At 39.1% G+C, this 144,179-nt stretch overlaps 5 protein-coding genes and 2 non-coding genes across 24 annotated transcripts; 1 reads left to right on the forward strand and 6 right to left on the reverse strand.

Annotated features, from left to right (window-relative positions):
* Positions 1-10,763: 10,763 nt before the first annotated feature.
* Positions 10,764-34,959, forward strand: LOC131243320 (uncharacterized). The gene is made up of 5 exons (XM_058242573.1): positions 10,764-10,947; positions 15,831-16,017; positions 16,468-16,674; positions 33,951-34,145; positions 34,556-34,959. The coding sequence occupies exons 1-5, from the start codon at positions 10,865-10,867 to the stop codon at positions 34,688-34,690; spliced, it is 807 nt and encodes a 268-aa protein (XP_058098556.1). The 5' UTR covers positions 10,764-10,864; the 3' UTR covers positions 34,691-34,959.
* On the reverse strand, positions 28,043-28,715 carry LOC131243321 (uncharacterized). The gene is given in 2 exon segments (XM_058242574.1): positions 28,043-28,128; positions 28,418-28,715. Coding segments are annotated over 2 exon segments (213 nt in total). The 5' UTR covers positions 28,545-28,715.
* Positions 34,960-54,658: 19,699 nt separating the features above from the next.
* Positions 54,659-71,546, reverse strand: LOC131243322 (pentatricopeptide repeat-containing protein At2g01860). Of its 16 annotated transcripts, XR_009170021.1 has the most exons (5): positions 69,828-71,546; positions 69,620-69,749; positions 66,576-69,473; positions 66,044-66,214; positions 62,492-64,831 (listed from the first exon to the last, which is right to left on the reverse strand). XR_009170021.1 is itself a non-coding variant. In XM_058242581.1 (3 exons), the coding sequence occupies exons 1-3, from the start codon at positions 71,165-71,167 to the stop codon at positions 54,747-54,749; spliced, it is 1,452 nt and encodes a 483-aa protein (XP_058098564.1). In that variant the 5' UTR covers positions 71,168-71,545; the 3' UTR covers positions 54,659-54,746. The 16 variants fall into 16 exon arrangements, 6 of the variants coding, with proteins under 6 accessions (XP_058098564.1, XP_058098561.1, XP_058098562.1 ...); XR_009170020.1 differs by lacking the exon at positions 66,576-69,473 and having other exon boundaries at positions 69,645-69,749; positions 69,828-71,545; XR_009170017.1 differs by having other exon boundaries at positions 69,645-71,538.
* Positions 57,476-58,889, reverse strand: LOC131243324 (uncharacterized). Of its 2 annotated transcripts, none has more exons than XM_058242583.1 (3): positions 58,005-58,803; positions 57,770-57,897; positions 57,476-57,518 (listed from the first exon to the last, which is right to left on the reverse strand). In XM_058242583.1, the coding sequence occupies exons 1-3, from the start codon at positions 58,164-58,166 to the stop codon at positions 57,515-57,517; spliced, it is 294 nt and encodes a 97-aa protein (XP_058098566.1). In that variant the 5' UTR covers positions 58,167-58,803; the 3' UTR covers positions 57,476-57,514. The 2 variants fall into 2 exon arrangements, with proteins under 2 accessions (XP_058098566.1, XP_058098565.1); XM_058242582.1 differs by lacking the exon at positions 57,476-57,518 and adding an exon at positions 57,528-57,636 and having other exon boundaries at positions 58,005-58,889.
* A 13,268-nt stretch (positions 71,547-84,814) lies between the features above and the next one.
* LOC131243325 (uncharacterized) lies at positions 84,815-95,952 on the reverse strand. 2 transcript variants are annotated; one of them, XM_058242584.1, is made up of 2 exons: positions 95,798-95,952; positions 84,815-85,808 (listed from the first exon to the last, which is right to left on the reverse strand). In XM_058242584.1, exons 1-2 carry the CDS (start codon positions 95,812-95,814, stop codon positions 85,040-85,042), a joined length of 786 nt encoding a protein of 261 aa, XP_058098567.1. In that variant the 5' UTR covers positions 95,815-95,952; the 3' UTR covers positions 84,815-85,039. The 2 variants fall into 2 exon arrangements, with proteins under 2 accessions (XP_058098567.1, XP_058098568.1); XM_058242585.1 differs by having other exon boundaries at positions 84,815-85,719; positions 95,798-95,948.
* On the reverse strand, positions 91,702-91,763 carry LOC131244955 (small nucleolar RNA snoR101). Its single transcript, XR_009170721.1, has one exon. It is a non-coding gene; the product is annotated as a small nucleolar RNA snoR101 (small nucleolar RNA).
* LOC131244956 (small nucleolar RNA snoR101) lies at positions 91,912-91,973 on the reverse strand. The gene has a single exon (XR_009170723.1). It is a non-coding gene; the product is annotated as a small nucleolar RNA snoR101 (small nucleolar RNA).
* Positions 95,953-144,179: the final 48,227 nt, after the last annotated feature.

The raw sequence follows: 144,179 nt of genomic DNA on the forward strand, positions 1-144,179 counted from the left end.
AGACCCAGAGGATCATCTCCCCATGAAAGATTATACTGAATGAATAAGAAGATAGTTTTATGATTTAGTTTTATATTTTCACTACAAACTCGATAATGTAATTGATAGGGCATTTGATAATTTGTTGAATTCTTTTACTCTAATGAAATAATAAATAAAGTTGATTTTATTCTTATGAATAGTTACCTTTATGAATGTAACTGGATGTGATTATGATAAAAATAATAATAATAAGGTGCGATTTTGAAGCATCCAATTTATACATTATTAAATACCAAAAATTTTCGAGCACGAGTATATACTCAGGTCATGAAAATTTTCAGGATATTACACAATGCGTCGGACTCCAGGGTGCCCGCATCTATGATATGGTCTAGTTGGTGTTATAAAATGTCGTCCCAAAGTGAGAGTGAGTGATCAACTCAGTGGTTCCATTAACATCAAGTCTCACAAGTTATCAAATTCACATGTACAACTAATGAAAAACAACCTAAACATATAGTCCCTAGATACTTTTGTTAATACATGTGCATGCTATAGTGATATGATACATGCCATCACCATCCAACACTCTCTCATAGCGACTCCAACTTCACATTTGCAAATGACCAATATTCCCTCATCTGCGACCTCAAATGTCGAGTAGCCACTCCTAATATAATGATATGATACATGCCATCGTCATCTAACACTCTTTCATAGTGACTCCAACTTCATATTCGCAAATGACCAACATTCCCCCATCTGCGACCTCAAATGCCGAGTCGCCACTCCTAATTGAGGTAATGTAATGAATGCTCGTGTTAGCCAAGTGAATTAATTAAGTCTGTTCATCCAACAAGATTGGGGAAGTTGAGACATCTCCATATAATCAATGGCCTTATCCAGATTGCTAGGCCTAGGGCGGCCGTAGCGGCCCTATGCCCGCGATCCTTGATCCATATTAGGGTTTACCACCCAGACGACCATTCCCTAATCAATGTGAGGCTAATGCTGGTCTGACCAAATGGCTTGACCGATCGCTCAAGACCCAGATGACACAACCCAGAGGCACAGGGTTAGGTCGCCCATCGACAGGTGGAGGACGCCCACAAATGATGTAAGGGTTGTCACCCAAACGCGATTGTGGAACGGTTGCGACATCATTATGGTTTGATGTACTAGGCTTATAGCCTTATTGGTTGCTTATTGGTCACTAGAGGAAGGATCGTCACCCCAGCATAGGTTGACAACACGAACCCAGTGTCCCGTACCATCATGCCTGACTCTTGAGACTTGGGGATCATCTCACTAAAGGTTATCAATAGGCCTCTCCAGGGTATGAGGGTGCTCCAGATTCAAGCAGACGCGTACATATATGGTGGACATACATGGTTGGTTAGTTAGTAAAGTAATTCGGTGGACTCAGCGAACCTCAACGCAATCGGCACTAGGTGTAAGCATCGCGTGTAGTCTAACTACTGTTGGTTGTTCGTATTTAGCCCGGGTCAATCAGACTAGTCGAGGGCGGTCGACTCAATTATGGCTACCCTCATAAATTTATGGTTTGCCAACCAACCCAATCAACTAAATAGCTAATTTAATTATCGTGGCTATATGAAAGTGCACAAACAACAAATCAGAAAAATTCTACTTTGTTCAGGCATTTTATCGAACATGCAAGCCAGATTACAACTAATATAGCAATTCATGGGCAGCAAGGCAAATTGAGTGGATAAGCAAGTGAGTAGTAAGAAGCATGAGTAACAAATTAGCAAATTCAACCTATTCTAGCAACCAATCGATCATAAAGGCTTCATTACACATGAATAACAATTTATGGAAAGTAAATGGGCCATATGAGTACGCACAAGTTAGCATGCATTCATCTATTCATGACACAAATCATTAATCGTGATACAGAGTTTGATAAACGGCAACATAGGGGTAATGGTCTGCACCTTAGGTCAATATATTGGGTTCGAGCTTGCTCCTAGTACTAGGGTCCCGCGGGTTGTCTCACTGGTGCCTTGTACCAAGACGATTAGCTTGTAAGAGCTCATTCATTTGATTCTTAAAGGAAAATATTCATGAAAGGGGTTGTTATTTACTCAAATTGTTGCCGAGGAGATTCCTATACTGCGGCATGATGCACATGCGTTGCCGGCTAGTAGCGGCATGGTGGATATTCCACATTAGCTCCTCTCCCTCACTTTCCCCTCTCTTCTCCACTCTCTCTCCCTCTCTTTTTGTAAGTGAAAATTTCGTATGAGAGAGAGAGTGTGTGAGAAATAAGAGTTATTTATAATGACAGAATGTGCATAAATAGCCTCAATGGCCCCTTTTCCATTAGGCTTGTCATGGGGAAGGGTGTTTCTGACTTGCAGGGCCTTAACGGAGGCCCACAAGCTCATCTGCACTAGCGGGTAGGTGTCCCACCATGGGATCTATGTTACATCACAATTTGACAGCAATCGGACGTTTCGATAAACCGTGGGAACCCCACCTGCCATAAACGGTCGTCGGTGATCGATTGGGGCTGCGACTATATGGATATGAGTGGAAAAATATCCTTAACTCATGCCTCGAGTTGGTTGCAATCTATCGGTCAGAAAACCACAACTTTGCGAAGGAGCGAAATGTCTATTTCACTTAAGTTTTAGATTTTAGCGTATGGGATTCGCGCGTTGTAAGCACTTAGCTTCTGGCCCAAGTTGAGCTGCTGTAGGCACTTTCTTGGTTTACCACCCACGATGGGCGTTAAGCCCAGTGAGACGGACATTATTTTATAGTTTTGGAACTAGTGGCTTACTAATGAGCGGTGTAGAGCTCGTTTGAATAATTGAGGCATTTCTGGAATGAATTAGTTATTAAGATTTTTTATGTGTAATGATTAGGGAGGTATCAAGATTTCTTGTGCGTAATGATTATGGTTTGGATTAACTATGTTCATAATGTGGCCTATTCGCAATTAATAAAAATGGCGATTCAGTCATAATCACTCTAAACCATTGGTTCGTAGGCTAAATGGATAATTAGGTCAATTTGGTTTGTTAATTAAGATCTGACCCCTAGTTGTCTTGGCTTTAAGTAGATATTTAATTTAGTTGTGGTCGTTTTGATTAGTTAGTGATAGGTCAGATAGATTTGGGCCCTATGTGAATAAATCATAAGGCTAAATTCAATGCTTAAGTGATCGTGCGAATTCGTTGGCTTTCCACGATTGATGAATCAAATTTGTGCGGTTCTTTACTAGCACCACTCACATATATGCTAACATTGAGTGTTAATGGTTAATAAGTGACCACATATGTTAATTATATTGAAAATTTTTAAGATTTTTTTTAAAAAAATTGTAAAATAGCAAAAATCCAAGACGTTATAAATGCTTTTTAAGATGGAGGATTTGATAATTTTATTGAATTTCACATATTTGTACGGTTTGTAAATAAGTGATTAATTTGGTCGTCATCCACATATACATAGCTGTAGTCTAATAGTTTCTTTTGAATCTTATCTTACTTAGTATCTTAGATGGCTTTGATTAGTTACGATTTTAATGTAATATGGTAGATCTAGCACCGGTGATAAAGATCTAATGGTATACAATGAATTATTCTCAAATAAAAAAATATGGGCTTTAAGATGAATGGAATGAATTTTTCATGTGGGACCCATGCATGGTAATCCGTGCATGAATATTAGTTTTCCACCACTTTTTACTATTGGAAACTCTCTTATTTCTTCCTTGTTTGGCATGCAAATTAGTGAGAGGAATTTAGAAATTTAAAATTTTAAAAATTTATGGAAAATCAGCTCCACTCTTTAATTGATCACATTTGTCTCTACGAATTGATGATTTAGACTAAATCTAAAATACAAAAGTGTTCTTGACCATAGACATCCACAATGTGTTTGGGTCACCCAACCCATTGAGATTATGGGCACACCATATGAACAACCCACATTGATGGATTTAGGGCCATAGTTACATGTGTAGCCCACATGATCATGTACTTTATGTTATGGGTAAATCCGAACCGAGCCGTATCGAGGCTAACTACAACATTAATGAGTTAGGCCTCAGACTGATTAGAGTTCAGGGCAAGACAAGCTTCCGGCCCGAGGGTTCTTGTAGATTCATGACGCCAATCCAGAGAGCACGATCTAGCAAGTGCCTTGGAGCAACGGTCATACGTTCGAGCCGATCTATCCTTCTCCCTCGGCCGAACCGATCCTTTCTACTCAGTGTATCAATTGTCGGGGGAAAGATATGATAAGTTGATAAGGATTGGAGAATATGGAATGGACCAAATCTACCAACACGGCCCTGACTAACTATTCGCCGAGCCCTAAGCTCGGGTCAGTGGGTAAGATCCAAGCCTTGAGATCAACTCGATTGGGAATCTAGTCAGCAATGACATTAATGTATAACCCCAGTATCGCATAACTGGAGTTATGCCCAACACACGATCCCCAGGTAATTACCAATGACAGCGCTCTCGTGATCCTCTCGTGATGGCGATGACCATGGCGAGATTATCGAACACGTTCACTGCGACCCTCAAGTATAAATAGGGGTCATTTATACGATAGAAGGTACGCAATATTTGGCACCCTTACTTGACTCTACACTGCATAGACCCTGTTTCATTAGCCTGACTTAGGCATCAGGGTCCCCTGCTTAAGCCAGGGTCTTCTTTGTCTCCTCTTTGTGCAGGTCCAGGGTTCGCTTCGAGCACTCAGGGCTCGGTGGAGGGTGATCCAAATTTTGACATCAACACTTTACATACATAATCATGTTTTTTCCTTAACCGTATGGTTATATGCCTGTCAATACCTTATGGATATAATGAAATGATGATCTATAGCTAGGTAATTGATATATCCGAAAGCCATTCTAGGATAGAATACGGATCATGAAAAATATGGATGATTGTGATTGGATGAAACTTAATTGGGCCGTATCTCCTAAATCATATGTTGGTTTAACTTAAAAATTGGTAAGTGTACACGTCTTAGTGTGATAAATGGTTAAATTATACATGACAAAACATGTCCAAATCCGGATTTTCAATTAGAGTTGTTGATTTTGTCTTCAATAGATCTCATTTGTTTATGTAATAACTCAAAAAAATTTCGTGCATGTGCAACTATTTAACCATATACTCACTCTTCCCCCCACTTGATCATCTGCCATATAAGTGATCAATGTATGTGATAAATCACACCCTTGAATCAGAGTAAAAATCTAAATCAAATTATTCGTATACATTATCAAAATAAAATTTATTAAATCTCAACAAAAATAATGGCTTTAAGAATTTTAAATATTTCAAAACTTATTAAGTGAAAATTAAAATTTTGTATTATTCAAGACTTTTGAGAAATTAAGTTATGCTAATTATTTATACTTGAATGAAATTGAGAACATAGCCTTAAGAATGGTAAATATGTAGTTTAAAATTAAAGTCAAAAAAGACTTCACATTTTATAAGATACTAAAGTTCGTGGGATTACCATTCATGACATATGTATATTTATTTTCATTACGAATTAAGACTTGAATGCAGGTGCGCTGCCATAGGGATGTCTCTAAAAGGCTTAAGCAAGTAGTACGACCGTGTCCTTTGGGTAAAAGTTTCTAAAGCCAGCAAGTAGGGTAGTTGTTTCCCTTGGGCGAAAGTCTCTAAAACTCATTGGATCTTTTGAAGTCTCTTTTGTATATGTCGTATGAGTACAAGTGCATGTGTTGACATATGTCAGCGGTACAACTGGAGCATTAACCTTACTAACTAATGTATGAATGGGTCCCCATCATGAGGTATTTGTGCAAGGGCGTTAATGTAACGGGACCATCCACATGGGTACAATATTGTGAGAGAGGATGGATATTGTTTATGAGAATCATGAAAAGTATTGCATTCATGGTATAGTTATAATTTCAATACTTAAATTCATGTTCCCTTGTTTTTCCTATTTAAATTCAATTCTATCTCTTGTTTATTAAATTTTAATATATATGAAGATTTCAACTTTTAGGTAAGAAATGATCCCATTAAGTTTGTGTATGCTTACCCTACTTTGAACTTCTTCCCAGATATAGAACTGAAGTACTTTGAATAAGCGGGTCTCTATTATTAAGGCTTTCTTTGATTTAGTAGATGTAGTTAGAAATTTTAAAGTTAAAATTGTAAACGAATAATTATTTAAAGAGTTTTAGTTTGAGTAGTAGATGATGTGGAATGGTTGTCTATTGAGTTAATTTAAATCATTAGTAAATTTAATTTCATTTAGCCTATGCATAAATGTCAATATACATTGAATGGACATGATGCCGTGGTGAAAAAATAAATATAATGGTTCACGTTCATGATTCAAATTTTGAGTAACCTTACTCGGATATTCAGCCTTACTCGGATATTCAGATTTCAAGGCTTAACATGTTAAGGTTATATTGGACTGAAACTTCAATTTTAGCCCCAATGGTGGTGTCCTAAAGACATTCAACAGCTCCAATTGGCTGATGGAAAGCCCGACCTAAGAGATATGACCAATCAGTCAATTTTTATTGCATGATGAGATTTTGAGCCATACATTGTTTCCTCACTATTTTGGACATGTTTTGCCAGCCTTTATATCTTGATGTGGACATGGTCATGATTAGCTTTGATCGTGATGGATGGTCCCACTTGACTCTTCATATGATGTGGGCACCGTAGTCACCTATGTGCTTTGAATTTGGTAATCTACCTATACTGTTGGATTTTTTAGTCAAATGCGGGACATTACAACTACTGTTATGCTTTTGATGTGTTGCCATGCAGGATATAGTGCGAAACGGGACGCCACACGGCTCTCGTCATGTGTGGGGCATGTAATTATCATGATGTAAGGCCATGGTGATGAGAATGCCATATCATCACAAGGCATGTGTGTTGAGCTTAATGTTGCTTTTATATTTTATCTGGCTTGGATGATGCTAAGGATAGACAAAAAAGGAATGTGGCTAGATTAGAACATCTCCATGTGCATGCCGGAATACTTCCAAAAGATCATGAAATGTCGAGCATGAATAATCCTACATGCATTGTATGACATGGATCTTGAATTTCCTGGTTCTTAAGATCAGATATGAATGTCTTAACTATTTTACAAGGAGCAAGCTCTATGGGGCACCAGTGTCATATCCACTCATAATATCATTTGTGTCGGCTAATGTTAGAACATCAAAGCTCAAACGGGCTGCATCACAAGAAATGGTGGGGATTGAAGGTGCATCATTGAAATCTTCATGGGGGCCATAGTTTTGGATCAAGCTTGTGTTTGGATTTTCCATTTTCTTTGTGAGAATCACCTTATGAGCGGGTTGGATGGTGTTAGGGTGGTAATTTGGGTTTGGGCTTCGAACCATACTGTCCTAACTAGCGAGTTCAGGTTGGGTTGGGCTAGTTTGGGTTGAAAGGCTTTTAGGCCGGGTTTGAGTTGAAAAATGCTAACTGGAATTGAAATTGTGTTGTGCTATGTTGGGTTGGGAAGAGTTACATGTATTTGGGTCAGGTTGGGTTGAGTACACAGATAAACTCGGGTTGAAATTCGTGTTGGGTTGGGAAGAGTTACATGTATTTGGGTCAAGTTGGGTTGAGTACAGATAAACTCGGGTTGAAATTCGTGTTAGCCCACAGGGCTGGATCCTCTTGAGGTCAGGTTGAGCTCAACCCAACTTGACCAAAATAAACTCTTGATAATGACATATAAACATCAGGGGCCTGAGAAAGGTTTCAATGGTGGTTATTTTCAGGCCTACTGCTTTTCATGTGGTGTGTCCCATTCGAGTTTTTGGATGTGCCTTGGATCCTAATGTGAGCAGGAGGCTCACTGTTGTATACGTGTTTTATATACTGCGTTCATTCATTTAACCAAGTTATTTTAGGGCATGATTTCAAAATTAAAACATATCTAAAGCTCAAGCAAACCATAACACAGAAAAGGGTGAATTAAACTTTGAACACCTACTTATGAAAACTTACCGGGGCTAATGAAGCTTTCAATCAAGCTTATATTTGTGCTTTTCATTCACTCATACACCGTGTATGAGTGATATTATAAAAAAGTTGGTGGCAAGTAAAAATTATTGTCTTAGGAAAGTTTCAACAGCGGATGTGATTATCACTACTGTTTCATGTGGTGTGGTTTACTTGAGTTTTGAATTACATTTAAATTTTTTGAAAAACAATTATTTGATAAAAAGATGGAATGCATGGATAAGACACGAACCGCATGGTGGGCTCCCAAGAGTTTACTCATTATGCTATTGAGTTACTCTGTACATTTCGTATGGCAAGAATGTTTCCTATCAAGCAAAGTTTCCGGTGTTTTCACTTCATGACATATAAATATCGAGTTAGATCCCAGTAAGGTTTCAATGGTAGAAAACTCTTTCTCCGGTATTCCCTCTCATCGGGCCAATTTGAGTTTTGTATGTACCACAGTTTTTGTCATTGTCACATGTCTTAAAATGAGCTCCCACAATGGATGGAAAGTGTGTATTTCTAACAAACATCACTGTCGGCCCCACTACCATCCCAGTTAGAGGTGGGCATTGAGTTGAGTTGGACTAGATTGGGTCCAACTCAACTCGATCCAAATTTTCAAGCAATTGATCCGCACTCGATCCGATCCCGGATTGAGTCCGGGTCACCTAACTCAATCCGACCCGATGCATTGCTAACCTGACCCAAACCGAGTTCGACTCTGTCAAGAAAACCGAGTCAGATCGGGACCTACTTTTTAGGGAGGGGCGGGATTACGGCAGAAGAGAAAGAAGTGGGTGGAGATGTGGAGTACAAGTCACGGTTCAGAAGCGGATTGGCTTGTGATGTATTGACGTCAGCAAGCTCTGCGGGTCAAACTATGAGGTATGTGTTATATCCAAACCGTCCATCAATTTGGAGAGCTCGTATTAATGCTTGAGCCAAAAAATAAGATAAATATAAAGATCAATTGGACCACACTGCAAAAAATAGTAGGAGATTGAACATTTATCATTGAAACCCTTTTGAGGATTATAAAAGTTTTGAATTAATATGAAATTTGTTTTTCCTATTCATCCATGCATTTTTAACATTATTAATGGATTGGATGGAAAATAAACGTTATGGCGGGGCCCATGTAACTTTGATCTCATTTGAGCCGTTCATACAACTCGCAGCTCCAGGCGCGTCTGCGCTCGTCTTTGCACGGCGCATATCTACACCAGCTATATATAGCTCGCGTGTACCACACGGAATCAGATTGCCTCAGTACGCTCTTTATCATCTGACTAAACTCTGTTTGGGCCCACTGTGAATGCATGTGATTTATTCACACTGTCCATTCGTTTTTCCATATCATTTTAGGGTTTGAACTCAAAATTGATGCATATCCAAAGCTCAAGTGGACTATACCACCAGAAAAAGTTAAAGTATTGATTTCTATCCTGGAAACTTTGTAAGACCTCTGTGACGTTTGTTTGTTATCCAACGAGTTCATAAGATCAGAAAGACATAAATGAAGGGAAAAAACAAATATTAACTTGATCTAAAACTTCTTAGGTCCCCAATAAATTTTCAACGCTAAATGTTCAATTCACACCATTGTTGGTGGTGTGCTCCACTTGAGGATTGGATACACTCTATTTTTGGGATAAAGCCCTAAAATTATATGTTAAAAGACATGAACGGATGGGATCGGATCGACTTTGATTGGTTGCTAATCCAAACTTAATTAGATGTACGGTTACATCTGAGTGGGATTACTTGATTCGACCCGATCTTTAGCCTTCAGTTCATTCAAACGTGATCAGGCTGGATACGTAGAATCAGGTTAGATTATGCCCCGCTCTAATCCCACGGCAGTAACTTCACGCGAAAGTACTTTGCAGGAAATCCGTGTCCGTACTAAATCCACTTCCGTCCTTTTCCGCGACCTTTTGTTACAAAGCGCATATCCTTGCCGCGAATCTCCGTAACATCAGTCACGCGCCACGTCAGCAGTCTTAATCCCGTCCTTATCCACTCTCAACCCGGAGCGGCCGTGACCATGGGGCCCACTTCGATGTATTCTTTGTATATTCCCTCCGTCCATTCGTTTTATCACTTAATTAGGTTATTCTCCAAAAAATAAGGTACATCCAAATTTAAAGTGGACCACACCACAAAAACAGTGGTTATTGAATACTTGTGGGCTACAGAAATTTTGTATCAGTTTGTTATTTATGCTTTTTCTTCATACATATCTGTCCTAACATTTCAAAAGGTTGGATTGAAAATAAACATTACACATGACCATGATAAGTTTTTAATGGTGTATGCTTAATCACTACTGTTTCGTGTGGCCTGGTCCACCTGAGTTTCAGATCTACTTCATTTTTGGGCGAATGCCCTGAAATACGCTGTTAAAACAGATGGACGGAGTGGATTTGGGCCCACCTTGATGAATACATTGTATATACCCGCCGTCCATCCATTTTTTCCATCATTTGAGAACGTTTTCCCAAAAATTAAGTTGATCAAAATCTACGGTGGACCACACCACTGGAAAGTGGGGAATGGCCATTAAAAACATTTTGTAGACCACAAAATTTTTGGATCAATCTGATATTTGTATTTTCCCTTCATCCAAGTATGATTGAACATATCAATGGGTTGGATCGGAAACAAACGCTACGATGACACGTGACTTTTCAAAATCCCTCCGATCGATGATGACTTTTCTCTATTTCTACTCCCTCGCTCCGCTGCAACAGCAACCCCTCACCTACCTAAAAAAAAAAGGGGGAAAAAGAAAAAGAGAAAGAAGAAATTGATTTTTGTAAAGTAAAAAGGAAAGAAAAGAAGGAAAAAGCATGTGTATAGCAGTATGGATCTGGCAATCCCATCCCCTCTATCCTCTTATACTTCTCCTCAACAGAGATGAATATCACACCAGGTGAGTTCTCACTCCTTCCATAATTCCCCCGCGTCCACTTGCCTCAATTCCCTCCTGTTTCGGGTCGACTCTGTTTCACCCCACATGGAAAGGGAAACACTATATATATATAACTTGAACTTGGATGGTCGCATGCTGGGCGCCTTCTAATACATGTGTATAGATAAGAGTGTTCCTCATGTGCATCGAAACCATAGTGTCATTGTGAAGGAGTTTTACCTCCTAGGGGTTGTTTGGATTTGGGAAAAGTTGTGTCATTGATGAGAAGTCGGGGAAAAAAGTACATAGAAGTATTTGTGTGGTTTGTCAACCCCTTTATGCATGGGAACCTAGGTACTTTTTGACGAGTAGTCAAAGATATGGTCGTTGTGTTTCATATGTGTTTCAAATATATAGTGTATGCCATTCATGTAAATGTGCATACATGTATCATCCATTAAGTACATGAACATCCATGTATACATCCATAATGAAATATACATATATCCACCAAAGGATGCATCATTTCATAATGACACATACATGTATTCACCAAAGGATGCATGGATGTATTTATTACATTCGTGTACATGTGACCCTTCATCAAAGGTCACCTAAAACCTATATATAACCTACATTAGGCCCATTTGGAGAGCATTAAAAATTTTTCTCTACTCATTCTCTCCTTTTTGAATTCCTCTTGTTTCTTGAGTAAGGTTAAAAATGTGATAGTCTATCTTTTTAGTAGTGCAAACCAATCAATCCCTTTATCTCATAGCCCAGGCCAGACACTCGGTCGAACCCCCCCTCGTGGGCCCCACTTCACATGGGTCTCGTCCAATGTTGTTGAATCGTATATGCGATCATGTGCGATTACACATGCCTATGTGCATATGCGATCGCATAATTGCATATGTGACTGCATATTTGTTTTATTTTTTTTATTTTTTGAAAAATAAAAAATAAAAATATATATAAGAAATTAAGGGTAACTTTCCTAAGTTAATAGATAACTAATTTTGCATATTTAAAATATATTTGAGAGAAATAAAATCAAATAAACAATGAATTAAACATCAAGTGCTTGAATCTTGATCTTCCAACTTCCGAGAGAGAGAGAGAGAGAGAGAGAGAGAGAGAGAGAGAGAGAGAGAGTTTTGGAGTGAGAATATTGCAAATGGGGGAGGTTTAGAAGCCTTTTTATAGACAAAAAATTGTTTTTTTTTTTTTTAAATACAAAAAAAGTGTCAATTGTTGGCCAATATGCGATTGCATATGTTGTATGTGATTGCATATGCGACCGCATACGCGATCACATATGTGCCATATCGTATATGCTATGATCGCATATGTGATCTGCATATGGATATGCGCATATGCGGTCGCACATGACAACAATAGTCTTGCCTCACACGAGCCACCCGCCCCACATGGGCCACCCACCCCAGTGTGAAAATGCCCTTGCATTACACCCATTTGGCCAGGAAACTTTTGTCATACAAAGAAGTAACATTGGCTCCACTAGAGACAATAATGAAGGTTCTGGCGGAGCAACAGTCTAAGGAGAACGATCCAGATGAGCAGAAACATCTAGTACCTGAAGCAACAACAGCTAGTGAAAAGCTCAATGAAGAAAACAGGGTTAAGAGTACTATTGAAGAAGCTCATGTAGTGCTGTTCTCTATTAAGGAGCTAAAGAGCCCTGTTGGCATTGAGGAAAAAGAAGAAGAAGCAAACGATGTTGTGGCAACAGAATCCTCTCAGGAAGTAAAGACTCTTGCTGTTGAAAAAACAAAAGTTTCTGCATCAGAAACTGCAAGTCCCACTTCCCCAATAGAAACAAATGCTGAAACTTTAGAAATAGGCGGGATCATGAAGAAACAATGTGGACCCACTTCCTTCGATTTGGGAACCCATTCAGTTTTAATAGAAGATTTGCACATCAGCTCGATGTTCAATGTCGAAGACTTGTCTATTTACCATGGCCAACATGAAGACGAAGGATTCGAGGAGCGAGCTATAAGGTTGCCTCATGTGCCTACTGTAGGCGAAGAGATTGAAGATGTGTACAATAATTAGTTGATGTCTACTTAGGATGGAGTGTATCACAAGTTCCTTGTCAAATGGAAGCGTAGTCAGTCTCCAATTGCTCATGGATTATGGCTTTCAACTTTCAACGTCTTAATCCAGACTTGTATGAGAGGTACCAAGCTGCCAACTTGCCGGGTTCGAGTTTTTCCAACCCGGGAAGAGATGATGGGGGGCTTGAAGGTCTACAAAATGAGAGCCAAGGCTAGGGTGGGGCCCACGAATCTTCTCTAGGCCCCATAGGTCAACGGACCACTTTTGTAAGCCAATAGAGGTGGTGCGGTTGGGCCTCCTGTAGCCCAACAAGCGCACTTGCGCTTTTTGGTTAGGAGGAGTCTTTGCAGGGGGTATCTTTGTAATAAGTTTTGTGCAAGGGTGTTTTTGTTATATGTTTCTTTAAGTCAATTGGGTAGCCTTATATAGTTTTTTTTTTTGGGAAAAAGAAAGACATCGTAACCTGATTTTCTTTTGAAGTAAGAACTTTTTGCTAGAGTTGGACACCGAGCCAAGCTGTGCCAAGCTCGACTCGATCAATAGCTTGCCTCAGCTCGAATTCGGATACTGGCCAACTTGGCTTGGTTTGGTCAGCAACTTGAGAGAGAGAGAGAGAGAGAGAGAGGTTGATCGTCGATGCCGGATTGGTGTGGTCACCCGACCGGACGGGGGCGCTCGATTAGTGGATTTAGGGCGCTCAGGTCGGCTGGGGCGAAAAAAGGGGGCTTGAGCTTGACTAGCTAGGGCAAAAACTAAAAGGGGGCTTTAAAAAAAAATATAATTATTATTAATAAAAAGAAGGTATATATCATGTATATATAATAGAGTCATGCTCATCTGTGCACCTTCTTATGCGAGCATCTGTGTGCACCTTTGCACACATGTCATGGGCACAAAATTTGACAAGTCCATGTGATGCGGCACCCCATGGAACTCCCGGGGCCTAACTTTCAGCCTGATCCAAAACTCTAGTGGGCTGTAACAAAGAGAGGCAAATCAAGGGAGGTAACCGTTACCTTTTTCCATGGCCCACCAGAGTTTTGGATCGGGCTGAAAGTTAGGCCCTGGGGGTTTCATGGGGTGTTGCATCACATGGATGGTTTAGATTATGTGCTCACATCATGTATCAAAAAGTGCTCAGGAGTTCTTATGAGAAACGGTGCCTAGCTGAGCATTTCACTATATATTATATTATACTATATTATATTAATATATAAATATAAAAATAATTAACTAAGATATATAAATCGAGCTGAGTCGAGCCAAACCAAATTGAGCTCGAGCAGGTCCTTACTCTTGCCCGGGTGGTAGACTCTCGGGAGTTTCAACTCTCGGTTAAGGTTTTGAGTACCCATAGGTGGTGAAATTCCACCAGCATGAGTGTGTGGGGGTGTGTGAGCGTGTGTTAAAAAAAATAAAAAATAAAAATTGAGCTCAAGCCAGCTCGATCTCGTCTCGAAATTTTTTCAAGCTCAATTAAACAACTCGGCTTGGCCCGAACCCAACTTTCAAGCCAAGCCGAGTGAGTTAACCGAGCTAGCTCGGTTTGTGTCCAGCTCTACTTTTCACTGGTAGAGGTGCGGACTCCTCTTCCTTGTCTTGGTGCCGATTCCAAGACACTCATTGGTGCCTATTCCAGTGAAATCTATCCCTTCCCCACTCTAATCTCCATTCTTTCTCTTTATTTTCTTTATTCTCGTTGCCGTCTGCTATTACATGCTTTCTTTAATAGTCATGTGTTGGATCACTTGTCTAAAAAAGTCTAGGTTCCCGTGCACAAGGGGGTTGACAAACCATAGACGTGTACCTTTGTCCCGATTGTTTGTCAATGACACAATTCTTCCGATACAATTCTTCCCAAATTCAAACAAGCAAAGTTAGTGAGCTGTGTAATAGGTGACCATTTCGCGAGGTTCTGGGGGCACTTGAGTCAACCGCTAGAGCCTGGCTGCATCTTGACCCCAATCCAATTTTTGGGCCAATTCCTCCTCTGCACTACCCAAAATGAGATTCTTGCCGAACCGAGTTTGCTGCTCCAACCACTACAAAACAAATACCTATTCCATTTAGTACTTCAAGCACTTCTATAGCGTCTAATGTAAATCCCACAGCAGATCAATTCCAACTAGCCTTTCAAACTATTACTTTTCGTAATCGACTCTATTGCTTCTTCAATAAATGCTTATGCATTTTGAAAGGGTGGCACGATTTACACTCACCATTCTTTTTTTTGCATACACCCACATTCCTGTTTTGGGATTCAAGTACTATTTCAATTCCTTAACTAGAAATGGGTGGATGCAATTAGGTGACGATGTAAAAAATATCAATGAGAACTAATCAACTACAAGTCCCTTCATGGTCATGCGGTACTGGCTTTCCCGCCAATGTGCCACTTGTGTAGGATAGCCATAGCCATACCATTCAAACGGTTGGACCCACGGTGATGATCACCCGGCCTGATGATCAGGATGATCCACTCATTAGGTGGGTCACACCTATATGTTGATTCACACCATCAATTATCCATTAATTCCAACGATGAGCAGTCCAGCCTGATTTTTGTGCCAGATGATCCTCATGTTGGGGCCTTCTTGCATGGTTAGTTTGCAAGAAATATGGAATTGCCCGACAAGTTATCATGCAGAATTTCAGCACCTGTAGGCGATCAGTTCTCAATATCATTTAAATATTAGTTAGAAGCATCACCTTAGTCAACTCGATTCCAATGGACATCGAGTCAGGTCATGTTGTCAAATAATATTTTCTTCTTCTTTTTTACTTTTCCGTAATTGGGCTGATTTGAAATTGCATTCATGCAGGCCTACTAAGCCACTCTCATGGTGGGAAGATTCTTCTAACATATTGGGTGGCAGGGACTGCCTTGCAGGGGGCACTTGGTTGGCTTGTACTAGAAATGGGCGCTTGGCTTTTCTAACTAATGTGAGGGAACCTGACCGAATTTCTAATGCAAAGAGTAGAGGAGCACTGCCACTACATTTCTTGGAGGTTATATGATTCAAAAACTGATATGGATTTTATCTATTAAAATGTTTATATGATTTGAAAAATGACATGGATTTTATCTATTAAATGTTCTCGCTCAATTCATTTTTTTTTTTTTAATTTATAACTTTAGTTGATTAGATCACTTGCAATGAATTATTTTTTAGTTTGATACAGTCATTATCTATGATTTTGACCTTTTCCCTTGTAAAGAAACATAACCCAATGTCAATTTGTCATTACACATTACTTTTGTTTTCTATGCAATGCAATTATCCTCCCTTTTTTCGTCCTTACTCCTTAGACGATTGATTGGAAAGTATAAAGAGAGGAATAATCTACCTATGGTTTTTATAGATATGGAGAAAACATGTGATGGAGTTGCTATGAAGATTTTATCTTCACCTGATTTTGGTTTTGGTTTTGGTGTTTGGTGTTTGACTATGACTGTAGAGCAGAAAGAGCCCACTAGAGTTTGCAAATGAGGTGGCGAAGGAAGGAGATCAGTATAATGGGTTTAATCTCATATTAGCTGATCTTTGTTCAAAGACCATGATTTATGTCTCCAATAGGCCTAAAGGAGAGCTCTCTCCCATTCAAGAGGTGTCTCCAGGCATTCACATTCTCTCAAATGCAAAACTAGACACTCCCTGGCCTAAGGTTAGCTTGTGACTTAGGATGGTGTACATTCGCATTCTCCTTAATGCCATCAAACATTATGGTAATGTTGGCTTTTTTTACTGCAGCCTTTATCTATATATGATTGCACATAATTTTTATCAATTCGGTTCATGTTCTGTTACTTTCTGTGAATCTAGCATGCGAATTCAATAGAACTATGATCATTAATTTTTTATCCATCTGCTTTGTCAGAGCATCTCTCTTTCTTTTAACATTCTTGACAATGATGTGGATATCATTGCATTTTGAGTCGAATATTCATTACTTTTAATTAGCGGTCACAATATCGGTATCGATACATGTATCGTTGGGACCCGGAAACATATCGGTATTGTAAGGGAAATATCACATGCATCATATCACTGTTTGAGGGAAACATTGAGAAGATTATGGAATTTTGAAATGGAACTTTAGGAGATGTTAAAAGAGAGATGATTACACACTTAGAAATCAAAACATCACAAAAACAAGTATGCGTAAGATGTTTCCTCTGTACAGGGTCCTAAACTATGCTATCTGCTAGAAGTGATGTGGTTATTTCCAAAAGGAGTTCATACTATTCATAAACCATACAATACAAATACCAAAACAAAACCAATACATTTAAAAGTCAAATAAGGAAGGAAAAATAAATAATAATAAAATACATATGTGCCTACTGCCCACTACATCTCTACCTCGGACACACAGAGTTACAAGGCTGCTCAAAGTCATTGTCTATGTCTCCATTAGGACGGCCATAGCACCACTGCTCCAAGAATCGCCAATACTATATCCAGGACATGACTCATGATAGAATGGTACCAACTCAAGTACTCTTTCAAATGTCATTGGTAGTCATCCTCTTCGAACTGGATGAGTACACCCATCCGTGGCTACTGCATATTTGTCAATGTCTGTGCCTGATATGGAACTAGTGCTGGATACAGACTAGGTATCTATGTCACCCATGGATAAATCTGGCCATAGTCATATACTGGATATCCCTAGCCTTGTTTCCTGAGGAAAAGTATACTTAGTTGGTTTGGTCATGTGCAACGGAGACCAAGAACTGCACCTGTTAGGAGTGAGTTGGTACAAGTTGAAGACTCTAAAACGGAAAGGGGAAGGTCCAAAAGGACGTGGATGGAGGTAGTAAGAAAAGACTTGATGACCTATGGTTTAACAGATCATATTTGACAAGAATCAGACCATTTTAGTATTGTCTGCCACTGGTTTGGAGCTACTCTTTACCCAAGTACCTTAGTTGAAGACTTCTCAATGGAAAGTAAATGCTGGTTTATGGAAATTTCAATGCTCGAAGTCAGTGCCCCTTTGGGAAGAAGGAAAATAAATACGTGGAAAACATTTCTCTTTCTTTGATTCCATATTTCCATGAAAATTTGTCGTAATGAAAACACATTTTCTGCTATTAGGGACCAGTCACCTTTTCATGGAAATGGATCTATTTACATATTTGATTTTTGGGAGACTATTTCCCGTGGAAATTAGTTTACAGGGGAAAAACTGAGTTTTACAGTCCATAAAGGAAGTGACATACTGGAATGCTTGGATCTTCATAACTGAACTATTTGACAGGCAATCACCATCCATGGTAGCACCAATCAGTCCAACGTTTGGATGAACTAGACATGAGCCCTATGAGTACCAAGACAACAATAGTTAATGTCCAAATCATTCCCTTTTGTGGGTGCAGAAATGTACCATCTCTTTCTATCGAATCAAAATTTCAATTGGATTCGATAGAAACTAGTCTATGAATAAATCCAGATTATTTTATTATGTGTACCATACTAAATGACTGGAACTATTATTATTCCTAATCATATTTGTGGAAAAGAAAAAGAGGGAGGGAAGAATTAACCATGGGGCAAGTGGAATCCGATAAATAAATCAGTTAATAAAAGAATAGAAAAGGATTTTATTGTGTTGTTTAAGTTATAGAGGAATTCCTGAATCCAAGAATTAAGAACGACAAGTTCTTCATTACCCAGAATAGAGTAACCACTTAGAATAGCAAAACAGATTATATTTGTCGAGAAATGCAAAATGATATGGATATGATCTTCATTGTGCATAACAGTGTCAAAATTTTGAAAGATTGATATTTCATTATGAAAAACCAGGGTGCGGCTATCTTCCAATATGTAAAACCCAAGGGGTACGCCAATCTTCATACCTTGATGGATGATCATGAGGAAATGAATAAAATAAAATAAAACATTTTCAACCAAAACAGAAACAGGAAGAAAGTTCATGGAAAATGGTTTCAATCAAAATGCACACACACATGGGGAAAGGAGGAAGGGCCTCTTAACCTGCAGTCCTAGCCACTTGAGTTGACTTGATGTCTAGATGGGTCGTGTCAACTCGAAGACTCAACTGAATCTTTACTTGACTCAACTCAGTATTTAATAATTAAATAAATATATTTATTGGGCCAAATTGCCAATAAATATTAAAATACTTATCTAAGTTAAAAGGGTAAAAAATAGCCATAGGGATCAAAAACTTTGGTTGCTCCTTTTTGTTTGGGACAATGACTTTTGCAGGGAAGGTCACAAGTTCGAACCATCATCATCTACGTGGTGAGGCAAATCCTATTCTCCTAGACTAGCTTCTTTACCCTTGTGTCCTAAGGGTTTGATCATGCTCTTGTATTTAACTTTTAACTTTTCACCAAACGGTGACTTGGCTCGAGTCAATGCAACTCGTGTTGAGTTGGATAAGTTAGGGGGCCAACTTGAAGAGTCTTATCGAACAATGTTGTCGAATAGCATATGTGATCGCACAATGGCATATGCGGTCGCATACTCTTTTTTTTTTTTTTGCATTTTTTGAAAAATTAAAAAAAATAATCAGAAAAATCAGAATAAATTATTATATGTCATTGGCCCTTGAAATACATTTAATTTAAGTAAAATAAAACCAATTACATTTACAATTTTACATAATGAATTAAATATTAAGTCATCATTCATACATTCTATAATATAGTTAACTCAACATTTAACAAATATGAAATATCAATATTCGACATTCGACACTACATATACATCAACAATCAACATCAACACACTTAGTAAACAAAATGAAGAAGTTATTTATTTATTAATTTTCTAATCAATAATCATATACATTGATCTATTTGCCATTGTGGCATATCACCACCAGGTCCACCACCACCACCATCATCATTCGAGTCATTTCCTTCTTCCACATACACTTCTTCTTCCGTTTCTTCATCATTTGTACGTATTAATACTTCATCAACATCCAATGGTGGATGATCTTCAGCTTGATTATCATTATCACCATCTCCTTTTTCAATCTCCTCAATCTCTTCAACGGGTTGTTTCGACCAGAAACGAAATGCATTTGATTTGAGAGAATTTCTTATTTAACATCGATAAAGATAGAACAAAGGGAATATTCATCAATCTTATTTATTCTGAGTTCGTTAACATTCTCTTGATCCTTTGATTCCAAGATAGAATCTCTTAATAAAGAGAAATATATAAATCAGATGCAATCAAAATGTAAATTTTGACAACATTCCGGCGCATTTTCATCAAATCTCCAGGGGAGACGAGTTGTGCAGGTTTCCCCTGCTGGGATTCCTTTGAAATATCCGAAATAACTTGATCATCTGTCAGAAATTTCAACATAACGGCTGCCCTCAAAGATAACCCACGCAACTCATACAGGAGTTGCACGGACCCACGCAACTCGCTATGAGTTGCGCGGCCTTCCTTCTTCCCTTATCTCTGCCCTTAATGCCTGTCAGAGGGACTGGCCTCCTGAACATCCAATCCCTCAAATGAAGGGGTGAGGGGGTATTTATAGGCATTCGCATGTGTGAGCCCTCGATTCCTATGCCATGGGCCCCACCTCGCATCACTAGCTCCCTTTCTTCTAATGGAACCTACGCGCCCCAGTGCAACTTGAGCGAGTTGCGCGGACCCGTGCAACTAAGGACCCGCGCGACTAAGGATTCGCACAACTTAGGACCCGCGCAAATCTCTCTCTCCTTTTACGCCTTTCCCTCCTTAATCACTTTTGATGCCCCAACAAATGCCCCCTTGATCCGAAATTTGATTTTTCTGAATCAATTTGAAGGATCAAACTTTGTCATGGAAAATCTAATTTGCGCGGCTCCGCGCAACTCTCTCGCCCGCGCAACTTTCTCACCCGCACAACTCTTCGACGGTGCAATACAGGTCCATTCAACTGTTCCTCACTTTAAAATTCAATCTTCCAACCAAACCCACCTTGCTCGCAGACTATATGCGCTATTGTCGCGTGCAACTCAACCGCATAAATCATTCGCCCTTGGTGCGATAAAGCTTTGTCTCGAAACTCTGCCAAAATTTCTTTAACTCTTCTCTTCCTTATCACCATGAATCCTTCAAAGCCTTCAAAATGGAATCCTTCGATTTCTTCCGCACGTGAACAATTCCCTCGTCATATTTGGACATGCGTGAAGATTAATGAAAAACTATTGGAATTCCACCACCCCTACTCTGATAAAATTATCTCTTATCCCATGAATCTTCAACGACATTGGTCGATCCCTCATAGCGAACTTTCTACCTACCAAAGCCGCCTTGTCTTCATAGACAATTGGATCATGAGAGAACCCCGAATCCTAGAAGGTTCTGGCCGTAATAGCCTCCGTAGTACCCCATTCTCGGCTCCTGAGGCAGGTTCCAATCCTGGGATCCTACAAGGAGGATTTCCATAATAGTATAATCATTTTCGATGCGAGCATACCCAAGATCACAGCAAGTACATTTGGAAATAACAAAGGATACACATCACAAAATCCACTAAGAATTTGAACTTTTACAAGCTTACATCAAGTCCGAAAGGACATACATAAGATAATGGGAAAAGAGAGAAAAGGGTCAGCAACACTGGAGTCCTCCAGCTCAACTCTACTCCACGCCCTGCTACTATGTCGCTTGCCTAGAGTCTCCTGCACGCATCAATTGTGCATAAGCTTATAGAAGCTTAGAGGGTGGTGTAAGTTTGTGTCAATGGTGCACAGAAGAATAGCGGGATGTACAAGGAAAGAACATGCTCAATGAGAATATCACTAGCCTTACCAAGGCTTATCATGAATACCATGCAATGAATACTGGACGTCATACCAAGGCGATGCATGAAGGGGCTTACACAGCCAATGCTAATGCGATTAAGTAATGTCAGTCCTCATATCCAAACCACATATCAAGTACATTTCCAATCATAAGGAAATCACCGAGGTCTAATACACTGCTGAATGACTGCCGCTCTACAGACCCCGCACAATCAAACGAGCGTAAGAGACCTCACTACCCACCTGTGGACAGCCAATCACCAACAAGGCCTGAAGGTAGCGGACCCATTTACGAGCTAGTCAGACTCAGCGTAGCAACGCCTCCTCACACCAGGTAGGTAAGGCCACACCCCTATCCAACTGACTACACGACAGTAGGAGTCACGGCCTACAAGTGTAAAGCCCTCGTGCGTTCATATTTCCACCCGGTCATGGCATTGGAGCAGATCCTTGGTACTATGGAAGTTTTGAGAATTTCACCCATGGGCATCCTATGCACTCGGTATGCTCAAGTAATATTTCCGGTGTCCACACATACGGCCATCCACGAATGTCCCTGTGGAGGCAAGGCCCTGATAAAGCAAGGGCGGTATCATCATGAAATGCGATGCCAATGCATGAGTTCGCATGAGTCACACATACAGATCATGCACAAGCTTCAGGCACTCAAAGTGCACAAGGGGAGAAACTCCATCTCTCAATGACCACCATACAATGCAATCAATTCATACAGATGATGCATATGGGTCACAATGATGTAAGTGTGCTACCTGTAAAATGTATTCCTCCTTCCCAAGGAGGGACAAGGACAAGATCTATGGACAAGTACTCTAAGGAGAAATGAAGTTCTCTTAGTGGGGGCCCAACAATTTGGGATGACCCACAAGCTAGGGGAGTCCTAAAACCTCAAGGAGGAAACGAGCCTAACAAGGTCCAAGGTGGGCCTTCAACCACCTATCAGGTCCTTATGGGCCTACCTTAGGGCCGCCAAGGAGGACGTCTAACCTCAACTGGGTCCCAAAAAGGTAGCCTGCTACGTTTGTAAAGAAAAGTCCAAGGCCCAAATCAATCCATGGCCTAGTGGGCCATACACTAAGCCCAATACATAGGCAACCTGGTGGGCCTTTAAGCAAGGTTAGGGCCCAACCATAAGGGTCATGGGTTCACTCATTGTGGTGGGCCTAATGGGCAGCCCATTATCCCAACATATGGAAAATCCTTATATTTAACACAAGTAAGTTGGGCCTCACATCTCGGCCCAAGTATGTATTTATTATAGTGGGCAAGCAAGGGCCCAACTACTTGAGTATTTGGCCCATAAGACCCAAGGGTCCAATGGGCCTATCAAAAGTTCCAGCCCAACCAAGGCTATGAGGCCCATTAATCTAGAAGACTAGCTCAAGAAGAATCCAATTGGAATGGGCCCTTAATCATGCACTAATTAATGCCCAAAAATAAAATTAAAATGGCAAGATAACTGATTCAAATCCTCCTCAAATCTAGTGGGCCATACTTCCCCAAAACAGACATTTATGGGGCGGCAACATTGGGCCCATTGCTGAATTTCCGGCCCACCCGCTTTCTGGGTTTGTTGGAGTCCAGCAAATAAATTAATTTATAGTATTTATTTTCTGATGATCCATATACATCACTATGGGCCCCATTAGATGAGAGGGGAATACACAATACACACTAGGAGTGGGCCATGTTGCTGGAATACAGGCCCAGCAACAGCCCAAGGTAGGGGCGTCCCATGGTGGGTAGTCCTACGGGCCTGGGTATTTGGCCCAAAACTGACCCAAATTTGCAGGCCGCACCACGGTCAGCTCGAATGTCCGTTGGGTTTGAAATTTTGCAAGGTGACACTTCCATGGGTGGGCCACACCCCTATAAAATTTCAGAATTTTTGGATATTCCTAAGTATTTTAATTAATTTAAATAAAACAGTCTGTCCAGAAAGTCGGACTGACCTGGATGTCCCAACGTGGTGGGCCAGTCCGGCCCTTGCCACGGTGTGCACAGGGGTCCATTGGCCCTGAAATTTGGTAGGTGGATCCTAACATGAGTGGACCATACCTCCACAAAATTTCAGTATTTTTGGACATCTAGAAATATTTTAATTTATTTAAGGAAATCAATCTGTCCTGAAAATTGGACTGCTCTGGACACCATATTATGGTGGGCCGGTCCAGCCACCACCATGGTGTGTACAGGCGTCCATTGGCCCCAAAATTTTGTAGGTGGGTCCTACCATGAGTGTTCCACCTCTCTGTAAATTTTCATAATTTTTAGACACCCAAAAGTATTTTAATAAATTTCGGAATTCCAACCTGTCCAGGGTGGATTGTTGCTGGAATTGCATCTGTCCCTATGTTTGGGACCACATGGAGTGGGCCTGGACCCACCCAAACCCTTGGAAAATTGGGGGAAAAGGTGGCCCTACATCTGGACAATAAGTGGGGTCCACTGGAGTGGCCCACTTCTTCCAAAAAGTCAGGTGAATATAGTGTTTTTCTCCATACTGTATTGCTGAACTGTCCAGAAATTTCTGGACAGTTAGCCATCTTTGGCCCAACCCATGGGCCTCAAACATGGGAGGTAGGGTGTGGGCCCCATACCACATCAAAGTGGGGTCCACACACTACAAAACCCCTAAAGAAATTTGGGATAAAAAGGCCTACAGTTAGGTATAAACAGTAACTCAAAACACATGCTCCAACTGGGCCTGAAATCTGGACAGCAACATAGGCTGTCCATATTTCAGCCCATGCAAATAAATCAAGGGGTCCATAGCCCTGTTTCCTCATGTGGGGTCTACCTTGATAGGTTCACAAAATTCCAGACTCATCAGAGCTCTCAAGCCTCCATAAAAATCCATTTTAGAGGCCATCCAAACCATGCATGCATGATTGGGCCTGGACGTCCAATCAAGGTGGGCTTGGACGTCCCATCTTGCTGGGGGCCTGGGATGTTGCTGACCTACTTTGGTGGGCCACACATCATCAGAGAATGTACAGAAGAAGATAAGGGAAAGGAGGGAGAGAAGGAGCAAGATCGGCCATAGGTGGGGGTCCTGTCACTAATGGGCCACCCACACACAAATCCACACCATCACTATATCATACACTTATATGCAAGCCAAAATACATCAAAATAAGTTCCTGGATGGTAGGGATCCCTTCCCTACATGCATGCAAAGGCCTAGGTGGCCCATGTGATGCAAGAATTAAGAGGAAATCATCGGAGTGGGTCCATGGAAAATGGCCCACCATGGAATGGATTGTGAAGGATCTAGGCCCTTGGCCATCATCCTAGGAGCCATGTAGGGCCTCCACCATGGATTGGTGGGCCCTACATGCTTCCATGCATATAGAAGAAAGGGAAGAAGAAGAAGAGATGAAGAATGTTGATGAAGCACCCACCTCAAAGCTTATCCTCCTCCTTCCACACTTGGGTTCTATAGCTCCAATGGTGAAGTTTTAATGGTTGGGATGGGTTTTTGAGGGTTAGATTGGGAGAGATCTAGCTTGGAAGGGGCTGGAATGGAGGGAAGATGGGCTGGAGAAATGGAGGGAAGTTGCTAGGGAAGAAGAGGAGAGAGAGAAATGAGAGGGAAAGAGAGAGAGAGAGACTTTTAAGCCTTGTAATGATGAGCTCTCTCTCTCCTAGGCAATGATGGTGGCCTATGGTGATATTAACAAGGCTTAGGGTAATAGCCTTTGTAGAAATCTCAGGCTAGTGTGAAATGATGGCATGGGAAAACGTGCAACCCATGGTGGGGTCCACCAATCATGCAATCAATGGCCCATATCGATCAATACTCATAACTTGAGATGTACATATCGAATTAATGCACAGGACGGGTCTATGTGATCGGAATCGCAGCGACGAGGCGGACGCAATGGCATAGGTCTCGGGTCAATCCGAGTCGGGTCTACGTGATCAAACTTAAGGATGACCGCAAACACTATCCGAGGGTCGCGGGTCGCCGGAATTTGACCGGCAGGACTGCGGGACCAAAATAAACGAGATGCATACACACACACATGCACACATGCGAACTCGGGTCGGGTCTCACATGGTGAAACCATCACAGTCGGCTCTACTCTTAAGATGCTTTGGATATCCTTGTTGTCGATTCTATCGTTGTTGTCGTTTCGCAAGTTCATCTCAACATCCTCACCTCTGCAGTGCTCATCCTGTACTAACGTTACCTACTAATTGTCAAGTGTGCTAACCCATATAGCATTTCCAATAAAATTGTTTTCTTATAAACATTTCCGTTAAGTGGGTGCTGGGATACACGAAATCCATGCAAAAATGGAAATCCTTTCCATTGATAATACAATGGCTATTTGAATACGTGGATCTATGTAGTAATGATCACCCTTGTTCACAGTCAGAATTCCCTGGCATAAGAAATAAGATGGTTGTTGCTAGAGGTGTACACGAGTCGAACCGAGTCGAGCTTGGCACAACTCGACTCGGCTCGGCCACTAGCTAACCCTAGCTCGAACTCGGCTCAGCTCGGTCCTCGAGCCTGATTGGCCAGCTCAGCTCGGTTCGGTAAGCAGCTCAGGCCAGTTCGAGCCAAGTTTAAGCCAAGATCGAGCCTGTGCAACATTTTCACAAACACATGGAGTGCACTTTCAATTTCTTACTGTATGTAAAACAATAGCAGCTGTTTACAGGTATTTCATCAAACACCTTGTAGGCAACATCAAAATCAAGAAAAAAGGGTATTTGTTTCATATACATACCTTCCTTGCCACCAGCCGACACTTCGTTGAGTCATTCCATCAAACACTTGGTGAGCAATATCAATAGCAAAGTGACTGAGTCACCAAACTGGTTTGATCCAAGTTTGAGTCGAGTCGAGTCGAGCTCAGGCAAGCTCGAACTCGGTTCAAAATTTTTTCGAGCTCAAAAAATCAGCTAGACTCGGCTCGAACTCAGTTTCGAACTCGAGTCAAATCGAGTGAGCTAACCGAGCTAACTCGGTTCGTGTACAACCCTAGTTGTTGCCTAATGAATTTTGAGGATTCCACTTGCTATCCAAACGGGCACCCCATGTTTGGAATCCTATTTTTGGGTAGTTATTACGTTATCCACGGAATCTAAACTCACCCTAAAGTTTCATTAATATATGGTGATCTCTCTCTCCCTTGTTATGTAGAGCTTAACATAAGTGCAATGCACTTGAAAGATAACAAACATAGGCAGCCATCTTAACAATGTGTGCTCACTATCTTTCTCAGTTTCCTTGAAGGGACCCATCTTAACAATATACTCTCTCTCTCTCTCTCTCTCTCTCTCTCTCTCTCTCTCTCTCTCAGTGTCCTTGTTATGTAGAGTGTATTTATTTATTTTATAACTTTGTGTGTGTGTATCCTTGTTATGTAGAGTTTAACATAAGTGCAATGCACTTGAAATCTAACAAGCTTAGGCACCCATCTTAACAATATATGTTGTGTGTGTGTGTGTGTCCTTGTTATGTAAAGTTTGATATAAGTGCAATGCACTTGAAAAAAAAAAAGAAAAAGCATAGGCACCCATCTTAACAATATATGTTCATACAAGTATTTCCTAAATGCTTGGTGTTTTTTTGTGGGAGCAATAATCACCTACAACCCATATTAGCAAGGCTGTCTCAAGGCAAGGCCTTAGGCGAGGATCCAAATGAGGCCTTAAAAAAAAATAATAAAATTATTAATTAAAAATAATAATGATATATAATAAAAAATACTATGAGAAAGGGTAAACTAGATGGTTTTTAGTCGTTGGAAAAGGCTTTTCCCAACTACAAAGAACCGTTGGATGAGCGCATGGATTAAAAAGACAGTATCAGAGCCCATATCGGTCGGCTCTGAAACTGATATCATTGCAGTTGATATCGGTATCGGCCATATCGGTGAGAAAATTTTGTATAGGAATTCAAAATATCGGGCTTGATTTTATTTTATTTTTATTTTTTGGGTTTTTTAGTTGGATACAAGCCCCCTATAATGGAACAAAATGATGACAATGAACATATTCATAATGGAAGTCAAATATCATAATGTATCGAGATTTAATTTAAAACATAACCAAGGTCAATTAGTGAGTGAGGGAACTCGGGATTGGAAGAATCTTAGTACTTACAATTTATTTAAAGTACACTCTTCTTGCCTTTTGCAACGCGAATTTATTAATTTTGTATAGTCAAGTTTATTAACCAAATCTTTTTCAATAGATAGCATGGCTAATCTACTTAATCTTTCTTGTGACATAGTTGATCATAGGTAGGATTTTATTAATTTAAGTTTCGAAAAACTTCTTTCTACAGAAGCAACTGTTACAAGTATTGTCAATAATATCTTATAAGTAATGTATGCATTTGGAAAATAAAAATAAAAATCTAGTTACTTTATATAATTAAGTGTTTCAATTATAATATCTATTGGTAAAACTTCTCTAATTAAAACCTTTAATTCTAAAAAATGAAAAATAAAAATCTAAATCATTGATATTAGAAAATACTTTCTGTTTTAAAGAAATCAACGTTGAGACAATATTTTTTCAAATCAATATCATTTAATGATTTTAATTTTTTTAAATCAAATAAAAAACAAAAAATATCTTCATATGCTTTAAACTGTTCAAACCTACTATGAATTGAAGAGATGGCTTGATCTGCTATACATGTAGAATACTCAATTTTAAAATATTCTTCTAATGATTGTATTATTGACTTGTCAGCAACACTCATCAAAATGTTTCTTTCTACGTATTTTATGTTTTTTACGAAATACCGATTCTATTTCCATTTTAATTTCAATCTCTTTAAAAGAAATTTACATATCTTTAGTTTGTAAGTTCTTACTAATTGTATTAACAACAAATAATATGTCATACCATATAGTCACGCCTAACAAAAACTCAAAAAATTTCCATATCATTTGGTGCTAAACTTTTAGCTTCACTTCTTGTTTAACATCTTCATTAGTTTCTATTAATTGGAATAAAGCACCTCTTATTTCTGGGGCTTGGTATATTATTGCTTCAACACTTTCAATACGACTTTCTCAACGTGTTTGTGACAATGATTTAAGAGTTAAATAGGAAAGTTTTTCTTGTAAAATTTTCCACTGCTTTGTAGAGGAAGAAAATAATGAAAATACATATTGTATTGTTCCAAAAAAAGATATAGCTTTACTACAAGAGTTTGCCATATCACTAAGTATTGGGTTAAGGCTATGACAACCACATGGTGTATGGAAGGCTCTAGGATTTATATATAATAGCCTTTTTTGTACACCTTGTTGTTTTCCTTTCATATTAGATAAATTGTCGTATCCATGTCTTCTTACATCATTAATAACAAGTCCATTTTTTATTTTTTATTTTATAAAATAATATTTATAAGTTCGTTAAAAAGTCTTTGTCCAGAGGTATCATCTACTACTAAAAATTCTATAAAATAGTCTTCTATTTTTATTGGACTTGTTGAAACATCTACACATCATAATATAAAAGTCATTTGTTCTTTATGACTTGCATCAGGAGTATAATCAAGTATAACTGAAAAGCATTTTGCTTCTTTAATTTTCATAATTATTGTATTTTTTACTTCACACGTTAGCATATAATTCATTTTGTACATTATGTCTAAGATAATGATTATTTACTTCACCATGTTTAATACGTTGAACATGTTCTTCCACTATTGGGTCAAATTCTGCAATCATTTCAATTGAACTTAAAAAATTTCCATTATTATTTTTGTAAATCCTTTCATTCCTTTCACGAAATGCTAGATTATTTTTAGAAAGAGTTTTCACAACAATAATAATTTTCATTTATACTTTTTTTTTTTCCAATGTTCTCTCTTTGTTGATTTGATATTGAACATTTGCATCAATTTTCATATATATATTTTTTTTAATCTTGTTTCTTAATCAACCCAAATATTCTTGGTAGTAATATATGCATTTGTTGTTTTGTGAGTTTTAAGATTAGAACTAAGATTCTTTCAATCTTGAGTTCCTTCATTCACTAATTGATTTTGGTTATGTTTTGAATCAAACAACTTGCAACAAAAACAAAATACCATTTCAAAATCTTTTAAATATACTAACCATTTCCTATCATGTTTTTTTTTTTTCTGTTTGACAATTTTCGAATGTAATATGTCGTAGAAAAATGTCCAGAGTTTTTATCAACAGGAAAATTTATATTTATGTCTCTAATTGGACATTTGTCTACTAATAAATCTCTTAATTTTGTATCAATATTATCTCATCGTCTTGGATCATAAATATTTATAGGCACATGATCCAATATTTTATTAATGTTTTCATTATCTTTGGACAAATCTTCTAAGAAATTGTCGTTTTCGTTTCTTGTTTCCTTTTTTTTTTTTCTAGATTTTCTTGAAGTTTATCGTTATGAATATGTTTATTGATATCATTTTATTTCATTATTTCATTTTGTTTTGACTCTAATAAATTTACTACATCTTCATGTGTACTTGTTTTATTTTTGTTGTTCCTAACTACTAATTTATCAAGAGCTCATTTTTTAGAATGAATTAATAAACACAAGTCATATAAAAAATTAACATAAGTAATATAATTCAAAATGCCAACTTCAAAATCCCAAAACTCTATAAAACCCCCTTCCAATAGACAGTCGGAAAATCCCAATAAAGGAAATAATGGTTTTGCATCAAGGATATAAAACATTGCAATATTTTTGCAATTTTATGAAAATAGAATAATATCAGAAATATTGCACTAACTTACTTCCTTGATGCAAAACCATTATTTCTTTTGTTGGGATTTTCCGACTATCTGTTGGAATGGGGTTTTTGTAGAGTTTTCGAATTTTGAAGTTGGCATTTTGAATCATATTACTTATGTTAATTTTTTATAGGAATTATGTTTTTTTAAAAAACAAACATTAAATGTACATTAAAACTTTTATCGATTATTATCATTTTATTTTTTTTACAGATCATTGGTGACTTGTTGTTGTGGATTATAATCTAAAGATCTTTGACAAGATGACAAGACAACCATTTATCGATTCTCTTAATCCATCAGTGTTGGGTTCTATTGTTCTTTAAACTTTAGAACTTAGTTTATTTTATGTCAAGTTAATCCTTCTCTATACATACTACATATTGCGTTTGTGATAGCTTTTCTAATTACAAATATATCGTCTAGTAGAAAATTTGAATATGTATATCAAAAACTTCAAATTTATTTATTTATTTTTTAAATTCAATCTAAAAAAGGAGCTCTTGATAAAAAAAAAAAATTGAAGACACGGGGTGTGCCCACCTCATTTTTAAAGTGAGACTAATCCCTGCGGATACACGCAATCAAAATATAACAGTTACACATGAAGATGTAGTAAATTTATAAGAGTGAGTTAGAACAAAATCATATCAATAAACATATTCATAACGATGAACTTCAAGAAAATCTAGAAGAAATAAGAAATTACAGCGACAATTTCTTAGAAGATTTGTCCAAAGATTATGAAAATATTAATAAAATATTGGATCATATGCCTATAAATATTTATGATACAGGATGACGGGATAATGTTGATTTAAAATTAAGAGATTTATTAGTAGAAAAAATGTCCAATTAGAGACAAATCTAAAATTTCATATTGATGAAAACTTTAGACATTTTTCTACGGTATATTACATTCGAAAATTGCCAAACGGAGAAAAGCATAATAAGAAATTGTTAGCATATTCAAAAGGTTTTGATATGATATTTTGTTTGTTGCAAATTGTTTGATTCAAAACATAACCAAAGTCAAATTAGTGAATGAAGGAACTCGAGATTGGAAGAATCTTAGTTCTAAGCTTAAAACTCATGAAACAACAAATGCATATATTACTAACATGAATGCTTGGGTTGATTTAGAGACATGATTAAGAAAAAGTAAAAGAGTATTGATGCAAGTGTTCAATATCAAATCAACAAAAGAGAGTATTGGAAAAAAATATTTTTTGAAACACATTATTTTCTGATATCGATGGTTTAGATTTGTTTTCAGAATTAAAGGTTTTAAGAGAAGTTTTATTAATATATATAAAATTTGTAATTAAAACACTTAATTATCATAATTAAATGTTTTAAGAGAAGTTTTACCAATATATGTATAAATTGCAATTGAAACACTTAATTATATAAAGAAACTATATTCTTTTTTGAATGCACGCATTTTTTACCGGAGATTATTAACAACGCCTATAACAGTTACTTCTGCAGAAAGTAGTTTTTCCAAACTTAAGATAAAATCCTACCTACGTTCGATTATGTTACAAGAAAGATTAAGTGGATTGGCCATATTATCTATTGAAAAATATTTGCTTAATAAACTTGATTATACAAACTTAATTAATAAATTCACATCTCAAAAGGATAGAAGAGTAGACTTTAAATAAATTGTAAGTATCAAGATTCTTCTAATCCCGAGTTCCTTCACTCACTAATTGACTTTGGTTATGTTTTAAATTAAATCTCGATACATTTCAGTAGATATCAATACATTTCATGACTATGATATTTGACATCTATTATGATTATGTACATTGTCTTCATTTTGTTCCATTATTTCATTTGATTTTATGGGGGCTTGTGTCCAACTAAAAACCTAAAAAAATAAAATCAAGCCAATGTTTTAAATTCCTATACAAAATTTTCTCGTTGATACAACCGATACCAATATATCGGCTGCAATGATATCGGTATCAGAGTCGACCGATATGGGTTTCGTTACTATTTTTTTTTTTTTTAAATCCATGTGCCCATCCAACGATTCTTAGTAGTTGGGAAAAACCTTCTCCAACAACTAATCGCCGTCTTGTTTACCCTTTTCTCGTAGTATTTTTTATTATATATAATTATTATTTTTAATTAATATTATTTAGAATAAAAAAGGTTTCATTTGGATCCTCGCCTAAGGCCTCAACTTGCCTTGAGACAGCCCCGAGCCGGAGAGAGGGGGAGAAGATTTATTGAGAGTGAGAAGTGGGAACTGGGAACTGTTCGGGTAGGGTTTTGTGGTATAAGCATTAGCTCTTTTTTAGGGCAAGTAGGATTTATGAAAAACAGTTTTTTAAAAAGTATGAGGCCTCACTCGATTGGGGGCCTTAGGCGACCGTCTAAGCTGCCTAGCGGTCGAGCCGGGGCCGCATATCAGGTGAACTTAACATGCAACCAACCCAGTGCTGCATACAAATATGTCCTGTTTGTAGGACTTCAGAGCCCTGCATGAGGTTCTCCCATGAATAGCACTTGGTGCAGAGATCAGGCTGGTCCACTCACCAGGCAGGCTATATGTGTGTGTTGAGTCAATGTTAAACCATCACACTGCTTTTGATGGGGTGGCCTGTATGATGAGTGGACCAGCTTGCTCTTTGTGCCAGGTGATACTCATAACAATGCCACCTCATGCATGGTTCCGGTCTCCTAAACATGCCATGTTGTAGTGGGTTTCACGAGAAGGTTACATGCAACAGGTTGTACGTAATTATTCTGCCGTATGTAGTACCTCTAATTTATTTTGAGGCACCTCGATAGGTACTGGTACCACCATAAGCTTATGGTGGTACTGGGAATATGTGGGGCCCACGTGATGTATAAAGGCCATTCAACCTGTCTATCATATGCATAACCTTTTATTAGCCTCGAATGCCGAAGGGCAGCTTGATCCAACACTCAAGTGGTACACAACATAGAGAAAAATGTGAAAGGTTTTGCCCACCCTTTTCCACGGGAGTCTACCCGAGTTTCAGAATAGCCTCATTTTTGTCTCAACTCTTCATCCAAACCAGATGAAGGGGCTGAATGGCATCAATTTCATGTATACAACACAGTGGGCCCTTCACACAAATCAAGAGTGGACGTTCCCTTCCAACATGTTCCCTGTGGTGTGACGCACCTGATTCACTGATCAGTCTTGACTTTAGGGTCGTGGGGGTAACATGTGCTGACGCATTGAATGGGCAAGTTGGATTTTATGCATGCATTCCGTGGGTCCCACATCTGCCCAGTTGCTCTTCATCCTCTGCATGTGATATGACTCTCCATTTTATATCTAGTAGCTAGCCAATGCCATACGAATGATTCACCGTTCCTTCTCTGTGTAGGCTCAACGCTTGCATGAAAATTTCAAGGTCCTACTTGATGCATATGACAAGGAAGAAATTCCCGAGAAAGAGATGATCGAACGGCTGATGGGAGACCACCTTAAAGCTGATAAGGAGAAGCTACCTAATACTGGTTGTGATCCCGAGTGGGAATTCAACCTAAGTTCTATATTTATTGATGTTGAAACTGAGCTGGTAAATGCTGGAAGTCTAATTATTTCCCATGTCACCCATGAAAACATATAGCCTGTGTTTGGATGCACAAGAACTGCAAACATTTTGTTTAGGGTGTGTTTGGTTGCACCAAATATCATGATATTTTGAACCAAATTAGAGTGATTGGTCATGAATTTCATGATATTTGTGCAACCAAAAACACCCTTTATCAAAGAGGAAATGCTGAACAAATAATGATGTTTCCTAGTACCATTAGGAAACATTTCTTTCAAGCCCAACTTGAAAGTAACATAGTTGTGATTTGGAGCTGCAGACGATGATTGTGGATGGAAGCTGCAGTTTGGCTATTTCCATTTTGTTGGGCTAGAGATTACAATTCAATTCTCTAATGCTTATGAGCACACCCATGATTAATGTGATATGTGCAGGGCCGCTACGGCACTAGAAGCATGGCTGCTTTGTCTGTAAAAGATAGTGGAGAAGTTAGCTTCTATGAAAAGTATCTGGAGAAGGAAATCTGGAAGGAGCACACCATAAACTATCCGATCGTAAAGATGGAATAAATGTCTCTGTTCAAGACTCGACGATCACCACAGCAGTTATTGCTGTCACGTTCCTTGATGTTGTTGGGATATTAGCACAGTTGCTGTTTTCGCTGTTTATTTTGTGATGACAAATCCTATGATCCTTGAGCAATTTGCAGTGTCCTTGAGCTTTCCGTTTGTACAGATGGGGCCCATGGATAAATGTTCTATATATTGCCCAGAATGAAGGATTGTAAAAATCTGATCAACTAGAGGTCACCGTTTGAAAGGTTAAGATTATTTCGTCATTCATTATAAAAAAATAATAATAATAATTAATTCTTCATCTTGTAAAATCGTCCACCAGTTATCTGGTTAGATTTTAACACTATCTTGATCACTTCAGGCAGTGTAGGTTGGAGCAGATAATGTCATATGAGCATTGCCAATACCACTCGCACCTCCAGCTTTGTTAACATTTGAAAACCAGGAACACTTGGGGACATTGAGTGCGCATCATCTGAGCCCTGCTGTAGTTATTGAAATGGACCAAAGATCAGCCCGGCCTACTCGTTAGATGGACCACATGTAAAAAGACAGGAACAACAACATCATAAGCATCATCGTAGACTTTTTCCCGCAATTGGGGATTGGCTTTTAAATGGTAGATTGACAAACGTTTTGTGATTGCTTGTGTTTTTATCAGGTTTTTATATAATGGGACGACTTGATACACTGATTTGAGAAACCTGATACACATTTTCAAGAGCAATCTCAACTAAGCAACCATTGCATATTGTAAACACTCACCATTGGACAGGAGGTGGAAAGGAGCACCATCGACGGTTCCTTCTCATTCTTCTTTGAACACTCTCATATTTCTTATAGAAATATCTGATCTCGATAGAACAAGATCCATTTGCATCATAGGTGATTGATCCTTGGTTACCAAAGAAGCAATGCCACGTTATCATTATCAAATCGACTGCAATCCTTCTTCTTTTTTTTTTGTTTGCGAGGAAACCACCAGCACACCATTTACTTCAAACAAGCCATGAGCTAGAAATCATTCTCAATGAAGTCATAAGAAGTCCAAACGGAGATTGAAGTGATCTCATTTTCTTTTCTTTACTTCTTTCTTTTCCATCAGCTCCGAATGGAGACAGCAGATCTTGAGTGACCAATCCAATAAAACAAATCAGAAGATGGCTAATTTCTTCATGATCATTGCAAGTTCAAAGTACCAATTATCAGAATCCCCTTACATGGATTTGTATGGACAATCACTTGGAAGTATATATAGTTTTTTTGCAATAGCACTTCCTATTTGATAGAAAAAAATGTTGGTAGCCGTTACACAAAAACCTTAGGATCTAGCCTCCCAAAAAACACCAGAATTATGAGATAATAAAGCAATGAAATAAATCAAAGCACAAACCACACGACACGAGATTTTTACGTGGAAAACTCTCAAAGAGGTAAAAACCACGGGACCTCGTCCAGAGCAACAATCCACTATGAAGTAGAACGTTACAACTGATCACAAGCACACACCGCTTGAATCAAACCTTCTTCACTCACGCGGGAGTGGATAAACAATAAGAGAATAATGAAAACGGAGAGATAAACAATAAGAGAATAATGAAAACGGAGAGATTTCATCGTTCATGAGGACGTAAAAGCGCTGAGACGTCGACTGCGAAGTAGATCACCTCTACGAGCAGAATCTTCCTCTCTCTCTTTTATCTTTCTCTCACCCTTTTGATAGCCCTAAACCCCTAGGACCAATATTTATAGTTTAGGTAACTTCCTTCCGCACCTCTTGCAAAACCGCCTCAAATTTACGCAATTCGCACCAAATCCGGACTGAATTTGCGTAACTCTAGACTAGTCGAGCCAGGTGTTCGACCAGTCGAGTAGCCCACTCGACTGGTCAAGCCTGACCCTCGACTGGTTGAGCCCCACGGAATTTCAAACCAAATAGCTCATTGGACTTTGAGTCGAGCACCGCTCGACTGGTCGAGCAACGCGGTAATGCCAAGATTTGTGGCATCCAATCCGCATCATATCTCCTCTGCACTGAGGAGGAAAACCCTATCAAAAGATCCCATGATCTTGAAACCATCTTTAACTAGGAAGGAAGACACAGATAAGCTTCGATACCAGGCAGCCTCGCCTCCTCTTTGTTAGTCTTTGATACTTATGGGACCTGCAATGGTAATTCCAAGTATACCTAGAACATAAGTCCCAAACCATGTGGGCTCATGCTTGATGGAGCTGTGTTTGGCCAAAGAATTTGCCATCGGAGATCAGATTTAGGCATTGCCGGATGACCTCGATCTTTCAGAAACCGTTAGGTAGATATTCTGTTTAGATTTGTGAAAAGCATAAAAAAGGAAATAGTGTTTCTCGACAAGAAACTGCAGGAAAGGAAACATTAGTTTTCATTTCATTATTTATCAATATGATTTTATTTTTTTTTACGAAAAAATTTAGACCTATTTTCAAATTTGTTGTTTGGCATAAGAAAAGTTTTTGTTAAAATTTTTTTTTCTTTATAATTATTGGCAATGTGCCATATTAGCACATTTGGCATAAAAGACACAAAAGTTGAACAGTTGCACATGTGACATATACAACATATGTGGGTAATCAAAGCTAAATTGTTGCACATGTGAGGTGCTTGAAGTTGTATGATGGCACATGTGACACAAGACACATTGGCACATTTAAGACATGCAGGTACTCGAAACAAGAGGATAGCACTCGTCCACCTTGGCAAATTGCCAGGAGCAATTGAAGATGGACAAAGGCACATTTGGCACATTCACACATGTGGGTTGCTTTGCATACAAGGGGCATGAAAGAAGATGGATAATAGTACATGTAGCACATTAGAGTATGTGGGGTGCAAGAGAAGATGGATGATGGTACATGAGGCACATTAGCACGTGATGCACAAGAAAAGACGATAGTGTTTGGGTTCAGTTTTTTAAAAACCCATTTCCCTTCCATTGTGGGAAAATGCCCTTAAGAGTAGAGGTGAGAAAAAATTTCATTAATTTTCCAAAAACAAAGTGAAAATTCGTGTTCCACGCATATTCACAAACAACATAAAGTTGTTTGATGGAAATAGTGTTTCCTTTCCTTTCCATGAATCCAAACAGGCCCTTAAGCATTCTATGTAAGCTGTCAAATCATAATAAGGACCGTCCAGTCCTCTCATCTTGCCAAGAGCTTTCCAAACAAACCCTATATATGCATGTATGGTATCCCTTGTCTAATATCAACCGCTCAAATTCAGGGCCATCTAAAATGCTATAGAAGATGGATCTAAAAGAACACATTAAAAAAAAATTAAAATTAAAATTAAAATTAAAACCTGAGAATGACCCAAAAACTACCATCTCTTTTAAACCATATAAACATTTAATGAAAAGAAATGGTCTAAGATCAACCCACACGTCTTCAATTTACATTGCTAGAGACTTGTTCACATTGAAACGAACTTATCTCCCAATTTGGGAGCCTATTTGTGCACAAATTTTTTATTATTATCAATCCTCGTGCGGAGAATTATCATATAGATGGATGAAGCACCAAATGGACACCAAACTTATTGATAAAAGATTCAGAAATCAACAATTATTGTGAAATGGGTCCACTTTGATACCAATTGTTGGATTTTTGGGTCCAAATGTTGCCGAAACTCAGCATCATCCAGTAATCTAATTTAACATTTCATGCAAGATCACCACTTGCAACAACATCATATTTCTATGATAGAAAACATAAGGATTAAGGGTAGAGATCTTACCTTGCACGACTGAATCGGGGGAAGCTTTTTCATGATAATTTTTTTTGATATTGATCATATGACAAAAGAGGTCTCTCCCGATCTAGTACAACTAAAAGGAGTTAGAGAACTATCATCTACACCTCTAGGAGTCAAGGAAGATGCACACCGTCCACTAGGTGGACCACACACTTTACACGTGTGAAGGAGAAGAGGGGATGATGAAGATGAAAGGGAATGTGTGAAATTCTCTCTCTCTCTCTCTCTCTCTCTCTCTCTAAGTGATGCCTAAGGGAAGGGTACATCCAAGGTTCTCTCTGTTATTCTCCTCTCTGCAATAGGATCTTTAAGTAGCGAGGATGTTAGGGTTTCAAGAGTTACATGAGTATGGTACACCACCATCTTATATCTTTGTACCCTATTATAAGGTAAGTCTATTGATCCGTCTCATACATACATATACTCATGATATAATTCTTCCATTATCTAGGCAATCCACCATAGATCAAGATCCCATACTGATTAGTGGTAGACCATTAGATCCAAGACATTATGCCATCTTGATAAAATGGTTTTAATAGTTAAAATAAAACTTTAACAGTTAAAAAACTTTGTTAAGTAGGTTAAAACCTTTTAAGTGTCAGGCCCAATGGTAAAACCAACTAATGAATCCCTTATCTAATAAGATCTAGTCATAAACAAGACCCTAGGTAAAATTAGTGAATCACATGTTGGCCTGAGCAAGAATTAATTAATCATAAAGGACATACCCATCATCACCTACTTTCAATGGGCTTAACCACGTAGAGTGAGCTAAAGTTACCCAACAAAGATCATGGTCCTGAGACGTCCTCAGGTTTAAGGATTGATTATCTTTCGTACAACATCAAGTCCTTGATCAAAATGATCATAGTCTAGGCTAATGGGCCTCTAACCCAAGTCAATCTCCTCACACCGGATGATTGCATATCTTAAGTATAATATTCATAAATGTGTCTTAAGCATTTTTAATGGTTGTGGCACATTAAGGTACTGAAATCCATAGATCAAAGCCCTCCTTAGTCAATGAGTACTATGTCCAATCTCAAGTTCTCAAAAACCAAATGAATCAATCCTCACATAACCTGTGATTAGTATAGTTTTAAGGCAACACTAGATATTGGTTAAGACATTACACTTGTCCAAAAGGACCACTGGTCATTAAGATCAATGGTTGAGACCAACCCTATCACAACCACAGGCCAGTGGATTGGAGTGCACACTTAGTTTTTCAGGGAATAACTCCAACAGGTTACATTTAGGTTATTGTTACAAATCGAGCGATATGATTACATAACTGAATTGAAGAGCTGAAACATGAAATCAATGACCCGCTCAAATCAACCATGCAAGGGAAAGATCAAGCAATTCACTTACCTGATCTAGCTACAACAATGATATAACAATATACACATGACCTCGAGCAAGCATGAGAGCTTGCCCTCTTCTTCTTTACTTCTCTTCGCTGCTATGCACGACACCATGCACACACACTCTTTGCTCTCTCTCTCTCTCTCTCTCTCTCTCTCTCTCTCTCTCTCTCTCACTTCCACGCACACACAGAGCACCGCCCTCCCCACTTCCACGCACACACAGAGCACCCCCCTCCCCCTCTCCTTAAATAAGAGAACCAAAGGTGCTGGTTGTTGGGTAGTGGAAGAGGCGGTGAACTAGTAGCCTTGAGGCATTGGCATGCGCAAGTGGGCCCCACTAGGGGTTGCCTTATGCCGACATCCAACATCCACAAGACCACCTAATATGGAATAGACAAAAAAAAAAGGTGAAACGAGACATGTTCCATGCCATATTGCTCCTTATGAAAAGATGATCAATCGATTTCAATTCATTTTTACAAATAATGCATCCATTAAGGAGAGCCAAATATCTATTCTGAAGAAAAAATATTGGGAGAATTCGCACTATTGCTGAGAAAAAAGTTCCAACCTTAGGGGAGCACCAAATCCCTACGACTTTGCCCACATATGCCTTAGAGGCTCCAAAGGGAAAAGTTCCTTCAAGAAAATTGACCTTGGGAGCACAGAATTCAAATCATCTCATCTTCCTGAAAGGAAGAAGGTGGTGAAGTACATAATAGGTTGAGGAGCTCAATCCCCATAGCAATTTTGGGGATTTGCAACTTACTGCAAAACTGGATGGACCATTCAACCTCATTATCTATTAACTCATGAGTCTGGATCCTCTGTTTGTACCAAAACAGGGAGTAGCTGTTTGTTTTATTTTAATTGGTCCACGTCATCCAAGTACTATAGCCTTTTAAAAAGTGAAGAAAAAATGAAATACAATTATTATTAAAAGAAAAAATAAAAAAAGAAGAGAAAAACAATAGAAAGAGTTGTTTCCTGCCAACATGTCTTCTCTCCCAACTTTCCCTCTTCTCTCTCAATTTCCCTCCCAACTTTCCCTCCTCTCCCAACATCCATGTTTGCTAGATATAGACTCATGTTGAACACACTGGATGGAGCAACAGGGAACATTGGGTAGGTGATGCCCATCGTAGAAACTTCCATCTATAATGTGGGGTCCACCGTATAATGTACAGTGTCATCCAACCCATTTACGGGAATCGGGGACGCACCAAATCAAGCAATTCAAAACTTAAGTGGTCCACAGAATAAAGAGGATTTAGGGATGATTGTTATACATTGCTATCTATGGTGTGTTAGACCACTTGAGTTTTTGATTGGATGCATGTTTAATAGATGCAGACGATATGAACTCATCTCGAAAGAAAGAGAAAGAGGATATGTGCATTATTTCGAGACTCTATTATGAACATTCAACTTCACCTAGGAATGTTATTAACTTCAACATATAAGAAGAAACCACTTTTCAACAATCAAATAAAGGGAAGACAGCCAACATGAGATATTTACTTATGGTGATGAACCACAAGAGCTTTCAATTTTCAGATTTCCAATAGGGCCTGTTTATTTGGAGAGAAAACACCGAAATATTGTGGAAAAGAATACGAATTCCCATGATGCAATATTTTTTTCTTTTTGAAGAATCTTCGATGCAACAATTGCCTCTATTTGATAAGAAAAGATGGGGAGATCAATTTTCTTTTCCTAGCTTTTTCTCAAAAACCAAAACAATTTCTTAAAAAAGCATGTTAAATACTTAAACATAGATTTTCACAATTAGGAGATACAACTCTCTCCTTTTGGCCATTAACCTTTTAACATTTCCCTTGGAATATGATATGTAAAAGAAAAAACAATAAGGGAATTTATGGTCCCATATCCATGTTGAAATAGGACTTTCCAAGTATGAAAAATCAATTTTCAATTCCTATTTTGTCCGTGGATTAAATTATTATTTTTTCACTTTTGAAGTCCATGTCAACATCCAACTCCACATCGTCTAAGGGCTATGCAACTTCCAAAACATCAATATGTGTGGCAGGACCTAACAAGCTCATTGGTCTTACGATTGTTTCTTTAAGGGGGCGAATGGATCGTAAGTTACTTAAGACAAGCCACTTATGCCTTAAATGGATTATCTTGGTTTCTACTTATTAAGTTGAAATGATTAACTTTAAGTTTAAAAAAATTACTTATAATTGATCTTAAACCAAACTTACTTATCTTAAATAAATTACTTATGTACTGCTGTAAGTAGAAAATCTAACTTATTTGGTGGTATTCAAATGGGCACTAAGAGTCAAGGAATACCTTAGTGATGGCGGCAATACAAAATATCTTTCCTTAGGTTAATATGTCACTAATTGACATAAGAAGATTTGTTACTTTGTAGTGGAGAACTAGCGACCTACCCAATTGGGTTTTATTTCTTGCATGCAACCAAATGTTTGATATCCCCACAATGAAAAGAGCATAGCTTGTCATGTTTCATCGGCCCTGAGGCTTTTGAGATATTGGCAAGGTTCTTAACATAAGCACATGAAAAAAGTCGTCTCACCAAGATGTCCGTGAGTTAGGCCAGGTTTCATAGTGATCCCTTGCACTCTTACTCCTCTATGTATTTCTTTGATTTTTATGTCATTTTCAACCAAATGCTAAGGAAATACACTGATCATGCTCACAACAAAGTTGTCCAACCAAGATATTCAACCAAATGCAAATTACACACACTGATGCACTGTTAAATCGAAATTCAGCTAGTAGCTAACAAGGTGTAAATAACTCTTTATAATTTAATGTGCTCAAACTCAATGTTTTAATTCAATTCGCTCATGCATCCATGTGCAACTTAACTCTTCATCTACCATGCTCGAATTGCCCATGTCTAGAAGTTCAAAAAATGCATGTAATATGTTAGGGAAATTCACCTCGGTGATACAGATAATGATCCAAAAATTAAAAAGTGCATTGTCAAATGACTTTTTGAAACCAAATGCACTCAAATAAACCCAAACCAAAGTTACTAAATGACTCATTAGATTTATTTAAAGTGTTTTTAGATTTCTTTGAAGTATTTTGTGTTAGATGATGGCTTATATATGTTTCATTTATGATAGTCTTCAGATTTTTCCTAAATTTTCTCAGCCTCTAAGTATAATCACATACTCCGTCCTCATCACACCCTTATGTGTAATCACATCACACTTCCATATAATGCATAACACATCGTCAAGTGTAAACCAATTACACTATCCACTATCCATATCACATTCTCAAGTTCAACCTCAACACACACTAATCATCCCTATCATACTATCAAGTGTAAGCCCACCACTCTATCTTAAAATCCCTTCACATCCTAAAGTGGAACCAAGTTATACTCTCAATCAACCACACTACAGTCTCAATCGTAATTCCATCACATATTCTAACTCAGATATATACTCTAACCACATCACATTCTTCAGTGTAACCAAATCACACACGCCTTTATTTTCATTACATCCTTAAATATAATTGCATCACACTTTCCTAAAATCTATATCATATTTTCAAGTGCAACCTAATCACACTATCTTGAAACCATATCACAAATATATCTTGTTGTCTTTGAACCTCTTCACATTCTCATGTATAATGTAAATATATACACCTTCAAGTGTATAACCCAAATATACAAAATGTGGATTAAATGTGTAATTGAATTTAAATGTACATTGTATTCTTTCATTTTTGCAAGTATTGCTTTAAAGTAGGATTGTTGTGTTGTTATGAATGAGACTCTTCATGAGGGTGAACTTCATTTTGAATTATATATCATGGGAGGGCAATTCAGTTGTGGATGAGCTTGCAAGGATAAGAAGTTCAAGCAATAACAATTCATTCGTTATGTGTCTCGGGAGGGTAATTCAGTTATGCCAAGGATCATTGTTCAAGTCGAATGGTGCTCAGATTTTGACCTGTTTCAAGAAATCAAAATGATAATGTTTTTTATATGTTTATATTAAATGTACATTTTGTATTATATATGTGTTTTATATAATAGGTAAGGCCCGTTTCTTCTTCTTTTTTGTTGGGCCCACTTGAATTCATGTACATTTTGTGTTGTTTAGGTGCATTATATGATAGGTGAGAGCTATTTCTTTTTGTGGGTTTGCTTGAATTCATGTACAACAATTTTAAAAATCGATGAAATTACATATTGAAATTCCACTTATTGATACAATGAAATTTCACTTATGCATGCAATGGAATTCCGTCCTCATATTGAAATTCCACTTTTGAGATGTGATAATGACGAAGGAAGTTGAAGTTATGCAAGTGACAAGTTAAGAGATTGTTAGAGATTCTTGAAATGAGTCGGTGCTTACTTCTGATGATGTACAAATAAAACTTGCTTGTGTAATGAATATCACATCTCCAAGCTTCAATCTTGAATTGCAGTTGATGCAGGTTGTGGCTAATGTTTGTTAAGATGCTAATTTGGAAGGCTTGTCAGCAAAATGGTGAGTTAAATAGTCTAGTCCATCCTAGTAGTTGGAGATGCAAGTAACCACAGTAAGATGCAAGTCCTTCAATGCGAATGGAATGGGGCTAACTATTAGCTCCAACTTAGTTGTTTAGTAACCACGGTAACTTCAACTGTGAATGGAATGGAACCCACTTTCGTTATTTACTTTATTGCATTATATTGTCATAATTCAATTGAACATCCAAACAAGGCCTTTTAATTGCCAACTGAAATGAACCCTTGACTTATTTAACTAAATTTTGTTACTTGAATTTACTTAGGTAGCTACTTTTGCTTTAGGACCTAAGACTTTTTTTTCTTTTTTCTTTTTTGCTCATTTCTTTTGTTCTTTCTCTCGAGGGTTTTAGATGAAGGAAGATTGAAAAATGGATATAGAAAAATAAACTATAATCCTAACAAAATGAAGGGTAAACATGGAGATTTCTTATTCTTTTATTGTTTATTTTCAAGAGAAAAAAAAATGCCACCTAAGAATGTGGCAAACTTCAGCCACAGTGTACTTAGGTTCAATTCAAACTATACAAACCCAACTATAACAACTACAAATCCAAACTCTACAAAACAATTCACTGACTCTAACAACCCCATCACACTTCTTAGTTCAACTTCATCACACCGCCTCACAACTCCACTACATCTTATAGTGCAACCACATCACACTATCCTACAACCTTATTATATACTCCAATACAACATCAACACAACATCCAACAACCCTATCACATTCTCTAGTGAAACTATATCACACTATTACACAACTATATCACATCCTCGAGTGCAACCTCATTACATAGTCCATCAACCGTATCACATTTTCAAGTGGGACCACATCACACTGTCACACAACCATATCACATCCTCAAGCGCAACCTCATCACATAGTTCATCAACCGTATCACATTCTCAAGTATAACCACATCACATTGTCACACTATCATATCACATCCCCAAGTGCAACCTCATCACATAGTCCATTACCCATATCACATTTTCAAGTGTAACCTCATCACATTGTCACACTACCATATCATGTCCGTATTGTAACCTGATCACATGGTTGATCAACCCCTCCACATCCTCATTTTTTTTTACACACGCACCCCACACACATAAACACCCCATGCCCACCCACGCACACACACCCCCACACTCACACTATAGTGGGATTTCACCATTTATGGGAACTCGAACCCCAAACCTCGTGTTGAAACTGCTGAGAGTCTACCACCAAGGCAATGACTCGAACCCCTTCACATCTTCAAGTGGTCTTCATGTTCTCTAAGTGTAACCCTTCACATCCTCGAGAGTAGATAAGGTGAGACCCCAGACTCACCCAAGATGATATAGCCTTTATCGTGGGGATACCGTGGGTCCCACCTTGATGTATGTATCATGTATCTATGAGGTCCATCCATTTTTCCAGATTATTTTAGGGCATTATTCCAAACATGATGCAAATCTAATTATCATGCGCACCATACCATAAGAAACAATAATGATAGACCATTAATGGGCCATAAAATTTTGGATCAAGCTGATATTTGTTTTTGCCCTTCACCCATGCTCATGCAATCAATCACACGCTCAAGTGTAACTACATCCCATTGTTTCAATAACCACTGTTTCATATGGTATTGTCCACCTAATAATTGGATTTGCTTCATTTTTAGAATAATGCCCTATCACATACTCAAGTATAACTGCATCCCAACACCATCCATCAATTCCATAACATTCTTAAGTGTAACTATAACGTCTCAGATTTTCGCTACTTTGGATTTCCAAAAACCCCAAAATTTTTTTATATAATTATCTTACATTGTCACTTGCTAACCTTTAATGCTCGAGGTGAGCCTATGTGTGGGTAGTACCAGTAAAGAGCTACATAAATAACAATTAATCAATTGTAGGAAGCCAACGTATCTGCCCGATTACTTAAACCTCGAGTCTAACCTTATGATTTCTTCATCTAGGGCCCAAACTTAGCTGACCTATTATTGACTAATCAAGACGATGACAACTAAATAAAGACATACCAAAATCTGAGACAACTACGGGTCGAATCTTAATTAACAAACCAAACTAACTTAGTTACTCCTTTAACCTAGAACCAACGATTTTAGGTGATTAAGATCGAATCACCATTTTCGTTAATTACGAATACGTCACACTACGAACTTAGCTAATCTAAACCCTAATCGTCGCACATAAGAAATCTCGCCACTCAATTCATTTAAAAATTGTCTTGATTTTCGAACAAGTACTACACTGCTTGTTAGTGAGCCACCAAACCTAAGACTATAGAAAGACGTTCGTCTTACGGGCTTGACGTCCATCGCGGGGCATCAGTCCGAGATTGCACCTCAAATCATTTAACTTGGACTCGTAAGGTCAATGCATGAGATGTGTGAACATTTTCAAAATTAATCAAGAACTTAAATTAGTTGTGTGTATCCGGTCTTTGCCAAAGTTATCGCTTTCCGACAATTATATCATGACCAAATTTAGGACACCAACCTAAGTTAATACCTTACATATATCCATATATTTACGGCTCTGATCAACCATCGGAGACTGTTCAACTGACTTCTGATCATACTCGTCGATCGACGCATCCAAATGGCGGGCCGATCATATCTGTACGTAGATCATCATTATGGCCAACTATCCTATGATGTATATCGACTCTTACACCCCATAGTGGGCCCTAAATGTTAAAAATGTCCTCCCATAAAGCTCGTATAATGAAAACCTAACCCTTAGGGCCATTTGCACCACTTATAGCACTATATAAGGCCCTTATTTAGGCACCCCCTCTCCCCATACGAATTTTTTCTTAAAAAGGAAGAGAGAAAAAGAGAAAGAGAGAAGGAGAGAAATCTTGTGAGGGAAATTTTGGAGTGTTCTTGATGGATTCCCTTTGATCAAGCCCTAGTCTCAACCATTCTCCTCCGCCGAATCTATCCCACTCGTGATCGAGAGCTAAGAAATGAACCCTACATCTCAACCTATATTTTTTTCTAGGTGGAATTGCAAGAATCTCACCTAGTTGCTTTGAAATTGGTGTAGGAATCGTTTTTCCCCAGATCCCTAACCCTATAAGCTCAAAATCGGAGATTCCTTCTTAAACGTGTGAACCATTATTCTTAAGTTGTCATTTATCAACCATTGAGGGTCTCGGTTAATGATTTGTTGTTTATATATAGCTTTGTGTATGCTAAAATGTTCACATTTTGATTTGATCGCAACATGTGTTATTGATTGTTTACAGATGCTCACATGTTTGATAAAATGCGCAAGTGATTGAATGTATTGTTCTATTGATGCTCACATGTTTGATGAAGTGCCCAAGTAGTAGTGTCATTGAATTTATGCTTCATATGAAATATCGTTGTGACTGCATGACAAATGACTAGTCCGTAGTGATGTTTAGAATTGCTTAAAATGTTGGGACAGTCGGTTAACCGCCCAAAATAAAGGGTGGCCCGGTTAGGTCAACCACCCTAGGCTTGTTCTATCAACCCGAGTCGAACACGGATGACCGACAATAGTTAGACTACGTGGGATGCTTGCACCCATTGCCGGTTGTACCGGGATTCTCCCAGGTCAATCAAACTAGTCTAATAACTGTCTGATCATATATGTTCCCAATATATGACACGGTCAAATTGAATCTAAGATATATCATTCCTAGTTGATGAGTCCATTCATAACTATTAGTATGGTATGTTCTCACTAAGACTTATGAGCCGAGCATGGTAGTATGGGACACAGTGTCTGAGCTGTTGGCATATGCTGGGGTAACGAGTCTCCCCAAAGTGACCAGTGAACACTAATGAAAGTGATAAATTATTATTTGAATGACCCTCGTCAAATTATCCGGCCAATGGTTCCGCGCCAAAGTACCGTTCGAACAACCTAAGTATGAATAGAATTGGGTGACGAGCCATTTTCCTTTGGTGATTTGGTTTTATGTGATAAGCCCACACCTCATAACTGAGTGATTATACACGATGTTTGGGTGACAACCCATCTCGAGTTGATCCTTATATATTGGGGTATCATGTCATACTTTTAAAATTGTTAATTTGTGAGCTATAACAGGTGATACTTAAATTTGGAGCAAGGGACATTGGTGAAGAGCCGCTACATGCTGCAACGAGCCACGTGATCAGATAAAGACTCGTGATGTAACGTCGGTATCCTAACTTCACCAATCTATTGTATTAATAATAATTAATAATCACTTGACTAATCATGCCATTCAATCGCATTGCATTATATTATGATGTTTTGATTTGGCATTGGAATCGCTTGATAAGATAATATTGGCATTTGCAAAATAGGCATTGAAGTCGCTTGTAAGTAAGTGTTGGATTGTAAGACGCATGCATCATTGCATAATCTCATTTATGCATTTAACAAAAGTATTTAGGAAGTGGTTGATCTCTTGTTTATTATTACCTACACTGATTGAGTCGATAACATGTGTAACTTAAAACTAATGGAACCACTGAGTTAACTGCTCACTCCCACCTGGAACGGTGTTTTAAAACACCAACCAGGAAATATTATTGATACAGGCACTAGTGTCACGCCCCAGACTCGGTAACCGGATTCACAAGGAACCCGATGGCCGGTTCTGGCTGCAACAGCCTCCGTAGTACCCCATTCTCGGCTCCTGGGGTAGGTTCCGATCCTGGGATCCTATAAGGAGGATTTTCATAAAAGTATAATCATTTTCTAATATAAGCATACCCAAGATCATAGTAAGTACATCTGAGAATAACAAAGGCACACATCGCAAAATCCACTATGAATTTGAACTTTTACAATCATCCATAAGGTCCAAAAGGACATACATGAGAATAAAAGGAAAAGAGAGAGAAATTAACAACACTGGAGTCCTCACTGCTCAACTCTACTCCACGCTCTGCTGCTACGGCGCCTACCTAGAGTCTCCTGCACGCATCAATCGTGCATAAGCTTATAGAAGCTTAGAGGGTGGTAAAAGTGTGTGTCAATGGTCCACAGAAGAATAGTAGGAGGTATAAGGAGAGAAGCATGATCAATAAGCATATCACTAGCCTTACAAAGGCTTACCATGAACGTGATACAATGAGTAATGGGTGCCATACCAAAGCAATGCATGAAGGGGTTTGTACAGCCAATGCTAATGCGACGCAAGTAATGTCAGTGCTCATATCCAAACCATAAGTCAAGTACATTTTCAATCATAAGGAAACTACCGGGGTCCATTATACTGTTGAATGACTGCCGCTCTGCAGACCCCTCACAGTCAAAAGAGCGTAAGAGACCTCACTACCTACCTATGGACAGCCAATCACCAGCAAGGCTTGACGGTAGCAAACCCATTTACGAGCTGGTCAAACTCAGCCTAGTAATGCCTCCTCACACCAGGCAGGTAAGGCCACACCCCTATCCAACCGACTACATGATAGTGGGAGTTGCAGCCTAACAGTATAAGGTCCTCGTGCGCTCATATATTCCACCTGGTCACGGCGTTGGAGCAAATCCTTGATACCATATAAGTTTTGAAAATTTCACCCATGGGCATCCTATGCACCCGGTATGCTCAACTAATATTTCTGGCGTCCACACATACGGCCATCCACGAATACCCTTGTGGAGGCAAGGCCCTGATGAAGTAAGGGCGGATATTCATAAGCTATGCAATGTCAGATGCATGAATCACATAATCACATATGCATCAATCCCAAGCATTCATCTCTCGGGGAGATACCAACATGTCCTACATAATGGCACAACCATAGCCAATCATACCTCAACCAAGCATGCATATGATGCGTATGGGAGTGGGCCATGAAGATGAATAGGAGTGTCAATGAGGTGAAGATGAACTCTCTACCTAACCATGAAGGGTCTAGGTACTTAACCAATTCCTCATAAGGAATACAACCTCTAGTGGGGGCCCATATACCTGGGGTAGCCCACGAGACTAAGGAGAACAATGGTATGAGCCTAAATAAATGAAATGGGCCTAACAAGGGTCTATGGTGGGCCTTTAATCACCCATAGAAGCTTATGGGCCTACCTTAGGGCCACCAATGTGGACATCCAACCACAATTGGTCCCCAAGAGGTAGCCCATCTCTAATTGATCATGGATCAAGGCCCAAAGCCCACGCAACATCAGAAATAAGAAACAGGCAGCCATAATCATACCACAAACACTCATGTTGGGCTTCAGAAAGGCGGCCCAATGCCTATCCAAAACATGGGTCCAAGGGAAACACACATAGCCCAACCCATATATACCACTATGGGCCCATAGGGAAAAGGTTAGGGCCCAACATAAAGGCCACTAATCCCATATATTGTGGTGGCCTAGTAGGCAGCCCATTGCTCAAATCACATGGGCAAATGTCATGCTCTTAATCAAGTAAGTTGGGCCTACAACCCGGCCCAAGTATTAAAGTTGATTTGGTGGGCAACCAAGGGCCCATCTACTTGTGTAATCCGTCCCACTAACTCATCACAATAGTATAGTAATATTGGCCCAAGAGTTCAATGGGCCTATCTGGAAAGTTCCACCCCAATTGGGCCTAAAGAGTTCAACAACTAGCTACATTCATGGACCCAATTAAATTCAACTGTGGTGGGCCTCAAATGCATTTATTAAGCCCAATATTTAAGGAACCAAAGGTATAAATTATTCCCTCTAAGATCTTCAAAATGTGGTGGGCCCCACTCCTCAAAATTTCAGCCCAAAGGTCAAGCATAATTATAACAAGTTGCTGGATTTTTAACCCAACAGGTTTATGGGCCTATTGGAGTCCAGTAATTATTTCATTTGATTAGGACATCAGCCCAAGTGGTCCAGCTATTAAGTCAGAGGGCCCTCCCAGATAAGGTTACATCATACGACATAAGGGAGTAGGTGGGTCACACTGCTAGACCAAAGTCCAGCAGGTAGCCCACATGGGGCGTCCCATATGGGCCTGGTCGGTCCAAGGCCTGGACGGCCTGGCTATACATACATCAAGGCGGGCTCCACGTACACTAAAGTGGGTCCCACAGGGGATGTACACATAGGGTGGACCCTCCCTACATGGGCCACCCATGGATGGGACGGCTGGGATATACAACACATCAAGGTGGGCCCATGAAGCAGGCTGGACGCCCCAGCCTAGGCATCCCTGCTTAGCTGGCCACTCCTGGCCGCAACACGGCCAGGTAAAATGTCTGTTGGCTCTGAAATTTTACGGAGTGACACTTCCATAGGTGGGTCACACCCTCACAAAATTTCAGAAGTTTTGGATATTCTTAAGTATTTTAATTAATTTAAACAAAATAGTCAGACCTGGACGTCCCAACGTGGTGGGCCAGTCCAGCCCTCGCCACGTTGTGCACAGGGGTCCATTGGCCCTAAAAATTGGTAGGTGGGTCCCAACATGGGTGAACCACCTCCCTGTAAATTTTCATGATTTTATGATATCCAGAAGTATTTTAATTAATTTGAAGGATACAATCTGTATAGGGTGGAGTATTGCTGGAATATGACTGTGCTGAATTTGGGTCATTCCAATGGGTGGGTCATGGGCCTCCAAAATTCTGGAAATTGAGGGCCAAGGTCTCTCATCATGTATACAATAACAGAAAACCCAAAAAAGTGGCCCACCATTATCAAAATAATTTATGAATTTCAGTTTACAACAATCTACATTGTTGGACTGCACAGCAGAAAATCAGGCTGACCACCCCTCTTGGCCCAACCCTTTGGATAACCAAATGGAGTCAGTTGGGGCTGAAATTTGGCATACTTATAGGTGGGGTCCACACCTTTAAGAAACATATATTACATGAGACCAAACACCCCTCTAAATGCCCAAAAATCTATCCAGACAGATTTGGACAGCAACATGTTATTGTCCAAACCACTCCAAAAGATAATTAAAAGGGAAATAAATCACCATTTTCTTAAGGTGGGGTCCACCTAGATGGGTCACACAACTCTCAGACCCAAGCCCCTTCCAAGATCACCCATAAAATCAAGCCCAAAGGCTGTCCAAAACATGACAACAATATGAGGCAACAAGGTGGGCCTTGACATCTAACCACTTGAGCCTAGTTGCATGGCACATCAAGTGGACCACACATACATCAGATTTACTATAAAGACAGGAAAGAAAAGATGGAGAAGAAACACAATCCGTCCATGGGGTAGGGCCCCGCCACTAATGGGCCCTCCCAAGAATGAATCATACCCATACAACTACATTGATTGTACATGCAATATAAAATCACTACATGCATGATCTATAATTGTTATGAATGGTTGGGATGCCTTAGGGTCTAGATGACCTTAAGATGGAGTGGATCATTAAATACATCATGATGAGGTCCATGGAGAATGGTCTCATCATGGATCATGACATGCATGTAGGATGGGCTAAAGGGCTACATCCATGGGATCAAATACGATCCCCACCATGGATTGGTGGGTCCCATGTAATCCATCCATGAAGAAATAATGAGATTAAAGAAAAGAATGAAATTGAGCAAAAGAATAGTCACCCACCTTAATGGATCCCACTCTAAAGTTACATCAACCTACTCTTCATGCTCCAAGGGACATGTTTCAATGGGTGAGATGGATTGTTGAAGGTTAGATGAGAGGGAATTTGAGAGAGAAGGGGCTGGAGAAGAGAGGAAGATGGAAGGGAAGTTGCTGAAATTTTTAAAATGGAAGAGAAAATGAGAAGAGAGAGAGAGAGAGAGAGAGAGAGGATTTGTAAGGGAGTAATGATTATGTTGTAAGAAAGCAAATGATGGCCCATGGTGATAATAACAAAATTGCTATACTTCGGCTAGGTTTAGGTGGTGTCTAAAGTGGGTGGTGAAAATTTTATGCAATTATATAGTGTGTGTGGGTGGTGTGCATGGGAAGTTGTGTCATGGAAATGGTCCACATATTTTTTTTACAAAACTGGGTCATATGATGAAATGCTCATAACTTTTGATATATAAGTCGGATGAACGCATAGGACGCGTCGATGGAACCGCGGCGACGATGCGGTCTATATGGCATTAAATTTAGGTTGATCTGGGTTAGGTCTACATGACCAGACTCAAGGATGGCCGCAAACACTACCCGAAGGTTGTAGGTCACCGAATTTTGACCGATAGGACCGCGGGACCAAAATGAACGAAATGCATACTCACACACATACATGCACACATGCGAACTCGGGTCGGGTCTCACAACTAGCGAGACTTCAGACGGGTAGGCTTAGATCGACTTGTGTCACCGCCGTTATGTTTTGGAGGATTGGACGAAAATAAAAAACTTTACACTTTAATCATCTTAAGTATATATATTATGGCTTGTATAATCCTCATTTAGGCGAACATCACTTTTTCATTGTACTTTGACTATTAGCCCTATATTTATTGATTTTCGTTGTCTCCACCTTGCTTTGGATCCGCTAATTTGAATTGCGCTACTCTAAATGCTTGTGTGTGAAATAAATGTGAATCTAAATGAGATCACGCATGCATTTTCATTTGGTTCACACCCGGGAACTTGAGATCGAGGTATATGTACTTGGGTTCCGATTTTCAAGGTGATATAGTAACTAAGTTTGACTTTTTATCAACCAATTCACATTCTCACATGTAACCCCATCACACTCCATAATCCCAATCACACACTCCATAAAGCATCAGTTGATGCTCTGTGGACCCAATTATTGTTTGCGCATTGTTTTATCCAAGTCACCCATCCATTCACCAAATCATTTTTGTACATGGGCCCAAAAATGAGGCAGATCTAAAGGTCAAGTGGACCACACCCTAAAAAATAGTCAGTAAAAGAAAATTGTCTTTTTTACTGGTAGCCAAAACAGTTGGTAAAAGGTTTGCCAAAAACACTGTTAAAGGTCTGCCGAAATGTCGGTAAAAGTTTATCGAAAAGCCCATAAAGGCCTGTCAAAATGTCAATAAAAGTCCTTCGAAACGCCGGTAAGGCCTGTCCAAGCGCTGGTATAGATATAATGAAGCACCAATAAAAGACCCCACCAAGCCAAGCACCGATAAAAAGGCATGCAACTGCTGGTATATGTCTAGAAAACATTGTTATAGGTGTTGGCCACTGATAAAAAATATTTTTAACATATTTGAAACCTAAAAAAGTTGCACAACACAATTTAAAATAAATATTGTATTACTTCACAGTAAAATATATATATATACACACACACACACACACACACATGATATTTACAACAATGTTTAAAATGGTTCCAAATACATAAAAGAATAGAAAAAAAAATCCCTCAATCCAGCCATCATCTGTCTTTACCTACAACCTACAAAACAAAATAACAAAAAGATATTAATTACTTCCCAAATAGAAAAAATGACTATAGATATCAACATTGAAAATGAAGATAATCAATCTTTTTTTCAAATGCACTCAATTGTAAATTGTGAAAAGCTTGAATAGTAGAGAGGAGCTTGTTTGTGTTTTTGTAAATTGTGAAAAGCTTGAATAGTAGCACTATTTACAAAGATCTTTACCGGCGGCCAAAACCGCCGAGAAAGATGTAAAACCGCCGGTAAGTTCAGATACGCGGCGCTAAAGGAATGCGTCGCTAAATCGTTTACCGGCGGTGGTACTCTTTTAGCGGCGTTTTTTATGACCGCCGCCATAAATAAACTTTTACCTGCGATTATTGTACTTTACCGCCGCTTTTACTGACTGCTGCTAAAGAGTTTAGAAACGCCGTAAAAGATAAAAGGCGCCGCTAAAAGCCTTCGTAAGCATCGTAAAAGTTTGTTGAAACGCCGGTAAAGATCCTCAAAAAACACCACTAGCTTTTTTTTTCTTAATCCATTGATTGTTTATATTTAATTGGAACCTGTATTCTTTTTAAATAGTTAGAATATAAAAAATGTTGTACAACACAATTTTAAATGAATACTAAATAAAATTGTATTACTTTACAATGAAAAATATATAATATTTACATTAATAAATTGAAAATGTCCCAAATACATATTAAAAAAAATTCCTCCATCTAGCCATCATTTGTCTCTACCTGCAACCTGCAAGACAAGATAACAAAAAGAAATTAATTACATTTCTACATTTTTCCTGTGATTTAGATAGATCATATGACTTGGTTCATGTTACACAGTAAACTAATGAGATTATTTGGAATAACCTTTTGATCTTCACCAATTTGACCAGTGATGTGGGCCTTGACATGATTGAAATATCTTAGTAATATAATTCTCCATTTTGGATCCACCTTTTGATCATCACATCCAATCTCTTCAAGGAATAGCTAGTAAGGCGAAAATGAAAATGGAGAATTAAAATCTTTCTTGACAGTTGTAGAGATTCAACCATTTCCATTAGCGCATTTTCATAGCTGACATGCAGTTTTAGTAATTCCTAAATACCGAGTGCAACATCCCACATTCAATATATCCTGGGTTCATCTCAAGTTAAGATGCTCTCAACAACTAAAGCAGACAGAACCTCATCTAATACAGCACTATGCCATAACATCAAAATCTTACCTTTGATGTCCCTTCGCCCCCATCTCTTTAGGGATTGAAGGCAAGAGATAACAAAGTCGCACCAGGTAACTCTCTAGCATCACTGTTTTTTCCTGCATGTGGAAAAGATAATAATGTCTTACAAAACAAATTAAATAAAAGGAAGAAGTCACTAGCGTATTTTATGTCAGAGGATAAAATCAAACAAGAATAGTGAAACAAGGACAATCCCTTTTTCTAAATTAAGTTTCTATGTCCAATATCCATCTCAGGCATTTATGTCATGCACACATTTAAACAACTTAAAGCAAAGGCTGCCTCCTTCACTCTCTTCAGCCAATGCTAATAAATTGTTAATGTTGAGCTTCTCACGATGCAATGCAACCATTCATAATGTAATGGAATATAATCAGAAAGATAACGTTGTTTTGTTTAAGGCCTCTGGTTCAAGTGTACAGATACAGTGAAGTAATAGAGCAACAAATCAGGGAACAACATCACTTGAGCATAGAATGTAGCAATGTGCAAAACTATGTTTTTTTGCACTCAATCAAAATTTCAAAAGCAACCACATTTCATATCCAAGAAATTTCATGATACAAAATTTCCAGAAACATTACTTATACCTGAAGAAAACATGACCTAGGGAAAGACATCCAACAATTTTTCAACCTTGTTCACCATGACTTTCTCCTTCACCAGTCTACGTCGAGTACTGGGACCAAATGAGAAAGGCTTATCAGTATTGGTACCTTAATTATTGCCTTCATGAACAACAGAATGAATAAAACATGTTCTTAGGCAGGTCAGGATGAACAGAATATAGCAACAAAATTAGCAGATATGAGGGCATCCAGCCGATCCAAAGCCCAATTCTCAGTGGCACCCAAACAATCCCTAAGCCTTGCATAAAAAACAATCTGCATATTAGGCAGGTCAAGTGTTCGAATTTTAAATACACTACCTTGGTATCTTTCAAGTAATTGTCAGAAACAGACCAAAAGACTTTTATACCAATAGCATTCTGTAATACATTTTATATTTGATTTCAACACCTACATGGTGCATGAATTGTGCAAAACAACAACCATTGTCAGATTTGAAGTGGTCGGGATCGAGGGCTCTGAGACCGATGTTAATCCAGACCGCAACACGCTGAGCTTGTTGGCACCCGATATCTCTCTACGCATTGGTTGCATGGCCGTTCATCTAATTAAATCAAGCACAACACTGTGAAATTCCATACTACAGATTTATCCACCAATCTCAAGCACCAGATGTTCAACTGCTATTTCATATCTCCATGATCAATCTTCATTCCCTCTGCTCTAAACCTTTACCATTGGCATCATATCAGGTCAGATTAATGCTTCTTAGTACCCTACACCGTTAACGAAATAATGGGTAAAGTTCAATTTCAAGATAAAAGAACCACAACAAAAGAAGCTTACCATCACACCTAAGTGGCCTTCTCATCTTACCCAATGCCATAAAATCTCTCCATCTTGTTGGATCTTCACTTGTTTGTCGTAGACGAGAGTTGCATTAACGGGTATGTTGCAGTCACCTGCACAAAAAATGTTCTTGTGGAGGAGTGCTCTTAGAACAATTATGAGTACAAATGGAGTAAAAATGCCCATGCGGTATAGAAGTATGAATCTCTTTTCTTGTAGAATGCTACAAAACTTGAAAGAGTCAGGATAGGTTATTAGAGACCATGAGCAAGAGAATGGAATAAAAAAGAGAACCATGTAGTAATTTGCATGAACCGGATCAGCAGAACCTTGTGGTAAGGAAAAAGTGAAGTGCCACACTTACCATGTGAAGTGAAGTAGGAACAAAGGCACTATCTTGTGTAGTTGTAGGCTGAGTATTGGAAGAAGGTGAGACATATTCAACAAGAACAGCTGCCTTTTCAGTACCTTCAGGACCAACAGTTTCATCCACTTTCATGAAGAGAGCATCAGTTAGCATTTATCGATGTGAAAGAAATAAAAAATACACTTACAGTATATCTGTCAAACATTCAAAATCACTTCACAAGAGTACTAACCTCAATGCATTCCATGATATCATAGAAAAGGCTGTGTTGACTATCGAGTTCTTTCTTGGAAGTGCCCTTCCCACCAGCTTCAACAGATAAATCCTTCATTTGACTAATGACATCTTCATATGCATTTTCAGAAATAAAGTTTCTACCTGCAGAGGTTGACATAGATCCATCCGCATCCAAGTTCAAATTGTTTAAATGCTCAAATATAACAGCTATACATCAAAAGATTCCAATGCCATCATGCCAACTTGCATGATGAAAACAGGCCCTTAAGTGAAACCTAAAAATCTCATGAGAAATTGGTAAATTTAAGAAATTTTGGAGAATGAGATTTGTCAGTAGCTAGTATGCTTACAACTACATACCTTTGTGGCAGGGGTTTGGGAAAGCATCCTATCAGCATTTCTCTTTGAGTCGGCTCTTTATGGCCTGGCATGGTGGCTTCCCCTCTTCATCTGACAAATGGAAATGGCTTATAGCATTGCCGGCAGCTTTGAGGGGCATATGGTGGGAAAGGAACGAAAGATGTTTCAGGGATAATAGTCATTGCTAGGTTTTTATAGTTAACAGATTGTTCTTCATGATTAGGGAGTGGGGTGACTAAGCTGGGGGTTGAGGTGAAGTATTTTTAGTTTTTCTTTTCTGTTGGCCTGTTTTGTTGTCTGTTTTCTCATTTCGCCCTTTGGGCTTTTTTTAATTATTATTATATATAATCAAATTCATCCTTCAAAAGAAAACATACACAAGCATTCCCTTCTCAACTAGCACTCTACGTAGTACAAGTTAGGAAATGCATTAATAATTTGAACTGTGGAAAGATTCCACAAGGAAATCCACTTGATCATGCATACACAAATTTTGGAAATAAGGATGAGTCCCTTTCGGATGTGCTATGTAGGAGGGAATAAAATGCAGGCTTCATTTTTTTATATGTCTGTTCTCAATCTGTCAAAATTCCAGTTTAATCATGCTAATGATAATTTGAATTAGTCCCATTAGGTATATTGAGGCAACAAAAAAGGTTCTGCTCTCAACAAGCTGGGCTACATTGGTTTCTTTCAAAATGTTAGCAAGTGTTATAAGCCTAGGAAACAAAGTGGGAGCACGACTCTGAAGCACATTCTCCAGTGAAACTGAGTCGACTCACTTCCGGTGGAGTTTAAACCTAGTTCCTAACATCGCAAAGGTCAAGCTAAGGTATAGTTTATGTTCCATGTGAATTGAAACTTCCTGGTTCGAGATTGTTTCTTGTCCATTGAGCTGTCAGGTTCTATTTGGAAAGTGTGGAAAACCCAGTCCACATTGAGCAGAATGAAGACCGTCAAACCATTGTAAGTTAAGGTCCCCATAAGAATCTTTGGATAAACAACCAATTATCTTATGCACAAGTCATTTAACTAAAATAGCACTAAATAAAGGGTCATTTCACATGTTTTCCCTTTTTCATTATTAGAATCTATTTGTTGGCCAATTAAAGGGATATAGTATTTCAATATAGAAGATTTTTGTACATGGGTCATCTGTAATGGGCCCCACAAAATCAGAGATTTTCACATGTGGACCACCTGCAAATACAATTGCAATTAGAAAAGTTAGTGAGCCCCATTATATAATTGGGATAAAACTTTGATGATGATGAATATTGATTGATTTAACTGAGTTGGACATGCATTGCACATGTATAGTGGTTAATGTAAGTACATGATCCCCATGCTCCACGATATTATCAAAGATAAGCAAATGAGGAAATAACACAAGGACCTGTTTGAAGGACGTTTGAAAAATAATTTGAGTCATTTTTAACCAACAATCACCATTATAGCTATTGGTACTTATTGGAATGTCTTCCAATGGTACAAGTTAATAGCACACTAGTGGCCCACTTAAACAATGGATGGTGATGATTTTTGCATGTTATGTTCTCACGTAGTTCGGGGCACTGTCAATGGTCAATGCTGTAAGGAAACTCCACCATCAGACCATCCTAGTCTTCTGATAATCATCCTGGGAATGGTTGGTCAGAAAGAAATAGCTGATGTTGTTGCACAATGGGGACAAGCCCATTGATTGGATGGAAGTGATTGATTTTCTTCCTTCATTGCTTGTCCATGATGGGTGGTTTTATGAGCATTGTGCTTCCATTCTATGGATTTCTCCTAATGGTGTTTATTTCCTCATGCTTGCAGATAGTAGTATGTTTTTTTTTCAAGAAGATTTTTTTTTTTCATAGAAAAAAGTCCTACTTCCTCATGAATGTCACAAAGAAATCAATGTTGCATAGCAAAATTGCTACATGCTTTACATTTTCAAGTCATGATGAGCATTAGTCGAACATATTTCAGCTCGTGACAAAGCCTAACACAACTAGCTATGATAAAGGCTTAGGCTTAGATGATGATGACGACTTAAAAAACAAATAAATATATAAATAAAAATAAATCAACAAGCAGTACATTCATCATTACATGGATGTAAGTAGCAATTTCTAACACAACAAGGAATACCCATTTCCATAGCTAGTTAATAAAAAAAAAAAAAAACTGGTCTTTGCTATTTTTATGTGGGGACTGGATGTTAACATCTAGATGAAGGGATCAAGGGATAATATGCCCTTCACTCCCAATGGTTTAATCATTTTCAAACGGGTTCATCCAAACATGACATCAATATTCTATAGAAAAATCAAGCTACTTCCTATTATACAAGCTAGGTCCTTAGTTTTTTTTTTTTTTTTTTTTGTCTTGAGCATGATATAGAATTTTCCTACACTCAGTACTACATGCGGAAAATGTCCATGCTTCAGTATGCTTTGTGATGGACAACAACCCATACAACAATTAATAAGAAACTTCACATTCATCTGTAAAAATATGAATCTGCACAAGGAAAACAGAACAAAAAGGAAAAAGAAAATGTGAACTTGTGAAGATGTCAAGACATGATACACAAAGCTCCCAACTCAAGAATACAAACCTGCAGTCAAACAAGGAAAAGCTACATGAAGCACTCCAAATAGCGAAGAAAAAAGAAATTTATTCATGGACTAATAACCAATTAGTTCCAATGTCCACTGCCATCCCCCCCGTCCATCCCAAAGAGTTGAACTAGTTCACGAGCAATGGATGGAAGATTTTTTTTTTTCCTCATAACAATCAGTCTGAATTCACAACATCTTGTAGCCTTAAGGTTGAACAAGTGTGGACTATGGCTCAGTGATCCATACCATTGGTATGATGGTTGCCATTGTCAATGGGAGATATCCCAAAGTTTTCCCTGACTGAACAATCCTCTCTTTTTGAATAGATGAATGGTCCATATTCAAAATCAATGGGAAAACAAAGATTGGATGGTGAGCATCCTATATGGGAGATTTGGGTCACGGTCTATCACCCGCTTGTCCCAACTCAAGGCTTGAGCTTACTGAGCATATCCTCAACTTAGGAAGCATATAATTCTGTCAGTTTAATTGATCTTTTTTTTTTTAAGATCAAAATATAGGTGACAATATATATATATATATATATATATATATATATATATATATATATATATATATATATATATATATATATATATATATATATATCTTATTCAAGTGTTTCATAAGGATATGAAACTTCCATTCATCAGTGCTGCAGCCACAACATGACAATAACAGCAAAATAGACCCAGAATCAATGCACAAATGCAGACCCAATAGCTGGCTGAACACAAGTGGGCCCCAATGCAGCACTCATGGAATAAAGCTTATTCTACCAAGACTTGTACAGGAACAGTTCTCAAGACCATTCATGTGTACAAGATTAAGTTTCACTCATTTACATCAAATTCATAGATCTTAATCTCAGAACACACACTGCTAGTAAAGAATGGGAATGTATTTATGATTGTTCCCTTCTTAGAGAGAAAGAAAAGGGCATAAGATGCTACTCAAGAAGCTTTTGCACTAATTTCTTTTCCCTCTACTTTCATCCTGCAGCTCATCAATTTAAATCCCACCCAAGTGTCATAAAGACTATACAATAAAACCATTTTAAGGGTTTGAAATAAGATAAAGTTAGCAAAAACACAGCATAACTATATCGAACATGACTAACAAGACTGAGACATCGGGATTCATAGGCGTGCATGTTAACATGGAGCACATGTAGAGAGCTAGGCTGTTTGTCAGGTGGGCCCACTGTGAATTCCCTGGTCCAAAAATCAAGCCAAATGCAGCATGCACTCATATGATAAAAATCTAGGTATAAAAAATATATATATAAAAACATATTTAAATGCGGTGGAGGTCCACTTGTTTAGATTGTGGAGAAGCTAATAGTATCAGACCACTAGACCTGATTTCTTTCAGATCCATGGAGAAGGAGAAGAGAAGTTGAGCTGACATGCATAATGATGTTTGCAGTATAATCAGATAGGAAGGGAGAAGCATTGTGCAATCAAACAAAAGTGATTCATGTAGTTCTCATCCTTAATCACACGTCCTGTAAAAAAGATCACTTTTATTGGAAAATAATAACCACCCATTCAATGGAGTCAGCTTCCAACAGGTGGGTACTACACACCAATGTGCCACATTGGAGCAAGACCCAATCCATCCATCACACTCTGAGAAACAGAAGCTTCATTAAAGAAAAACAGAAAAGAGAGAAACAGACCGCTGAGATAGCAAACTGAAACTCCATACCAAAAAACAAAGGGAAAAGCAACAGGAAACAGCAAAAAAACTAAAAAAAAAAACCGGAAAAAAAAAAGCTCATTGAGAACACAAACATAACATATTCCTAAATTTGCCTAGTATGTGTTTATTTTTTACATTGCTGTTTAATCCCCACTGGATTCATAGAGAATAGCCGAAGACACTCGTTGATTTTAGGGGGCCTAAGTTGTATAAGCCAGCCATGTTGTAGCGGTTTGTGCACCTCAGAGCTCTAACCTTTTGTAGAGTTCTCAAGTTCTTTTAATATAAAATGTTCTTGTGCTTTGATATTTCTGACATGTAAAATGGTATCAAAGAAGTTTAATTGTGTTTCACTATGATTTTGTTTTGAGTTGGAGTGAGGTTGACCAGATTAGTAACCAAACCTCGAGATAGAGAACAAAATCAAATCACAAGAGCACATCTATGAGCAAATGAGCAAGGAAGGCATCTACTTTCCTAAAAATTGGATTAGGAGACTACAAAGATCTTGCAGATGAAACTTTCACCATTACATGGAATATACATTGTAGGAAAACCTTTCTAACAGAGCAAGCCTTGCCCAATTACAACCTCCCAGGTAGGAATCTATTAATCGATTGGTCCAATCAACCAAACCTATGACTTTCAAGTCACAACTTTTGAAGACTGTCATGGGACCTTTTGAAGAAATGTGGGTGTTAAAATCACCCTGTTTTAGAGCATTAAAAGAGCTTACGGCCCAAGAATCCCAAGTTCTATATTCAAGTAGGAAGTTAAGGCCAAAGCATGCTCACCCAAACTAAAACATCAATAGTTCAAGCTAAGCATTGTAAAAGTCGAGTCCAAGTAGGAAGCTATAGCCAAAATATCCAGACATTCAAGCCAAAACTAAAACAGCAATCATTCAAGCCAAGCATTGCAAGAGCCCATTTGGAACCTTGTATTGGTCAATAATCACATATTTGCTCAATCACATGTGCATGTATGTAAGTAGACATGCCTTCATGTATTGATAAATGCACACATATTTGCTCAATCCCACACTGCTAAACAAATCTAAGGGCGTGTATTGATAGCAGGAATCCAAGGGAAGGGGGATTTTCTTCCATTGAAAAGATGGCTAGGGCTGTTTAGATAGCAAGAAGACTCAGGATTCCAAAAGTATAATCATTAGACTTGTCCACCCTAGCACAATATACGAGGTGACTTTTGTCAAATAAAACTTAGATTTCCACTTGCATCCAAACATACCACTAATTCTGGAATCCTATTTTCTACAGTAAATATGGAAACAATCATTACATAATCATTATAATCTCCTAATCCACACCTTGGATTCCTTGTATCCATACACGCCCTAAGGGTGCGTTTGGATGAACTACCAATTAAATAGCGATTATTAGTCTAATGAATTGAAAATAGCCCAATTGTAATCTCCTTAGAATTCATATTGAAGATCTAGGCTCCAAATTGCAATTTCGTTACATAATGTTGGAGTTGAAAGAAACATAACTCCAATTTGAGGGTGAATCCTTATTATACAATGAAAAATGCTGAGGCAATTTCCATAAGGTGAGATTGAAGAGGGGTATCACACGGTTTGTGCCTTCATGGCATAGGTGATACAGATTACTGGTCATCTTCCTTCTAACCGTTTAGTTTTCTCAAACAAGCATGGCTAAACTGATGACTGGACCAGGCTGATCTTTGGGCCAAGCATGTTCATGGCAGTACCCACTAGATGATGGCCCATATCTCTCATGTGTATTATGTCCCCATGTGTGCCATAAACTGTCTCTTTGGACTCTCTTCACGCAAATCAACCTAGCACTTTTCTGATAAAATGCTAGGAATCATAATTAATTTCTATCATTACATCCTGATTAAACTACTAAACTATTATGATTCAGTTCATTTGTGCATCCAAATGTAAGCCTAAATCGCCAGGAAATAACTAGCATAACTTCTTAGCTGTTCTTCTTACTCAATCAATATAACTCAACCATCTGATTGTGTTGCTAATTTACCTTGTAAACTGGTCCAAATCCTCCCTCTCCGAGTTTATTGATAGGACCGAAGTCCTCTGTAGCAACCCTGAGCTGGGCATAGCTGAAAGTGTTGGGTTTTGTGCCCATTCCTTGAAAATCTGCATACAATCAAGAAGGCAGATTTCATTCAAAATTCACTCTGAAGGATATACATTCATCAACCTGAAGAGGATATGCACAGAATACTCAGGTCTCCGGTTTCTGCAGTGGGTCCCATGGATCAATGATCCAGACTGTTAATTAATTGGGCCATGCAGTGGATGTACCATACCCTGAAAACCTAAAATTTCAATCTGTAGCTGGCAAATAGAATGTTAAGAAAAGAAATACAGCAATGGTCCACATTCAACTGAAAAAAATTCCAAGATTGGTGGCTAGGATCTTCCAAATTTGGAGATTCCAGGAGCATGGTCCATCCACTAACGAAGTTCATTCACCATGTTCTAAGTATTGATTTATTACGTTAGAGAAGATTTTAAATGAAAGTTAGCAGAAGTATGGGAATTAAAATTATAATTACACATAGCAATACCATCATACCCAATGAATAAACTGGCCCGTCATGTATTCTTAAATCAAATCACGATAACTGTAAGTTTGGATGCAAAAGTGAATTTTATTGTCAAGAGTCAGCTTGGTAAAGAGGAATTGGCAGAAACTAGTGATCATCCCTAGGATCCATACAGAGGAAGCAAGCAATTATATGATACCCAAGCTGAGGATATACAGTGTCTTTAAGACCTGACTTTGAGCAAAGTGAGATCCATGGCTTCGTAATCTACACTGTGGATAACAAAAAGGCCCCACCATGGATATGTGACACCCAAAAATCCCCATTAGAACAATCTTAAACCTTTGGTCGGTGGCCTATGAATGGACGGTTAAGAAGAAATACAGCAGCATTCCACATTGAAACGACATGAGACCAAAGATTGAGTGTTACAATATTCCAAATAGGGAAATTATTGGGAATCACTCCACATTGGGGCCCACAAGATCAATGCCCCAGATTTAGTGACACGGGTCCCACTTGTACAAACTAGAGGCTTGAGGATACTGTCCTTGGCTTCCTCTGAGGTAGTCCCCCAAATTGCAGTAACGTTTCACAGCGTACAAACTAGAAACCAACATAACTGCATTTTGGAGCCCGGACCCTCAATTTGAATGCTATGGAAGCTACAATCTGGTTCCACTTTATTAGACTAATAATAGCAATTCAATTTGATAGTCATCCAAACATCCTAAGTAACTTTAGCATGTCTGAATTCAAGCCTTTGCAAGTATTAGTTGTTTATTAACATTAAAGATACCTTCATCTTCGTCATTGGCCAATCTTTTCCTTCTTCGTATTAAAATATAAACACCAAAAATGGTTAATATGATCACTGCTCCAACAGAAACTGATATCCCAACAACCAATCCAGTCCTGTTCTTTGTCGAACTGATCGTTGGTGGAAGATTACCAACAGTCGGTATAAAATCTGAAAAAAAAAAAAAAAAAAAAAAAAAGAAGAAGAAGAAGAAGAAGAAGAAGAAGAAACAAACAGCGGTCAGTGTTGAACTACTTTGGGAACTTCAAGTGTTTCCTTGGTACTCTGTTGAGCTAAGTAGCAATACCTCGACTGAATATAGAAGAATTAACAAAATGAAGGTGCCAACATTTTAATTCATAATTACAATCAAACCCTAATTGCAATTCAACATGTTTGAAGTTGGACACAGAATTATCAGAATCGATTTTTAGGGCCTAGACCCACTCTGATAATTTTCACTTCATGGAATTCAAATGTGTTGAAACAAAGACTAAAAATAATTGTAAACATTCAGTGGAACTTAATTCACCTGACGCCCGACATGCATGGTCCATAGTAACCACCAGTAGGAGGAATGCAGCACGTTCCCTTTCCAGCCCAAAATAGATGAACTTTGAGGTAGTTGGGATATCAGTGTTGAGGCTATACAGGGACATGCAAACTGCAGGTTTCCAGCCTGATAAGGTAACTTGCAGCATTGTTATGGAGGTCCTTGGCCATTGCGGGTATCTTGATGAAGCGGAAGCCGTGTTTGCAGAGATGAAACGGGAGGATTGGGTTCCTGATGAGCATGTGTACGGTCTCCTGGTGGACTTGTGGGGGAAGGCTGGCGAAGTTGACAAGGCCCGAGGATGGTATCAGTCGATGCTTGATGCAGGGCTGCGGCCAAACGTCCCCACTTGCAATTTGCTGCTCAGTGCATTCCTCCGGGCCAACCGGTTCTCTGACGCCCATGATGTGCTGCAGAGCATGCTGAGTTTGGGTTTGCATCCCTCGTTGCAGACATATACACTCCTCCTTAGCTGTTGTACGGACACACGATCTCCAGGTGACATGGGTTTATGCTGTGAGCTCATGGCAATCACTGGTCACCCTGCACATGTATTCCTACTGACCATGCCAGCAGCAGAACCAGATGGGCAGAATGTTCGAGACCGGAGTGGAAAATGGAGGTCGAGAGACGTTGGAGAGAGAGAGAGAGAGAGAGAGTTTCGGTCGGTTATTGAAGGGAGGAGAGAAGAGGGGAGAAGGGTTTTGGGAGAGGAGGCGGGAGAGAAGAGGGGGGAAGGGTTTTGGAAGAGAAGAGGTGCGCGGGAGAGAAAAGCGCAATTTGGGGAGGGCGCACGAAAAAAATCGATTTTAGGTTTTTTCATTTAGAACGAGCGGCGGTGGCTTCCTTGTACACGGGCGGCCACATAAAAACGCCCCTGATTTCCCTCTATAGTGGCGGTTTGTTGTGGCCGCCTATGATAAAAATGCCCCTAATACCAGTATTTTTTGTAGTGTAGGGAATGATGGAGTGTGTGATGGTGTTAACTTTTGAGATCGTGATGTGTTGGTTGAGAGTGTAATTCAGTTACATTTAAGAACGTGCGTGGGTTTCAACGTAGAGTGATGGCATTACACTTGAGGTTGTAATTGGGAATGATAGGGTATGTGTTGTGGTTGCACATAAGAATATGAATTGGTTGATGTAGATTGTAACTTAGTTACATTTCATTTTGTGAAGGACTTTCAAGATTGAGTGATGTGATTTACTTGAGGGTGTAATGGAGTTTAGTTGAGGGTGTAATGGGGTTTACTTGAAACCATTTAACAATAAAACAATGCAAATCATTAAATAAATCCTAACCCGGGGAAGAAATCACAATGCGCGCGAAGCTCAACTTACAAACGTGAAAATTTCAGATGATGCTCATACCTTGTCGAGTAATGTAACGAGAAGAGGTGGGAAACTTGAAAATTCAGAGAAATTGAGAGAAGATGTGTGAAGAGAGAATTGAAAAAATGATAAGAGAGAAGTTGGTAGAGAAGAGGTATGAGAAACCTTCAGACCGGATCATCTGTTTGTAGCAAAATAGGAGAAGATGGGTTATGTTCTAGCAGAGGGAACAACACTCTCTACCTGTTGTTGTTTTTTTTTTTTTTCAAAATAGAATAAGAGAAAAAGGTTCTAGAAAGGGGAATGACACTGCCTCCGTGTGTATTTTTTTTTTTTTTTTCTTTTCTTTCTTTTTCCGTTTTTCTTTTAATAATAGTTGTATTTCTCCCCCTTTTTTTCTTTTCGAAGACTATATTGTTGACGTCAGTAAGGATGACATGGACCACCTAAAATGAAACAAATAGATACTCCCTGTTTTGTTACAAACAAAGGATCCAAACTCTTAACTAATAAGTGTTTCTCAATGCTAGGGAGAATAGATGGGATTTTTTTAAGTAAGAGCATCTTCAATCCAAACATCCTCCCAAAAACAATTCTTGCCCCCATTTCCCACCTTTCATTTCATACCCTTATTTAGAGATTGACCCTTTTTTTCCCCCAAACTTTGAGATAACTTTCCAAAAGAAATAGTCACTCCCTCTAATTTTCACTTTTGGGATCCAACCTCCCTCCATCTCTCAAAATTAAGATGCAAGACTCTTCTCCAAAGTGCTTCTTGTTCTTTCCCAAAGCGCCACCACCACTTTGCCAACAATGCCCAATTTCTTCACTTAAATACGACCAATGACTTATAAAAGTGACTCCATTTAAGGAGGTGAAATTTGTGGGCTTCCCACCTCTTTCCCAAAGAAAGTCCCTTTGGATTTTTTCCACATCTGTCGCACTCCGCCCAGGATCCCAAGAGGGTGTATTTATTAGATTAACCATTGCAATTATCAATTCAATACTGCATCCTTAACCCAGTGCATTTCTTTCTTTTCTTTTCTTTTCTTTTTAATTTTGAAAAGCAACACAAGTTTATTAATAAAGCAAGATTAAAACCGCACCCTATGTCGTTACAAACCAAAAACCAATTAAGAAGCACAAAACACATGAGGGATGCAAATGAAAGACTTGAGAGCACCAAGGCCGAAGCAACAACATTCAGCTTGGCCTTCCTAAACACCTCATCCCTAATGGGTGCATTTGGATGCTCTATTGAAACAAATTGTAATAAGTCAATTCAATTAAGAGGAATGAACAAATAATTCATAATGACTGCCAAAACCACAATTACATTTCCATGTGTTTCAAGCTGGACATAAAAGGACGGTAGTGGTGATTGAGGGAGTTAGTCATTCAAGTTGAACTCACCCTTTTACTTAGGATCCCAATGTTGGCATTTCCTGTTTACTGAATGAGTAAATACAGTTCATCTTAATTAAGCCTCCAAAACACCCTGGGATGTTGTGAAAGCAGTGCAATATAAATCACTAACTGAGAGCTCTGAAAAGTGAAAACACAAAGGTAAGCATCACCACAACCATTCATCTTGTTACATTTGATCAGCACCAAAAAAGAACATTAAACAACTTCAATTCTATTAACAGATGAGAGAGAGAGAGAGAGAGAGAGAGAGAGAGAGCATTTACATTGAGAAGTAATCAAGACACATACCCAACTGGCATCTGCGATAACAGTGCCACCATCGCTTTATCCAGCTTGAATCCTGCCAATTCTACTTCCTTGCACATCTGCCTGACCATTGCCAATCTACCAGAACTGGCATAAACCATTATTAAATCACGGTAAATATCATAAGTAGGCGAAAACCCCGCCTCCTTAAGCTTCGAAAAGTACCTTACACACCTCGAAAGATCATTCAAAGCAACACACAGCTTTATCACTACCCGATAAGCAGGGAGATCCAAAAGGTAATCTGATTCCTCCATTTCCCAAACAAGTGCCAACGCCTCCCTATACTTCTTCTCGCAATACCTACTATAAATCATTGTCGTATACATAACTATACTTGGGTCCATCCCAGATTCCTTGTACCATCTAAATAGACCCTCAACGGCTTCGAATTTCCCAAGCCTTATGCAGATTTTCATAACAGCAGTGCAGTCCTGCTGTTTCAAATTCAAATCTTCCCGCTCTCCAAGCTCATCCAATAAGGCCAGTGTGAGTTTGTATTTATCCGGGTCCTTTCCAACCTCCAATATAAGCTTGGCATGAATGCTTGGATCCAATGTCCGATTACTGTCCTTGGCAGCCAAGAGAAGCTTCCGGGCAAGATTGAAACTCCCTGCTCTTATAAACCCCCTTGCCATTGCTTCAATCACACTCCGGCTTGCAGAGGAAACAAACTTCCCCGGCTCAAATGGTGTTTTCAGTCCTCGGGTCCTCGCTAAGATCTCAACAGTGGAAGAAAGGATCCGATCATCTGGGAAGAATTGTGGGTGCTTTTGGGCCCAACAGAAGGTCTGTAGAGCTCTTTCAGGAAGACCCATGTGACCCAATTCTCGGACTGTTATTGAAAGCGACCCTTTTCGGAGGAACTGTAGCCATCTGTCAAGAACCTCAGATGCATTTACATCCGGAGGAAGGCTTCCAATCTCCCTGGCCAGGGTTATTAGGAAATCTGGGTTCTTGTATACCCGCTTGGAGAGTGACGATCGTGATGAGAATGCATTTGGTGAAACCGACCGTACATGTTTTTTCAACGTTGGTAACCCCAATGGCCGGATTTTGTGAGGCATAGGCAGAGGGAGAGGCCTCTCCCTCGACAGTTTCCCGGGTTTCTGATGAATTCTTCCTTGGAAAAGTGAAGAAATCGCTTCAATCTCATCTGGGCCCCACACCAAATTTCCATCCTCATCAACATCATCATCACTGCCACCAGATGATTCTCGTCTCTCCTCAGAATTAGAATCTGTTCGAGGCGGGTCTCTCTCAATGTTCTTCTTTATAAATCTATTGACTCTCGGAGGCTCCGCAGGGAGCTTCGCACGACGCGGGAATCGAAGATTCTTGGGTATCTTCCTGCGGGGTGGGGTCATGTTCGATCGTGTGATGGATTTAATCCTAACAGTAATGGGTGAATTCTTGCTGGATTTGAATCGGTCGGATGGTTTAAACTGCTGGAATTGAATTCCGGCAAATGGAGAAGCGCGGTAGCATATGACCGAATGTGCCATATCTGATACTGAAATGAAAAGTTTTACGGGATAGGAATGGGTGGAGAGAGCTTTAACAGAAGAATTTCATCGAACAGGTGGTGTGCAGTTGTATCAGAAGAAATGGGCAGCCTACCTTTGATCCGATATGCTATGATTTGGGACGGAATCCTCCACCTCTCCCAAATCTATCAACCCAAATTTTCTTTTTCGATCTCTCTCTCTCTCTCTCTCTCTCACAGAGTGGGAGATGACCGAAATTTCACAAAACCTCTCACTCCCTCAGGAGCTATCTGATCCTCGACCTTAGAATATGCACTTACGCGGTTTGGCTGGTGACCCCAACATCAGCCAGTTAGCTGGTGTCAAAGCTCTGTGGGCCCACCATGATGTGTGTGTTTTATCCACGCCGTCCATCCAAGCCCTAAAATGAGGCAGATCCAACGATCAAGTGGAACACAGCACGGGAGCTTTGGATCTGCCTCATTTTTTGGGGTCATGCCCATGGACGGCGTGGATCATGGTGGGACCGGCAGAGCTTTGATATCAGCTAGCTGTGCTGATGTTGGTATCACCAGCCAAACCATGTCATATTCCGCTTGTAAAAGTGGGTCCCATGTCTGAATGATCCAGACCGTTGTCTGATGGAACTCTAGGGATGTACCATGCACCTCAAGTGATGCAATATTCGACATCCAAACCCGAGTAAACTGTGCATAAAGACAAAATCCAGTAGAGTCGAAGATCATATGGGCCAGAGCGTTGGACGTAGCGGATTAGGTGAGACCCTGGATCCATCAAGGTGAGTGGGACCCCTGACTGTGGGTCCACTGTGATGTATGTGACTACATTCACGCCGTCCATCCGTATTGAAAGCTCATTTTAGGGCTTGATCCAAAAAATGAAGCAGTTAGTACAGGAAACAGTGGTGATTGACCATTAAAAACTTCTTGTGGGCCACAAAAAGCCTTGGATCAAGATAATATTTGTCTATTCTCTTCATCTAGGTGTTTGTGACCTTATCAACAGCTTGGATGGCAAATAAACATTCCTGTGGAATCCATGAAGTTTTTAATGTTGAGGATTAAATCATGACTCTTTCTTGTGGTGTGGTCCATCTAAGATTTTAATCAGCTTCATTTTTGGAATCATGCCCTAAAATGATCTTTCAAAATGGTTGGACGGTGTGGATTTAAGGCACATAGATCACTGTGAGCCTCACAGTCAGGGGTCCCATCCCACCCACCTCGGTGGATTTGGGTCTCACCTAATCCGCTCCTTTTTGCGAGTTACACTCGCGTTTCAATGATCCAAACCGTTGATACCAAAAGTTGCAGAGACGGAAAGATCCTGGCCAATAAACCTCTGTTTACAGTGAACGTGGACGGTTGCTATACCTTCTTTTGTACCAATGAATTTGTTCGGTAGCGATTGAAGGGTTGTGATTTTTTAATCTATGAGATTTTCGGTGCCCATTGTATCAACCGTTGATAAGATGGGTCCCGCGATGGACGGTCCATGTATCGAAAACTCTCCGTATTAGATATGCTAGCCATTGAATGTTTGTACCAATTTCCGTTTGAGTGTGGACCGTTGTTTTATTTTCTTTCTTAGCCGTCTGTTCACGGGGGCTACAATTTGAAGGGTTGACAGTCTCCAAGTTAATGGACCATCCACACCACATGTGGGATCATAACATGAACGGTTTAGACCACTGAAGAATGGGCATAATTAAGAGGGCCTTGAGGCCGTTGTTCGGGTGAGCCATAGCATGGATAGATCAAGTCCCAAAGGGTCTCTAAGATTGGAATTCTGACGTGGAGCCCTCGCATTCACACGTTCCAATATGGAAAACGTGTGTAAGATCTGAGTTTACCATCTGGTCGGAAATAATCCATTCTAACCGTCCCTTTATCTAGTTTTCAGGACAGAAGATCTAAACGGAGCTTACAGATGCACACGTGTATTGTATTGGCACGTGCAGCTGAGTGCAGATGGGAGGAGCTCTAGGCCTCTTGAAACATTATTGCCCCGTTGGAAAAAATAATAATAATAATGTGGCATTATCATCCATTCGGTGGGACCCAAGGATACTAAAGGTCGTGGGATGGGTTTGTGGTCAGGTGAAAGATGAAGATAGACCCAATAGGTTTGGTGAGTGAGGTGTTTATCATGACCGTTCATTCGGTGGGCCCAATTTGGTGGACCATAACCCAAAACCGTACTGGGTCAATTCAACTGCTCACTCACAGGGAATATCTTTAGAGGGTTTGTATTGATTCAGGCAAACACATCCTTGTGTTGGGGGTTTGTGTTTCGGAATCATATGGATATGGATCTAAAATAGTAATCCAATAGCAAGCAAACACAAGAGAATACATAAATTCAACGTAAAAAATTCAATCAGGAAAAAACCATAGCACAAAGCGATAGAATTTTACTATAAAAGTATAAATTATAAAGAGAGGGGACTTACCCGATTCGAACAACCTCAAATCTCATCTTTGCTACACCTTTTAGAAATTTTAAAACCCTTTTAAGAATTTTTGAAAAACTTTTAGAAAGTATTAACATGCCCTAGAATAGGGCTAGTGGTCCGTATTTATAGTTCAGGAAACTCTACTACTTATGCACCTCTTTGAAACCGCCTCAAATTTACGCAGTCCGTACAAAATTCGCGTACAATTTGTGTAACCTTCGACTAGTCGAGCTAAGGCTTCGACTACTCGAGTGGACCCTCGACCAGTCGAGCAAGCTCCTGGACTGATCGAGAAGCGGGAAATAACGAAAAACATAGCTGCTGGACTTCAAGTCGAGCGGGCCTCGACCGGTCGAGTGAACACTCGACCAGTAAAGCCAGTCCCTCAACCAATCAAGTGTCGAGGTCAAGTAGTGGGATAGAAGATTTAAGGCATTTGTTTTTAACACCCAATCCACGGCTCAAGTGGTAGACTGAGTGAAAGATACCTCGTTTCAACAATGAGGTCTTGGCATTGATTCCTTGGTGGGGGTGGCTAACAGTGAAGTGTGATCTAACAGTGGGATACGATTTAGGATGGTCCCATCAACGGTGTGGCCCACTGTAAGTTAGGACAGTAGCATATTCTCTAGATCATGTGCGATGTTGGTGGGACCCTGACTGAGGGTATTCACAGTGGCCATCCTTTTTTTCAGCTTATTCTAGTGCATGGTCTCAAAAGTGAAAAAGATATAAGTCTCAGGTGGACCACACTACAAAAAGAGTGATCATGGATGGCTAAAAAACATTTCGTAGGCCGTAAAAGTTTTGGATGAAGCTAATATTTGTGTTTTCTCTTTATCTAGATCTGTGTGACATTATCAACAGGTTGGATGGTAAATAAACATTACGGTGGGCCTTAGGAAGTTTGGCTGGCACCATCATGTTTATATGCCATCCAAACCGTTCAAGGTCAATCTAACTGGGATGAACCGAAACCACGAATACTGGCCTGATCCAAAATTTCCGTATCCCCATAAAGGTTTTGATAGTATGTGATCTATCACCACTTTTTCTTATAGTGTGGTCCACTTGAGTTTTGGATCTGGCTTATTTTTTGGATCACGTCTTAATATAAGCGTGAGAAACTGATGGACGGGAGGATTTTTCACAGACATTTTGGTGGGCCCAGGTAGCTTCTGACAGCAGTAAATGAGGTTCTCATGCACTAAGACCCGACTGTAGCGTTGGATCTGGGGCCGTATTGATGATCTAAACCGTTAATCTGACGAGATACATAATGAAACTGGTTGAACGCCCATAAAACGATCTTTAAAAGAAAGGAAAATAAAAATAAAAATAAGACATGACCATCGATACGAACGACCCTCAAATAGGATGGAGAAGATAACTTTTAACCATCCAAGTGATAAATATTTTTTTCTCATTGAATGTGGACCACTGTCCTTTTATTTGAGCACCCATGTGCAAGCCACTTATCATATGGTTAAGAATGCCCCGTTGGTGCATCTGGCCATGGACAATGAATAGAAACCCACTTCCTTCTAAAACAGCCTCTCACATTTTCTCAGCCTTAATTACCTTGAGGCATGGCAAAAGGCATAGTAGCTCATGTGGTGTAAAACCCCGTACTTTTCAGTGACCGGGTGTTACATGAGAACTTAAATAAAAGTAATCATAAAGCCAATTTCTCTAAACATCCACGTTCGCTCTATCTTAAATTCGACCATTAAAAGGATCCTCGCCCGTAGATTGAGCCATCTGACCCATTGATCATAGGATCGGTCGCTAGATCTATACCTATGTTAACTTTAGAACACCTAGGACTTGCGAGGAGTGAGTCTGAAACACCTGCACTTTTGGATCACAAGATATGATGACCGTTGGAACTATCGATCAACTGAGAAATTCGAGATAGATAATTGGATTTGGGTCTCACATCGTACAATGATCGATATGATCATCAAAACTAGCCATTAAATCGGGACTCCTAAACCATCGATGAATCTTCTTGAGATAATCCACCCGTTCAAACCCATGATCATTCATTTGAGTGAGAGGTAGGAATGATTAATTATAGAAATGATTGTGAAATTTACCTTAAATTGCAGTATGGACCAGTTGATCAGATTTAGAAAGGATCTGACCGTCAGATCAGCTAAAATCCATGGTTAAAGTCCAAGAATTTAAATTGTGGCCCACCTGAACTCTAGATCAGCCCCATTATTGAACTCAGGGCCCTATACACATCAAGGAGTCAGATGGACATTTCTGATCATGGGCTTGGATCACAGATCGTCGTCGAATTGAAAATACTCAGCACTCAAAGGTCATCTGTCATCTGATATGGCCCACCTAAGGCTTGGATCTGCCTCATTCTTTGGAATGGGCCCTAACATGGGCTGAAAAAACAGATGAACAGAGTGGATTAGTTGAAATCCTCATACTGGACCCCACTTCAGGTGGTGCATGTGCACAGTAGATGCACACCCGCCGTGCACTGGACTGGAAACCCAGTCAAATCGAATTTGACCCGATATCTCCCGAAAAGGAGATTTCTCTCCGGACTTTCTCTCTCACGCTGTTTAACACAGCTATCACCTTGCGTTCGTCGGTGGCCCACAACCAGGACCCAAAGGGTCGATCTGGACCGTCCATCTTCAAGAACAGGAGATTTATACCGAACTTCAGGAATTTCACGTGTTTCCTCCCACGTAAAAATACACAATCACAAGTGCAACAGCGATCCACGTGAGGAGAAATCCTCCAATCCTAGCCCTTCATTTAGGCTTATCCCATCCATCTGTTTCTGCTCACGCGGATTAGGGTTTTCGGTGGAAAATCGACGCCAAAAACCAAACCGCGACCGGTTTTGTTGCGCCAACAGTTTTCATCTGCCTCCCTGCCACGGAATGAATCTGGGCCGTCTAACCTCGATCTAACGGATCTGGGAGAGTTTAGGGCACGCTTAAAATAAGAAAGGATTGAGCAACAGTCGGTTTTACCCGTTGCTCATGACCTTTCAATAGAAATTCTGCCAGTTCTTTCAAAGCTCGAACCCACCACCAAAACTAATTCAGAGCTTCGAAATGTCCCTCCTACTAGACTCCTTGGATTGATTCCTACCATTCCCAAGGCTCGGATTGAAGAAAGCTCCGTCAGATGGCAAACTGCCATTGAAGCTCGAGCTTCTTCCCCAAGAAGTACCGCCGCATCTATTAGGTTCTAGGAAAGCCGGGATCGAGTCCTGCCGTTCCACTGCAAGCTGCAGGCCTCGTTGGTGATATCAGACGTGAAAAAAAAAAAAAAAAAGGAGAAGGAAACAGGAAGAGTAGAGAGGAGTGGGGTGGAGACGGAGCCGCATTGCTGCACTCGTCGTGCCACACCGAGTCGCGAAACTCGGTTTGTCTGAGTTTGGCAATTGACTCGTTCGATCATTAAGGAAAGAAGAAGAATAAGAGAGAGAGAGAGAGAGAGAGAGAGAGAGAGAAGAACATGAGAGAGGGTAGAGAGCGGCTGGCTGTTACACCACCCAACTCGACCGAGTGGTGCTTGAGTTAGACTCGGTCTAGGCATAGCTGTACGTTCCAGCATTTAAAAAGAGTAGAGAAGAAGGAGAATAGCGAGGGAGAGGGAGAGAACCGAGTCGACTCGGCTAAAACCAAGTCTGACTCGGCTGAGCTAGGCGTGGATCTGATCTAGGTTAGCTGGGATTCCAGCAAGGGGAAAAGAAAAAAAAAAGAGAGGGAGAGAGAGAGAAAGGAAGAGGTGAGAAGGAGAGGAAGAGAGAATGAGAGGGAGTTGGGTTTGGGGACTGCCAAGTTAACTCGGCTAAAACCGAGTTCAGTGAGTCAAGTTGGGCTTTGGGCCTTCGTCCAGACATTGCTAGACATTCCAGCAAAAATAGGAGAAAAGCAAAAGAAAATAAAGAAAGAAAGGAGAAGAGAAGAGAGAGATAGGGTGGTCGTAGCACCAACAAGCCGACTCAGTTGAGTTGTTGGGCATGGCCTAGTGCGGGTTCGATTGGAATCCCAACAGGGAGAGAGAAGGTACACCCGAGGCTCAATCAAGTCGACTCGGTTGATTTTAGCTAAGTTCGTGTCAAGCAGCCAAGATAGAGGTAAATCAAAACTCATTTATATCCATTGGTTATTGAATGAGTTTTCACTTAGTATATTGACCGTAGGAGCCAAGTACTAACCATCTTCCTTGATGTTTTTATTGGGTCGTGGTCGCATGTTTATTGACTAGATTTGACTCTATCAGACTTCAGTCATGCTACTTAGCAAACCATATAACTAGATTGTTTGATCGAGGTGGGGACTCACCATTTGAGCTTCCCACTTAAATTCACTAATCTAATCATAAATGATGCCTTAATCTCTTATATTTAGTTACTTGATTGAGTTACTTAGCTTATTATGTGAACATGTGAATATGTTAATATGTTGCGCACTTGATTCCCATATTAGCTAATGAAAATATCTCTTTAATTTGGGTAAGCATAAATGATTGATGATAATATGTATCTTTAATTATACACATGTTAATTAATTGTATGACTGTCATTCGCGATCATTTAATGGATTGAATGAAACTTGTCGTGGACTTACTATCTTGCGGTCCATATTTGACTTACACGGCTTAGATCGTTCATCTGCCTTATATGGCTTGGATCGTACATTGTCTTACATGGCTTGGATCGCATATTTACCCTCGTGGCTTGGATCGTTTATTTGCCCTTTGTGCCCTTGATGGAACATTGGTGCCATTTTTGTGGCTAGTTGATTCTCTCTTCATCTTGCAGTGTTTAATCATATGGTGATTTTCCGGTGGAGCGGGTGTTCTCTTAGCAATTTCCTAGCCATCTTGCGGTGTTCATGCACGATATGATTTCCGAGTGAAGTAGAGTTTTGTGTGTTGGTTTTCTAGTCATCTTGCGGTGTTCGGTCGTACTGTGATCTCCAGGTGGAGCAGGTGTTTGCTTAGCGATTTCCTAGCCATCTTACGGTGCTCACATACGATATAATTTTTGGGTGGTCTAGAGTTTGTATATTGCTTATCTCTTTATCTTGCAGTGTTCAATCGTGCGGTGACTTCCAGGTGAAGTGGGTGTTCGCTTAGCAATTTCCTAGCCATCTTACGGTATTTATGTACGATATGATTTCTAGGTGAAGTAAAGGTTTGAAACTTGGTTTCTAGTCATTTTATGGAGTTTGCAAGATTGATTATTTGACTATCTAGGCACGTCCACTTGCATTGCGATTGCTATTATATTTTACTCATGATGAGATTGTGTTGACTGGCTTAATTTTGAGTATATAATCATAATTATGCATTGCGCTGTTTAATATATTCATTCTTACGACTTGCGATTTATCTTGGATTATGAATGATGAGTGTGTAATCTTAGAGGGTGCTCCTCACTACGATAGTCATTGACGCTATCAAACCATATCAGTTGATGCAAGTGTAAAGTCAGCCGATGTTGTTCACTGGGTTGCTAGAGCAGATTGGGTAGCTGAGGAGCTAGACGGGGTCCCTGCGGCCTATATTGAGCTCCACCGTTAAATGATAGATTTTTGTTTTTAATTGATGAACTTTGCTATTTGAGAATTGTATAAATCATGTATGGGCGCTACATTTGGATTTTTATTATGATTGTAATGTCTTTATACAATGCATGGTTTACTCTAGCTATGTTGCTGTTAACTCTGATAAATGATAAGCGGTTCAAATTTACACTGAATTTTATAGGCTAACACTCGGGTTTTTGGAGAACAAGTAATATACTCGGGTTATAAAAATCAGGGCGTTACATGTGGGTCACCCACCACTTCACCCTCTTATGTGCAGGTGTGCCAAAATCGATTGTGTGGCTCGATTCAAACTAAACAACTTGACCCCAAGCGCCAAGATAAGTAGATACATTGTATGCAATTGTATATGACGAATATATGAGAAGATCAATCGCCTATTTAGCCACTCGCAAAATAATTGTAAGATGATCGGGTGATTATTAGAGGGTGAGGTTCTTCCTCCGAAGATGGGGTTGCACCTTGACTTTCGTATGAAATGACTTTTATAAACACAAACAGTCAAACAAAAATGAAATATTTACTGTCAATCACAATGAGCAATTGGAAGATATATTTTTGAAAGATGAAGTGATTATATTGATATTGGGAATAGTTTAGCGCAAAAGCATAGACTTGCATTGCAGGTAAAGAATACCACTACTTCTCGAATAGAGCTAATGTAAGTTGAGCTCTTGATGTCCTATAATGAGGGTGAATAGGACTTAACCAAATTTTGATAATCAATCGCAAAAAAATAAATTCATGACAGAAATTAATATTGAAATATTGATTTCAATTGAATCGTATGACAACATTCACATAAAATCTTATGTTGGACAACCTTATTTCATAACTTCCTTGATTTCAGTATTTTAATATGATAAATACAATAATAAGATTATCAATCACCACAAAACACACAGAATTATAGTGGTTCGATGTTTAACACATGCCTACTCACTCCTAAAATTACCACTCCACGTAATTTTAGCTTTCTACTATATTTGAGGTTTTCACAAGCTAATATCAACAACCTCTTATAGTTTTTGTGATTTTCACAGGTTATCACAACCAACCTTAAGTGATTTTAACGGGCTTATATCGCTCCTCAACCCAATGAGATTTTCGAGCAATCTCAATCAGCCCAAACTGAAAGTAATTTACCGAAATTAAAAACTTATCTTCTTGAAGACGTGAGTTGAAGCGAAGATATCGATGAAGCTTTTAAAGATGTAGCTTCAATAAATGCAGTGATCCTTTTTCTTTTTTTTCTTAGATGAAGATGAACTAATGTATACACAACTAAGAAGGATCTAGAGATATATGATTTTTCAAATGACAAAACCCTAAAAGATACAAATTCAATCATCTATTCTCAAGTATATATCCCACTCTCTATTTGAAATTAACAAGACTTGATAAAAAAATTGAATAGGCTACAAAAATAATATAAGAATGACAATGCAAATAGCTTGAAAATAAGAAGATTTCTCTCTTTTGTTTCTTGCACTTTTTCTCCTTTTTTTTTTTTGTATTTTGAAACAATGAGAAATTATCTCTATTTATAGCAAAAGATGTGGATCTTCGGTCGGCCTACAAATCCCTTCGGCTAACCAAATTCCATGATTCTGTTTCAATGGCTAGCTGATTTCGCGTGATCTTATTTTGAAATAAACTTAGGCTGGCCCGAGCCAAACTTCTGTTGGCCTGAAATACCTTTGGCTGGCCTAAGTTGTTGGCTTTTCAAAGCCTTAAAACCATACACACCACAAAGAGAAAAAGGAAAACTTTTGTATTGAATTGTTTTTTGTTGCTTGCTTACATGCAACTTGCAACACTACAACCATTTATATAGATATTTGATACCTAGTAAAAAGACTAAAATACCCTCATTTTAGATGATTCTATGTGAGACAAGCAATAGCATTAATTACTTTTCACAAAAACCAAAGGATGCCTATTATCAAAGCTTTGCAAAACCAAAAGTCACCATCCTTAGCTACAGAGAGAATGGATCTAGAACTTGAAAAATGCTAGAGATGATGGAAATAAATGAATCTGGAAATTACTAGGAAGGATGTATCTGTAAAATAGCTAGAAGAATGTATCTGTTGAATCTAGACAATTTGGCTTAGACGTTCCAACACAAGTTTCCGAGAAATAAAAAAATTTGCATTACTGGAAACTTGGCCTAAGTCAATCTCGGGCTAACCCGAGCTGGTTCGACTAGCCGAAGACAGGTTTAGGCTTGTTAAACACCCTTTTAATTTTCATGTAAAATTGCAATAAGTTAAATCTTATAAAACCATTATGATATACTTTAACCTGGGGTCTTACCTATCACCTTCTTTACCTATAGGTTAGCATATAAATGATTCTTCTCTTGAAATTCTTCTGAGCCTTCTAATCTTGAGATTTTGAGTCGTGCTCTAGTTTTGAAATGTTGAAGTGAGTTGAAGTGTGCTAAAGTTCTATACACTATACATTTTGTATGAAATTTGACAATCTACTTATGTACTTAAAACATTAGCACTTACAACCACGTTATGATAAGGAAAAATAAATTTGATTGGTTTGTTGGATTGGTATGAGACGACTTGCTTTGTTGAATTCTTTAGTTATTTATAGATCTTTGTTGCGGCTTCTCTTCAAGCATTTCTTCTTTTATTTGACAGTTATGGCAGCTGAATCATTGTCATATCGATCTTCTAGATTCTTCCTTCTCTTCTCAACACATATCCCTCTAACTGTTCTTCTTTCGCTCAACCACTTTCTGCCTCTGGGACTTCTCGATCGTGTCTTGTCATCAGATGACATGTATCATTCCATTGCCAGTTAAAGTGCTTCAGCTATCTTTAAATATCTTTTACACGCTATATATTTATGTGCAACGACACATGTTATTTCCTAATTAGCTAGGTAAGAAAGAAATAGGGTACAACACCTCTAATGATTCATCACCATCTCATACACCGACAACACCCAAACTACTTTCCAATTTAGTCACTCAGCCCATGCAAGTGATAAAAAGCATTGCATTCAATCGAGAGAAACCTTTTCCCTTGTAGAACGCTTGGCTCGTGCAAGATGTTTGGTGACTCTTCTGCTATCATGTGGTCATGATCGTATGATGATCAAAAGTCGGCCCGCTTGATGCATTTGCCTCCTGATCGGTCAAATCAATATGGACCAGCCTCTCCATCACCATCCACTCTTTTATCTTCTTTTTTTCTTTCCAATATTCTAAAAACTTATTTGGCACAGTTGCACAAAAAAGACTAAGTAATGTCTCTCTACTTGTGCTGCTACGAATGGCCACCTTCTGCAAAGCCCATGACTCACATGGCAGCAGGTAAGAAATTATTTCCTAGATGCTCCATGGGAATAGAATACATCACTATTCCCTTCCTAAAGAAGTCATTTATTCTGAGTCACAAAAGAAATATATTCTTTGATACCTTTCTTTCATTTAAGAAAAAGATCTGTTTATATCTATTTACACCCATTTTTGGCACCATGCCAATCAAAGGTCGTCACGTATCGACAACACGAAACCATAATTGGCGCAAGATATACTCTCACCCGAGAGTATCTTCACTGACATTTCCTTTGGCGATGAGCATTTAGTATAAGCCACGTGGTCATGATTATCGTGTTCATTAATAAGCCAACGTGCCAACCACATCTATAAGAAGACCCGCCGAGTGATCAAATCTTAACACAAATCTAGTGATGATTCTCTCGGCGAGGCCGTCTCTCGCCGTCCTTCCAAAAATGGGAGATCTTCCCAAAGACGGAAAGACTATAGCATTCAAGAAGATTCTAAAGATCTGAGGATCAGACTGTTGTCCAAGCAAACCTAGTTGTGGCTCAGACCCGGATCAGGAGAAACAGACACATTATCCGGGCTGGGTCTGGAACCATGCACCAGTTAGAACAAAAGAACAGCTAATGGGTATATGATTTGCCTGATAACATATCAATATCGGGTGGATCTAGAGACCCGTAGTAGGTGTCAAATCTCACTCCTCCAATTAGGAACTAAATGACCTAGACCATGTTGCTCAGATGAACAATTGTGATTAAGCGAAATATGCTCCCGAAGAATCCAATATGAGAGCATCTATTTGTAGGAGTAGAAATCCGAGATTTGACTTCCTTATACTTTTCAGAGACCTTCCTAGTTGATAGTTTCCAAATCTTCCTAAGGAGACTTTTTAATCCAGAAAACTAGTGACATGGGGCGCGAAGAATCTAGAAACAACTAGAAAACTAGACCTCGAGATGCAAGCTAGAGGTTTGAACCTCCTCCAACTCCGCTACAGGTCAAAGGTCTCCCTGCCTAATAAGGGTTTCACACCACCTCGACAATATATAAAAAGAGAAATCGAACAAGAGCTCGAGGCCCTATGCCAAACACATTAATATCTTTTATTTTTCTTTTCTTTTCTTAGCTTAGCCCAACGGCTCCCACTACAGCTCCTTACAAGTAGAGTTAGTGTAGATCATGATTTTTTGAGTTTCGATTTGGTCGGTCACACCAACCTTGATTCATTTGTTCCGATAAGCGTATCAAGTATTTATCCCATTTCATTTTGTTTCTTTATTTGGTTATCTCACAAGTTGTCTACAACACTTAATGAAATCGCCAACATTTAGCCTTTATTTAATTTGATTGTATATCTCCGTTCATTTGATAAGTGTTTTGAACTTATAGTATTGATTTAAGAACAAGTCCTATCCCATTTCATTTTGTTTCTTTATTTGGTTATCTCTCAAGTTGTCTACAACACTTAATGTAATCGCCAACATTTAGCCTTTATTTAATTTGATTGTATATCTCCGTTCATTTGATAAGTGTTTTGAACTTATAGTATTGATTTAAGAACACGTCCCTAGGACCGTAGACCCACGTATATTGTCACAAAGGAAAAAGCATCCACTCAACTTTTAGTAATTGCCAGAGCGGAACACAATTTTGGTGACGAAGAGGACTCTGGATCTTCAATCCTAGCCTCCAATCTGTCCGTCTTGACAAAGGAGACGCCAGAGTTGAGTAGACTGTCAGGCGCTTGTGTATCCCACTTAGACCCTTGATCACACCAGTGATCTTGTTTGATTGAATTGGAGTGCAACAATATCTATACGAGGCCCAACCCAGAACATCAGATCTGTATATGATATTATGGTATAACCGGTTAAAAAATCCCACATCTGTTATCCAATTTTCTTGGGTTGGATGTCGGGTAATCAGGTGAAAAGATCTACATCGCCAGCCCTAGGCCCACAAATGGTTAGTTTAACAGATGGTCTACATGTATTAGGGGGTAAATTTCGTAGCAGAAAAGAAATTTTGATAGAGGGATTCTGAGGCACTATCACAAGACTCACAACAGATTCTGTTCTTATTATGGTGGGCAGCACCTGTTTGGTGGATGGAGAACGTTTTAATTCAATCGGGGAAACTTCATATTTCCTTCACGTTACAATCCAAACTCAGCACTGCCCCTGCAAGGACAAGAAACCCAATAGAGCATGAAAAGAGAGCAACCTCTTGTCTAAGCTACATGCCATTTTTGTATTCACGGCTAGAGTCAAATCTGTTGGATCTCAAGAGAAAATGATACATTAGAATATATATTCAATAGAGAACTAAGATTAAAGTTATATGATTTTTCAAAACAAAAGCCTACCCACTATGACAAGTAGAAAAGAAATGGAAAACCAATTCAGGGACCGACAAAAAACATCATCAGCTCTATAAAGAGCAAACTACCATACCCCCCACTGATAATCTCTCCATCAAGGTGCGGACAGGATGGATCGAAGTAAAGATCACTGCCTCGATCTGGACTCAGCCCGCCTCGCTTCATCAGGCGTTGAAGGGAACAGCTCCACATACCTCGATCCGATCATCATCTTATCCTTGCTCATTGCCTTCTTCGCATCATCAGCAGAGGCAAACTCAACAAAAGCCTCACCAGTGACTCTGCCATCATGGCGACATGCAATGTGTATGTTATCCTCGGTAAGCCCATACTCCCCAAAGAAGTCCATTATGTCGGACTTCGTTGTGGAGTAAGGCAGGCCCCGAAGCTTGAGGACTTCAGTGTATTCCAGGTTGTCCTTGTCGTGGGATCTCTTTGAGCGGGCTGGTGGGGGGCTGCGATATTCACCATCATACCCTTCATCTTTCACTTCAGCTGCAATTGCACGGTAGTAATCCTGCTTGGTGCACCGAAAGACCTCCACGTACCTCCGCCCCATGTTCTGCCGGTCCCTTTGGAGCCCGAAGTCAGACTGCATTGGGGATGCAAAGACAACGAAAGCCTCACCAGAGAAACGGCCACTCTTGTTAACCAGCAGGACGTCGACAACATCCAAACCAGCAAAGAACTTGAAGATATCGATGTCGGTGCAGTTGAATGGAAGACCTCTTAAGCGAACCACAGGGAAGGAATGGAGTCCGCCATAGTTGTAAGGCTGGAAGGTGCTGCCGCCGATGCCGCCGCCCACTGCGAAGTATGGATTCGAATCTATCATTCGCTGTCTCTTTGAGCCGACCTCGTACCCGTCCGAAAACCCCCCGCTCCCAAACATCGCCCTTCAATTATTCATCCCAAAAAGGGATAAACACAAAAAACACCCCCCACACTCAACCCTGTTAATAAACCAGACCCAACCCACCATATCCGAACCTAGCATTTTTCTGGCAAGGAAATTATATGATCCTCGCACATATGATATGCATAATACCCCACCCCAGGTCTTGAGTTGGAACAAGCAGAACCATGGATTGGCAATCCAAACTGTTGACATTATGGGCCCCACTGTGTACACCCATGACCCATAATCTCCTGGATTAGATGATTGTTGCAGTTGGATGGTCTACACAGTGAGTCCATCCCAAGGGATCAATGGTCTGGAGTGCTGAACCTTGGGCCCTGTTTGTTTAAACTCAGTGTCTAAGAATCCTATGCATATCCTGACGTCCAACATCATATAATTCCTCTTTCCTTCTACCAACTATTTTCAATCATCAACAAAACTTATCGAACCCTCCTACGAACGTACCAGATAAACCCAGAAACCAACCACAGCAAAAGCAACTACATATTACGAATGGAATACCGAAACCCAGAACAATGCAATTGACAGAAATAAACACTTGAATCACCACCATACAGCACAACACAAATTAAAGAAAACCACACAATATATTTAGGCACATGAATCTTGCTGTGCAAATAGACTATGTTAAGTTAAATGTTAAATGAAACCCACAAAAAAAAAAAAAAAAGGGAAGAACAAGGAAATGTGACCTTCATGCAAATATTTTGTTGATTTTTTCAGCCATGGGATTCACAGTCTTCATTTGGTATTGGAGTTTTCTTTGTTCACCTTCAAGAAAATACAATGTTGGTTCATCACCCCCAAAAGTACCTAACCTCTTGACTTCGTGGATGCATGGTCCACAAAATGGATACTTCAGTCAATGCCTTGGGTCTATGTAAGAAGATTCAATATTGAGAAAAAGAAAACGCTCTATCTGGCACGTATGAATGCTATTTATTAGAAGAAGAAAAATATTCAATTTATCTTTCTATTTTTTGTATGTTTGCAGTATTTTTATGTGATTTTATATAATATATCGATTGCATTTCTAGTTAGAAACTTTTCTTTAAAGGTTATTTAGAGACATCCTCTATCCATATACATAAAGTTTATATGATAATACAATTTTCAAAATTGCTATTTTTCTAGTTCTGTTTTTTTTTTTTTTGCATAACAGATGTTATGACCCCGTAACATGTATCAATTGCCATTGTTACCTTTATGTAATGGCCGTTACAGCACGCCATGCTCAGTAGAGGGAAGACCCTAGACAAATTCACGCTAGGGTTTTTAGTATGGGAAACCAAGCAAAGAAAAATTATTTGCAAATGCTGCCTATATTAGTGTCTCAAAAGACGAATGCGTGAGACAAGGCATCCAAGTCTTTTGAGGAGGCAAGGTGTACACATCAAGGCATTATGTATATGGGTGGCAATGGAACCATACACTATAAGGCTCCAGGCCTGAGCCTTCCATGGGCCGAGCATAGCAAGCCCAAGCCCGAAAAATGGTTGCGCCAAGACCCAACCCGGCCTGAAAATTGATTAAATCCCTACTTCCCACCATGAATGTTCCTAATCCATCCCTTGGTCAAGTGTGGCACAAATGCACCCAAAATATGGAATAGCATACATGTAGAATAGAACACATGCATGCAGGAAGTCTGACTAGGGCCACGCTGAGCCAAGCCAAAGTAAAATGACCCAAGGCCAAGCAAATAGGTCCAAGCACGGTCCAAAGCTGGGCTGCAGGGGGGTCACCTGGCCTGTTGCCACCCCTACGAGCCTCTTGAAATGCTATCATAATTTCCTTCTATTTATTTAAAAAAATATTAAAAGAGTTTTTTGGGAGGAGGGAGTGCAGAAACAAGCCTCTTTGAGAATTCTAAGGAGACAATTCTCCCCTAAAAGTGAGAATCTTTTCTAGCAATTTTCTAACATTAATTTTTGCCTTCTCCAGCAGGTATGTATCAAATCCCTCCAAGATCCACTTCCTTCAATTAAGATGCAGAATGTCCTATCCAAGGTGACATTCCGACTCCCTCTTAAGCTGCCGAACCTCCTATTGCTCCCACTTCCATAACCATGATTAGACAAAGACAACCTTCCAAAGCTGGGCTGCAGGGGTCACCTGGCCTGTTGCCACCCCTAAAGATATACGAGCCTCTTGAAATGCTACCATAATTTCCTTCTATTTATTTAAAAAATATTAAAAGGGTTAGTTGAGAGGAGGGCGTGCAGAAACAAGCCTCTTTGAGAATTCTAAGGAGACGATTCTCCCCTAAAAGTGAGAATCTTTTCTAGCAATTCTTTTAACATTAATTTTTGCTTCCTCGAGCAGGCATGTATCAAATCCCTCCAAGATCCACTTCTTTCAATTAAGATTCGGAATATTTCCTACCCAAGGTGACATTCTGACTCCCTCTTAAGCCTCCAAACCTCCTATTGCTCCCACTACTACAACCATGATTAGACAAAGACAACCTTCCAAAGATCAATCTTGTAATATGTTGCTCTTCTTGTTTACAAATCTAGATTTTAGGTCACATGGACTTGAACCAGTGGTTTCAAAGCGCAACTCATATAAGGACTGAACATGTACAACTTAACCCGACTCATTCTGAATTGGTTACTCTGGATCCGTTTTGGTTTGGTGACTCGTTTCACTATGTACCGAGTGATAACAAAAAACATTTTAAACAGTGATACATGGGCTTCAATAAGTTATCAATATAATTCATAATGGGAATTTTGTATTATCATTGTATATAGAGATGCTTCCTTGTATCTACTTCAAAATCTGCTCAACTCTCATGTTTAATGAGTCTAAAGTATGTTATCACTGCAAAAGTTGTTGTCTGTGCAAGCTCAACTAAAAGTTCACTTGCATAACTTTAAACTATAATTAGCTAGTATGCAGCACATAAAACCTGAACCTTGGCTGGACTAGTGATCCCCTCAATCATTTACTTTCCACTTAGTTGCAGGAATCTTTTACCATTTTTTCTACATTCAGTTGTGGGAACCTTCGGCATTTGTTTTACACCGAGTTGCAGGAACCTTCTACCTGAGGTGATCCTCCAGAGCTCCCAAGTCCTATCCCCACTTCCACTTCCTAGGTGCTTTTGCTCCCTAAGATGTTGAGACAAACACTTCCCTGCTCCATCAGGATGCGCTAGGGTGTTCCCATTATCCAAATGCAGACAGAATGTACGAACAAAATAAAGACTATCTGTTTGGGTGCAGGAAAAAGTGGAAAACAGAATCCCAGTCTTGGTTCTGTTTCACATGTTGTTCCAAATAACAATCACATCATGTCCAGAAATTCAAAACCAGTTCCAGTTCAGGGTATATCAAATGGACCCTTAGGGATTACTTGTAAAGGGAAGGGATCGAGAGCACAACGTCATCATTTAGGAGGAAAACGCATCTTTTGCAATCCAAACAAACCATCGGTCAAATGGACCAGATCTCCTAAAAGCGCGCAACGTGTTAAGGGATCACCAGTTCACCACTAATAACCTAAGGGGGTGTTTGGACGGTGGGAATAGATGGCATTAGGTGGGATGGGTTTTAAAAAATGTAATGATGGGCTTTGTCAGGAAATTGTCTTACAATGACATGGGTTTTGTAAGTCCATGGGATCCTGTGTCATGGTGTTTGGATGGCATGGGATGGAAGGGTTTCAACAACTCCTAATCGGTGATCTATGGGCCCCACCATGATGTATATGTTTCATCCATGCCGTCCACCCATTCTTCCATGTCATTTTATGGTATGAGCCCAAAAATGAGTCTGATCCAAATCTCAGGTGGACCGCACAATTGGCCTTAGGAGGTTTTTAATGGTGTAATTCAATCACTACTGTTTTCCCATGGTGTGGTCCACCTGAGATTTGTATCAACCTCATTTTTTGAATCAAGCCCTAAAATTATATTTCAAAATGGATGGACGGCATAGATAAAACACATATATTATGGTGGGGTCCACCTAGCACCGACCACTAGCCACAGGAAACCCAAAGTAGGCCGGTGCTGCTTCCAAGAAGACCCTGCAAACCCACTTCCAGCGTCAGTCTCAAACAGGCCGAAGCTAAAATCCATGTGTTTCACAAAGTCACTCCCACCTACTCCCATCTATTCCCACCGTCCAAACACCCCCTAAGGGGCTGTTTGGCGCATGGGAATGGATGGGAATAGGTGGGAGTGGGTTTGTAAAACCCATGGATTTTACGTTGCGACTGTTTGGGACCGCCGAAAGAAGTGGGTTTGCAGGGTTTCTTGGAAGCAATGCTTGGCCGATGGAATTCTCAAATCCATCCCTGGAGTGGGAGTTGGGGGTGGGAGTTGTTGAAACCCACTCAATCCAAACATGTTGTGGGGTGGGAGTTGTTGAAACATGTCCATCCCATACCATCCAAACAGCATGGCACAGGATCCCATGGAATTACAAAACCCATGAAATTGCAAGACAATTCCCTGACAAAGCCATCATTACTGTTTTTTTAATCCCATCCCACTTAATCCCTCCTGATGTCATGCGCCAAACACCCCCTAAAGGCCTGTTTGGATTCAGTGAGTGAAATGGTGGGAAAGGAAATTGGATTTCACGAGAAGCCCTCTTTCTGTTGTTTGTAAACACTAGAACCATAGGAAAGGGAGGGGAAACCAATTTCCCAAACAGCCAATTTTCCCTAGAAGTCGGCCTTTTATTTTCTCACCCAGCCCCTTCAGAAAGGATGTTTCCTTTCCCATATTTTCTCGCAAAAAATTTGGTGAGACATGGATTGCATACTCACTACTGTTGGTGCTATGTGGGCCCCACCATGATGTATTTTATCCACACCGTCCATCCATTTTTCCAGCTCATTTTAGGGCATGAACCAAAAATGAGCCAGATCAAAATCTCAGGTGGACCACACCACAAGAAACAGCAGTGATTGAACACCCACCATTAAAAACTTTTTGGGGGCCACAAAGTTTTGGATCAAGCTGATATTTAGGTTTTCCCTTCATCCAAGTCTGTGTGACCTAATCAAAAGGTTGGACGGCAAATAAACATTACAGTGAACCCTAGGAAGTTTTTAATGGTGGCCGTTCAATCACCACTAGTTTCCTTTGGTGTGGTCCGCCTAAGATTTGGATATGCATCATTTTTTGGCTCATGCCATAAAATGATCTAACAAAATGGATGAACAGTGTGGATAAAACACATATATCATGGTGGGGCCCACAGAGAACCAACCCATAGAGATTGCTACTTGCAACGTGTGTCCAACTCTGTCTGGTGAAAAAAAGCTTTGATACTCCGGCAGAGCATAGTGGATGATAGACAAGCATTTAGAACTTGCATGGAAGGAATATAGTAATTTAAAATAAATTGTACAAATTATTGGTTCCAATTTAGATGCATCACGAACCTCATATAACCTTTATTGGATGATCTTACTAACGGATTGGTGAATATCATCTCTCAAAAAAAAAAAAAAAGGATTGGTGAAAGTATATCGGACATTTAAAACGAAAAAAATAAAATAAATAAATATATATATATATATATTCATTGGTCCTATTTCAACAGACAAGTGTCCACGAATCAAGGGTTAGGATTATTCAGCAAGTCTGACTTTCACACTGTTGACTTGGAGACAATGGCTTCCATGGTCTAGTCAGCTTACTTTAAGTTAATGAGCTCAAGGCGCACAATTGCTGAGTTCTTGCGTATCATGACTCATCTCGGAGAGTGGGGGAAGGGGGGTAACTTTCATTAACTGAGGTGAGAGTTCTTTATTTCTCAGTTTTTTTTTTTTTTTTTTGTTATTTATTAATAGATGACTTTTCTAAGAAATTACTGAACATGGAAACAAAAAATAATACAAAGTAAGGCATCAGCAAAGAACTTGTCAACATTTGAACTTACCTGAGTTCAGAGATCAAGTGTAAGCCATCATATGCTCAAACTTTGTATAAATCAAAGGTAAACAAACTAACGAGAGGTGACAGTTCTGTATTTTTTTCGTTTCCTTTTTTGGTTATTCATTAATAGATGACTTTTCAAAAAATTACCAAACATGGAAACAAAAAATAATACAAAGGCATCCGCAGAGACCTTGTCAACAGCTGAACTTACCTAAGTTCAGAGATCAAGTGTAAGCCATCATATGCTCAAACTTTGTATAAATCAAAGGTGACCCATCTTAACCCTGGTTAACCCCCAAGCTAACAGTTAACTTTATTAGGTAAATATTCAAAAATTGAAGTTCTCAGTTATAACCATGACTCAAGAGCACGTATCTAACAGCACAGTAACACAGCAATCTCATGTAAGGATAAAGAAGTTCAATAAATGGTGAGATATAAAGCTTCTTTTTTCATAACAACAGTACATTATTCTCAGAACGAATAATGCCATTATTTAATTAAGAAAAAAGATAAAGTAACATGGTTTAAAGGAGAGACAATTTATTTATTTTTGGAAAAAAAGGAGATCCAAATTTAACGTTCAAAGTATTATTTTTTTTATGTTTCCCTCCACTACAAACCAATTGTTGCCACCATAGCCCACATTCTAGATAGAGCATGGCCAACAACTCACCCCAGATCAAATAATCTCTCTGTTTTTTTATAGGTGAGATGGGCTCGAACCATGACAATCTCAACTGTGGCTTTTCCCACTAATTTTGAACACTTTCCATATGTTTTATAGCCATCAATTGGATCGCTTGGACTATTACATTTGATCAATGTGATCTTTAGGAGATGCTCAACCTGCAAAGGGCCCCACAACTTAGATGGTCCAAATAGCCACACATGACCCATTTAATAAATGGTAGTGAGCTATCACAGTAGTCTTAACTAGGGGTGCACATGGGCCAGTTTGGACTTTGGATCAGAGCCAAGGAGGCCTTGGTGTTGGTGTAGTGTGCCCTAGAAAGCTAATAATGATTGTGATAATCATATATTAATGGCACTGAATGTTTGGTTTGCATCATGATGCCATAATTAAATGGGAGGAAAGCCTAATCTATCTGCGATTTTACGGGTTAAATGGTTGGGTTCCACTGTTGGTCCTGGGGGAATGTGAGTTCAGACACAGCAACCATTAGCCAAGAGACAGTTGTTTTTCATGAATCTCAGTACCTTGAATTCCATGCCCATAGTAGTGGGATTGGGTAATCCATGAAATATATATTGGTCATCTTGTGTGGGTAAACTGGCAACGAATTGGGGTGGAATGTGCCCACCATCGGGCTCATGAGATGTTGGTACATGCACCGCATAGGAGTGTGAGTGATCATGGTGTGTAGGTTCTTGTGTTTGGACCTAGTCAAGCACTAGCGTTGGAGTATCACATCGAGTCTTCTGAACAAGGACACCCATCACGCGCAAATCATATTGATCTGATCATGAACCAACTTTCACTAGTACTTGGACCTAAGGACGTGTCAGAACTCCATGGTCTTAGTATTGTGTGCTTCGGCTACTCCTGTGAGGTACATTATTGAGTAACACACAGGTGTTATTGGGTACATGCATGAAGATGTGATATAAAAGATCCCACGTGTTTCAACATAAGTTACAAATGTTACTTCGAGAAACTTATTAGTGGCTTAGATCTTAATGATCAGATCATACGTCAAGTGATTTTCTAGCTAGGCCCAGAGCTTAAAAGGTTTTAAATTCTTAATTAAAGGTCTTTAACCATTAAAATTATTTTATCAGGCTTGATGGAGATTCAACGGTTGAGATCTTTTGGTCCACCTCTTAGACTAGCATGGGATTTTGGTCAAGGGTGGATGGCACTAGTTAGTGGAGGAACTTGGTCAACTTGGATGCATGGATAAAGTGGGCTTACAAATTTTTGATGAGTGCATGGATGTCCCCATCCCTTGGAACATTGGAGAGAGTGAGAGAAGGAGAAAGAGAAGAGGGGAGGGAGAGAGCCCACCTATTACTCTCCCTCCTTCCCATCACATGTGTAGGGCCCACATGACCACCCTCGTGTACACACACACCCAGCCCTACCTTGGGCGCGCACGGTTCTCCTTGGCTCTTTGCTAGGATAAATCAAGGAGAGACTTTCTAGGTTGGAAGTGCAGCATCAAATTCCATGACGATCGAACAATATAATAAAAAGGCATGTTGTAATTTTTTTTCTAGAAACCTGATGATATTAAGGTAGGGATCCTATTTATAGTTATTAAAATCTGGAATTTTGAAAACTTCAGCTGCACTGCGTTTATGAAATTTAATAAATGGTGGTGAACAATCACTATAGTTGTAACTAGTGATGCAAATGGGTGGATTTAGATCGGGTCAGGTCAGGATGTGGGGTGCCTTAGCCCTGACCCATTTAAGATTTGGTCAGAATTCTAGACCTCCACCCAACCCATTATAATTTGGGTTAGGCTTGGGTGAGTCCCAAGTGATAAAAAAAAAAAGGCAGATTCATTCAAGGGCCAGGAATGTATATGTTTGGGCGCCTAAGGACCCAAGACTGGACCCATTTATATCATGAGTCAGGTCAAGGCCAAGTCTACGTCGATTATGGGTCGGGTATGGAAATTACAAGTTTTCACAAAAATAATATTCCAATATGTTCGTTGTATCAAAATTTAAATCAAATGAGCGTTCAACAGCAAATGGTCTTTACTCCTATGCAATCTTACATAATCTTGAGAAGAATTTATGAACAAATCCAAGTATTGATTGTCCTCAATAAACTCTCACACTGCTCAATTTCGCTATGTTAATTAGCTATTTTTTCCTAGGTCTGTATCAAGGCCATTTTAGTATGACCCAAATTGACCCATTTAAAAGCCAGGTATGATTCAGCTCAATTTTGAGAGGACTCAGGCCCGACCCATTTGGTGATTCAAGTCAAACTTTTGGACTCATACCCACTTATTGTCCAGTTGGGTCCAGTGACACATCAGGTCGACCCCTAGTCTTAAGTTCCTAACCTTTCATAAAAGGGAGATGACCCATCTCATACCCTAACCAACCTAGAGACCTGATCTCCTACAGGCAAGATACCACAAGAGCCATCCTTTCCGCCAACCTGCCACTTGTGAGCAACACCAATACCGTGACAACAACAGGCATCCCCATGAAAATCACCTGAGGCAGATCAGGGTGATCTACTCATCAGGTGGACCACACCAAACAATGGACAACCGGTGATTCGATGCAACATACGAGTAGGTCTGTCGATGGGCCGGGCCAAGGTCTATCCAAGTGGCGTGTGGGCGGGACGGATGGTACAGTACCATTGCCTATAGGCAATCAGTTCTCAAAATACCCAACGAAAATAACAAATGACAAGCATCAACACAAACAAGACCAAGAATCAATATATATATATATATGTGTGCGCACGCACACACACACACAGAGATTATAACCAGATAGATCAGACTCACCACAGACTCGAAGGATGGTCGAAGATCTGCTGATCGTCTCATGTCTACATTCAGAGAACTGCTCAGTATAATCTAACTGGAATTACAGAATTTAGCTTTTACCTTATATATACATACATATATATACATAAATACACACACACACACACACACACACACACACACACCTGTGGGTGTGTGTATTTCCACATCATTTAAAAAAGGAAACCCTAACCCTAAAATCTTCGAAACCCAAAACCACCAGCAGACAAAATAAAACATGAATAAAAATATAAAATACACCTAGGAAACAATAACAGAACAAGCCCCATCAGTCCATGCAGATCAAATACCACAGTTAGGGGTTAGGGCTTTCTCATATGTTTCTGGAGTTGATATCTACACCCACCTGATGGAAAGCAGAAACCTTTTATTGTGACTCCTTGGCAATAAAAGTTCAAAACTGTACTATTGTATCACCAAAAAGTAAAACAAGAAAGTCCCCACCATCATGAGGATGGGTGTCAATAAAAAGAAAATCATTTTCTCATTTTAATGTTCCTTTTTTATTTCACTTACCCTCTTGATCCGTACATGGCTGTGGTAAAGCTTCTTCTTCTTCTTTCTTCTTCTTTGGATCGTCTGAGATTATTTCTGCTCTGTTGGAATTTCGAGAGCAGTAACAGAGAAAGAGAGACGAAACCCTAAGATCGTCACTTGAACATATTATAGGCCACGAGACCCGAGTACTTTCAATGGTATGCGCGGGTTTTCCTTTTTCTGGCTTCTGACAAGTGTGGGAGGCATGCTTTGTTGATCATGACCGTTGATCTGTTGCGTTCTAGCGTGGATGTACCATGACGTAAACATCTCGTAGATAGGAAGATCCTGACCTTCTGATTTGGGGCTTGCAAATATAAACGGTTAAGAAGTGCAGCCGCTTACATCTGAAAGTTTCGAAAGGTCGGTAGTTAGTATCCTTTGCCGTCCATGGTAAGGAAGCGGATCAGGTGTTACCCGAGTCACACTGTAGTGGGTGTTTCCCTGACCGTGGGGTCCACCTTCATGTATGTGTTGTATATCCACGCCGTCCATCAGTTTTTTCAGCTTATTTTAGGGCAGGGTCACAAAAATGAGACAGATACAGATCTCAAGTGGACCGCACCACAGGAGACTGGTGACTGAACGCCCACTATTAAAAACTTTGTACGACCCACCCTAATGTTTATTTAACATCCAACATGCTTATAACGTTATAGAGACTCTGTGAAGGGAATAAATAGATATCAGCCTAATACACAACTTTTGTAGCCCACGAGGGGGCTTTTTAATGGGGGCCATTCACTAACAATTGTTTCCTATGACGTGGTCTTCGAGAATCGGATCCGCTTGTGTGACATGTAAATGCCAGTTATCCAACCTCAGGTTGATAAGCCGATTGAAATTGAACAAAATCCTGAAACGAAGTCTAATCATGACTTGTTTGGAGTTTAGATTTAGAATCCCTTGGATTGAAATCCTCCGAGTTATATTTGGCACCTTGTATTGAGAACCCCTGGAATTAGAGGTGGGCATTGAGTCGAGTCGGACCGGATTGGGTCCAACTCGACTTAATCTGAGTTTTTAAGAACCTGACTTAAACTTGATCCGATCTAGGACCGAGTCCAACAGGGCTGATTCAATCTGATCTGAATCCTTGCCGGCCTGACCCAAACTGAGTCCAACTTGGTTTGGGAAACTGAATCGAGTCGGATCGAGTTGAGTCTGTTCAGTCGATTCGGACTGAGCTAAATCAAGATCGGGAGAGAGAGAAGGAGAAAGAAGATGATGTGGGAAACCGAATAGAGAAAAAATGAGAGGAGGGAAATCAAGAGAGAAAGAGGGAGAGAAAGGAGGAGAGATGGATGGGTGCAGCACCTCGTTCGAGTAAAGAAATAGAAGGGAGGGATTAGGGTTTCGTTCGATTGAGGTGGGTAGTAAAAAAGTGAAAATAAAAAATTTTAATTTTAATTATATAGTACCCGACCGTATCGGATCGGATCGGATCCCGAATCGAATCGGTCCGAATTGGCCACTGATCCAAACTCGACTCGATATACGTTCGGATCTGAGTGGGCTTACTCGAACCAACCCAATCCTGGCCTTCGGTTCAGATCAAATTGGGTCGAATCCGTCGGATCGAGTCAAATTCTGCCTAACTCTACCTGTAATCCAAAAGCAGCTTTGTATAGTATGTTCACAAGGGTTTAAATTTAATTACTAAAACAATTCTCTAATTAGTGTATGTGTGCAGTGTTTGATATGATGGTCGTAATAACCTCATTGAAATATATACTTTGCCTGAAAATGATGAAATTCCAAGTCTCACGTAGGCCACAAGCACAAGATCACATCTGAGTGACTAAACGACGATTTCTAAATGTTGATTTACATGGACAATGTTTGAACGGTGTAGATCATCACATTAAAGTAATTATAGTGATGCAATTGATGATCTAATTGTTTTAGGATACCATCAATGGGCCATGTGCCCAGCAGATTAATAGTCTAGTGACACATATTACACATGCAACTCTTAAAAGGATTTTATATGTAATCCAAGCTTTCACCCTGGATTTCAAACCCCCTCTCCTCTTTGAGGGGATTTAAAACCTTCAACTACTTTATGGTGCCAAACATACTAGGGGATTTGAAATCCTCTCAAATCCATGGTGTCAGACAACCTATAAACTAATCTAAATCCCAAACTAACCAAACACTAAACCTTAAAAGCCCAGACCCTAATAATCAACCCAGTCAAACAAACCCATCAGAAACCCAAAAATGAAACTTAACTAGTCAACCCGTCAATTTAATCCACTGAGTCAACTCACCCTGTCAACCTACGCAATTAACTAACCTTGCGTAACGTCCTTGATTTTCGTTATTTTAAATTTCCAAAAAAACGCTTGAAATTTCATTATAATTAATTTATATTGTCACTTATTAACCATTAACACCTGATGTTAGCCTATATACGTGTGGTACCAATAAAGAACCACACCAATCTGAATAATTAACCGTAGGAAGCTAACGAATCCAGCCAATCACTTAAACACCGAGTTCAACCACATAATATGTTCACATGAGGCCCAAATCTAGCCTACCTATCACTAACTAATCAAGACCACCACAACTAGATTAAAGATCTGCCCCTGGTCGGATTGTCATTAACAAACCAAAGTGACCCAATTTCCCCTTTAGCCTAAAACCCAACGGTTTAGGGTTATTAAGACCGAATCACCATTTTCGCTAATTATAAATAGTTCACACTATGAACGTAGTTAATCTAAACCCCAATAATTGCGCACAAGAAGTCTTAATACCTAATTCATTCTAAAAATGTCCCGATTTTCTAAACAAGCTTTAGACCGCTCGTTAGTGGGCCACTAGTTCCAAAACTATACAATAATGTCCGTCTCGCTGGGCTTGACGTCCATTGCGGGTGGAGAATTAAGATAGTACGCAGAGCTGCGCAACTTGGGCCAAAGGCCGAGTGCTTGAAATGCACAAATACCCTAAGCTGAAGCCTGAAACTTAAGTGAAATAGACTTTCCGCTCTTTCGCGAAGTTGTGGATTTTCAACCGTTAGATTGCAATGAAACTCAAGGAATGAGTTAAGGATATTTTTCTGCTTATATCCATATAACTGTAATCTCGATCGACTATCGGTGACCGTTGAACAGACTTTTGATCATATCTATCGATCGACGCATCCAAACGGCGGGCCGATTATATCCATGCGTAGATCATCATTAGGGCTAAAACCCTACGGTGTATATCGGCATGTACACCCCATAATGAGCCCTAGATGTTAGAAAAACCCTCTCATTGGGCTAGTATAGTAAAAACCCAGCCCTTGGGGCCATTTACACCAAATCTGACACTATATAAGGGCGTGTTTAGGCAGTGGGATTATAAGGGATTAAGTGGGATGGGATTCATCTGGTCCTGTGCCAATTCCACTCCATGTTTGGGAAGAATGGAAAAGCTTGGAATTAGATTAGATGGAATGCATTGGGTCCCGTGCCAATTTCACTCAATGTTAGCAAGTTGTGTAGGTCCCACCATGATGTGTGGGTTATATCCACACCGTCCACCCATTTTTCGAGATTATTTTAGAGCATGGGCCAAAAAATCAGGTAAATGTAAAGCTCAAGTGGACCCCACCATAGAAAGCAACGGGGATTGAATACTTACCGTTGAAAACTTCTTTGGGGCCACATAAGTTTTAGATCTACCTCATTTTTAGGCCCATGCCATAAAATGAGGTTACAAAACAAATAAACGGTTTAGATATAACACATGTGTGTTATTCTCAGTAATTTCGAATGACGATGGGTATATCCATTCAATGTACCACCGTATTACCAACAAAGCATGGCATTAATCTTATCCCATGGCAACAGGGGACAATCCCTACCATGGTTGATTATTATGTTTTTTGAATCCCAACCCACCTAATCCCTTATAATCCCACCGCCCAAACATGCCCTAAGGGCTTCATTTGGGCAACCCCTCTCCCCATACGAATTTGTATTTTTCAAAGGAGAGAAAGAGGAAGAAGAAGAGAAGACGATAGAGTATGAGTGGGGAAAGCTTTAGTACTTCCCTTCATCGGTTTCCTCCAATCAAAGCCCTAACATCGATCATTTTCATCCGCCAAATCCGCCCCATTCGCAATTGGAAGGTAAGAAACAAATCCTACTTCCCAACCTAGGTTTTTCTACGATGAATTGCACGAATCTTACCTAATTACTTCTAAATTGGTATAGGAATCATTTTCTCCAATTTTCTAATCCTAGGAGTGTTGCGAGTTGAGCGGATCGTCACAAGGTGTGGACCATTATCTCTAGGTTATCATTTATCGACCCTTGAGGGTCTCAGTTAATAATTAGATGCTTGTAAATGAATTTTTGTATGCTAATATGTAAATATTTTGATTTGTCTATAATATATGTTATTTATTGAATGTGGATGCCCATGTGTTTGATGAAATGCTTGAATGGTGGAATGTATTGCTTTTTCGATATTCATGTGCTTGATTTAATACTTAAGTGATTGTATTACTTTACGCTTACTCACATGTTTGATTTAATGCCTTAGTGAACATAATGCTCTATGTATGCTTACATGTTCGATGAAATGCCTAGGTGGTTGGGTCGTTAAATCTATGTTGATGGCACGATGAATTGTTAAGTTTGTAGTGATGCTTAGGCTTCTTACAATGTTAGGTTAGTCGGTATATTGTTCAAACCAAGGGGTGACTCGAGTTAGGGCGGCCACCCTAGGCTTGTTTGATCGACTCGAGTTGAATACGGATAACCGACAGTAGTTGGACTACACGGGTTGGTTGCACCCAATGTCGGTTGTGTCGTGGTTCTCCTAAATCAATCAAATTATCCACTAGTGGACTGATCATGTATGTTCACAATGTATGCCACGACTAAATGGAATCTAAAATATCTCGTTCTCAATGGATGTGTCCATTCATAACCATCAATGTGATACGATCCCACTAAGACTCATGAGCCTGGCATGGTGGTATGAGACACCGTGTCTAAAGTGTTGGCCTACGCTGGGGTGACGAGCCTCCCTGTAGTGACCAGTGAGCAACTAAGACTCATGAGCCGGGCATGGTGGTATGGGACATCGTGTCCGAGCTATCAGCCTATGCTGGGGTAACGAGCCTCCCAATGGTGACCACTGAGCACTGATGGAAGATAGACCACTGTTCGAACGACCCTTGTCAAATTACCTAACCGACGGTTGCATGCTAAAGTACTGTTCGAACGACACGGGCGTGAATGGAATTGGGTGACGAGCCCTTTCCTTGTGGTAATTTTATTTTATGTGACAAGCCTGCACCTCTGTAATACCCCAACCATTGTTCATCTGGGCTGTGGTCCGAGCGTGGGTTGGGGTGAGTCGTCTAATCCAGACCCCCTTCGAAAATAGTATTCCAGTCGGTCAGGGCAGCGTGTTGTGGGCTGTTGTAACATTGAAACTGAGTGATCATATTCAATGTGGGTGACAACTCATACCGGGTTGATCCTCATACATTTAGGTATCATACCATACCATTGAGATTGTTAATTTATAAGATAAACATATGACATCTAAATTTGGATCAAGGGACACTGGTAAGGAGTCGCTATATGCGGCAACAAGCTACATGATTCGGATAAGAACGCATCATATAACATCGGTATTATAACTTTGCCAATATGCTAGATGAATTGAACTGAATGATTACTTGGCTAACATGATCATTCATCACATCGCATTAAATTAGAATGTGGCGAAACATGCGTTGAAATTGCATGTTAAAAAAGTATTGTCATTTGCGAACCAATTGGTCAGAGTCTCGTGTGAGGGAGTGCTGTTTGGAAAGGGCATGCATCATGTCATCTTTTCATATGCACATTTAACAATAATATTTATGAATTGTTTGATTTCTTGTTTATCATTAACTGCGCTAATTGTGTCGATAACATGTGTAACTTAGAACTAATGGAACTACTGAGTTAGCTACTCACTCCTACCTAGGACAGTATTTTAAAACACAAACCAGGCGTATCATTAATGCAGGTACTAATGAGACCTCATATAGGTAGTCTCATATCAGGTTGTGCTAACGTTGTCATGTTATGGAGAATTGGGTGTAAACTGAAGGCTTCATACTTTAACCGTCTTGGGTATGTATATTGTGGATTGTGGTTTGTATAATCCCATTTTGAGCGATCATCACAATTGGAACTGTATTTTTAACTCTTAGCTCTATATTTCTAAATCTATTGTTATCCCTACCTCGCTTTGGATTTGCTAATTTGAATTGCGCTACTCTAATTATCTGTGTGTGAAATGAATTTGAATCTGAATGAGGACACACGTGCATTCTCATTAGGTTAACACCCGGGAACTTCGGATCGGAGTCTTTATACTCAGGTGCTGATTTTCACGGTGTTGCACCTTGTCCAACTAAACTCAAAAGACATTTGGTAGTATCCAAATGGGCCTTTAAAGTCTAATAGACATCGATGACATCACACATGTAACGCCCCGTACTTTCAGTACTTGGGTGTCACCATGGAAATCTGGTTTAACCTACACATGTTTGGGACGTGGCTTAGTCATACAGTGATTCTCAAATATATCCATCTCAACCGTCTAGTCCAACCTCGATTCATATATCAGGTCATTTGGCCATTGAGTCTCAAGGACAAAGACCATCTTATCACGAAAATTACACTGGTCTTCAGGAATCCACTGCCCCTAGGACCTCAATCGCCTTAGTAGGCCAACTAAACTATACATCATGAGCCGCGGGACCCGAATTAGAAAATCCACCGCCCATTAAACTCACAACATTCTACCGATCAATTTAATGATCAGTCTTCTTAAGTCAACCATTGAATTATAAAATCCAACTATAAATTGCTCCAATAATAGAGGTGCCTGAGATTGGATAGATGGCTCAACGCCGATGGCCATGATCAAAGGTAGATCCTACGAATAAAAAGGACAAACGAATAAGCATCCATGTATATAAATATAGTAATAATACGTAGGGTGTAAGAGTACAAATAATATTATTAAGAGCATTTAACTTACAAAATAGTTGTGCCTGAACACACCAAAGAGCCATATAACCTCTCGTCCATAGAAATTAAAACTAGGATCGGTCCAACTGTAGAGTCATGAAGATCCTACTATTTAACTAGGCTAGGTTATCGCGTCATTAGATTGCCTTGAACCTTTGCTTAACTGCCCAGACCTATTGGACACTTAATAACTCGAACTTAAGATTAATCTAACCATAAATCAACGAAATGAAATCGATTGATGACTTGACCATTTAGTATAAGTAAAATTTTATATATATATATATATTTAAATAGAACGATTAGCATAATAGGAACATTAACAATAACATTAAACAATACTTAGTAAGAAAAATATAGAAGATGTCACGTGGACATTCCTAGTCATTACTATGACCATTAATGGACTCCTAATATTAAAGTAGGACTCCCTTAGACCGTTGATTTTTGAGGGTATAACAATCTGACTGTTATGGCAAGAGAAATCGGCATTTATAGACTGCAATGCATTAGCATGGCCCACCAAAGCTTGGGATTTGTCCCATCTCAGGGCAGACAATCCTAATTGGGCCATTGGAGCCCGATAATCGGGATGGATTTCTCACAAACATCACTGTGGGCCCCACACCCTCTACGTGTGTGTGCCAAGGTGGTGCACCTGCAGTTCACCAGACCAGAGGTTTGGTCAAGGCAGGCTAGACCCGACATTCCCTTTCGGTTTCGCGCATGTACCCGTTAAAAAACGAACTACCTCTATTTGTTTAAGATGGGACCCACATCTACTACTCCAATACATGATCTGAATCGTTCATCCTGTTCAGAGCTTGGGCCCCATCAAAACCCAACACCTTGTTTGCGTTGAAGCCTACGAGGATGTGCACAATTCCGGTGGAATCGGGCTAGCGTACCAATGAGATTGTGTTTCCAGCTGCCCCAAAATCAACCCGGTGTGACCAAGGTGGGCCACCTTGGGCTGATCCAAACTGTTCATCTGATAGGGTAGTTCCGTCTGACTTAACCTGTAACGTCTCAGAAAAATCCATACAAAGACCCGAGTACCACCCTAGGCAGAAATCGCTAAAGACCGAATCCTTTAGAAATTAGACGAAAATTAATTTGGTAATAAACTAAATTAATCAGTGGATTATCCTGAACCACTATCTATACAAACTGCAAGACCCAAAACCATTAAAATCACTAACTTAACATTACCTAAAAACCTCGAGGAAATTCCAATACCCAGTTGCTCTCGGGAGTACATTGAAACTTTGTATCAGACCTTAACCGCGCGTCGAAAGTCCGACGACCGCGAAACTATAGGGTTATGACCGCTTTATTGGGCTTGACAACCATCACGGGATTCGAGTCCAAACAGTATCCAGAAACGCACAACTTGAGCCTTGAGCGAAGTGTGTGAGAAACGCAAATATCTTTAGAAAATGAACACAAACTTAAGTGAATTGGACCGTTCACTTATGGGCGAAATTGAAGACTTCAGATCATCAGATTCTTATCCAACTACACCCATGGATAAGAAAAATTTTCCTGCACATATCCATATACTTGTGGCCTTGATCGAGTGACAACAACCGTTGATCTGATACGAGTCCGTCCCAGTTGATCGGCTTATCCAAACGTGCTGAAATCGCATCCTAGCCTAGGTCCATGGTCAGGGAGCTTGCTCCATGATGTATCTGAACAATGGACCTCCAGATGGGCCCCATTCATCAGAAACAATCGCCATTTGGCTATAACCTAAGTATACCGTGGCCTTGGGGCCATTTACATCACTTATGAGCCTATATAAGGCCCTTAAATCACCTCATTCCTATCCCATACGAATTTTCTCTAACCCTAGGAGAGAAAAGAGAGAAAAGAAGAGAAAAGAGTAGGGAGTGAAGGGAGATCTTTGGAGTTTGCTGCAATGATTCTTCCCAGCTACTCCACGTGTTAAATCGCCTTTACATCTAGCTACACGAACCATTTCAACGTCAATTTGGGTAAGGAATCCTAACCCTAATCTTGCTCTAGGAATCTAGATAGAGTAATCAGTGAAATAGATAACATATTTCATGATTTAGGTACCCGTTGTTCTGTTTACAGTAACGTAGGATTCGAACCATGTTTGAATCAAGTATTTTGACAAAAGGTGCGGACTATAAACGTTTAGGTTATGGTTTTCAAGGCTTTCAATGTCAGCTAATGATTTATGTCTCACTTGATTGCTGTCATATGATCTTAGTTACGACGTTTTCTATAGGTTACATATGTACGAACTATGTTGAACAAATATGCATTTCATGTGTTTGTTGAAATGTTTGAATGGACTTGAAATTATAATTTGTGCTTGTTATGATTTCTAATTTAAGATCCATGTTTGTTATATGTGTTATAGCCTATGATGTGTAGAAAATTGTTGTAGTTTAGGTCATAACTAATCTAGTCTATGAATTTGGTAATGTGTTGGCTAAGTGTTTGATAAAATGTCTAAATGAGAAATTGCTTGATGAATTATATTTAATAAGAGTGTTGAGATAGGATTCTCAATAACCTTATCTATATGTATAATTTCCTTCATATAATCTTAATTTCAACTATGCAAGTTATGGATGAATTGCAATGTTCGGTAACATGTTCAGTATGTTTGATAAAATGCTCAAATGAGTGTTGTATTTGGATTGTTTGTTAAATGTTGTTATGAATATCACATGTATCCACATGTTGCATGTGAGTATGATTGGGACTACTATGTAGTCCAGGCAATCGGTAACGGATCCCGATTGAGTGGCCGAATTATTCTCGCCACATTGGATACGCTCGATAAATCTGAGCCGTACGATGATCGTCGACAGTGCTTAGGTCACATGGAATGCTTATGCGCTCCATGTCGATTAATTCAGTGTGCGTTTATAGTAATCGAACTTATCAAATAACCCAATTGACCTATTGTGTGTTTACCATGTATGAACGCTACTTCTTGAATCTAAGGTACCGCTTACCAATGTAAAACCCATTTCAACCATAATACTACGATCCGTCAAGACTCATGAGTCAGACATGGTGGTATGGGACACCATGGTCGAGCTGTCGGCCTACGCTGCGGTGACGAGCCTCCTCGTAGTGTCCAGTGAGCAACCCAAACTCGTGAGCTGAATACGGTGGTATGAGACACTGTATTCGAGCTGTCAGCCTACGCTGAGGTGACGAGCCTTCCCGTAGTGACCTCGAGTATAAACTGGGCCTACGCTGAGGTGACGAACTTCCCCTTAGTGACCTCGAGTGTAAACTCTTGAACTTGCCTATCCACTGCTTTCATTAGGGGTAATGCCCTACAACTTGCCTATCGTATGTGAATAACTAGGAATGACGACCCTGGATAGATCTCTGTTTGGGGTAATGATATAAAGGGAGGTGCCTTAGCTTCCCAAATATGTTGTATGCTTCAGCCTAATCAATTACTTAGCTAACATGATCATGCACTGCATTACATGTGCTTTAGCATGGAAGCGCACGTTTAGGGAGTTTGTCACGCGTAATCGTTAGATGAAGTCGCTGAGGGAGTACAGGCGAGGGCATGCATCATTCAATCATACCATCCCTACATTAACATGAGTACTTAGGACATGATTGTTGTACTACCTTATCATTACTGCTTGACTGAATTGATAGCATGTTAACCTTTGCCTTATAGTACCACTAAGTTGATCACTCACTCCCACTCTAGGACGGTGTTTTAAAACACCAATCAGACCCTATTTTAGTTGTAGATGATGATGTTGCTTATGCGACGGAGCCGGATTTCTTATACAAGGAGGAGGAGTTCTCCTACGTACAGCTTTAAGGCGGATCTATGTAGACCTTGAGCTACGTCACCGGGATTACAGGGTTATGGATTAGTTGGACATTTACACTTTAAGATTTTGTAAATTTTGGAACAATACATGTATATATTCAGCCTCGTATCATACGCATACTCTGGGGATTGAGAAACGCTTACATACTTTATATACCTATCTCAGTCTTCCGCTTGCTTAATTTAATAATCTTTGAAGTATGATATGTTGATTTAGTATAATCCCTCTCATGTTTAATGCACTAATATGGACAACATTTTAAAATCATTATCTATGTTGCATAAGTGATGTGTTAGATCTCGAGAGTTGAGCTTTGTTCGGCCCTCGAAATCTGGGGCATTACATAACCCATGTCGTCAGTACACGTTCGTGCACACGTGCGTGTGCACAAACTGGGCCTAAATAGAGCCACATGCGACATTTCTAAAAACGGAAAAAAAATATTGTTTCCATTTCTATTCGCCAATAGGGCGATCCGCGTGACTCCTTTTCCTTTGATCTTAGTCATCCATTTGACAAGATCTCGGTCGTCCAACAACCTTCCACGCGGATTAGGTTTTCCTTAGCAAACCGGAAACCAAAACTACAGTCGGTTTTGCAGCATAAGCCGTTTACAAATACCTCTGATCAGCAGCGAATATTAGGGCCATTGATTTCTCATCCAACGGTGTTAAGAGAGCCTTGACATACAATAAAGGAGCTATAGATCGAGTGTAGCAGGGATCCTCGTTGGTTCTTGCAAGTTTGTACGAAAACAGCCGCAGCCTTCCATCTCCAAACCCACCATATAAACCTCCTCCGAGCTTTAGTGAAGCTTGTTTTCGAGCTTCCAAGGGTCCATGCGGACCGTCCGGAAGAATCAGATTGGTGGAAGAAGCTCCACTTTCAAAAACACTATTGACGGTCGTCGTCTTCCCCAACTGTCTTCTTCACTCAATAGTGTTGTTGAGTCTTCCTTGACTCAGTTTAACTGGAGTCAAGGCAGCATCTGGTTGGGTCCATTCCACTGATGGGCATCCCTGGAGGAGAAAAGGGAAGAAAGAAAGAAATAGAGAGAAAGGAAATGGAAGAAGGAAGAAAAGAGGATATTTTAAGGGTTGTTCATGCCAAGCTCGGGTCGTGGCTGGGTCGAGTCTAGATTTACTAGATGTATATGACAGAAAGGAAGAAGATGAGGGGGGAAGAATGAGAAGGTGGGGGAGTGGATTCGAGTTGGGAACCTGAATCGTGGCCCAAGTCAGCGTTCCGTGACTCGCTGTTGCGACTGCCTGACTCACTGGTTCAGGTGGTACAGGTCAGACCGGGCATGGTTTGATCCAGCAAACTTGTTGGTGTGTAGGCCTGAGTGAAGTAGAAAAAGAAAGAACGAAGAAAGTGAGAGAGTGGGAGAGGAGGAAAGAAGAGGAGTTAAGTCGAGTCAAGTCAACTCGGATACCGAGCCAGGTTGATTTGAGTTGAATCAACTAGGAGCGTTCTCTCCCAAACTCTGCATTAGACCTCTAATTAGGACTTTAGTTAGCTAATTTATTTTCTAAATTAGGATGTGGCCCAATATCACGTTTTGGTTTCATTTTGTTCAAATTGGGAGCAATTCAAGCTTATGGGTCAAACCGAGTCATCTAATGCAAGTTAGCTTTCTCACCCAAAGTAAATCGTTGATTTATTATTGTAATTGGTATTACTAAAGTTATTGCGATTATTAATTATGTTTAGATATTAGCAGGGCATATATGCTAATATTAGTTATTATAAGCAAATTACAACAAGTAGATGTTAGATATTAGTATTTATATACCATCCCTAGATATTATCATTTATAATAAACCACCCTATCCATTACCATCATAATGACTATTTTTGCTACATTAGCTAATAGTAATTATAACCTTGATGTTAATAAATATTATTAAATTAATATTGAAATTAATTGCACCCCAACTAGGGTTTAAACCCTAAAACCTAACCTAGACTAAAACTCTAGGATAAAATCCTAGGCCCAAGTAACCTAAACTCTAGGTCTATACTTTAAACATAAGTGACGAGACCATAACACCTATTATCATTACTAGATTTATTATTATGACTATATTATCATTTTTCTCCTTATGGGATTAGTGCAATACTTGTTTATATAATTATTAGTATTATATTATCATTAGTAAATATTCTATTACTTGAATTATTTAAGGGATTATCAGTAATTATGAAAATATCAGATGATGTCAGTACGTTTAAATATGAACTTATGGACCATCATTATTAATATGGATGGAATACCCCTATTATGAATATTATTTGGCCCAATGCACAATAATAATAATGATAATAAATTAGGATCCAAATCCCAGGATCTAAGTTTAAGACTAAACCTAATGATGAAAACCCTAATTTCATATCAAAACCTTAAAAATAAGTAACCTAAACCCTAGGTTATAATCTAGCCCACGGATAGTCTTGTAGAACCTTGATTTAACCATACGAATCCATAATCTGTGGTAGGATCCAAGTCTAAGGGTGTGCGCACTTCCTAATAACTTTAGAAGGCAAGCCAACAAATAAGGTGATAATTCTTCCCATTGAGCTTTCCATTTCCAAATTAGCTTAAGTAATAGTCTTTATTAGAATCACTAATGCTATCTCGTAACATGCGATCTTTTATCAATTCTTAAGGCATGGCCTATACTTGAATTATAGTTGACAGTTGTGAACATGATTTCATATAATAACTGCTTACATGATGGTTTTCATTTAAATTTAAACTAATAGTTCCTATCATGACTTATTGCGATTATCATGAATTAACTTATGTCTGGCATGATATAATTATATGCTTTATTATGGATTGTGTGAGTCGCTTATAGATCTCTATTCACTACACTTAATGGTGGGTGATCCCTCTGGTGTACGTGAACCCATACTTAGGATGTAACAAGATGGGTTGGTGAGGAATAGGCCCTTGCTTTAGAGGTTATATGGGACATAGAACGTTAATGTGAGATTTACCATCCATAGGGCTTATGTCTTGAGTGGCTTAGAAATGATCTCTTTTAACCACACTGATTTGGCCTTGCTTGACCCCTTTTACCGATTAATTCGATGTTCTGTGTACCCTTTTTGCCTCTGCGATTTGATACCTGTCCTATGTTCTGAGACTTACCGACGTGGCTTCGATGGCCTATACCATGCAATGGAAATCCCTACTTATGGAATTTGATTGGCCACTGGTCGACAGATATCCATTAAATATCCTAAGATGGGGAAACCTCATGAGCCGGGGATGGTGGTCATGGGACACTATACCCGAGCTGTCGGCCTACGCTGGGTGACGAGCCTCCCATAATGACCATTGAGTTACTTAAATTGGCTGATTGTAATTGGATTAATAACGGTTAGCTAATCATGCATTCATAGTATATTGGTGATGATGGGTGGCTAATTATGGATGCTATAGCACGTGCCCTAGAGTTATTGGGGTATCGTTTCGCTAGCTCCCAGACCACCGACTATTGATCTACTGTTCCGACTAGATGATCATTCCCAGGTCGATGATTGAATGGGTGACGAGCCCAAGTCCGACTGGATGTGCATCCCCAGGTCGATGTGCATTCACGCATTCATTCATATAAAAAGACTGCATCATGTATTGTTTTGATTGCCTTGTTGTTTTTAGCTATGCTTAGCTATGGCGGCGATGCAAAATCTTGAGGGGAATTCACATTGAGTTGGCCACTCATCTATCAAATATATAACCGTATAGGTAGCACATGTGGCTTAAGTGATATGTAGGTTCAGGCTGATGAGGAGTCATTGTAGTGATCAAGGATACGTGATTGCGCCTATTAAGGAAGTCGTGCGACCTTGTGGCTTTCGTTTATATGTTTTATATACTTTAAATTTCTCATATATATAACCTTGTAATTAATAGTGTAAAGACATTGCTTTGTATAAGTCATTATGGGCAAACTCTTGTATACTCTAAATGTAAATGAAAATTTTCCTTTATGCTGACTTCTCTATTTTACGCTTATCTGCTAACTCTGATAAAAGAAAAATATTATATATGGAATTTGGCTCTTTTTAAGTTAATACTCGGGTTCTTGGGAAACGGGTCATATACTCGGGTCCTGAAAACACGGGGCGTTACAACACAACTTTACTACCTTAACAGAAAAGGTCAAAAAGTTTGAAACATGTGGGGGATTGTTATAAATTTAAATATGTTTTAAAAAAAAATATATTTTTAAAATTTTCACCATTTTTTTTAACAATTTTTTTTCAATTTATTGTCCTTTATGTATCTTGCACCGAAAATAGTCTCTCAATGAAAATGTAAAAGGAATTTGAAAAGGTTATATGTGAGATGTGGTATGAAAGATTCGAGCCTTGTGGGGATTTAGGGTTTTTGTTAGATCATTTCTTTGCTACATGTCCACTAAGCTGAGTCATGATCATGACACATGTTAAGGATGAGCTGAATCGTGGTAATGAAACAACATGTTTTTTATTGGAAGAGAACATAGAATCCTTGCGAGAACCATTCATAATAACCTCCTGTGACTGAAGGTTATATGGGGCCCACTACGATGTTTGTAGAAATACACATTGGCCTTTTGTATTGCCAAATCATGCTGGAACATGGGCCCTAAAATGAGGCAAATCTACGCCCTAAAATGAGGCAAATCTAAGGCCTAAACGGGCCACATAATGTGAAAAAGGGTGGGTAAGGGAATGGTTGTCGTTAAAACCTCCCTATAGTCTATCCTGATGTTTATTTATTTATTTCTTCTTCTTCTTTATTTCATTTAGTCCAAGATGTCATTTGACATATCATTTTGTGACTTTTCTTTACTTAGTTCCTCTTTCACTTTTGAAAGGTTAAATGTGCATGGTTTCTATCTATGCTATCTGTCTACAATGGAGATTGACTATGGCCCGCCATTTGATGTCTCCTTCCAAAGAAGCCTAATATTGATGATTCATCAATAGTGATCACGATGAATTTCAACGCCTATTGCATGCCAGATGGTCCATGTGATGTGTGTGAGCGTTTCATATGCAAATTAACCAATAGATTCGAAGTTTATGCAATAGGGTTCACAATAAATGTTTTCACTTAGGTATTTAGGTGGCTTATTTGGCAAATAGAAGTGTGGTTGACGGTTAGATGGTCATATACAGATAAAGTAATCAGACAGCTATAAGTCTAACCATGCATATATGTTAATATACAATTAGTTTCATGCAAGCACACATAGAAAGTGTTTTTTTTTTCCAAATTAATATGTTATCAAGGATGCGTAAGTGAGTATAAGTTTGTATAGGTGCACTCATTTATGTATATTTTTACCACTAACCTGAATAAAAAGTTATTTTAAAAAATACACACTAAAATACACGATCTGATGAACACCCATGTACTACTCATACGTGAAAATTTTCAGATTATTATAGTGTGCGTGTACGCTATGCTAAACCAGGCATGGCCATGGGTGTGTGAGTGTAAGTGTACATGCGTAACTATGGTATAGTATGAGTATACTCGCACTCGCATTGGACCTAAATCTTTTAAAATGATGTTTTAACATTTATTCAAAATTTATAAATAAACTTTCTTAATTTGTTTATCAAATTATCAAATCACTTTGTTTTTATTTATAAAAAAAACTTTATTGTTATTTAAATTTTTTGCTTGGGTATGTGTCTTGAAATTTCAAAGCTCTCATGATTTAATTTATTTCCTCTTTGGTGCAAGTACTATGTTGGAAATCATACTTTTAGCGATCAAATAAATATCATGAACGTAATGTGGTTCGGATAGTAGCCCCTGGTTCGACATGTAATTACATAGATTTTGGGTAATGGTGCACAAATCGATGTAAGTAATTCGCAATGCGTGTTACATCACTTCTGGGATTGGATGTAGCAAATAGTCGATCCATGAACAAATCGTGTCACTTAATTCATTCAAGTCATTGTTGTGTCGCCTTAGGATACCCGTATAAATCTACGTTAATATGGAACACGCCGGCGAATCTTTGTAGAATGGGATGCGGGGTGAGCCGGATAACTTAAAATCATTTTCCACATTGTGGCGATTGCTAAGTGTGATGAACTACATATACTTTGCTAGGCATGCATCTCATGTAGATTACTTGTGCATATTTATACCTCTTGTAGTTGTGGAGTACGGGACGTATCAGAACCCTTACATCACTTTTATGAATATCTTGAATTATTGTTAATCTTAAAAGAAAACCATCATTATGAGTAGGGCGTTGACCATCTCCAATCGTACAGATGATGCAGGTGATGTACAGATTGAAGGCCTAAAGGACCATCTCCTCATGTAAGATAATAAGAAGATAGTTTTATGATTTGGTTTTATATTTTCATTGCAAACTCGATAATGTAATAAGCTACCACTGAGATGACATTTGATAATTTGTTAAATTCTCTTACTCAAATGAAATAATAAATACAGTCAATTTTATTCTCGTGAATAGTTTACCTTCATGAATGTAACTAGATATAATCTAAATGGAAAAAAATGGTGCAATTTTTAAAGCATTTAATTTATACATTATTAACACTCGGAGTTCTCGAGCACATGTATGTACTCGAGCCATGAAAATTTTTGGATGTTACAAATCTAGTTTGCTTTTGTGGGTTATGGGATTCATAGTCCCGTATATAGGTTCCTGGTTATAGAACAAATTACTTTTGTTGACAAAAACATAATTATAGAGTCTAGAGATGTTATATTTTTTGAAAATATGGTATACAAAGACTATATAAATGATCATATAAAAGGACAGGTTGATGAAAATAAAGTAGAACCAATGAATAAAAAATCTAACAACATTCATGATAAATCTTACACTCATCCATAAGGAAATGAACCAAGAAGATCGAAAAAGGAAAAGAAAATAAACATTTTTTTACTCATATATTTATATGTTCCTTATACAAGGGGATATAAATGAAATAAGAAATGAGATTACTCAATCACTAAGTATTGAAGGTGATTCATCAATACTTAGTGAAGCTCTTTCATCTCCTGATGTATGGTTTTTGAGGGAAGTCATTGACGATCAAATGGATTCCATAGTCTCTAATAACACTTAGTGTTTGGTCGATCTTCCACCAAGTTAAAAGCCTATAAGATGTAAGTAGATTTTCAAATGAAACTTCAATCCTGATGGAACTATAAATAAGTTTAAAGCTTGGTTGGTAGCCAAATGTTTTAGACAAAAGGAAGGTATCAATTTTTTCGATACATATGCTCCTGATGCTCATATATCTACCATTAGGACTCTGATTGCTCTTGTAGCAATTCACCACTTAGTAATCCATCAAATAGATGTTAACGACATTCTTAAATGGTGATCTAGATGAAGAAGTCTATATGGAACAGTCTGAAGGGTTTGTTCAACCTGGCCAAGAGAATAAAACATGTAAATTGGTCAAATTTCTTTATGGGCTCATGCAAGTTCTTAAGCAATATTAAGTTTGATTAAGTAGTACAATCTAATAGTTTTAGAGTAAATCAAGCAGATAAGTGCATATATCTTAAATGTCAAATCATTATCTGCCTATATATAAATGATATGGTAATATTTGGACCAAATGAGGATTGTGTGAAATAAACTAAAAAGTTTCTAAGTACCAGCTTTGACATGAAGGATATAGGTAAAACCGATGTAATATTAGGTATTAAGATTTATAATTTTAATGATGAAATAGCCTTACCACAATCTCATTACCTAGAGAAAGTGCTAAAGAAGTTTAATTACTATGATAGTAAACCGCTTTTAATTTCATTTGATCTAAGTATTAAGTTGGTCAAAAATACTGATAGATGTAAAGCGCGATAAGAATATGCGAGTGTTATTGGGAGTATAATGTATGCAATGAATTGCACTAGACCTAATATAACATTCACAGTAGAAATGTTGAGCATGTATACCAATAATCTAGGACAAGTGTCACGCCCCGAACTCGGAAACCGGGCTCAGAAAATTTTTGATCGCCAAATTCGACCTCGACAGCCTCCGTATAATCCCATTCTCGGCTCCCGACACCCATTTACCAGGTTTCGATCCTGGGATGCTATAAGGAGGATTTATAATATTAATTTAATTCATAATGAGCATAACCATAAACATAACCCACGAACAATAACCACAAGAACACCCTCATAAAATCCACTATGATAAAAAACTTTTGAGTACAATGGGTATGAAAGAGAAATACAATATAGTGAAAGTAACAAAACTCCAGAAGCTCGGCTGCACGCTCCAACTGCTGCGAGACTATGGCTGCGACTTCATCCTGGCGTCACCTACACGTATCGATCATGCATAAGCAAATAGAAAGCTTAAAGGGTGTGTAAGTGTGTGTGCAATATGAGCGTGTTCAGAATGTAAGGTCAAAGTAATGTAGAATCATGCTAATGAGTACATGGATGCAATCAGCCGTAACAAGGCTATGCGGTGCAGGATATGAATGCTATCGGCCATGACTTGACCATGCGATGCGAATGTAGCTCAAGTAAGCCAATCCTCATACAACTCGTTAAATATCAGTATAGTTCTCATTCTGGATAATCACCGGGGTTTAGTACACTCCAAGTGGCACTGCCGCTCTCCTAGCCACACAGTCCAAGTGAGCGTAAGAAACCTCACTATCTGCCTGGCCAATAGTATACTAATACCTATCCAGCATGTCGATAGCAGACCCATTCACGAGCTGGTCAAACTTAGCCTAGTATTGCCCTCTACCCTCGGGCGAGTAAGGCCACACCACTTTCCAACCGACCACGACACAGTGGGAGACGCGGCCTCCTGGTATTCGGCCCTCGTGCACTCATATATTCACTTGGTCTCGACATTGGAGTCATCCTCTGGTACCATCGGGTTTAGAAATTTTCACCCAGGGACATCTATGGCGCCCCGATGCTTAGTAACAATATTTTCGGTATCCAATCCAGCCACCTACGATGTGTCTGTGAAGGCTATGGCCCTGATGTCACTAGGGCATACAATAATCACAATCACACTAATGCAAGTGCATGAATCATACTATCAAAATGCAACAATCCTGCGCGTACCAAGCGCTCATGTGGGCCAGCTCCGCCTGTCAAGGAGCCCATAAACGATATACCCGAAGGCATATGCTATGATCAGTCACTTCTCATATCAGGCATACATATGTTGCGTATGATCATGAATCATGGATCTATACTATACATGTTATGTGGTGATGGGCTCTGATTAAAACGAAGATGGGCCTAGATGGCCTATATGCTACAGGTATGGGCCTATTAATGGGCCCTAGGGGGAGAGTGACAATGCGGACATTTAACCAACATCATCCTTACAATGTGGACATCAAACCATCATTGCTCCCAAGGCACGGCTTGCCATGAATCACATATTGCAATGGGCCTTATATAGATCTTGTTGGGCCTCGACCCAAGGGCCCAAATACATCAAATGGGCCTCAAACCATGAACTCATATATCTCAAGTGGGCCTTAGTGGGCGGGCCACAAATACATCAAGCTGGGCCTAATCACATGAGCCTTACATACGTCACAATGGGCCTCATAATATGGACCTTATACAAATCAAGGTGGGCCTCAATGGACGGCCCACAAACACACCAAGATGGGCCTTATCACATGGCCTTAAAATAACCTCCAAAATGGTTGGACGGTTTGGATGAAACATATGCATCACGGTAGGTCCCATAGGGATGGAAGGCATAGATAACTCACATTCTTCATGGTGGAGGTCCACACTGATGAAAGGTGTGGACACAATATATACATAAGTGGGTTCTAAGTAGGACCCACCATAATGTTTATTTCCCACCCAACCTAGGGCCTACCGAAATGTTTATTTTTCACCCAATCTGTTGATAGAGTCATGCAGGCCCGGGGGCCCACCATAATATTTATTTGCACCCAACCTGTTTATAAGGTCACCTGGACTTGGGGGCCCACTGTACGGTTTATTTGCATCCAATCTATTCATATGGTCATGTGGACGTGGGGGCCCACTGTACTGTTTATTTGCATCCAATCTGTTCATATGGTCACGTGGACCTAGGAAAACGGGGGCCCACTGAAATGTTTATTTGTCACCTAAACTGTTCATAGGGTCACGGTCAGGGGCCCACTATAATGTGGTTCGCAAATCCAGCCCACCCATTATGTGTGTCCCACTTGGTTGAGGGTTCATACCAAGTTTCAGCCGCATCGAAATTTCAGGTAGGCCCCACCAAGTGATTTTATATGTTTTAGGCATGTCTTCACATGATTTTAGATGGTGTGGCCCACCTGAGTTCCGTATACAACTGATTTTTGGGGCGGCCTCCTGGTCCGAGGGGACCCATCAAATGCATGGTGTTGATGTTCGAAATGCATCACGGTGGGGCTCACAACTGGGGCTGTGAGGCCCAGCCCGTCCGTCCTTGCGTCAGGTTCAGGCACTGCCCGCGGACGCTCTGCAGCAGCAGCGTCAGTGCTATCTTCTCTTTTTGTTTTTATTTTTTTTTAAAATCAGATTTTCTACAGTTTTTCCGTGGTAGGGCCCACATCAATTCAATCCGACCCAGCCATTGGATTCTATGGCCCATGATCGACCAAATGAGACCAATATGTAACGTGTTTTAGCCGAATGGAAGATTCAAGGTGGGTTTTAATGGTATTACCGCTATTTCCTATGGTATGGCCCACCCGAGAATCGAATTAGTCCCAAAATTTTGTTCAACGCCTAAAATGGCCTGAAGAAAAGGATGGACGGCTTGGATTGAGTACATACATCAAGGTGGGGCCTGCATGAGTGGCCTACCCCAAGCCTAGTACACCCCATGTCAGTTTATACTTCATTGTTAGCCACGCCCGTCCTCACAGCATCATGTTGGGCCCCACATGTACGTGGCCCACCTGTATGTATATAAATATAAAATATATATCTTTTATTATATATATCCTGGGATACTACAAGGAGGGTTTCAAATCATTAGTCTGATTCATAATGAGCATAACAAAAGCATAACCCACAATCAATAAGCACAAGAACACCACTACAAAATCCACTATGATCAAAAACTTTTTAAGTACAATACGACTGAAAGAAAATAAAATACAATGTAACAAAAGAAACAGAACTCCAGAAGCTCGGCTGCACGCTCCAACTACAACGAGACTATGGCTGCGACTGCGTCCTGACGTCACCTGCACGCATCAATCGTGCATAAGCTTATGGAAAGCTTAGAGGGTGGTGTAAGTGTGTGCGCAATATAAACGTGCTCAAAATGCAAGGTCAGAGTGATGCGGAATCATGGTGATGAGCACATGAATGCAATCAGCCGTACAAGGCTATGCGGTGCAAGATATGAATGCTATCGGCCATAACACGGCCATGCGATGCAAGATGCAACTCAAGCATGCCAATCCTCAACATGTATCGGTACAGTTGATAATCACCGGGGTCCAATACACTCTAAATGGCACTGCGCTCTCCCAGCCGCACCGCCCAAGTAAGCGTAAGAAACCTCACTATCCGCGTACCAATAGTCGCCAATACCTATCCGACGTCGATAGCGGACCCATTCACGAGTGGTCAAACTCAGCCTAGTATTGCCCCTACCCTCGGGCGAGTAAGGCCACACTCCTTTCCAACCGACCACGACACGGTGGGAGACGCGGCCTCCTGGTATTCGGCCCTCATGCGCTCGTATATCCACTCGGTCTCGGCGTTGGAGTCATCCTCTGGTACCATCGGGTTTAGGGATTTGCACCCCGGGACATCTATGGTGCCCGTATGCTAGAATCGAATATTTCCGGTCTCCAATCCTGCCATCCACGATGTATCTGTGGAGGCTATGGCCCTGATGTCGCTAGGGCACATAGTAACTATAATCACACAAATGCAAGTGCATGAGTCACATTATCAGTCATGCAACAGTCTGTATGTACCATGCACTTATATGGGGCAACTCCGCCTATCATGGAGCCCATAAACAGTCTGCCCAAAGGCATATGCTATGATCGGTCACTCCTCACGTGCATACATATGATGCGAATGATCATGAACCATGGATCTATACTAAACATGCATATAGGGATGGGCTCTGCGTATCACAGAAATGGGCCTAGACGGCCTGCAGAGTATAAATATGAACCTATCAGTGGCCTTAAGGAGTATGACAATGCGGACATTTAACCAACATTGTCCTTACAATGTGGACGTCAAACCAACATTGTTCCCAAGGCTTAGCCCGCCATAAAGCACCATTACACAAACCATAGGAAATCACACATTGCAATGGACTAATATACATCTCATTGGGCCTCGACCCATAGTTCTCAGATACATTAAATGGGCCATCTCCTATGGGCCTTATATAAATCAAGTGGGCCGCATTAGTGGGCCTTATGTACATTGCAATGGGTCATACTCCATGAGCCTTTGAAAACATCACAATGGGTCTCGTAACATGGCCCTTATATATATCAGAGTGGGCCTCGACATCGGGCCACCAATACGTCGAATGGGCCTAACCTCATGGGCCTTATATATATATATCAAGGTGGGCCTCCCCAATGGCCAGAAATACATCAATATGGCTCCACCACATGGGCCTAGGGCCCACCATAATATGTATTTGAAATCCAACCTATTCATAAGGTCACTTGGACCTTGGGTAAGGCCCACTGAAATGTTCATTTGAAATCCAACTTATTCATAAGGTCACACGGGCCAGGGAGGAGGGGAACAACAATTTTCAGCTTGATCTGAAAATTCTGTGGACCCAGAAAGGGTTTCAATGGTAGAGTTCAATTCGCACTTTTTCTTGTGATGTGGGCCGCCCGAGCGCTGGATTGACCTGATTTTTGAGGGGGGTCCATGTCAAATGGTGGCCCACCAAATGGACGGTGTGGATACAAAATATACATCATGGTGGGGCCCACGGATGGAGCCGTGGGTCCCTGCCTCGTGGCCGCCCGCCCGTCAGCTGCTGCTTTAAATTTGTTTTTTTTTTTTTTTTTTTTGTTTTGGGGCCCACCGAGATGTGATTCACAATCCAGCCCATCCATTATGTGGGTCCCATCTTAATGACCGTACAGACCAAGTTTAAGCAACATCCAAAACTCAGGTGGGCCCTGCCAAATGATTTTATATGTTTTAGTATGTCTTCACATGATTTTCAATGATGTGGCCCACCGGAGTTCCATATACAGTTGAATTTCGGGGTGAACGGCTGAAATATGGGGACCCATCAAATGCACGGTGTTGATGACCGAGATGCACCAAGGTGGGACCACAGCTGGGGGCCGTGAGCCCCAGCTCGTCCGTCCGTCAGCGGCCGTACGGCTGGCAGCAGCAGCGTCAGCGCTGCTGCCTCCCTTCTATTCTTTTTTTTTTTTTTGAAAATCCAGTTGTTCTACGGTTTTTCCTGGGTGGGGCCCGCTTCAGTACAATCCACTCCCTCCATTGGTTTCTGTGGCTTGATACCAACCCATAGAGTCTAATATTGAGCTTTTTCAGATGTACAGGAGCATCAGGGAGCAAATCAAAGGTAGGGACACTGTTTCCTATGGTACGGCCTGCCAGAAAATGGGATCCACTTCATTTTTCGGCTCAACGCCTAAAATGAGTTGAGGATCAACATGAACGGCTCGGATCTTACATATACATCAAGGTGGGGCCTGCATGAGTGGCCCACCACTCCTTTCTTCTCCCTTCTTTTTTTTTTTTTTATTTAAACAGTCCATTGTTGCAACGTCCAGCGTCCAGGGACGCTGGACGGTTGTATATATTCACAAAAAAAAATGTGGTGGGTCCCACGTGAATGTGGCCCACCAATATATATATATACATATACATTTAATGTTTACCTTATATTGTATATATATATAAGTACTTATTATATTATATATTATATACATAAGTATATAAAATATAACATACATATATATATATATATATATAAAAGATGCATTGGACCCATCCCAACAGTAGAGGGTGCGGATCATCACCTATAATAGAGTGGGCCACACCGTCTGATGTAGATGGACGGGGGAGATGTAACACCTATCGGTGGGATCCACACCATTACAAAGAAAGAATGAGAGAGAAATCAAGAGAGAGATACACGGTGAGATAGAGGAACCCCGCCACTATGGGCCCTCTTGATTAAATCACATACATCCAAATGGGTCCCACCAACAAGTGGGCCCTAAAATTTAAATTAATGGAAAAACACCCACCTTATCTTCCTTCTCCTAGCTCCCTTGGACACCTTAGCTCCTTACCTTCACTTTTAATGGAGATTGATGAAGGATGAATGGTTGAGATTGGAGATGAGAGGGTGGGCCACACTTGAAGTTGAGAGAGGAGTGTTGGATGAGTGAAATTTCTCATGGGATTTGGAAAATTTGCTAGAGAATGAGAGGGAGAGATAGAAATAATGGGTGGAGGGATGGGTGGAGTGATGGTTGTAAGAAAGAAGTGATGAGGGGTATGGTTTAGTTTGAAATTGGTGGAGAAGAGGGATGGTTGAGGTTGAAAATGAGAAAAGAGGAATGGTGAGGTGGAAAGATGGTGGACTTTTGGAAAAAGAGGGAATGGGTGAGGTACTTTGAGGTATGGTTGCATTTATGTTTAATTAGTGGGACTAATTGTGTAGAGATTCCTTCGACATCCGCAACGCGCGGTGTTTCTTCGGAATAAACGCTGATCGGCATCTTCTTACCTGGGTATCGGTTCGGCGCGCCACCTGATGATCAGATGGACCTCGTTTTTCAACTCAACGCCTAAAATGGCCTGAAGAAAAGGATGGACGGCTTGGATTGAGTACATACATCAAGGTGGGGCCTGCATGAGTGGCCTACCCCAAGCCTAGTACACCCCATGTCAGTTTATACTTCATTGTTAGCCACGCCCGTCCTCACAGCATCATGTTGGGCCCCACATGTACGTGGCCCACCTGTATGTATATAAATATAAAATATATATCTTTTATTATATATATACAATATATATTATATTATATTATCATATATATTATATATAATATATATAAAGAAAGGTGTATTGGGTCCATCTAAACAATGGATGGTGTGGATCATCACCTGCAATAGGGTGGGCCACACCGTCTGATGTTGATGGACGGGGTAGATATAACACATATTAGTAGGATCCTGAAAAGGCCAAGCTATATGTCCTAGAGGGGGGTGGGTGAATAGGACAGATCTAAATTAAAACTTATAACAGCGGAATTAGAATGAATATGATAGCCAAAGTAAATCACAACGCAGTAAATTAAAATAACCTCAAAATTCAGATCTGGAGAGGTTGATACAAACGTTGTTCTAAGGACAACCTTACACCAAAAACAGAGTTTATGGTAGGACAACCTTATTTCTAGAAAGATCTTTGTATCAAGTCTCAAACCGAAGAGGAATACAATAATAAATATAAACTGAATTGAAATAACTTGTAATTAAAAATGTATTGTTCTAGGGACAGCCATACACCATAAAAATGGCAGGGCAACCTTGCTGGAACAACTTCAAATGAAATTGAAAATCAAGCAATAAAAGAATAGCAGAAAATAAATTCTAAGCTATTACAACATTCTCACAAAGCTTGAATTAAATGATTACAACATTCACCACCATACATACATCCCACAAAAGAATAATTAAAAAATAGAAGAATAAATCAATCAAACACAAGGGTTTATAGTGGTTCGCCTGTGTGTTCACCAATTGTTAAACAATAGCCACACAAAAAGCTACTCCACTCCTAATATCCTCACACAGGGGATATTAGCGTTCACTAAAAATAGGTTTTCCCAGGTTCACCCAAAACCCTTACAATTGTGTCTTTGTATGTGGGCTTACACAATTAAAAAAACCCCACTTCTGAGTTTTCCTGGCTTTCCTCAGATAACCAATATAACAAGATTTTTTCGGCAAATCTTGAAAGAAACCAAAATAATAGAAAGGAATTTACAATATGTAATATACCTGATGATGTCCTTTGTTGTAGCAGCCCGGTTGACCCTACTGAAAGTAGATGCTTGAATTTCCTAGTTCAATGTTCAGTACTCGATTACAATGGTTCTAATTCTAATAGATTTTAAATTAAACCAAATAGGGCTTGCCTTAATTGATTTTGATTCCAAAGAAAGGGAATAATAATTCCTCTTATCAAATCAGATTGGAATAGCAGAAACAAAATCAATTAAATAAAGCTAAGGAAAGAGAATATTAAATAAGCACACTTAGCTTAGATGGAACACAGAATTATCTCTCAGAAGTTCGATGAAGATTGGCTTGAATACTTTAATTAATTCGATGATTTCTTCTGAGATTCGTGCACTATTTATAAGTGAGAAGATCGGGTCTTCGACTGGTCTAGAGTGCTCTACGACTAGTCGAAGCCATAACAGATATTTGAAAAATCAGGCGGGATATACTTTGACCATTCTACGACTGGTCGTAGGTCTCCTACGACTGGTCGTAGGTCACCTTCGACTGGTCGTAGGTCCTATAAACCATCGCTGGACTTCGAGTCGAAGGTTATACGATTGGTCGAAGATCAGTCGACACTGTTCCTACGACTGGTCGAACAGATTCCTGGACTAGTCGAAGGCTAACAGATTTTATCCGGAATTTGTAACAAACTTACGACTGGTCGAGAAATTTCTTAGACTGGTCGAAGCAAGTCTAGGACTAGTCGAAGAAGGCCTAGGACTAGTCGAAGAACAGACCAATCACATGTAAAATAAACATTCGGTTTATGTATCCGAAATGACCTACTTCTAAGGTCAACCTATGGTCAATCAAACCTCAATCATGAAGTAAAGGACATTGAGACATTCGGAACTTGAGACCTTGAAGTATGAGCCTTGAAGTCTTGATGTAGATTAAACCTTGATGTAGCTCAATCTTGAAAGTGTACAAACTGCCTTGTACTCTTCTTGAAGTCTTGCAGCTTGAGTCTTGTCTTGTGAGCAGTTCTTTCATTCAAGATTGATCCTTGTACTTGTGAGCTTTGCTTGATGTGAGCTTAGCTTGTTCATGAATGTTGATCCTTGAGAGAGCTTCACTTAAGCAAGTTATATATAACATAACATTGATTTTGGCACCACAAATTTGACAACAGACAGGGATAAAAACTATAGCACTTACAATCTCCCCCTTTGTCAAATTAGTGACAAAACACATAATCAAGATAAACAAGAGTAAAACAACTGGTTAATACCTGCAAATCAATATTCAATATTCAACCAGTTTCAAACAGTTTCAACATTCAACCATTTTCATTCAACAAGATCAAACATATACTCCCCTTGACTCCCCACTCCCCCTGAGTAATATAACCAATGCTACTCCTCTCATAATCACATTAAGAACAAACTATTCTCTCCCTTTTTGTCACAATATGACAAAGGAGAACTAAATAAAGGAAGTCATGAGAGGAAACATGAGGAAGTAAGAGAGTATAGCAAAAGAGTCATAGAGATACTCAAGAAAGCATCACATATATCAAGCATAAATATTACATCAAGAACAAATATCCAGCATAAAACATAAATAAAATCCAACTCTAAATCACCCAAGTGCTAAGTTATAAGGTTATTACAGACCAGATGTCTCATAAAAACTAGTCAGAACTAGAACTTGAAGACGGAGCAGGAATAGAGGGATCAAGTTGGTGCATGCATTTGTTCAAGTGCCTAAGATATTTGCGCATGTATTTGAATTGTAAATCATGAGCAACAGACATGTTTTCCAACTTAACATTAATATTCTCAACTTTACCCTCTAATGCACTCAAACGTGCATCAACATCAGATGATACAAAATCTGGATCATTTGCTGAGTCAGAATTCAGTTCCTCAAAAATGTATATACACTAATTCATATATCTTGCAAATTATACAAAAATTAGAATTCAATCTAGCAAAAATATACACTATAATACAAGAAGGCATAAATTATCAATTTAAAATGCACATGCCAAGATCAAATTTCATCTTTTTGAACCTGCTTTTATCGAGAGGTTTTGTGAAAATGTCAGCTCGTTGATCTTCAGTAGGAATATATTCTAGAGATATAACTTTTTCTTCTACTAATTCCCTTATATAATGAAATCTAATGTCAATGTGCTTAGTACGAGAATGCTGAATAGGATTTTTTGAAATATTTATCGCACTGGAATTATCACAATGTAATAACATAGAATCCTGTTTAATTCCATAATCACTTAGCATTCATTGCATCCAAACAAGCTGTGTACATGCATTACCAGCTGCGATATACTCAGCTTCAGCTGTTGAAAGTGATATAGAATTTTGTTTCTTACTAAACCAGGAAACTAGACAATTTCCAATGTAAAAACAACCACCACCGGTTGATTTTCTATCATCTAAATTACCAGCCCAGTCAGCATCCGAGTACCCAGCTAATTGGACATTGTCATGAGGATACCAGAGACCGAGATTTACAGTACTTGCGACATATCTAATAATTCGCTGGACAGCAATCAAGTGAGATTCTTTTGGATCAGATTGATATCTTGCGCAAATACCAACACTTAGAGAAATATCAGGTCTACTAGCAGTTAAATATAACAAACTACCAATCATACTCCGATAAAGTTTTGAGTCAACATTTTTACCATTAGAGTCTTTTGATAGTTTCAGGGTAGTACTCATAGGAGTATCGAAATTCTTGCCATTCTCAAATCCAAATCTCTTGATTAGATTCAAGGCATACTTAGATTGAGAAATGAATATTCCTTCAGATTGTTGCTTTACTTGCAATCCAAGGAAATAAGTCAATTCCCCAACCATGCTCATTTCGAACTGTGATTTCATCAAATCTGCAAACTCAGTAGTCAAGTTAGTACAAGTTGATCCATAAATAATATCATCAACATAAATCTGCACCATTAAGATATGATCATTATGTTTCTTAACAAACAAAGTTTTATCAACAGATCCCATTTGAAAATTATGACTTAAAAGAAATTTCGTTAGTTTCTCATACCATGCCCCAGGTGCTTGTTTTAATCCATAAAGTGCCTTTTTAAGCCGATATGCATGATCAGTATTTTTGAAATCTTCAAATCCCATTGCCTGTTCAACATAGACTTCTTCATGTAAATCGCCATTTAGAAAATCACTTTTCACATCCATTTGATAGATCTTTATCTTTCTAAAACATGCAATGGATATAAATAGTCTGATAGATTCAAGACGTGCTACTGGTGCAAAGGTTTCAACAAAATCAATCCCTTCAATTTGAGTATAACCTTGTACCACCAGTCTAGCCTTGTTTCTAATTATATTTCCACATTCGTCAGACTTATTTTTGAAAATCCATTTTGTTCCAATGATGTGTTTATCTTTAGGTCTTGGTACGAGATACCAAACATCATTTCTTACAAATTGGTTGAGTTCATCTTGCATCGCAACAATCCAATTCTCATCACCCAGAGCTTCTTTTACGTTAGATGGTTCAATTTGGGATGTAAAACATACATAATTACATATATCCTCAAGTTGTCTACGGGTGCGAACACCGGTGAGAGGGTTTCCAAGAATTTATGTGGTGGGATGATCTTTAACAGTCCTCAACTTAGAATCAATCTGATTCGATGAAGTATCGGGTTTATCAATGATTAGTACTTCATCATTATCTGAATTAGAAATTGGTGTGTTTAAGTGATCATCAATGACAACATTAATGGATTCTTGAATCACACCAGTCCTTTTGTTCAGAACTCTATAAGCTCGACTGTTTAAAGAATATCCTAGAAAAATACCTTCATCACTCTTCATATCGAATTTTTTCAAATTTTCACGATCATGTAAAATATAGCACTTGCTGCCAAAAACTCGAAAGTATTTAACAGTAGGCTTTTTATTGAACCACAATTCGTAAGCCGTTTTATTATTATCTTTGCTAGTGTATACTCGGTTAATAATATAGCAAGCCGTGTTGACTGCTTCAGCCCAAAGATTTTTAGAGAGCTTCATGCTATTCATCATGACATTAGCCATTTCTTGAAGCACCCTATTCTTTCTTTCTACAATTCCATTTTGTTGTGGAGTTTTGGGAGCAGAGAATTCATGTAATATACCTTGGTCGGTACAGAACTTCTCAAAATTGCTATTCTCAAATTCAGATCCATGATCACTATGAATTTTACTGATTTGAGAGGATTTTTCAGTTTGAATCCTTTTGAGAACTTTTCTTACTTCTTCAAGGGTTTCAGATTTATTCCTTAAGAAGACTACCCAAGTGAATCTGGTAAAGTCATCAACTATTACCAAGATATACTTTTTACCACTACGACTTTCCGTTTTGGTAGGTCCTATCAGATCCATGTGGAGAAGTTCGAGTGGTCTTGATGTGGTATTTGAATTCACCTTTTTGTGTGAGTTCTTTGTTTGTTTGCCTATCTGGCACTCACCACATATTTTATCTAATTTCTGAAGTTTGGGTAAACCTCTTACAAGTTCTCTTTTGCTCAATCGATATAAATTTCGATAATGTATATGTCCAAGACGTTTGTGCCATAAGTCAGTCTCGTCTGTATGGACCATGTAACATGTTTGATTAGATGAGCTGGATTCACTAATAAATAACAATTTTCAGACGTTCTACGTCCAGTTAATATTACAGAACCCTTATTGTTTAGTATTTCACAGCTTTGATTTGAAAACTGAACATTATGGTTATTATCACATATTTGTGATATACTAAGCAAGTTGTGCTTTAGGCCTTCAACGTATAAAACATTTTTAAACACCGGAAGATTAAAAAGTTGAACCGTACCTTGGCCTATAATCTTACAGTTGCTACCATCACCAAATGTGACTGAACCATCAGTCATATCTTTCAGATTGGTGAATAAAGCTTTGTCATCTGTCATATGCCTGGAGCATCCACTGTCTAGGTACCACTTTGAATGACTTGTTGCTTTGAAAGCAGTGTGAGCAACCAAGCAGGTGACTTTAGGAACCCATTTCATAACTGTTTTAGGTTTAAGAACATAGTTGGTCTTCTTTTGTGTACATTTGTAGGAATGACCTATAGAGTTAGATTTTAAGAGCTCCTTGAGTAAATCAACTATCTTTTCAGCTAGTGGATTTCGTTTCTGATTAAAGTTGACATGGCTGTTTCTAGGTTTTTGAAAAGTTTTTGAATTTCTAGAAAAATCTTGATAAGTACTTTTCCCTTTTGAGTTTGAGGACTCTCCTTTAACAAACATAGGAGGAGTATACATTTGTTTAGGAGATAAATTTTTATCATAGCCTAACCTGGATCGATCGCCACATTTTCTTGATCCGGATAAAAGTTTCTCTAACTTTGGATCACCTTGGGCATATTTCCATGTGTCCTTTAGACTCAGAAGAGAAGATACTTCAGTTTTAAGATTCTCAATTTCAGATTTTAAATCAACAATTAGGGAGTTTTTGAATTCCAAATCGCATTTTGATTTTTCAAAACAATCTGAAATTTGTGATTTTTCTAAGACAAGTGAATCAAAACAATTTTTGAGTTTAGAAAACTTTTCTTTTTGAAGTTTAAGTTTGACAGCAATTTTACAACTTTCCTTATGTAGGGCATTGTAAGCGTCTTGAAGATCATCTTCATTTTCACATTCACTATTCAGATTTTCTTCACTTGTAGAGTCATTATCTGAAAATGTGAATTTGGCTAGAGTCATAAGAGCTTTAACCTCATTGCCCGACTCAGTTTTAAAATCTTCTGATTCAGAAGAACCTTCAGAATCAGATGATTCATCCCATGTAGCCAACATACCCTTCTTCTTGGGTTTGTCCCTTTTAGGACATCTATTTGCTAAGTGCCCATATTCTAGACAGTTGTAACATTGACTATCTTTCAAAGATTTTCGAGATTTGAGTCTAAACTTCTTTTTGTCATTTGATTTTTGAAAATCAACCATTTTCTTGCTTTTGAAAATCTTGTAAAATTTTTTAACTAAAAGAGCCATATCATCTTCTGAATCAAAATTTTCTTCTGAATTACATTTAGAAGATTTTAGTGTGATAGATTTTCCTTTAGGAGCTTTAAAGTTTAACTCGTAGGTTTGTAGTGAACCAACTAGTTCTTCTACCCTCATATTATCCGTATCACGAAGTTCCTGGATCGCGGTTACTTTAGAATTGAACCGTTCAGGAAGTGAGCGTAATATTTTTGCACACACTTTACTTTCTGGGATTTTATCGCCAAGACCCCACATTGAGTTTACAATGTCATTTAATCTAGTGTAAAAGTCCATAAACATTTCATTTTCCTCCATATGAATTTCTTCAAATCTGGTTGTGAGGAGTTGGACTTTAGATTTTTTGACAATTGTAGTACCCTCGTGTGTCATTTCTAATATATCCCAAGCTTGCTTTGCAGTATCACAGGAAATGATTCTTTTGAACTCATCCGGTGATAGTGCGCAAGTAATTTGCATTTAGTGCTTTAGCATTTGCACTACTCTCACTTTTCTCAAGAGTGGTCCATTGGTAATATGGTGTTACTTTCATTGATTTTGAACCATCAACCCCAATAACTTCCATGATAGGGAGGATTCCATTCAGTCACCGTGGCTTGCCACACATTTTCATCCATTGATTTGAGGAAGATCCTCATTCCTCGGCTTTCCAATAGGCATAGTTGGAGCCATCAAAGGGTGGAGGCCAAGTGATCGAAAGGCTATCAAAATTTGACATCTTAAATAGCTTAAATCGTTAGCTCAGAATTAAATCCAAGAATAAAAAGAGCTATTAGGCTCTAATACCACTTGAAAAGGCCAAGCTATATGTCCTAGAGGGGGGGTGAATAGGACAATGCCAAATAAAAACTCAAAACAGCGGAATAAAAAAGAATATGATAGCCAAAGTAAATCACAATGCAGTAAATTAAAATAACCTCAAAATTCAGATCTTGAGAGGTTGATACAAACGTTGTTCTAAGGACAACCTTACACCAAAAACAGAGTTTATGGTAGGACAACCTTATTTCTAGAAAGATCTTTGTATCAAGTCTCAAACCGAAGAGGAATACAATAATAAATATAAACTGAATTGAAATAACTTGTAATTAAAAATGTATTGTTCTAGGGACAGCCATACACCATAAAAATGGCAGGGCAACCTTGCTGGAATAACTTTCAAATGAAATTGAAAATCAAGCGATAAAGGAATAGCAGAAAATAAATTCTAAGCTATTACAACATTCTCACAAAGCTTGAATTAAATGATTACAACATTCACCACCATACATACATCCCACAAAAGAATAATTAAAAAATAGAAGAATAAATCAATCAAACACAAGGGTTTATAGTGGTTCGCCTGTGTGTTCACCAACTGTTAAACAACAGCCACACAAAAAGCTACTCCACTCCTAATATCCTCACACAGGGGATATTAGCATTCACTAAAAATAGGCTTTCCCAGGTTCACCCAAAACCCTTACAATTGTGTCTTTGTATGTGAGGGAGAGTGAGTGAGAGAAATAGAGAGAGATCGGTGGAGTGGAGGGACCCCGCCACTATGAGCCCTCCATGGATATGTTACATTCATCAAAATGGGTCCCACCAAGAAGTGGGCCCAAAAATTAAAATCAACGGTGGGTCACCCACCTCTATGACGTCTCCTTGCTCCCTTGGGCTCCTAAGCTCCTTGCCTTCGTCTTTGATGAAGGTTGATGGGGTTTTGATGGTGGGGATGAGAGATGAGAGGGTGGGCCACACTTGTTGTTTGGGAAGACTTGGAGAGGCTTGGACGTATGGAGTTTTTTGTTGCTTGGGAGAGTGTTTTGAGAAATAAGGAAGAGAGAGAAATGATGGGATTAAAGAGATGGATGGAGTGGTGGTTGTAATGAAGAGGTATGGGTGAGTTTGAATTTTTGGAAAAAGGGAATGAGTTTGTTTGAAAAGTTGTAAAAGAGGGATGGTGAGGGGAGAAAGAGTTGACTTAAGGGAAAAGGAGGGATGGGTTGGTTGTACTTGAGGTATGGTTGTACTTGACATTGATTGATGGGATATATTGTAGAGATTTCCTCGATATTCGTAATGCGCGACGTTTCTTCGGAATGAACGTAGGCCCACATCTCCTAGCCTGGGTATCGGTTCGGTGCGCAAGTCACGGCGTTGAAACCGCAGCGATGGCGCGGTCACTATGATACAAGTTTCGGTTCGAGCCGACTTCGGTATACGAGACCCAGTTTAAGATCACGCGTAAACGTCGGATACGGGTCGAGGATTGCCGGAATTCAACCAGAATGACCTCGGAAGCCAACGGAACGGTACGGACTAGGACATAGGTCTTACAACAAGTACATTGGAATACGATTTCGAGAGTTTTGAAGTATTTAAGAGGAACTATAAACTATGAACTTCATTATAAATTATATCTTGTTATACTTTAAGGGTACAACGATGCAAGTCGAAATGCAGATATCATAGAATCTAAATTTACAAGTGACTGGATATTCACTATTAGAAGAAGAACAATATCATGGACATCTAAGAAACAAATGTGCATATTTCACTTTACAATGAAAAGTGAGTTTATTATACTTAGCGCTACTTGTAAAGAAGGTGAATGACTAAGATACCTATAATGGAAATCACGTATTGGCCAAAACCTACTCTTACCATATCTATATTTTGTGATAGTGATGCTACTCTTTGTCGTGCTATGAGCAAGATTTATAATGATAAGTCTAGAAATTTAGGTCTAAGGCATAACTTTGTTAAAAGATTGCTCAGAGATGGAGTAATCACAATGGAATATGTTGAATTTATCCTGAACTTAGCAGATCCTTTGACAAAAAGGTTTATTAGGAGATCATATAAGGAGAACTACTAAAGGAATGAAACTAAGATACATAAAGATATAACTTTCACTCTTGATAGGAACCCTACCTATGTTTTGAAATATAAGCTAGGTTTAAAGGGACAAACAAGTCAAGTACGTGATTGAAACAGGCATTAGAAAAAGAAAATTTGAGTCTCATTCATAAAGTCTAGTGTTTGGTTTCTGCATTTCATAAGAGGTTGAGTATTAACTCTTAATAAGTCTATAAGCAGACTTTGTTGAGATGAAGTGAATCATCTTTGATAGATCTACCTATATGAGTAGATAAGTAAGGCCGCTTTTGAATAGATTAAGATCGTTTCTAAAATACTCATGAAATCAGGATACGCACAAAGGCTAGAAATGTACAAACTTTTAAATCTTCATTTATATATGAATAGATGTATGTTATGTGTCTGGTGAGTCATATAAGGTCCTTAGTTCAAGGTTAATGGGTCACCAAGTACCTGGTGAAACTTTGCTATATATGCACTAAAGTAAATGTTCAAATCCAAAATATACATTTACTTATGCACCTATTTATATTGATATGCCATTCATTCTAGAATATAGTTTTATTTTTGAAATTACGGGGGGTTGTGTTTTTTAAAATAAAAAAATTAAAATTAAAAATAAAGGTTTATTTTAATAAGTAAATTACTATATTGACAATTAAAACTTTCCATAAATATAGTGTATAGTCAGATGGTAAGAGAATGAGTTTTTTGCTTCCACAACCAGGGTTCAAATCTCCTTAAGGATGGTGCGAAGCACCATCCGTGCTCGCACGTGTTGTAGGGCTGCAAGTGCTAAGTGCATTTTAACCTCAGTGTTAATTGAGAGTGACTGTGGCATGGTTGTGCATGTGGCACCTATGCCACGTGTCACTTATGTGGCAACAGTTAAGATGATTAGAGCATGTGGCTATAGTTTTATACTGTTAGATAACTGTTTTTGTCTGAAGAACTCCATGACCCTTCAATTACTATTAATATAAATCATGGATATTATAATCCATAATATATATTTTTCATTCTTAAGATAATATCATCTTCTATGCAAGTACTCTCGATCTGACTTCTTGTTAAGTTTCTTTTGAACATCTTAAAAGCATGTTGATGTCAAATCTAAAGATCTGTTCAACACTTAAATGTGCAATTTTTCGTATTGAAATTCAGATTGAGAGTTTATTGTATCCCGAAGACAATTTGTAGATTTCATACGTTTGCACTTGCTGGAACTATCAGAAAAAGGGTAGCAAATCTGTCTTAAGATATTGACTATTCAAGCCAAGCCTTGAATTTGATAGATCTGATCGTCTCATTATCTTTTTACTCTATCTTCCGTTGTGTATAAGATTCTTTAATTTATAACACTTTTATGTTAAGATTGTACGTGATTCAAGCCTATGTATAATGAGTGCACTGCTAGGATCAGGTAATAGTCATTATATCTTAGAAGTTGATTGCCTGAAGAATCTTGTTGCACTTGAGACACACTTTACAAAGGGAACATTCAATTTTAAGTCACGTGATTCAAATCATGTCTCGACTTGGAAAAATCAATAAGTTTTCTTTTTTTTTTTATTTTACATAGTTTTATTTGTTTTAACACTCAAATCTTAACACAATGAATGATCCAAATACCGATATTAATCTAATAATAACTTATCGAGTAACTAAGAAAATCTTCAGTTGAACTTCATACTGTTGGGAGACCGCAGAAGCACACAAATATGAATATAGGATAGTAATCCAATTGCACCATGAAAAGAACATAACGATTTTAACGTACAAAAACCTTTGCTTGAAAAAACTACGACACAAAGCAACATATATCACTATGAAAGCAGAAATTACAAAGAGAAAGAGATTACTCGATTTGAACAACCTCGAATCTCACCCTTGCTACACCCTTTGAAACCCTTAGATGATTTAGAAACCCCTTGCATTTCTCCCAATCCTGTTTATGCCCATATATAGCCTCAGGAAGAATCCCAAATGAAATCGAAAATGTTTCGCAGATCTGACAGATCTGCCAAAATCTACGTGAAATAGTTTGATGTCATCGAACACCCTTATTAACTGGCGATGACATAAAAAAGCTGCCAAATCAGTCCAGAGACAAAATATGAATTTTTTGAAAATATTTGGTTGCTCGACCTAGCTTCGATGACATCAAACATACCTTCGATGTTATCGAAAAATGACACCTTTATGTCCAACAACCAAGAGAATAAATTTAAAAATACTTGATGACATTAAAGCCTGTTTGATGGCATCAAAACTATTATTTACAGATTATTAATTTTACAGATTTAAGACATCTATCAACAACACATATGCTTCAATTGGACCTTAATGTGTGCATCTAGCTATGTAAGACCCGATCCGAGTTCTTGTGTGTGCATATGTGTGTGTAGGCATGCGATTCATTTCTCTTGGTCCCGCGGTCTTACCAGTCGAATCCCGGTGACCCGCAACCCTTGGATAGTGTTTGCGATCATCCTTAAGTCCGGTCATGTAGACCTAACTCAGATTGAGCCAAAACCTGTGCCGTCTTGTCTGCTTCATCGTTGCAGTTCCGACGCAGTGTCTTGTGTGTCCATCCGACATGTAAATCATAAGTTGTATGCATTTCATTTTTTAAGCCCTTAATCATGGTCATGTGGCCCACCTAGGGATAGTGTACATAGATTTCTAGGTAGGTCCCATCTCTTGGTACTATTTCCAACACACACTACACACACACACTACCGAGGACCTATTCCTACACTACTTATTTCTAAAATACCACCCACAAACCTAAAAAGTCTGCTAACCCTATAACATTGTTTCTAACTCCCTATTGCAATCATCACTCTTCTCTAACCAAGGTAAGAGAGAAATAATTTCTTACCTTAAAACCCTCCCTCTCTCTTTTTCCCTCTCATTTCTCTCTCTCTCCTCTTATTTCTCTAGCAACTCCAAACCTTCCCACCTTGCTCAACAAACTCCAGCCCGCTTTCACTCATAAATTTCCTCATCTAACCCTTGAAGAAAGATCTCAACCTTAGATCTATGCACCTTGAAGCCTAAGGAGTCTAGTGGTAGAAGATTCTTGGTGTTCTTGTGAGGTGGGTGCTCTCCTTGGTCTCTTCTCTTCTTCTTCTCCATCCCTCCTTCCTTTATCTTTTGCCTCATGCATGGAAGCATGTAGGGCCCAGCAATCCATGGTGGAGGCCCTACATGGCTCCTAGGTAGGGCTAATGACCTAGATCTTGTATAACTTAGACATGGTGGGCCATTCTCCATGGACCCACTATGAGGCTTCTTCTTCTTCCCATTTCTTGTACATCAAGGGCCGTATGGGCCTTGCATGCATGTGGGGAGAGAAATCCCCACCATCCAGCACTTTATTTTCCATGTAAATTACTATGTGTGAAGTTTGTAAGGATATTAATGGTGTGGATAGTGTGTGGGTGGTCCATTAGTGGCGAGACCACCCACCTATGGCCGAATCTCACTCTTTCTCCTTCTCATTTCTCTAAAATTTCCTTCCATGTTTGCTGATGAGGTGAGGCCCACCAATGAAGGTCAACAACCTCCTAGGACTCAAGTAGGGTGGACATCCAAGTCCACTTAAATGGATGTCCAGGCCCAACCATGCATGCATGGTTTGGGTGATCTCCAAACTGAAATTGCGGTAAAGACCGCTTTAGTTGAAGTAGGAATATGCCAATATGTCCTAGAGGGGCGTGAATATGACTTTTTAAAGTTTTTATGATTTATTAAAAATCCTATTACACCAATCCTAACATACGATACTTATCAGGATTACTCAAAAGTAACTCCACTGGCTTCCAAGCCCGGTAGAAGATCCAATTATAAACTATTCAAGAAATGAACAATATGAAAACTAATTTATGATGGATATGACTGTGTATGTGTGTGAGGTGTGATCTCAGATATGAAAGTATCAAAGTAAATCACACAATCAAAAGAATAACAATCTTAAACACAATCATTTTTATAGTGGTTCGACTACTTGTCTACTCTACTCCCGGTAACCGCACTCAACCCTTGAGTGTACCGGATTTCACTAAGGAAGTTTCACAACGGTTCACCTCAAACTTAAGGTTTTAAATCAGGTTTACCTTCAACCTTTACAACCTACACTGAGGCTGACTGTTTATGCTCTCACGAGCAAGGGTCAACACAATGCACCCACTTTTAGGCATACTGGCCAAGAATCTTCCATAAGACCCTAACTGAGGTTTCACACGGTTCACCTCTAACCTAAGGTTTTAGACAGGTTCACCATCAACTAGATGTTTATACTCTCCATAAAGCAAGGGTCCACACAACACACCCACCACATACACTCCCACCGGAGGCCTCCTACGAGGGCTTGCAAGGGTGAGAAACACCTTAGACCCAATCCTACAGAGGAATGATCAAAGGGTCCTCTGGACTCTAGTTACTTACAGATAAGTGGATGAGTCACATTCAACTCATTGATGAAGATCTCCTCCTTTGTTGATGAAGAGTCTTCTGCTTCATTGATCCACAACTCAAATGATGTACCAATATATGACGACGGGTTGGGTCAAGGTTAAGACAGAATCCTACTCTATAAAATATTTTCCTATAAGGAAGATAGAGTGATTCCGATTATGCATTTAAGGCATCCCAGCTAAATGATTTGCCACTAAGGTAGTAGCTGGAGGATCCTTGAATGCGGAAGTTCATTCCCCAATCCACTCTATTAAATATCAATGATGAGGGTGGATTGGAGGATGAACTTCCCTGAGAGAAAAGGCTTTGGTTATATGATCTAAGGAAAAACACTCAAAAGCATTCTCTTCTTTCTCTACCAGCAACAATAGACAAGTCCTCTTTATATAGGCAAAAGATTCCAATTGATATAAAACAGTCACATTTATGACAGAGTTCGATATCATCGAGCATATACTCTCGATTGCATCGACTGTCAGCTCGATGGCACATACTCAAATGTCATACGCTTTTGAAACCTAATGCCAGCTGGTCGAGGGAATCGAAATAAGTGTCGATGTCATCGGATTTCGAACTCCGATATCATCGATGAGAGGTTCGATTTATCGACACTTGAAAATGAGAGAGACTTGCTATGAAATATTTCAGGTTTATAAGAATGCTCGAGGGACCTTCGATATTATCGAAATTTGAATGTCGATGATATCGATAGCTATGTCGAGGCATCGATAAATCTAAAGGATTTTTCATTAAGCTTGCTGGACAGTTTATGTCCATGATCGATGCAATCGATTCAGCATCGATATCATCGATATTTAAATATCGATACTATCGAAGGGCCCTCGATCAAAGATAAAACATCCTGAAATATTTGCTGAAAAATAAGGCGCCCATGACCGATAACATCGAGAGCCTTCCGATATCATCGGGATTTAAATTTTGATGAAATCGAGAAGAGTTTCGATATATTAATGCACACGTGATTTTCTTAAGTAAAACAGGGGCACCGGAGATTTGTCTGTCGATATTATCGAGTCACCATCGATGGACTCGAGATTCAAATATCGATGATATCGATAGGTATATCGATACATCGATAAATTCGTCCAGAGATATATGCGATTGTTGGACATATTTTGTCCTCATTTCGATGATATCGTTTAAGTATCGAGGACATTGATAGCACAGGTCGATTCTATCGAGAAGCGTATCGATAAAATCGACAAAGTAAGAAAACTTAGAGAATTTTCTGATTTTGAAAAAGTTTTCTTGACTTAAAAACCCTATGATATTCTAGTTTGTTTTTAAGGGTTTTATATACCTGGTGTTTTGGGACATGGGATGTGAGGCTTAGATTTACCTGTGGCGAGCTTGCACACATCTGGTTGAGACAGACGCTTTGATTTCATCTTCCTATGAGGTTCTGCAGTCTAGCTGACTCAACACTCACGCTAATTGACAAACCAGGGCACTTGCAATCTCCCCCTTTGTCAATTACGTGACAAAATACCAAAACACCCTAGAACAGTATCTAGACAACCACATCCTAAATTGTGTGTACATGCTTTTGACACAATTTTACAATTTTTAATGAAACCATGTACACAGCCTAGTATCTACTCCCCCTAACTGCAAACTCCCCTTTTCTTGGTGCAGCTGCTCCGCCTAACACCTGCAACATCATTTAAGTAGATATATAATTTTCTGTTCGAGGTGTTTAACTGTTCTCTCCCTTTTTGTCAGTTATTGGCAAAGGTATAGCAGTTGATATTGACTGAAGTTTAAAGACATGTGGGAGAACCAATATTCATGGAATATGCATATATCAGATAGATGTATAATGGTCAAATAGTTGATTAATCAGACATCATTTGTAGTAACTATGTATGCATAGCAAATCACATAGAGCAGTTAGGATAATCATGAGAAGAACATCACATGCCTTCCATTTGTCAGAAACTAACTAAGCTAGGCGATAGATGAGACATAAGCATAGCAGTAAAAATATTGAATTATAACAGCCATATCCAAATATCCAAAACACATACTGCCACAGACAGCAGTAAATTTTACGGGCCCCCAACATCGAAGTATATTCTTTACTTAGAGGATATCAACAAAAACTATTCACACTTGGTGGATTAGTAATGCATAACACACATATATGTGAGCAAAGAGCATTCAAAAAGACATTTTATGCCCTTAACATTTCAGGGAGACTCCACGTATGTGATGCATTGGTCATACGTTAGACAATAAAAAACCTTTACTGTGCTGGTAAGGCATCGAGAATTTGTTGGGTAGCATGTTGTTGAGTTACTAGGAAGGTTTTAATCTCCAATAGATAGGCTTCACAGTCATCCAGCCGCTTCATGATGTAGGATTGTCTCTCAAGGAGATCCTGGATAGTATCTTGTTCGGGGACAGCCTGAATGTTCTCAACAGAGATGGGGAAATGCACAGGATGGCCTTTATCTAAGCTTGAATCGATTTTTCCCCCATGAGATGAGTTGGCAACAATGTTGCAGATGTCTTCATGATTAAACCAGACGCATGGGTGTGGAAGATCATTAGTAGGAGACAGCCCAAATTGTCGTGATAGCTTGGACAAGACATGGGAATGGAAGTGTAGTGATGGATTCATCTAAAGACACCCGTATTAATTGTTAAAGAATGAGGGTGGGTAGGCAGACATGAATACCAAGATGAACATCATACAAAACATTTAGAATGTATGGAGAAAGCTTGTTTCCAGAGACTTCACAGGGATAGACATTTGTGCTAAAAATGCTATGAAGGATTTTGTATGCGGGATTAAGGTATTTAACATGAAAAGCATTCTTTGCATTTCTTGGTATAGTAGTACCATCACATAGTGCACGAGTAACTTCTCCCCATACACCAAGACCATTTATATTTCGTTAGAATACAGGTATCCTAGTGACCGCAACCCCAATCAACCAGCTTATTATTTAGGAGTGATGTGCTCCGTCTGATTTATGATAGCGACTGAAATAATTAGAAGATTATTCTCAACATTGTAGATCAAACTCAAAAACTGATGCACTAGATTATGCTAAAATCCTCCACCAAAATTCATGATATTCCTCCCCCCAATTAGGTCTAAGATACTAGGAATCCCAAAAGGTTCAATGCATTTTCTTTGAACAGTTCGTTCTGCCACAAAGTTTAAGTTGAGACAAGGAGATGAGTTAGTTGCACTCTTCTTACCTTTCTCGTTCTCCGTTGAGACATGTTGTGTAGGAACCCCGCCTTTAGACATTTTTGCTTGAGAAGAGAAACCTATTCTGAGAAATGCAATCTCATCTTAAGATCAACCAGTGAGTCTCTTTTTCCGTTCTTCCATTTTTAATTCAGCGGTAACCATCAATATAATCGAACATCGTTTCGATGACATTGGGGAACCCTATTTGATGTTTTCAATGAAGATTAGAGGGAAGTCCAACCGTCCCAACGATTCAGCTTCTCGAGAGTTCGTTGATGGTATCGATTTATGGTCGATGTAATCGAACCAATCACTCGATGTATCGACATGTATCTCACAGGTGAATGTTTTCAATTTTCAGTATTTAGATAACCTTTCATGTATACTATTAGTATATCTATGTATCGACAACAAAATTTTGTACAAGCATTGTATAAATCAAAATTATAAACATGAGGATGTTTATATACAAAAAAAGATTGAGGTGAGAAACCTCAATATATCATTAAAAGCTCAGCAAAATTGTATTATTTTAGCAAAAATATCCAGATCTTAATGCATGACCTGGATTTGTTTTCTCTATGTTCAGTATTTTTAGGCATAAGGATCATCCCTTCCTTTACCTTTGATGACATAGCAGTGGTTATTTGTGCGAGAACCCTTCATTACTGATTTTCCTGAGAGGACCAGGATTTTGCATTTTTTCTTGTTGAATGTAACCACATGCTCAGTGTCACATATTTGAGAAATGTTTAAAAGATTGTGTGTTAATCCTGTTATGCAAAAAACATTCTCATTTTTGAGCAACTGGATCCCTTTAATGATTCCTTGTCCAATTAACTTAACGGTGCTTCCGTCTCCATAGGTGACTATTCCATTATTAAGATCTGAATAATCTGTAAGGAGGGATTTGTCACCTGTGACATGTCTTGAACACCCGCTATCCAGATACCACCTAGTTTCATTACCTGGCATATGCTTTGAATGAGTAACCAGACAATTCTTCTTTTCTCTTGGGACCCATTTTGTGACAGGATTTTTAACAGTGGTAGATTTTGTTTTCGTGTTCAATTTGACCACTTGATTCAATTGCTCTGTGTTAGTCATTTTAGGTGATGGTGGATGTGAATCTATTTTATCCATATTCCTAAGTGGACTCATGACATTTTGTACTTTTCTGGTTGGTTTGAATTTTCCAATAAGCTTTTGACTAGAGTAATGTTGAGGCTTCCTAGGTGTCAAGCATTCAACCTGATAATGACCCGAATCACCATACAAACGACAAACTGGAGTAATTCTTCTATTACTACTTGAGGCAGCAGATTTTCCAGTTGTTGGTGCTCTATTTCCAATCTTTGTTTCATATCCTAAGCCGCTCTTGTCTTTTCCAGGTTTTCCCATACCTAAGAGTTTTTATAACTTCTCACCACTCTGGGAAAATTTGTAGTTTATCTTAACAATTTTTCTGGATTTCTCTAAATCAAACATGAGTGTATGATTTTCGTTTTGAAGGAGCATGTTTTTGTCTTTTAATTGCTCAACCTGTTTGTTTAGTTTTTCAGACTCAAATTTAAGGAAGGTGTTAATTCTTTCAAGTCTATCATTATCTGAGTGAGATTGCTGTAAATCATTGATTAGGTGTGTATTAATTTCCAGAGTTTTATCCAAATCTTTTTGCAGCAATTCTTTTTTGTTCTCAGATATTCCAAGTCTTTTAATAACTTTGATGCTATGAATGTACAGTTGATTGTAAGCATCTTGTAGCTTGTTTTATTCTTCTTCTTCTTCCTTTTCAGTTTTCTCATTATCTGACGAAAATGATTTAATAGCTTGCTGTTCTTTTTCATTCTCAGATTCACTGGGAATAATTGGAGTAGTGGAGACCATAAGAATTTTCAAGGATTTTTGGTCTCCATCACTCTTTGAGTCATTAGATTCTGAGTTTGACTCTTCTGTATCATCCCATGTAGTAACCATCGCCTTGGCCTTAGTTTTTCTGTTTGGGCATTCAGTAGACAGATGTCCATACTTTTGACAGGCATAACATTGTGGTTCTTTGGTCTTTTTGTCAAATTTTCCTATAGAAGGTTTGTTGTCTACCCACTTTCCTCTGGATGGACGACCACGATTCTTCTGAAAGAATTTCCCGAATCTTTGTGCCAGCAAAGCCACTTCCTCATCTTCATCATCTTTTTCACTTCCACTGTTCTCATTTGTTGTTTTCTTTAAAGTTTTTAGGATAATAGTTTTGAATTTTTGGGTTTGTTTGAAGTGTAGTTCAAAAGTTTGTAGAGAACCTACCAGTTCTTCTACTTTCATTTCATCAATATTCCTACACTCTTCAATGGTTGTTACTTTGGGATTAAACCGTTCCGATAATGATCTCAATATTTTCCTACAGATTTTAGGAACTAGAACTTTTTCTCCCAAACCACCCATGGAGTTGTAAATGATATTCAGCTTAGTGAAAACTCCATAAAGGTCTTTGGATCTCTTCACAGTCCTTGTGCCTTCATGGGTTGTTTTCAATAGATCTCATGCTTCTTTGGATGTCCCACACATACTTATTTGATTGAATATATCTTGGGACACGGCACAGTAGATGACGTTCATAGCTTAGCTTCAGCAGTCTGTTTTTCTTTATCGAACGTCGTCCACTTTTCTTTCGGTTTAGGTTTTGTGATGGTTGTACCACTGTCAAGTACAACTTGTTCAGATGGTGGTACATATCCACTTTCAACTATATCCCAAACATCATGATCCAAAGATCTTAGAAAGTAGTGCATCCTAGCCTTCCAGTATGCATAATTTGATCCATCAAACACTGGAGGTCTAGTGACCGATAAGCCCTCTCCTTTGGCCATATTCCCAACTTCAGTCAAGATGACTCTCTAGGCGGTGAAGCCCTTAAAGAGAGACCCGCTCTTATACCAATTGAAATTGCGGTAAAGACCGCTTTAGTTGAAGTAAGAATATGCCAATATGTCCTAAAAGGGGGTGAATAAGACTTTTTAAAGTTTTTATTATTTATTAAAAATCCTATTACACCAATCCTAACAGACGATACCTATCAGGATTACTCAAAAGTAACTCTACTGGCTTCCAAGCCCGGTAGAGGATCCAATCACAAACTATTCAAGAAATGAATAATATGTAAACTAATTTATGATGGATATGACTGTGTATGTGTGTGAGGTGTGATCTTAGATATGAAAGTATTAAAGTAAATCATATAATCAGAAGAATAACAATCTCAAACATAGTCATTTTTATAGTGGTTCGACTACTTATCTACTCCACTCTCGGTAATCGCACTTAACCCTTGAGTGTATCGGATTTCACTAAGGAGGTTTCACAGTGGTTCACCTCAAACCTAAGGTTTTAAATCAAGTTCACCTTCAACCTTTACAACCTACTCTGAGGCTAAATGTTTATGCTCTCACGAGCAAGGGTTAACACAACACACCCACTTTTAGGCACACTGGCCAAGGATCTTCCATAAGACCCTAACTGAGGTTTCACACGGTTTACCTCTAACCTAAGGTTTTAGACAAGTTCACCTTCCACCAGATGTTTATGCTCTCCATAGAGCAAGGGTCCACACAACGCACCCACCACGTACACTCCCGCCGGATGCCTCCTACGAGGGCTTGCAAGGGTGAGAAACACCTTAGACCCAATCCTACAGAGGAATGATCAAAGGGTCCTCTGAACTCTAGTTACTTACAGATAAGTGAATGAGTCTCATTCAGCTCATTGATGAAGATCTTCTCCTTTGTTGATGAAGAGTCTTCTGCTTCCTTCATCCATAACTCAAATGATGTACCAATATATGGCGACGGGTTGGGTCAAGGTTAAGACGAAATCCTACTCTATAAAATATTTTCGTATAAGGAAGATAGAGTGATTCCGATTATGCATTCAATGCATCACAGCTTAATGATTTGAGGATCCTTGAATGCGGAAGATCATTCCCTAATCCACTCTATTGAATATCAATGATGAGGGTGGATTGAAGGATGAACTTCCCTGAGAGAAAGGGCTTTGGGTATATGATCTAAGGTGAAACACTTGAAAACACTCTCTTCTTTCTCTACTAACAACAATAGATAAGTCCTCTTTATATAGGTAAAAGGTTCCAACGGATATAAAACGATCACATTTATGACAGAGTTCAATATCATCGAGCGGGGTCCATATCATCGAGCGTATACTCTCGATTGCATCGATTGTCCGCTTGATGACACAAACTTAAATGTTATACGCTTTTTGAAACCTAATGACAGCTGGTCGAGGGAATCGAAGTAAGTGTCGATGTCATCGGATTTCGAACTCCGATATCATCGATGAGAGGTTCGATTTATCGACACTTGAAAATGAGAGAGACTTGCTATGAAATATTTCAGGTTTACAAAAATGATCGAGGGACCTTCGAGATCATCGGAATTTGAATGTCGATGATATCGATAGCTGTGTCGAGGCATCGATAAATCCAAAGGATTATTCATTCTTGCTGGAGAGTTTATGTCCATGATCGATGCAATCGATTCAGCATCGATATCATTGATATTTGAATATCGATTCTATCGAGGGGCCCTTGATCAAAGATAAAACATCCTGAAATATTTGTTGGAAGATAAGGCGCCCATGACCAATAACATCAAGAGCCTTCCGATATCATCGGGATTTAAATTTTGATGAAATCGAGAAGAGTTCCGATATATCGATGCACACGTGATTTTCTTAAGTAAAACGGGGGCACCGAAGATCTGTCTGTCGATATTATCGAGTCACCATCGATGGACTTGAGATTCAAATATTGATGATA

The sequence above is a fragment of the Magnolia sinica genome, chromosome 4 (assembly GCF_029962835.1).
Source record: "Magnolia sinica isolate HGM2019 chromosome 4, MsV1, whole genome shotgun sequence".
Lineage (NCBI taxonomy): Eukaryota > Viridiplantae > Streptophyta > Magnoliopsida > Magnoliales > Magnoliaceae > Magnolia > Magnolia sinica.

What these genes read in the sequence shown, in the direction of transcription:
- LOC131243320 (XM_058242573.1), top strand. Translation starts at nt 10,865, where the DNA reads ATGTGTATAGCAGTATGGATCTGGCAATCCCATCCCCTCTATCCTCTT. An exon ending in AGAGATGAATATCACACCAG is followed by an intron (nt 10,948 to 15,830) that starts GTGAGTTCTCAC and finishes GCATTCATGCAG; the next exon opens with GCCTACTAAGCCACTCTCAT. An exon ending in TTGATGTTGAAACTGAGCTG is followed by an intron (nt 34,146 to 34,555) that starts GTAAATGCTGGA and finishes TGATATGTGCAG; the next exon opens with GGCCGCTACGGCACTAGAAG.
- LOC131243324 (XM_058242582.1), bottom strand. Translation starts at nt 58,166, where the DNA reads ATGTCAACCTCTGCAGGTAGAAACTTTATTTCTGAAAATGCATATGAA. An exon ending in ATATCATGGAATGCATTGAG is followed by an intron (nt 57,898 to 58,004) that starts GTTAGTACTCTT and finishes TCTTCATGAAAG; the next exon opens with TGGATGAAACTGTTGGTCCT. An exon ending in TTCCTACTTCACTTCACATG is followed by an intron (nt 57,637 to 57,769) that starts GTAAGTGTGGCA and finishes GACTCTTTCAAG; the next exon opens with TTTTGTAGCATTCTACAAGA.
- LOC131243322 (XM_058242577.1), bottom strand. Translation starts at nt 71,167, where the DNA reads ATGGCACATTCGGTCATATGCTACCGCGCTTCTCCATTTGCCGGAATT. An exon ending in TTATCGCAGATGCCAGTTGG is followed by an intron (nt 64,832 to 69,644) that starts GTATGTGTCTTG and finishes GATTGTATGCAG; the next exon opens with ATTTTCAAGGAATGGGCACA.